The sequence below is a fragment of the Leptidea sinapis genome, chromosome 36, assembly GCF_905404315.1.
Source record: "Leptidea sinapis chromosome 36, ilLepSina1.1, whole genome shotgun sequence".
Taxonomy (NCBI): Eukaryota; Metazoa; Arthropoda; class Insecta; order Lepidoptera; family Pieridae; genus Leptidea; species Leptidea sinapis.
The window spans coordinates 511,490-655,668 of NC_066300.1; the positions used below are offsets into that span (position 1 = coordinate 511,490).

Consider the following 144,179-nt stretch of genomic DNA (forward strand, 5'->3'; position numbering starts at 1 on the left):
TTACATTTCAATTTGGAATGTGTCATTTTTATATTATGACTAGCTGACCCAGCAAACGTTGTATTGCCGATATTAAAATCGCGATACAAAAGTAACTGTTGATCGTAGATGGGTGAAAATTTGAAGTTGTATGTATTTATAATGCTGACTCATAATCAAACAAATTTAAAAAAAGTGTCAAAAAAGTTAAAAAAGAAATTGGCGTTGACCACCCTTAACATTTAGGGAGATGAAAAATAGATTTTTTCCGATTCTCAGTCCAACCCAATATGCACTCAAAATTTCATGAGAATCGGTTAAGCCGTTTCGAAGGAGTTTAACTACAAACACCGCGACATGAGAGTTTTATATATTAGATTGTTCATTGAGTTTTCTCATTTTGACGCCAATACATTGTACAATATTTTGCTATGTTAAAATGGAGTGGGGTGGTAAAGAAAACCGAATCGTTGTGATTGCATTATACAAAGGAGTAATGGATCCAATTACAATTTTTTAATCTCTCCATACGCTTGCTTTTAGTAAAATGTTTGTGTACCGGGCTATTAATACGTACAATGAGACCTGCTCTGTTTGTGATAGTAAAATATCTGGCCGTCCACGCAGTGTTCGTACGAGAAAGGTTATTTATATGGATTTGAGTAAGGCCTTGGAAACAGTTTCACATAGCAAACTGCTGTAAAAGCTTCGCAGTTAAGGGTGTGACAGCACACATCAAGTCATCATCAGCCGGAAAACGTCCACTGCTGGACAAAGGCCTCCCTCATAGATTTCCACGACGATCGGTCTTGCGCTGCCCTCATCCAACGTATTCCGGCGATCATGACCAGATCGTGTGAGGGGCCTACCAACACTGTGTCTTCCGGTACGTGGTCGCCATTCGAGGACTTTACTGCCCCAACGGCCATCTGTCTGTCGAACTATGTGCCCTGCTTACTGCTTACTTCAGTTTCGCATTCATTTGGACTATGTCGGTAACTTTGGTTCTCCTACGGATCTCCTCATTTCTGATTCGATCTCGCAGGGAAACTTCGAGCATCTCTCTCTATTGCCCTCTGAGCAACCATGAGCTTTCTCATAAGACCTATAGTTAGCGACCACGTCTGCGTACCGTAAGTCATCACTGGCGACACACACTGGTTGAAAACCTTTGTCTTCTGACACTGTGGTATTTGGGACGAGAACATTTTAGGGAGCTTCCCTTTGCAACATTGGACTATCTTATTGAATGGTGCGTTAAAAATGGTATGAGCCTTAATGTCATTCCTTCTTCCTATCAACATGGCGATAAATAATATCGCCAAGTTAAGAGGAGGTTTATGAAATGACAGACTTAGGCGTAAAGTTCGATACAAAGCTTACATTCTTACTCTTTTTTTACTTTAAACACATTTTACTCTTCACATATAGAAAAAATTATAAAAAAGTCTTCAAGAATGTTCGGATTTTTGTTAAGAAATACAAGAGAATTCAAGAATGTTAAGACGAAAAAAATTATTTATTACAGTTAGGTTTAATAGATCTTCTGTAGATCAATAACATCTTGAATACTGTAGTTCAGTGTGGCGTCCACACTATTCTATGCACATACTTCGTCTTGAAGGCATTCAACAAAAGGTATATGTGGCACCTTACAAACTTATCACACCACTCAATAAGAAAAATGTCTTACTCAAATAAATTTGAATATTTTGAAATGGAATCTATTTAGTAAGCGTAGGGATATACTGGATCTCTTAATCCTTTCTAAGTTTTTCCGCAATAAAATCGATTGCCCACAATTATTGCATAGAGTTAACTTCAGGACACCAAGTAGATACCCCCGTAATATTATTTCACCTTTAGTACCACCTTTTCGAAGAACAGTTCTGGGGACAAATTCTCCAGTCTATCGAATGAGCAAACTCCTAAGCAATTGTAGCTCTTCTGTTGACATTAATCATGATTTCTTGTCCAGATTCAGGAAGAACATTAGAGATTGCTTAAATTAAATAGCATAAATTAAATTCCACGTTTTTTGGGAAACATAAAGCAAAATCATAAATTTCGTATTTTCTTTTTGTAATTATTTCAATATATTTTTTGTTTCTAACCTTAACTATTATTATTATAGTTTTTTGATCACTTATTATCTAGGCTGTATTTGTTTGTGTAATTTTTTTTAAATATATTATATACATGTATTATTTTTGTTTAGGTTAAGCGGTTATTTTTGTTTATGGGGCAGTGCGGCCGATATTAATACCATATTTGTGCTGCAGAAAAGGACTATTCGCGCTATTTATAACCTAGGTACTAAGAATCATTACGAGAATTTTTTTAAGAAATAAACATTTTGACTGTTGCTTCTCAATATATTTTTGATTATGCTCTATATGTTCATAAATAATAAAATAAAATTTTATGTTGTTTTTTTTAAGACGACGATTGACAATGGTTGAGACGACTTTGATTCGTGTATGATTTGTGTTTTGTATCTATCTCAGTATATTTAAATTTTTCTTATTAGTTTTGACATTCTTTAAATTTTATTGTTAATGGGATTTTATTTCATTTTTTATTTTATTTGTAAACAATATTATATTATATGTTAATGTTAATATGTAATTGGTTATAGGCCGTTCTTGTTAACAGTAAATAAATAAAGAATTAAGCACAATGAGGATATTTCTAGAAACTGTGACATTCATAATGTTAACACGAGGAACAAACATAAACTTGTTATGCCTACTACTCGGTTGGGTCGAGTTAGTAAGTCTTTTGTTCGGCGATGTGTATGCTTCTACAATATGATCCCAGAAAATGTACAAAACAAATGTGTTACGAAATTTAAAATAATTGTTTACAAATCGTTTGAGTGGGAAAGGTTACTATAGCGTAAACTATTTTCTTAATGACACCACAGACTGGGAATGAGGAGAACACCCTCAGGCTCTTTAATTATAAATGTTAATTGTAAGATATCACATTGTCATCCATATTTTTATATAAAAAAAGCCCGCTGAGTTTCTTGCGCCCATTCTTCTCAGGTCTGAGGCGTCTTTTTTGAATGGGTGTTAGTTTTTGACGTTCCATAAGTGATTTAAAATCCTATTTTGAATAAAAATATTTGAATTTGCCCCTTAACCTTCCGTCCTAAAAAGTCCTACCAGCAAGACTCGGCGCCGGGTCATAAAGCTCGGTCTACGCAGTCTTGGTTGGAAACAAACGTTTTGGACTTCATAAAATCTTATGTAGATATAATAATTTTTTAGTGCAAGGTGACGGTAAGCTCCTGCCCCGGCCTGTTATAATGCTGTTCTGTTTATGATTCTTGATTTTACCTAAAATCGGAATACACAATACATACGTGAATACATATGTGAGGTTAAGACTCTTCACAAGCAAATACACCCTTGAAACGGAAAGACAGTAATGTAAATCGACACGTACCACTACAAACCGGCTTTGCTAACGTTTCACGTGATATCGCTAGTATCACTGACCCACCCGACGCGCTATACGACTCGGACGCGCACGTGTCTGGCCATCTGCCTTACCTTCTTTTGCTTATAACCGCCTGGAAGTTTAGGTCGAGAGCCCCGACCGACATAAATGATAAAAAATTCTCAGCTGTTTGAAATAATCTTTACTTAGAATGCAACACCTTGCTAGATAATTTATAGAGCTTGCTGCTTGTTGCATTAGGTTTATCTAAGAATCATAATTATAGTTAAAGCTGTATCTACACCTGACCTTTTTTATCTTCTGTAACTCATATATATTCTGGGAGATTCACAACAGTATCAATAACAACAATTTAGAAAGAGGCGGTTGGCCAACTAAAGACCATATTAAAACTTCAATACCTAACAGAAAAATCTAACGATGAAAGATGTTAATGAACTTTAAAAAACTTAATGCAATTGATCTTGTACATAAGTTTGGTTATGTATATATATATATATTTGGTAAAAAAAAAGATTTGATTTGATTTGTAAATAAGAACGTTCCACTTGTAACTTTGTTGATTTTTGTGATGAAACCAAGACCACTTAATAATATTATTTTTTAATTTACCGGTGAGCGTAGAAGGAGAAATTAAAATATATAGCGAATTTATTTAAAGATCATTTTAAGGAACATAATAAACAATTTGGTGTAATAAAAAAACCTAAAGTCAAACAGTCAATGCGGGGCTCGGACACTTGCCACGTGCCAATTTCACCTAAACAGATAGAATTAACTCTGAGGTATATGAAGCGTGGAAAGTCTTCGAGCCACGATGGAATTAGTATAAAACATATTTTGTTGTATGCTGGGTAGTACGTGTGTAATGTACACATTATATAGATTCTATATAGGTAGTCTAGCATATCTATTAATTAGAGCCATTCACAGCATAATAGATATTTACAATAGGCAAAAACAAGACTTAAAAATTAAAACAAAATACTAGTAAATTAAATTAAAGTTTTTACAAAAGATTATTGAAATTAGCAATTTATGAATATATACAAGAACATCTTATGGCAATATTAAGGGCGGCCTTCAACTGCCTTCAGAGAAAAAAATGCGGCTAACGTTAAGCGCCTAATTGAAGAAAACCCGCGGATTAACTATGAGACAATTCGAGGACTATTGGGAATTGGTATGAGCCAAATTCAGACAAATTTTACACGAAGCATTGAAAGTTTGGAAACTTTGTTGTCGTTGGATCCCTCATGAACTGACAGCGGAGCAGAAGCGGGCTCGCGTGGAATGGTGCTCACATTCTAATCAAGTACGACCACGGACATGCTTTTTATGACATTGTCACAGGAGACGAAACGTGGATTTATTGTTTTGAATCCGAAAAAAAAACAGCAATCTTGTGAATGGGTGGTGTCAGCAATCTTTTGACAGTGAGAACAGGCCAACAAAAGTGAGGCAGGCGAGAAGCGTTGGTAAAAAAATTATCTCATTTTTTTCTCAGCTATGTTTCACATCTGCACAATTCCACTTGAAGATCAAAAGAGTGATAATACCGAGTGGTATTCTACTATTTGTTTACCCAAGGTGTTAAAAAAAATTCGCGAAAGACGACCAAAACGCCGCGTTCTCCTACATCATGACAACAATTCTTCACACATGGCCAACACAACTAAGTCATTTTTAGCTTCCTGCACATAGCCCTACCCCTACCTACCCCTGTATTTTCCCCAAAATCAAAGATTTTGAAGTTTGCCGAAGAGGCAGTGATAGCGTTCAATCAGCACGTAGAAAACATGCCTTCAGATCTGTGGTCCTCCTGTTTTAAAAAATGGTTTGATCGCATGAAAAAATGTTTAAAATGTAAAGGAGAGTATTTTGAAAAGCAATAAACATAATATTTTGGTTATAACATGTTTTTTTTTTAAGTTACGCAAAATTTTTAGTATGACCTACGTAAATGGCATAAAAGGTATAAATTTTCTCAAAATTGATTCCTTTAGAATTATTTTTGAACTCAGTTTAAACACTACCACCGCTTCGGAAACAAATGGCGCTTTGATAAAAAACGACAGAAGAAACTCTCCAAGCATTCTTATTTTGCGCTCTTTCTAATCTATATATATGAAAATGAATTGCTATTCGTTAGTCTCGCTAAAACTCGAGAACGACTGGACCGATTTGGCTAATTTTGGTCTTGAATTATTTGTGGAAGTCCAGGGAAGGTTTAAAAGGTGAATAAATAGGAAAATGCTGCTAAATTAAATAAAAACAACACATTTGTTTTTCCTTTGATGTGTCCATACATAATTTCAATGATAGAATTTATTGACGCACGGTTTGACAGTTTTGCTGTGAAACAATTTCATTACGACAGCAGGGTGCATATTTTACGAAGTAATTTTTGATGTTATGATATATTATTGACAAATTCATATAAAAACATTATTTTATTTATCATAGACAGAACAACGTCTGTCGGGTCAGCTAGTAAAATATATAATATTTGTGTGTGTTATGTGTTGCCAGTGATGACATACGGAACACAGACGTGGTGGCTAACTATGGGCCGTATGAGGAAGCTCACTGTTGCTCAGCGGGCAATGGAGAGGGCTGTGCTCGGAGTTACCTTCGGGATCGAATCAGAAATTCAGAGATCCCTAGGAGAACCAAAGTCACCGACATAGACCCAAATGATTGCGAAACTGAAGTGGCAGTGGGCAGGGCACGTAGCTCAGCGGACAGATGGCCGTTGGGGCAGTAAAGTCCTTGAATGGATACCACGTACCGGAAGGCGTAGTGTTGGTAGGCCCAAGATGGACCGACGATTTGGTCAAGATCGCCGGAGTAGGATGGATGAGGGCAGCGCAAGACCGATCGTCATGGCTATTTGGGGGAGGCCTTTGTCCAGCAGTAGAAGTCTTCCGGCTGAAATGATGATGATGATTATATAATATTGCACGCTCATTGTTATTGCTTTAAAATAATCTTAATCAGGCAGGCTGTCCGATCGCTAAGATTCAGCTGTGGAGTAGTAGGATTTACGAGTGAGTCATTTTTTAATAAAACATTTAAATTTATTTATAGATAATGCCTGAACAGCGACTTGGGCTTTATTATAAAAGTGTATACATTTACCCTTAATGATTTGTGTATCTTATTAAGCCTACTAGTAATAATTGTTACAAGCATATTTGAAGGATAGTCCGCACATCTGTTGTGGTTCAACCATACTAATACAAATAGCTACGGCCACACGTCTTTTTGCGGCCATTTCTCTTTCCATTTTTAGGGTCTATAGTTTAAGGTTAATGTAGTATTTTGTGCCCGAACGCTCATGAATAATAATATTTACTCAGGGTCCAAAGTTAGCGGATTTAAAAAAATAAAAACTAGAATTCGTAAGGAACCTTATTTATATTTTTAACTAGTTGACCCGGCAGACGTTGTTCTGCATATAATAAATAAAATAATGTTTTTTTAATGAATTTGTCAAGGACTTTACTACCCCAACGGCCATCTGTCCGCTGAGCTATGTGCCCTGCCCACTGCCACTTCAGTTTCGCAATCATTTGGGTCTATGTCGGTGACTTTGGTTCTCCTAGGGATCTCTGAATTTCTGATTCGATCCCGAAGGAAACTCCGAGCACAGCCCTCTCCATTGCCCGCTGAGCAACAGTGAGCTTCCTCATACGGCCCATAGTTAGCGACCACTTCTGTGTTCCGTATGTCATCACTGGCAACACATAACACACACAAATATTATATATTTTACTAGCTGACCCGACAGACGTTGTTCTGTCTATGATATATAAAATAATGTTTTTATATGAATTTGTCAATAATATATCATAACATCAAAAATTACTTCGTGAAATATGCTCCCTGCTGTCGTAATGAAATTGTTTCACAGCAGAACTGTCAAATCGTGCGTCAATAAATTCTCTCATAGAAATTATGTATGGCACATCAAAGGAAAAACAAATTTGTTGTTTTTATTTACTTTAGCAGCATTTTCCTATTTATTCACCTTTTAAACCTTCTCTGGACTTCCACAAATAATTCAAGACCAAAATTAGCCAAATCGGTCCAGCCGTTCTCGAGTTTTAGCGAGACTAACGAACAGGAATTATATTTATATATATAGAAGATTTAGTGGACCAATGACAGTCTAAAGTCATAAAGGCATTTTTTTTCAAAATTGATTTCTTTAGAATTCTTTTTGATGTCATTTCTTATACTACTACCGCTTCGGAAACAAATGGCGCTCTAAGAGAGAAGAAGCGGCGCAAGAAACTCTCCCAGCATTCTTTTTTTGCGCCCTTTTCAATAAAAATATACAATATTGTACAGTCATTTCTATCGCTATACAATAATCATAATCTAGTCCCAGGCTGTCCGATCATTTAGATATTCAGCAATGGAGTAATAGGATTTACGACAGAGACATTTTTTATAAAACATTTAAATTTATTTATAGATAATGCCTGAACAGTGGCTGGGACTTTATTATAGAAGTGTATACATTTACCCTTAAAGCTATTATGTATCTTATGAAGCCTACTAGAACTAGTTACAAGCAATCCCTTATTTCTAGTGTTATAATAATGAAAATAACTATTAAGAGCAAAAAGTTGACGATGTTTGTGAATATATTATATTAAATTTTCATAAATGTACTGACAATAAACAGTCATAATATTTATTTCTTTAAATTTTTCTTTGAGAGACTGTCTATAACCAAGCTGATATATAGCACGAACAGCTCTCTTTTGCAGAGCAAACACTATATCAATGTCAGCAGCATGACCCCATAGTAATATACCGTACGTATGCTGCGAAAATAACTGAAGTACAATAATCTAGCGGTCGCAGAGCCGAGTCTATCTGCTAGATGGGCAATATGTGGACCCTACTGAAGTTTTTTATCTAACGTGATACCCAAGATGACCGTAGTGTCCACAAGTTCCAATCTCTGGTCATTTATAAGTACGTTGGTTTGTACCTCCGCTGTGTTTGGTGTAACGAACCGTAAACACTTTGTTTTTTTACTGTTTAAGTGCAGATTATTCGTCTCAAACCAACGCACTATCTTTGAGAGTGCATTGTTTACCTCGTCATCAATATCTGCACGTCGCTTCACTTTAAAAATAAGTGAAGTATCATCAGCAAACAATACAATCTCATGGCTATCATCTACCACAAACGGTAGATCGTTAATATATATAAGAAACAAGAAAAGACCGAGAATAGTACCCTGTGGAACACCTATTCCCACAGGTTTACCCGAAGACCGTTTGCCATTTACATCGACTATCTGAACTCTTTCGCTTAAATATGATTTTAACAGATTTAGGGCTCTATTTTTCACTCCATAATGCTTTAGTTTTAGGAGTAAAGTTTCATGGTGGACGCAGTCAAATGCTTTGGACAAATCATAAAAAATGCCCAATGCATCCTGTGACTCTTCCCAGACGTCAAAGATGTGCTCAATGATTCTAGTACCCGCATTAATTGTTGATAAGCCCCTAGTGAAACCAAACTGATTTTTGTTCATTAATTTACAAAAATGCTTTTGTAGCTGTTGAAGCAAAAGTTTATCAAAAATTTTACTAAAAACAGGCAGCACTGAAATCTAATCTAATCATCATCATCTAGTCTAATCATAAGAACGTCATTGAAGTAGACTAATGGGAATTATGTTTCTTAAAAATAATATCACTAAGATAATGATGAGCCATCTATGATTGGACGAGACATCGTGTACTGGTTTAGCGCCAATATCCTACTGTCAAATAGTCATAAAACAAAATATATATTAAAATTTACCGCGCCAAATGTCAAAAGTTTAGATGCGAATATTTTACTAAACGGATTTGGTAAAACCGGTGGAATCTCCTATATTTCTTGGCATTACTCTTAATACCAGCGCGTGCATGTTTTGCAGCATATGCGGTTAAAAAAATTAGACCGTTAACGGACGGCGCGACTAGTATACTTAAGTTATTTTCATAGTATTATGTCCTATGGTATATTGTTATGGAATGTGGGGCAGTGCAGCCGTCATTAATACCATCTTTGTGCTGCAGAAGAGGGCTATTCCTGCTTTTTATAACCTAGGTCCTAAAGAATCATTAAGAGAAAAATATAAAGAATTTTGCACCTGTTGGATCTCAATATATTCTTGATAATGTTCTGTATGTTCATTAACACATTAAGGAATTTGCTAGAAACTTCGACAATCACAATGTTAACAATAGGAACAAACATAAACTTGTTATGCCTACTACTCCAGACCAGGATCTCAGAATATGTACAAAACTACATAAATGATTACAGCATAAATGACTTTCCTAAATGATACCATTATTCACAAAAAGCCCGCTGAATTTCTTGCGCCCGTTCTTCTCAGGTCTGAGGCACACTATTTTGAATGGGTGGTATTTTTGACGTTCAGTAAGTGATTTTAAATTATATTTTGAATAAAATATTTGAGGTTGAATTATAGAAACAATGACTTGTACTTTTTCCCTTCATAATCATACAATTCCATGCTCCCAGCTCACAACGGTCAAGCCACGCCTTAAACTACCTGTATTTTATAGTGTGGAAGTTGTTTTAAATAATAAATTTAAATTTCAAAACACTTTTGCATGAAATTGTATAATGAAACTTTTTGATGAGTAATAAAATTCAATCCAACGCTTTTTTAAACAATAGAGTCAGAAAGGGAAAAAAAAGCTTCAACCATTTATGTGTTGATGAACAAATGTTGTAGTTACGATGAGTTGCGATCGTGAATTATTCCTGGGATTGGTCCAGCCCACGGACGAGTAAAACAAGGACTCCGCGCCGTGATATTAGCAAGTGAAGCACCTTTATGCTAGTGTGTGTGCGGTTACGGGGGATACCAGTTACACAATTTTCTCTCCCGTAAATAATCATATATGACCACAAATACTTTTACATATACATCAAATGCGTACCTATCAAATATATTTAAACCATATCGTTTTTACACTTTTTCACAACGCACGACAGCATTTTTAAATATTTTATTGCGACGCAAACTGATCTGTTACAGACGATGGCAAATCTCATAATGACGACCGATCGGCTTGTATTAGTGTAAGTGTGTGCGTGGGGCTATGTATTTACACGTTTACCCGGCTTGTTTTGGTGCTACTGTTATGTCAGGTGACACGGAGTACTTTTTTTTCTAAATGCAAAGAATAAAAATACTACTTCTTGATAAATTCATTTATTCTAGTTATTTTGACTTAGCTATTCAGAGTTCACTACTGGTATACACATACGAGTGTTATACATAAATATTGCACGGAATTTATCAATCCTAAGAGCACGCAAAACACATTGTTACTCTAACAGTAACACGACACACATTTTATGCACTGTTTATAAAATGCACATAAAATGCGTACCTATTAAATATATTATAACCATATCACACTGAATAGGCACCTTCTGTTTAGGTATCACCAGTTACAACACCACATACACTGACGGACTCATAAACTGTCTTAAAGTTCAGGCTTACTTTCGAATTAATATTTTTCATAAATATGCAAACTATTTAGGTTAAACTAAATGAAAATATCAAGACGGTCCACTAATACGAAAAAAAAATCAAAAATAGAACTACAGTAAAAATAAAATGATATATACCGAGTATACCGAAGGTTTGTAGAGGCAGCTTCTTACAAAAGGAGACCAATTACCGGCAGAACTCGAGCAAACATCCGTGACGACCTGTTTATTGTTTCAACTTCCCTATGAAACAGAGTTGGATGAAGTAAACCTGAGTGCACGAACAAAAAGAAGAAGGCATAAGGAAGCGCGTTTAGACCAGCAAATGCTCCAAAGCAGCTCACAGACAAGCTAATGCGCGTGAACATCTTAATTCTATTGAAGAGCCATGCGCCTCTTGAATATTTTAATTTTAAATATTTGATTTGATTGTGAATCTAAAACATTTTTTAATGAAACAGTCCTTCCATCACTGATATATGTAGCATCCTAAAGTTTTTTTTTTATGGTTAGGAGGACAAACGAGCGTACGGGTCACCTGGTGTTAAGTGATCACCGCCGCCTATACTCTCTTGCAACACCAGAGGAATCACAAGAGCGTTGCCGGCCTTTAAGGAAGGTGTACGCGCTTTTCTTGAAGGTACCCATGTCGTATCGTCCCGGAAACACCGCACAAGGAAGCTCATTCCACAGCTTCGTAGTACGAGGAAGAAAGCTCATTGAAAACCGCACTGTGGAGGACCGCCACACATCCAGATGGTGGGGATGATATCGTGACTTGTGGCGTGTCGTGCGAAGGTGAAATTCGGCGGCGGGAATCAGATTGAACAGCTCTTCGGAACACTCCCCGTGATAAATGCGGTAGAAGACACACAATGAAGCGACGTCTCTACGCAACGCCAAGTGATCCAGCCGTTCACAGAGCGCTAGGTCCCCGACAATTTGAGCTGCTCTGCGTTGCACGCGGTCGAATGGATCGAGCTGAATGAATGAGATGAATGCGCCAGCCGCCAGACCAGAGATGACAGCAATACTCCATGTGAGGCCGGACCCGCGCTTTGTAGAGCGCTAGAATGTGGGCCGGCTTGAAGTATTGCCGTGCTCTATTTATGACGCCCAGTTTCTTCGAAGCCAATTTGGCTTTGCCCTCCAGATGGCCACGGAATTGGCAATCGCTTGAGATTTTGAGACCCAGTATTGCGATACTAGGCGAGGCTTTAAGGGAAGTGTTCTCGAAGAGCGGTGATACGGCAAATGGGGTTTTTTTAGTGGTAAACGCGCAAACTTGAGTCTTCTGGGCGTTAAATTGGACATGGTTCAAGTTACCCCATTCCGCGACCTTGTCGAGAGAGGACTCGATAGAAGACACAAGTTTCTCCCGGCACTGGTCGACGTTTTCCCGAGAGAGACCTGCATGGCCCGTGTATACGGCATCACCAATGCTGTCGTCTGCATAGCAATGTATGTTGGCGGTGTCCAACATATCATTGATATGCAGAAGAAACAGCGTGGGAGATAGCACACAGCCTTGGGGCACTCCAGCGTTCACGGGCTTGGGATTCGAGCAATAACCGTCGACAACCTGTATGCTGCGCCCAGTGAGGAAGCTGGAGGTCCACTTGCATAAGCTGTCGGGAAGCCCAAATGATGGAAGTTTTGCGAGGAGCGTCTTGTGCCATACACGATCAAAGGCCTTCGCTATATCCAGGCCAACTGCCAGGCCTTCCCCTTTGCTTTCAATAGCCGCCGCCCATCTATGTGTTAGGTATACCAGAAGATCGCCAGTCGACCGACCATGGCATAAGCCGTACTGCCGGTCGTTTATCAACTGGTGACCCTCAAGGTATACCAAGAGCTGGCGATTAATTATGCTCTCCATGATTTTGGAGAGTAGAGAGGTAATAGCAATAGGCCTGTAGTTTGCCGGATCCGAACTGTCTCCTTTTTTTTGGGATCGGATGGACAAGGGCTGACTTCCATGAATCAGGTACTACGCCTTTTGAATAAGAGTGCCGGAATAAACTTGTTAGCACCGGCGTCAACTCAGCGGCACACGTTCTAAGCACGATTGGAGAAATGCCATCCGGCCCGCTCGACTTCCTGACGTCCAACGAAAACAGAGCTCGCCTAATAGTTTTCTGTCGGAACTGTACTTCAGGCATGGAGCTCTGACACCGCGGGATGGTCGGCGGTGTTTTTCCGTTGTCGTCAAGAGTCGAGTTGTAGGCAAAAAGAGTGCACAGGAGATCGGCTTTCTATTTTGCCATATGGGCCAGGGTGTCATTCCTCATGTGCAACGGCGGCATGGACGGCTGGTTGAAGTTACCAAGAGCAACTTTCGACAACGACCAGAACTTGCGTGTTCCGGTCGGGTAGCTGGAAAGCTGCTCGCCAATTTTGACGACGTGCTTCGATTTCGCACGTGCGATTTGCCGCTTAAAAAATCTGGAGGCACGGTTATATTTCCTCTTTAGAACTTTGCAGTTCGGATCCTTTGAGCCCAGCGCCGCAACCCAAGTTCGATACGCCTGTTTTTTGCAGTCAGATGCTGCTTTAACTGACGCATAGAACCAGGGCTGTGATCTGCCACCGATCGGTACTACAGAGCTTGGTATAAAAATATCTACGCCCTGCAGTATCACATCGGCTACTGCAACGGCGCAGGCACTAGGATCATCCGAAGGGAAACAAACCCTGCCCCAAGGGGGTAGGTAGGTAAAAAAGGAACGCATACTATCCCAATCTGCTGACTTGTAGTGCCAAACGCGGCGGGTCGCTGGTGGTCTGCGACGTTGGCGTCGGATAGGCACTACACTCCTGACCAGTCAATGGTCGGACGTTCCGAGAGGGGCGTCGACAGAGACCTGGTAACCATCGGGATGTGCAGTCAGCAGAAGATCTAATAAGGACGGCATGTGGCTATCCACATACGGGAGCTGCGTTGGCGACTCAACCAATTGGGACAGACCATACGCCAATGCAAAATTATGCACAGATCGCCCTGCGTAGTCTGTAGTACGTGATCCAAGCCATTCGGCATTGTGCCCGTTGAAATCACCCAAGACTACGATTTCAGCGGAGGGGATCTGAGCAAGCACGTCATCAAATGCCGCTTGAACGCAGCCCATGAGGTGATCCGTTTCTGCGTTACCACTATGGACCTGTAGACACACGCATAGATGCGGACGCGGTCCTCTAAATCTACGCGGAGCCAGAGAGTAGACAGGTCCCTACCCTCAAAATTGCCGAGACGGCGACAGCAGATATCCTCCCTAACGTACACACATACCCCGGCATGAGGCATGAAATTATGCTCAATTTTGTACCCGGGGAACGTTAAATATGACGTATCGCTAGGTCGAGATATCTGCGCCTCCGTAAGGAAACACAAGGCCCGCTGCGCCGTCTCAAGGTGGTGGTGGACGGCGTTTAAGTTGGAGTGAATTCCCCGGATGTTACAAAAGTCCACTTTAGGCGTGGAGCGGGGTGCCGTGGTGTTGCTGCCCTGTTTGTCCTGTGACATACGCGGTACTGTGCCCTCCCCAGAATACGAGGGGCAGCCCGAGCGCGAATGCTCGGGGAGGGATTCTCCGGCTCTACAAGAGCCGGTACCCTCCTGGGGTAATTTCTCTTTAAATACCTCTCTCATATTTTGTTGGGGGGGGAGGAAGGACGGGGAGGGGGGGAGAAGGCATTGTGAATCTAAAACATTTTTTAATGAACAGTCCTGCCATCACTGATATATGTTGCATCCTAAAGTTTTAAATATTTGTATTGATTGTGAATCTAAAACATTTTTTAATGAAACAGTCCTTCCATTACTAATATATGTTGCTTCCATAGTTTTAACTATTTGATTTGATTGTGTATTTTTTAAATCATTACAAGCTGGTTGATTCCTCTGGTGTTGCAAGAGAATGTGGGCGGCGGTGATCACTTAACACCAGGTGACCCGTACGCTCGTTTGTCCTCCTATTCCATAAAAAAAAAGCTTTTATATAGCTTCACCTGTTACGATATTTGTTATCAAACCTTGCAAATTAAATTTGATCCACTTCCCGAAACATCCTTTCCCTGATTGATCTGAAATTTTTGTTTTTGCAAAAGAAAAATATTGAACGTGAAATTATGCTTAATATTATTTAATGTTCTATCACAATGTAACACGCTTTTATTTATAAAAAAAAATTGAGTATGTGATAAAAACGCGATGATTTAATACAAAGTATAGTTTTATGGCCTTACAAATAACTTGGAATAAAGTTACACTTGTGTATAAACTAGGAAAATGCAAACTGTTTAATATATCGCTGACAACACTGTCAATAGAATGATAATCTTGAAGTTTTCCAAATGTCATGCACCTTGCAAATAAACACGGGAAACGTTATATGTCCGAACAAACCAATCTTAGGCAAAATGTGTATTTGTAAATATGTTCCATATTCTTGGTTTATTCTCATCTCTGGTATAACTTCGAACCAAGCTTATTTGTAAGGCGTTACTGTGTTATTAGTGATATTAGATATTCCTCTTATGAGGTTTAAATTATTATTTTCAAATTTGTAGTTCTTTTTATTAACAATAACATAATGAAAGCTTGTTGTTAAAAAGTTATTTTGTTCTGATTTTTTATATGAAACATTCCTGCCATTACTGATTGATTGTTGAGTTCATAAATTTGAATATTTGATATTTTTCCAAAATGGTCTTAGATCTAAGGACAATTTTGAATGAACAGTCCTATGCCATCATATTTATATTGAGCTGTGGCATTAATAAATCAAATTATATAATTAAAATATGCATCTAAGAAATTTTGAATGAAACAGTCCTGCCATGCCATGACTTGTGGATGTGATGCATTCATAAATATTTAATAATTCATATGGAAATTTTCAATTAATTAATAATGTTGTTGTAAGCATATATCTTAATTTAAATTATTAAAGGGTACAGCAGAGTTACAAGTCTTTTTTTTACAAATATGTTAAAATTCGTTTCGTATAAAATATTATTACAATAACTGTTACACTTTAGAGTGATTTTAAATTCAAATGTATGAACCCTATTTTATGTACCACGACATTGAGTTCTCCTTAATATAAATTGATGTCCTGCTAATAATAAAATACAAAATGTAAGCTTCAGCCACAGTCATATTAACATTTTCAATTTTGGTTACTTATCAAGTTCAGTGAACAAAAAGAATACTATTCAAACAAAGACAATAATAATATATATACAAACTTTATTATAACCAAATTAAATGTTATAAAATAGTGATTGAGTCAAATATTAAAATGTGAAGTGGCTTCATTTTTCAAAGACATATTATCATTAATATGCAACACTAATTACTTATTGTTTAATAATTTAAATACATTATACAAATTTATTTTACAAGTAATTATATTTTAAATCCGTTAAAGTTCCGACGAGGAACCAATAGCTATAACAATATGCACATAGTTATAAACAGAAAGTATTCAGTCATACTACAAGATATACACATTTACATTTTCTGTTTCCTATGGATATTCCTACGCGACTCTTTTAATACGATCACACTATATGACCAACTCACAATTAAATAACTGATATAATATTATACAAAGTTCTGTTAACAAAACTTAAGGAAAAAATATAAAACGTCTAACGTCTCTTAATCACATTCGAAATCCGTGTGGTAATTCTGCATCCTATCAGCGGCGGGTGGGTTGGAATTTGTTGAGTTTGCTTGTGGTGCAGCTCCGGGCCTTGCGGCGATAAACTGTCGGATCTGGATCCTTGCGTGAGGCGCCCCCGCCGGGTTCGCACCGTTGAGCATCCAGTTACCGAGCGGCAGGCTCATCCACCTACCGGGAAGGCCGGGCATGGCGATGGGTACATTGGGGCCATTCGGTGCATTGAGGCCATTGGGTGTGTTAGGTACATGGCGGGTGTTAGGTGCATTTGGGATGTTAGGTGTATTGGGAGTGTTAGGTACATTGGGAGTGTTAGGTACATTGGGAGTGTTGGGTACATTGGGAGTGTTAGGTACATTGGGGCTGTTGGGTACATTGGGTGTGTTGGGTACATTGGGGCTGTTGGGTACATTGGGGGTGTTGAGTCCATTGGGAGCAGAAGGGGCGCGCGGCGGCATACTTCCCGGCCGGTACGATCTAATCACCACCTGAGGCACTGAGGATAAGAAAAACTGACCTTAATATAAATGTATCAGTAATATTTGGCGGAGGCGGCTGTAAGTAATACAGTCATTAATCAGTAACAACCATATGACAGATAGTGTGGTGAGCTCTCTATGTATGTCATTTTCACCATCCTTGTTGACTCTGATCAGAGCTCGCATGTTCTTTACGGACCGTCGCTGTTTTAAATGTAACAATGTATATTATTCTAAACGTACCATAATTACTCATATTTTAACAAAATGTAGCAATGTGAATGATTCTATACTCAAAATCATGGCTAGTTTTGGCAAACTGTGGGAATGTAGGTATATTAAACAGTATGTATTTTACATTTATGATTTAAATGTAGCCACATACTTGTTATAGCATTTGCTGACGATACACAAAACATGAACAAAATCGGTGCTCTAATCAGGTCAATATGTAGAATTGTAATTTTGAGCGAATATCAACGTGCTGTACATTAATTGTGTCACTGGGTCAATGGCTCTATGAACTTAAATCTTTACACATCAAAATGCGACGTTGCCAACCCGCGCGCTTTATGTTCAAAGACGCTGGTCGTTTCCGTTTGTCGGACAAAACAGAAGCGATGTTGCCTTGTTTCCTGTTCGCCTCTCGCGGTGACTTCAAACGCGTCGGACGATCCTAAAGCGAAAGAACGCGAACGGGCATAGGGTAAGGCAAAATCTATTTATAAGTAACTTCTTTTAACAGAAATAATACCCGATAGAAAAAGCTATTCAACTATAAATACTTAGTGCACTGTGTTTCTGAAAATAGAAATATCATAAAAAAACCTTAAAACACTACGCACTAAGTATTTAACTTATTATTTTTTTGTTTAAGTAGTTAACAGAAAGGAATCACAGGAGCGTTGCCGGGGTTTTAAAAAGGTGTATAGGCTTATTTTAAAGATATCCATGACAAGGAAGAAAATTCTTTGAAAAGGGCACTATAAGGAAACGCCAGACATCCTGATGGTGGAGATGATATCTTAATTTGTGGCGAGTCGTGCGAAAGTGGAATTCGGCGGCAGGAGTTATGTCAAGCAGTTGTTCGGACAATCCCAGCAACGCCAAGTGACCGGTTTTTTTGTGCGAGTGAGGAACTTAATCCGAACGAGTCTGGCCCGATCGTACTGTCGTCATAGGACGACAGCATGAGACTCTCACATCAAAAAATACTTGTAGTCACTCACAACTCACAAAACAGTAGTTTTTTGAGTCAGTAAAGAAGTGTTTTGTAGTTCTTTTGTATATATTTGTCAACACCTGCATTAAGATTTGCTTGAAAAAATATTTGCATGCTGTAAATATTGCCATTGTGTAAACCACAAAAATTATTAAAATTATACTCACGATACATAATAATATTGAATTACAGAAAAATTTTAATTTAGCGGATCTCACAGTTTTAAATAAATATAATATTTTAAAATGTAATTTATAGTGTAAAATACAATATTTTTACTATGACGGGGACCTGTACCATACCAAACGCATATATCGTCCACGTATTTAACCTACATTGACAAATATTATCACGGCGAGAACCAACCACGAAAATTACGTTGGGCGAATGCGCATGACTAGGCTCTGGTCAAATCGCTAATCCTAGACTCAATACCAACAACACTCTTTTTTTTATGCATTTATAGTTTACGGTATCGTGACTTTATTGTGTGACAACACTGCTTGGATGTTTTATGTGTTGCCTGGCATGTGTGATGGCGTACAATATTACTCACGTCGAAATGAGAACCGCGGTCGGTTGGCGCCAGCGGGTGTAGTGCCGCAGGTAGGTGTAGTGCCGCTGGTAGGAGCAGTGCCGCAGGTAGGAGCAGTGCCGCAGGTAGGAGCAGTGCCGCAGGTAGGAGCAGTGCCGGTGGCGGCAGCGGGCCCGCGGGCGGGAGGCAGCACCATGGGCCGGCCGCACAGCGGGCACGGACACCGGAAGCAGCGCGGCGGCGGCGTGGGCGGCCGCTCCTCGCCTGGTGGTGCCGGGTGACCTGCAGGAGGTGGCCATCACGGTGTAACCATCACGAGTACCGGATGTATTGCACATCCACTCGTTGTCATCATTTTTTTTGATTTGATTTAGTCAATGTTATTAATGTGACTGTTTATTTACGTATCAGTTTGATAGACTTGGAAACACCGCGCGCATAGAATAGCGCTGTAGTTAACACTGCACGTGGAAAAAAGCTGCCTGAGAACTGCACTCCAGACAAATGCTATGTAAATAAAATGTTATACTCGAAATGACTTACCAGCAGTCTGCTGCGGATGTTGCGAACAGGATGTGCCACCGCTAGACGCCGTAGTGGCTGTAGTAGTAGGGACCGTGACTGTGGGCTCACTGGTCGCTCTAGTTGTGTGAGGTTCACTCTTTGGGCGTGATGCATTTGTTTCACTTGAACCTGTTTGTGCCATAGGCTCACTTGATGCATTTTGATTACTCTCCGAGCTCATTGTATTTGGCTGTTCAGTGCTTGGTTGTGCCCTATGGCAGAGTGGGCAGAAAGCCAACTGTTCTGAAATATGACATTGATATTGTTATAAAATCAGTATTAAATAATATGTAACTAGATTTAGAATTTTATTAAATTCACTGAATGTATAATTTTCAAAGAAATAAAAAAAAACAGGAGCTCTGGACTTGCACCACTGCACTTATTTGGCTCCCACATTCCATCTTAAGTGGGTGACGGGCAGTGATTTCATATAACGCTAAATACCTAGTAAAAACCTTTGATATGCACTGATGACTATCTGTGGATGTAATTCCACGGTACGAGGGCTGCACTAAAAGTATCGGGAATGGAATATTTCCACTGTCCCTGTCATATTAAAATCTTTTTAATTGAAAACTCCATGGTTTTAAAAATCGAATACCATTTATTTATTTAAAAAAAGATTCTCGGTCTTTCCACTAGGTCTTGTCAAACTTGTTTAGTCGTTGAGAAAATGAAATTGACTCGAGAAAATTCTAGAGCGATGATTTATTATAACTTTCGAAGTGGCTTAACACAAAAACAGTGTGTTGACCGGATGATTTCTGCATTTGGTGATGAAGCCCCATCCAAAACCACAATGTGTCGCTGGTTTGCTGAATTTCAACGTGGACGTGTCAAACTCAGTGATGATCCCCGTCAAGGTCATCCAAAAACTGCAGTCACCAAAGAAACCGTTGATGCTGTGCGTAAGCTGATTGAGGAAGATCGACATGTGTCATCGAAGGCCTTTGATCGTGTATGGCACAAGGCGCTCCTCTCAAAACTTCCATCATTTGGGCTTCCCGAGAGCTTACGCAAGTGGACCTCCAGCTTCCTCACTGGGCGTAGCATACAAGTCGTTGTTAACGGTTTTTGCTCGAATCCCATGCCCGTGAATGCTGGAGTTCCCCAAGGCTGTGTGCTATCTCGCAAGCTGTTTCTTCTGCATATCAATGATATGCTGGACACCTCCAACATTCATTGCTATGCAGACGACAGCACTGGTGATGCCGTATACATGGGCCATGCAGGTCTCTCTCGGGAAATCGTGCCGGGAGAAACTTGTGTCTTCTATCGAGTCCTCTCTCGAGAAGGTCGCGGAATGGGGTAAATTGAACCTTGTCCAATTCAACCCCCAGAAGGCTCAAGTTTGCGCGTTTACCACTGAAAAATCCCTATTTGCCGTATCACCGCTCTTCGACAACACTTCCCGCAAAGCCTCGCCTAGTATGTATAGTAATACTGGGTCTCGAAATCTCGAGCGATTGCCAATTCCGTGGCCACCTGGAGGGCAAAGCCAAATTGGCTTCGAAGAAGCTGGGCGTCATCAATAGAGCACGGCAATACTTCAAGCCGGCCCACATTCTAGCGCTCTACAAAGCGCAGGTCCGGCCACACATGGAGTATTGCTGTCATCTCTGGTCTGGCGCACCCCAGTATCTGCTCGATCCATTTGACCGCGTGCAACGCAGAGCAGCTCGAATTGTCGGGGACCCAGTGCTCTGTGAACGGCTAGATCACTTGGCGTTGCGTAGAGACGTCGCTTCATTGTGTGTCGTCTACCGCATTATTTTATCACGGGGAGTGTTCCGATGAGCTGTTCAACCTGATTCCTGCCGCCGAATTCCACCTAAGCACGACACGCCACAAGTTAGGACATCATCCCCACCATCTGGATGTGTGGTGGTCCTCCACAGTTCAAGGAGCTTTCTTCCACGTACTACACAAGCTGTGGAATGAGCTTCCTTGTGCGGTGTTTCCGGGACGATATGACATGGGTACCTTCAGAAAAGCGCGTACACCTTCCTTAAAGGCCGGCAACGCTCTTGTGATTCCTCTGGTGTTGCAAGAGAATGTGGGCGGCGGTGATCACTTAACACCAGGTGACCCGTACGCTCGTTTGTCCTCCTATTCCATAAAAAAATGTGACATACCGCGAAATTCAGGCAACTTTAGACATTGGCATGAGTCAAATACAAATAATCTTGCATGAACAATTAGGTGTAAAAAAGTTTTTTTCCCGATGTATACCGCATTTTTTCTGTGAAGGGCAAAAAGCGGCTCGTGTTACTTGGTGCGTCAGAACTCTCGAAAGATTCCACGCAGGATCCTCAATGCTGTATACAACATCGTATCAGGTGACGAATCCTGGGTATACGCGTACGAACCCGAAACAAAAAACCAGTTACGAGTTTGGGTGTTCGAAAATGAGTTAAAGCCAACAAAAATTGTTCGTTCACGGAGTGTTGCAAAAAAAATGGTGGCCACGTTTGTCTCCAAAACCGGCCATGTTGCGACCTTTCCTCTTGAGGGGCAAAGAACGGTTAATGCAGAATGGTATGCTAGCATTTGTTTGCCACAGGTCGTTTCTGAACTAAGTAAAGAGAACTGGAACCGCCGCATCATCCTCCATCACGACAATGCGAGTTCTCACACCGCGCAAAGAACAACACAGAACAGTTTTTAGAGCAAGAAAAAAAAAAGAATTAAAAGACCATCCGCCGTACAGCCCCGACCTAAGCCCTAATGATTTCTATACTTTCCCTAAAATAGAGAATAAATTGCATGGGCAGAGATTTTCATCACCTGAAGAAGCTGTGGACGCCTACAAAACGGCCATTTTGAAGACCCCAACTTCCGAATGTATATTTTGATAGATATATTCTGATGGCACTGTAAGTATATTTATTTCTTTAAACAGATTTCGCAATGAGTCTCGACTTCCAAGACCGTATATAGCGCGAATAGCTCTCTTCGGCAAAATGAAAATGTTATCATTATCGGCCGCCGTACCCCAGAGCAAAACACCGTAAGACATAACACTGTGGAAGTACGCAAAATATACCAGTCTAACCGTTGCTATATCCGATAGTTGCCTCATTTTCCAAACGGCGTACAAAGCCGAACTTAATTTAGATGACAATTTCTCAATATGGGGCCCCCATTGCAATTTAGAATCTAGTGTACCTCCTAGGTGTTCCTGTATCAGAAACTAAGTCTAGAGTTACATTATTTACTTTAACTATTTGTTCAGTAAATGTAGCATTTGGTAAAGAGAATTTAATACATTTAGTTTTACCTTCATTCAACAAAAGATTATTTGCAGAAAACCAGTTAGAAACAACGTTGAGGGCATTATTAGTTCCAATGATCTCTCTGTCTTTTCTATTTACTCTAAATATCATCGATGTATCATCGGCGAACAAAACTATATCTGACATTTTATCTACTAGATATGGAAGATCATTGATATAAACTAGGAACAGGAAAGGACCCAGTATAGAACCCTGAGGCACTCCCATTTTTATTGAGGAACCTGCAAAGTGACACCGTCGATGGACACTATTTGCTCCCGACCGGACAAATAGGAAATTATCATATCCAAAGATATTCCAGAGACTCCATAGAATTACAGTTTTACAATTAACGTACGATGATCGACGCAGTCGAATGCCTTCGAGAGATCACAGACACCCAGAGCATCGTGCGACGTCTCCCCAGGTCATCAGCACAGATTTGATAAGAGTAGATCCCGCATCTTGAGTGGACCGGCCTTTTGTAAATCCGAATTGGTTTTTACGTAATATTCCATTCATATTAAAGTGTGCCAACAGTTGCTCAAACATGATTTTTTCGAATATTTTACTTAACGCTGGCAATATAGATATGGGCCTATTATTAGCAGGATTATTCGAGCAGCCAGTCTTAAATATGGGCACTACCTTGCTTATCTTCATTAAATCGGGAAAGACACCATCACTTACACAGCAATTAAAAATAGCCGGCAAAATCGGAGCAATATTTTGTATAATAGACAGTATAATGGACTGCCTGTTAAGGTTGTTACCGTTACAGCCTTAACAGACAGTCCCCATAGGTCTTCCGTACCATTCATTTTTATACTTTTGAAAGCTTTTATTATATCATTCTTAGTTACAAATTTAAAACTAAATGTGGTCAAATTAGGTTTAATGCTGTTCTTTAAAAGAAGTTCAGTTGAATTTGGTGATGATGAAAGATACTTTGTGGTTTCTATAGGTATATTTGTAAAAAAAATAAAGAAATAATTGGCAACAGTGAGTTTATCTGAAACTAACTCGTCATTAACATTTAGAGTTATTGGTGAATCAATAATCCTTGCTTTGCCAGTCTCAGAGTTAATAATTGGCCAAGTTGATTTTATTTTATTATCAGATTCCTTGTTTTTATCTCTGATATACATAGATTTAGCTTTGATGCAAGCTTTTTTTTAAAGTTTCGAATAATTTCTGACATAATTATGGAAGTTGACATAAGGTGTATAGGACCTTCTGTCATACAGTTCATATAATACATCCCTTCTCTTGCGTATGCCAGTTATTGCCCAAGTACTAAATTGAATCTGGTTTGTATTAGCCTTAATAGATTTTACTTTACATATTTTAATAAGACATTAAATTCCTCATAGATGCAATAGAATAGTGTGCTTTACATATCATTAGGGCTGTCTGAATTTGGAGCCAAGTTACATAATTTATTTCCTATGTTTTCACAGAATTTGTTTAACTTTGATTTTGTTAATGATCTAAATATAATTACTGGACTAACTGTTCTCAGATTATTATAAATTAATGTAATCATTTGACATTTATGATTGGAGCGGACTCCATTTTTTAAGCACTTTTCAACAACTTCTAAGTTTATAATTATATTGTCAATGCAGATAGCTGAAGTTGGTGTGATTCTAGTGGGCTCGCTCGACAGAAAGGCAGGAAATATCTCTTCGTTCTTGAATTTTATATTGTCTGTCACTAATATTAGTAACACATAGTGGGCAGGGCACATAGTTCAACGGATAGATGGCCGTTGGGGCAGTAAAGTCCTCGAATGGCGACCACGTACCGGAAAGACGCAGTTTTAGTAGGCAAGCATCTGGTCAAGATCGCCAGAATACGTTGGATGAGGCCAGCCCGAGACCGATCGTCGTGGAAATGTTTGGGGGAGGCCTCCGTCCAGCAGTGGACGTCTTCCGGCTGATGATGATGAGACCAGATATTTTAGTATATTTCTATTATTAGTTGTTGGTGCTAGTGTGACTGACCGCCGTTCAGGTTGATCGTGAAGGCGGTGGCGGGCCCGCCGTGCGCCGTGTAGGTGGGCGGGGCGCGGGCGGGCGCGGTGCCCTCGGGCAGCAGCGTGCGGCGGCAGATGGGGCACGTGGCGTGCAGCTGCAGCCACGGCGTGATGCAGCCCGCGTGGAACACGTGCGAGCACTCCAGCCGCGACAGGGTCTCACCTGCAATCATATAATATTGAGCCTCATATTGATAATGTTATTAATAAATCTTCAAAAATGCTAGGCTTCATCATCCGTAACTGTGAAAAATTCCGCAATCCAACAACTAAAATAACCCTGTATAATGCTTATGTGCGCAGTAATCTAGAATACTGTAGCAACGTTTGGTCTCCTCAATATAACATTCATCAATTAAGAGTTGAACGCATTCAAAAACGGTTCTTATGGCACCTTGCTTTTTCTTGTGGGGTACATAAGCAATTGCCATCGTACTGCGATAAGTGGTTAATTTTCTCCCATACCACGTCTATCAAGAACTTATAACTCCATCTGTGGTAAAGTAGATATTTTTAAAGATTCTTTACCTGCTTTTAAAAAAAAAATTACGAGATTGTTAGGCGCCTAAATATGATTAATATTCTTCTTCTTCTTTCTTTTTTTCCTTCTTTTCAAATTTGTATCTTGATTTTATAATTTTATAATTTTTTTGGAAGCAAAGACTGTGCATGTTGTGACACCTTAATTTGTTGTACATTCAACTCATAATTTGTTAATATTTGATATATTTTAAGCGTATTAGAATGTAACAACTACTGGTTGTCAAATAAATAAATATAAGTATATCTAACTCTGTGTCTTACATAATCCAGATCAAATGGGCAAGTCTCTTGCTGTTAGACAACCGATAAAAACATGCCAACAATACTAGTTTAGTGAGCGTGACAAGGTACGTCTTACACTCGCGATTTGCATGACACTTTGTGTTAGTGTGCTTGCATTGCTCAAAATAAAGCTCAAATTTTTCGACGATTTAACAGCTATCATATTCGATCTAGACGTATAAAGGATCTAGGCTCTATCTATTCGTTTATTTTGTTTTTACCAGTTCAAGAAAGCTATAAATTAGTGACGCCCTTCCATGTTACCGATTCGATATGAAATATCGATTAAGGAAAAGTTTCAATCGATTTAAAACATCGAAATATTTTTAGTTTAAAATATATCAATTATTCGTTTATTAGTTTCTAGACTTATGGGTCATTGTAATAAATAATATTTAAATATTTTAATAGAAATTGTATTATGTGCATAGCTGTAACTATGCAGATTATGGCAGCCGTCAAAAAATAAATAAATGAACAGAGTTATTGTCCTTTACTCTTAGTTTGTACTTAAAGTCCAAGGTTTCGACTTAATTCCTAGCAAATAATCAATCTTGGAGTCATATATACTATTTTTATTTCCCCTTTTTTTTATTAAATTTACAAAAACAATACTAAATTTAGTCAAATTACTTAAATGATATAATCAATAAATCGCATTCAGGAACTGTTTTATGTTTGATTGTTTGTTATGCACAAGGCACTTCACTAAGTGGGCGTTACCCGTCATTTAAGTACGACATTACTCTAGTAAATAATTTAAAAAAAAACAGTTATTTATAGGCATAAGCTGTCAAATCCTACTAATATTATAAATGTGAAAGTTTGTATGTCTGAATGTATGTTTAACCTTTACAATATTATAGCTTATACACCAGAATAACACAAAGCCTATAATTTATAAAACTATAGTGTGAATTATCCAAAATATAAAAGAAGTAAGAAGTAAGCAGAACAGAAATCTGCAATCTGCAAGATATTCATGCTCGCTCCTAAAAAATCACAGGAGTTACAAATATTCTTAATAATGTTTAATGAAAATGTTTATCTTAAATAATCCTACAAAAAAGTGAAGGGCGGTCGGACGACTGCGGACGGGGTGCGGGGAAGGGGTCGCTCATAACTGAGTGCGTGACCCGAATGCATGATACAAGAGCATGTAAATATTGTCGAACGCGGACGCCGGCCGGGCAGACAGCGTTGAAGGTTGTGTCCTTAATGCGAATTAATGATTCATTCAGTCAGAGCTTGCCAGAACGAGAAAATAATCATAGACATAAGTTAAATTTTTATACATACCTTGACATGTCGTCATGGTCTTTTCCATTTTATGGACACCAATAAGTTTATTGGAAAGTATTTTTATTTTATTTTTGACTGACTACTTTATTATCTTTCTAAATATTGTATTCGACAAATAGCACATGTGCTAAATTATTATCTTAGTAACTTATCCTGTTCGGTGGACAGACAGACACCTGCTTCTATTGAGCAGGTTAGTAGTACCTTTGGTATTAAATTTGTGGAATATTTTCCAAACCATTTAAACTAGTTTATAAGACAACTGAGAACAACTCCGGCAGAAATTTGAAATCTAATACAACAAAAAATAATAACTTGAATATTATCATTACATTATTATTTTGTAATAATTTACACACACCCGTATTAGATAAATTCAATAATAAAAATTGTATTAACCTGGTGCACCAAAATATTCAGGGCTTGTCTGGGAAACACTTGGAAATTGAGTCGTTTTTAAATAATAATAATATTGATATACTTTGTTTAACAGAACATTGGTTAAAAAGTCATCAGCTTATGTTTAATTTTGGCAACCACCAGGTTGCTAGTTCTCTCTAATACTGATTCATAACAGTTTAAGATATAAAGAACGTTTAAGGTATAAATTATGGATGAAGTATTATTTAAAATTAGTAATAAAAATAATAAAAATATTCTTGTTTGTGGAGATTTTAATGTCAATTTATTAGTTGAATCCAGCCTGAGCACTAAGCTAATATCCCTATTTCGATGCTATAATTCTTTTCACAATTCGTGCCATCTATAAATTAGGACCACAAGTGTCACTAAGGGAAAAATTTAGGGAAATAAAAGTTTTGACTTTGACATCGCAATACATATATGAAAACCTTGTTCATGTAAAAAAAAATCGTTTAAAAAAATTAGTGACACTCATAATGTCAATACTAGAAATAGGAATAGACTTGCTGTTCATGTAAGTCGACTTCAAAAGGTCACAAATTCTTTCAGAGGTCTGTGTATACGTTTTTATAATAAGGTCCCTATTGACATTCAGAAATTACCTTTAAATGAATATAAATCAGTGCTAAAGAAAAAGTTATATACAAAAGGGTACTATAAAATATCTAAAGAACCCCTGGGACTGAGCTGCTGGGCTGTTACATGTGTCTTAGTTTGATAAATGTCATTATAGTTATATAATTTAAATATTAATATTGTTTCTGTTTTTAATCAATTTTAATAAGAATAATAATAATTATCATGATATGTAATTTGAAACAAAATTGTAAGTAGAGCAATTAGTAAGTATTGCATAATATGTTGATGAACATGAATTGTTTTGTTATTCGGTAGATTTCTCGTGACAGGTATCGTCATGCTCGCTTAAATGCCTCTGCTTGTGGCGGCGACGTGGGGCGGGTCGTTCCTTTCCCTAAAATATGGTCGAGGGAGGCGATGGCTGGTCCATGCGTCATGCTCGTGAACGGGTGCTACTCGTGGTGGCTGGATTATCTTGTTACCGGGAGGTCTACTTGATGTGTTTTTTATTATTATTATTTTCTATAAAGTTAAAGTTATTATATATTTTATTTTATGAAATGCTTACATAATGCCTCTATTTATTTACGGTATGTGTGGATTGATGCATTTACTATACTCAATAACTCTTGTGTTTATAAGTATTAATTTACTTTTTTTTTTTGACTTACTCGTGTAAGCCTTTAAGTTTTTGACATTTGAGTATTTTTGTTGCGTCACTTTGCATATATTGTAATTGAAATGATTTGAAAAACAATTAAAATGTAAATCTTGACTTAAAAGAGTGGCAATGAGTTTCTTGCTACTTCTTCTCATTAGCCCAACCCTTTACGAAGTAGCGGTAAATTCAATAAGAAACAATATTTTTATTTTTTTTGACGTTCATATTTGTCATTTCCGTGACCTACATGAATAAAGTATTTTTGAATTTTGAATTTGAATGTATTGTAAGAGTTTTAAAGGTGTTTTTTGTGGTTAGGATACACGTATAGAAAGATATTTTATTTTTAAAAGATTACATTGGTAGGTTACTTTACTTTATACTTAATAGTTACTTACAATAATTCCACGACATCTTAAATGTTTGTGGTTGTTACTTTTAACGAGTTAGGATTTTTATTTTAATAACTTACGTTGGTATTTGATTTTTATAGATATTACTACTTATAATAAGACCATGAAAGCGAAATTTGTTTGTGCTGAATAGTTAATTGTAAAGGATAACTTAGTTTTTATTTTAATTACATAGTTTAGAAGTTGCTTTTTTTTTTATATTTATATAATAAATTACATAGATTAGTATTTGGTTTTCTTTTTGATATTTATATAATAAATTTCTTTGTGGTGAATAGTCAAAATAAGAATGCGAAAGATTGTGTGTGTGTGTGTATGTTTGTTACGTCTTCACGCACAAACTACTGATTTTTAATGAAACTTTACAATAATATAGCTTAATAGTTAACTCTAAAATCTTACTAATATAATAAATAGGAATGTTTGTGAGGGTGTGTTTGTGTGTGTGTGTTTATTACTTCTTCACGCAAAAATGTTTACCGTGTAAAGCCCGTAGGAGATACAAAATACATATTGTAGTGTATATCGGCGCAAATACTATAACACATCTATTATAAAACGAAAATAATAAGATTAATAATTTTATATCACAATTAAATCAAAAATCATCATTTGATTACATTGTGATGTAAAATTATTTTTAAAAAGAATTAATCGAAAACACGTGCACGTGCGCCGAGTCCTAAATTCGGTCACATTGTCGTTACGTCGTACGGGCCTCTCTGGGTCGTCATAGCTTTGCCTGCAGAATATACGAAGGTGGTCAAATACTCTTGCAGTTTTCTTTCCATAATCCAATTATGAGTGATTACCAGCAAGTTGACAATTGTGACGTCACACCGTTAAAAAACGATACGGAGGTTCTTTCTTCGTCATCGAAGGTGGGAATAAAGGATTCAAATTAATTTGAATTTACCGATTATTCGATGTTATTTTTGAAGGTAGTTTTAAAACAAAGCAAGAGTTTCATAGCTACTCTTTACAAAGCCGTGTGATAGTGAAAATATATTTCTCGCAACCCTCAATACGTACAAATCGAATTTAGTGTTTGAATTTATATGAAATTCGTTTATGTGAAAATAAGTTCACGTTACCGTCAATATTTAAGACTTAGCTTTTCCGTTAGTAATTAAAGGAATTTGCTATTTTGTGATTTTATTTTCTGTAAATCATAGTGGTAAATTTACTAATGCGTTAAGCTAATAAGACATGTCATAACTTGTGAGTTTTCCAAAAGTGTCGAGGAATAAGTCCCATGATACTGAGCATGAGAGAAACTTTAATTATGATTACAGTTGTACTTTGTAATGAATTTTGGTAACATACAGGAACGAGTGTGCTGCAATGCGTAGTGAAGAACAGCGTGTGATGTCATGTGATGGATTGCATAGTATTCGCATGATACAGTCAGGATCAAACGATGGAAGACCACTGGCGAATGTCCCGTGGCTATGAATCTGTATATCGGTGAGATAGATCTCACAAACTATTTCACCGATATATAGATTCATATTCATTACATTACATTACATTTACTAGACAGGTAAGGGACATTTGGTCAGGTTCGACCGAAAGCGATCATAACGGAACACAGGGGCGTGCATTGGTTTGCAGAGCGGTAAGCACTGAAAGCCTAACTTGTCGTAGTTGCGATTAATATTTAAAATTTTAGTTCCTATTATAAGGAGAAATATAAGTTGACTTACCATCATTTTTCTGCCGTTCTGTCAGATTGGTCGTGTTTTTTAGCTGGATTTGTAAAATTATTCAAGTAACCGTAACCAATATTATTCCACACAATCTTTGTTGTAGAAAATAAACAGCAAGGAAAGCAGAACAATAAATTGGAAGGCGGCATCCAGCTAGCCAAGTGTATTTTTAGTAAGTTGGTCTTGAAATATCTCATCACCTTTTTGTTGAGTTAAACTAATATTTGGCATAGGTCTATTAAGAGAAACAATTTTTATTTTATTTACGAACGATAATTGTGCAAAAGGATACGTAAGTTCCTAATTTCTGTAAACAAATCGTATTGTCGCCACAATCGCGACACTGGAATTTCTCCGTTATATTTTAATTCCTCACTATTTATATTTTAGTTACCTATTTTAAACACAAAACACACGACAGCTTCTTTTTTTTCCCAATACAATATAATTAACAATAAACAAATCAACACAATACAAATAACTAATGTAATTAATTCACGACCGTGATATAAAGTACACGAAAACACAGCAACTAAAAAACGGCGCTGTCATTGTTAATTACTGAACAATATATTTTTATTTCCGGAAATGTCATATTTTATATCTCACAATCATGAATCACGTCATGTGCGATGTCAACACTCTTGCAATAAGGTTGAAATTCGGGCATTAAGCGAACGAGACACGTCATAATAATTCCTCATAAATCTTAATGTAGGTATAATTTCTTTCGTTGGTTTAATCCGTGACAGCTGCAGTTGTCAGTTTGAACTGTCATAAGCTTGCCGACTCAGGACGTGCCAAAGATGTCAAATTGCGGTGGTCATATTTAAGAACGATATACATAGTAATTGTATATCTTTTGCTGTGGTCGTATAACCTTGACAAATAAATTTTGTAATAGAAATTGAACGTAGGTATTTAGTGTATCGCGTAACGAAAAACTTACTGGTTCGGTGTTCAATACAAGTTCGATTATAGAATAAAAGAACTAAATTTATCTGAATTAACTTGGAATTTAGGGTAGGTATATTATTTACTGTAAATATGGTAGATAGGCTATGCCTATTGGCATATATGGATGCACGCCCCTAACGGAACATGACACGATGTTAAACTACATAGTGTTTACGTTTTAATTGCATTTTATGAAATAATTTATAGTGATTTTTTTATTTTCATGTTTAATGGATCCAACGGTGTGCCACTGGCTCGGAGCGCTACAAAGTAGAAAGTGCATTTGCTGGCCAGCCTGACGTACGGAACAGGAGTGGAGTTCAATTTACATACATTACACAGTTGTACGATCACTTATATCTGGAGAACAGCTGGACGGATTTCATGATTCTTAATTCGTTGGATTTGTCTCCGTTCTGAATAGCAAAATAATATAAAAAACATTGAAATGTTGACGAGTAAATAAAATACTTTCTAATAATGATAATCTCTAGACCTACTGAAACGATTTTAAAAATTTTCTTACCAATAGAAAGCCACATTTTATGTGAGTGTCTTATGCTATATTATATTAACCCGAAAAATGAAAAGACGTTTCCGTGGTCGTGGTTGTCGGCTTTAAAAAGTAAGGCTGTGAAAGTTTTTAGTCAGTTTAGTTTATTTTTAGTGTTTGACCGTTTGGTCACACTAAAAATAATTTATATGGCAAAACAGCGTTTGCCGGGTCAGCTAGTAGAAAATAAACGGTTGGACAAGCTACACTTATTTAAGTTTTCACTACGTGATATGAACTATATTGATATCTTCAGATTTTGCACATCCTATATTAAAGCGACAAAGCATTCACTGCTTATATTTTAACATTAATTTATTTTTATTAATTGTTTAGAGCATGGAAACATTTCTGACGCTCTAAAATAGCACAACACGCGGATCAATTCGGCTAAGCGAGTGGAACGATCGGGTCCTGGTCGGACGAAATTTTTAAAACAGATAAAACAAGGATTTCAAATGCATTAATGTGCTGTAAGGTACAGAAATCATACTGGTAATCGTCATAAGGGTAGTGGAAGTACTTTTTTACGTGTAAGTAAGCTAGTTTGTAAGTAGACGCTCGAATTTTTGTATTTAATTATTATTAAAACTTACCAAAATTTCCCGGACGTTACGGTTTCTTTAAGAAATCGCGAAATTCCTGGGTCTGAATATTTCAATCGCAGCTCCTGATACACAGTTGTTTGGCACCCTTTTTAAAAATTTACGCTGATATGTGCAAGTGAAATAAAGGCTATTGATATCAGAAATCTAATTTGGCGGACTGGCTAACTTACTGTTGGGAATGTCAATCAATCAAATTCTTTATTTGCGTATAAAGAAGCTTATCATGATGCTTTCGTTGATATCTTCTATACAGAATTATTTGGCTATTTCTACCCTGGCAAGCGCCCCATAACGGCTATTTTCTTTAATAACTGGTTCACAATATTTTTATGCTAACCAGTCTGAAAGTTTTCCCAACACACGGAGCAGGGCGTTTTGGCGGCAGCTTGCTCTTCAGTGACGATTTCGGTCGGTATCGCATCCAGTTTGTCACGCGGCATAGGAGGCGGCCCAGAGTGTTCCAACTGACCCAACAGCTGTGTCACCACCGCATCCAGTGCTGCAATGTTCATTAAACATTAATTATAAGTGGTCCAATATATTCCAACTGACCCGTCAGCTGTGTCTCTGTCGCATCCAGTGCTGGAATGGTAACTATACGTTAATATTAAAAAACAATCTCCACGACCATTTCTAGTACCAACCATATGATAAAAAATCTAAAGTTATGGCGTTTTTTGCCATACCTGAAAAATTCACAAAATGCGAATTATATAGTTCAAAAATGCAACTTAATCGCAGGTTGCTGGTATTAAAGTTACATCTTTAACTGGCTAAGGTAGTTTGTAGCTTGTTGATGAACTGCCGTCCGCTCTGATAACAATAAAAGGCCGACGAACTAGTTCCGTCGTTAATTTCAATAATTTATTTTTATTTATTTATTCATAAAAGATTACCAACTAAATACAATTTATTAACTTATGCACTAAGAACTTAACAAATATAATAAAATAGTTTAAATGTACTTAAATTATAGGTAGGCACAACATTACTATACGAAATACATCTGATATTTTCAAATGTAAAATTTATAAATTTTGGAATAATGTAAATAATTTGGAGCAATATAAATTTGTTTTTTAAAATTAAGAAAGTTTGAAAAGAATATATCAATGTTTTCATCTATATTAAAAATACAATTATATAATTGTAACATTAGCTGTAGAGGAGAGTTTAAGCCATAATTACTGTGGTGGAATTTAATGTGCATTGGGGAAAAAGTACTAAGCCGACAATTGAAGGCAGGCACGTGCAAACCGATTTGTGATAAAAGCGAAGGACAGTCCATATCATAGCTTAAAAGTTTATGTAAACACAGCAATTGTGAAGCATTTCTACGTATTCGCAGAGATCTCATTTGAAATGTATTTAATCTATTCTCATAGCTATCATTACGGCTATATTTATTTGCAAAAAACTTAACTTTATAAGAAATTTTTTTTGTAGAGATTCTATGCGTGATATATATTTTTTGTGATATGGGCACCAAACGGCTGAGTTACATTCTAGATTAGATCTGACAACAGAGTTGAAAAGTATCTTGAGTTGTAAAATACTTCTAAAATCTTTCGTATTACGGAAAATAAAACCTAGCATTTTAAAACTCTTACGAACAATGTGATCTATATGTTTGTTGAATCTTAGTTCACTATCTAATACAATGCCTAAATCTTCAAAATTATTTTTTTCAGCAATAAACACGTCATTTAGTTTTAAGTTTAATATGTTTTCTAGAAAATTTTAAAAAGTTGCATTTGCCTTCGTTCAGTTCCATACCATTATTTTGACATCAGTATAGTCGATATCACCTTGAAGCATTTTTTGGTCCTCAAAACATTTTACCGTCCTGTATAATTTTAGGTCATCTGCGTATAGTTCATATTCTGATTTTATTAATTAATTGAAATCATTTATGTATAAGGTAAATAATAAGGGGCCTAAGTGTGAGCCTTGTGGTACCGCGGATAGCTGATAAAAATCCCGAGAATGACTAACCTAAACCACAAGTGGTCGGGAAGCCAAAGAAGATGTTAACCATGTTAGTAATTCATCCGATATGCCATAGATGTCCCTAAGTTTCTTTATTAGTAGGAAATGGTCCACTTTATCGAATGCTTTACTGAAGTCGGTACAAATGACGTCAATTTCATGATTTTTACTCATTTCATTTATAATTCTATTAGTGAAGTTTAACAAGTTTGACGTCGTGGATCTATTTCTTATAAAGCCATGTTGTTTGTCAGATAAAAGGTGCTTAGTTTGCCAACACAAGTGAGGATATAAAATTGATTCAAAGATCTTTGCAGGAGTTGATAAAATAGCTATCGGTCTATAATTAACAACGTCACATTTATTACCTTTTTTAAAATAGGCACTATTATGCCTTTTTTCCATTACCTCGGAAATAACCCGTTACTTATTGAGGCGTTATAGATGTAACTTAGTGGATATGACAATTCTTTAGCACAGTACTTATAAAATGTTGGAGGAATTTCATCAAATCCTGCACCTTTATTTTTATCGAGTTATTTTAACTTCAGTTCAACGTCCTTTACCGTAAAAAACAGCGTGTTTCGATTAGTGTTTGATTTATTTACTGACTCCGTGTTATTTGTATGAAGTACGTCATGGGTACCTTCAAAAAAAGCGCGTACACCTTCCTTAAAGGCCGGCAACGCTCTTGTGATTCCTCTGGTGTTGCAAGAGAATGTGGGCGGCGGTGATCACTTAACACCAGGTGACCCGTGAGCGCTGAGCGATTACTTTAACCGCTGCGTCTCGAAGCTCACGCACTTATCAACAATATTTGTGACTCGGGCTGGTGTCCAAATAAGAAACTGAAGTGTTATTTATTATAAAGCTTATGAACAGGGCTATCGTGTTGTATTTAAATTATTAGCATCGATTGTTTTTTTTTTTCATAAAAAGGGTTTTCCTGTAACATTTATTAAAAAAAGGGACTATAGTCCCTTGGGGCAAGCGAGCGGCTACGTGTCCGTATGTTCAGTCAACTAGGATTTATTTTATTTAATACTAACGTTGTTACCTTTCACTGTTGCAGCTACATACCTTCGCCACTAAATAAGTAGTCCCCCGGCTCCCCGAGGAGCACGAACGGCACGGCACCGGCAGTGTTAGCAGTTGTTGTTGTTGCAGGGGCCCGTCCGTCACCCATCAGCATCTCAGCGATGTTCGTCATGAGGCGCGTTGTTCCTCGACCAGTGCCCCTGTGTACATTAGCATGTTGTTGCCCCATATGTGTTAGTATTTCTTAGAAACTATAACATGTACATAATATTTAACATTGCACAATTTAATTTTTAATTTAATTTAATTTAATCCAACTTTATTAATATAATAACATTTAATTAATATAATAAAGTTTAATTTAATTTAATTTCTTCAATTTAGTTTAATTTAAATACTTGCCACGACATACTGAGGCACTAGCTAAGTGTACATGTGTGTGTATCCAATGCCTCAGTATTGGGCAGTCAGTCTTATCAACAACAACACGCAACATGGTGTTAAAGCCAAGCTAAGGAAAATTTTAAAATTGTTCATAAAAAATTGGGGTCTGAATTATTCACATCCTTTATTTGTTTGTATAATCTTTTTTAAATAAAATAATATATAATATTGTACTCTCATTGTATTTACTAATAAATAAGTTAATACTTAGCTATGTTATTTTTAACTATCGCACGGAAGCTCTTTAATTTTCCGGGATGAAAAGTATCTAATATATTGACCGGGTATGAAAGGTACCATTATGCAAAATGAAATTGGTCCAACAGTTAGTTTAGTTAGGGATTAGCCCGTACAAACAGACAAAAAACAGAGAAACAAAAACTTTGAAAAGTAATCGGGACTTGTTCTATTTCTCTTCTTACATCCTTCCGACTCGGTTTTGAGCATTTTTTTCTTTGTACAGAAATTCAACCTCTACAGTTTTATTATAAATATAGATTTAGGGAAAATTATTACACTATTCTTTAGTTGTGTTTTGAAAAAATACAAAAATACTTTTAAATGTTACTTTAATCATGTATGTATGAATATAGCAGTATGTATAGAAAACAAAATATAGTCATTACCTTGAATGAGCTTCAGACACGAGCAACGCAATATCACGGAGAACTGGAGGAACATCCTGATGTTGAGCTTGTAGCTGGAATTATACACAAACAATACATGCTGTCACATAGAGAGATAATAATTGATTGAAATGTGAAATCATAAATATATAAATCTATTATTCCAATTCTCAAGTAACTACTACTAAGTACTAAACAAGAATCTTCTATAATTTCAAGTATTTCTCATATATTTTTGAGATTAAAACTAAATTACAAAATGCAATGGGGTTATATAAGAGAACAAAGATTGCCTTACACCAAGTGGATGTGTGCTAACCCTCTGTAATTTTATTTATTTCATTTATTGCTCCAACAGGGTGAGCACCAATATAATTCCTTAATAACTTACCAAGATATTATATCTTTTAAGGTGACACCCCAATTATAGGTGCGAGTCGAGATCAAGTAACAAAACGAACATAAAACAGTGCATTACATACTTTTTAGCAAAATGAAAACATTATTAAATAAGAAGAAAAATTTTAAGGAATAAATATAAAAAAATAATAAGTATTAGTATTTCAAAATTTTAAATTAATTAAAACTATGAGAAATTAATTATATCTGACATAGGAAAAAAGAGCATAGAGCTCATCAAATAATCGTTGTTAATACATAAGTGACTAAACTGCAACATAAGACATTTAACACATATTACCTTTAAAGTGAGGACATAACAGAGTGCTGTGTTTATCAAAGGCTTACCACCCTTATTATCTACGCCATTGACAGTGCAGTTATGAACAGCCTTGTAGGTACTTGTAATTCTGTTAAAGGTGAATGTAGGCCCAGACTCGACCGTGCTGAACTCGTTATAAATGGAGTGTATTTCTTGGAGCTAGGCAGAATTCTCGGAACAAAAATGCGCAAACGTTCTATATTGTTTGAGAGTTTCTTAGCCAAATTACACAAATAAGATAGGTGCCATAAAAATCTCCTTTTGTACACTCTCCAAGCTCTTATTTAAAACATCATAGTGTGAGTTCCATACAATGGTACAGTACTCCAGAGAATTTTAAAGAAACTATCAGCTTTATATGACAAACCTGATTTTATAATAAACAATGACAAATTAAGCAGTTAAGCAACTATTTAATTAAGCAGAAGAAACAGTGGAGGAGATAGCACACAGTCTTGGGGCACTCCAGCGTTCACAAGCTTATGGTTTGAGCAACAACCTATATCATAAGATGATAATATCTCACATCACACTTTTGCTCACTTTTTGCTCTTAAGCTTGTAACTAATTCTAGTAGGCTTCAAAAGATACATAATAGCTTTAAGGGTAAATGTATACACTTCTATAATAAAGTCCCAGCCACTGTTCAGGCATTATCTACAAATAAATTTAAATGTTTTAAAAAAAATGGCTCTGTCGTAAATCCTATTACTCCACTGCTGAATATCTAAATGATAGGACAGCCTGGGACTAGATTGTGATTATTATTATAATGACTGTACAATATTGTATATTTTTATTAAAAAGAGAGCAAAAAAAGAATGCTGGGAGAATTTCTTGCGCCGCTTCTTCTCTCTCAGAGAGCCATTTGTTTCCGAATCGGTAGTAATATCTAGTAGTTATTAGAAATGACATCAAAAAGAATTCTAAAGGAATCGATTTTGAGAAAATAAATGCCTTTTATGCCTTTTTATGCCACATCTCTAGCACCAAAGAATCAAGCCAACCGGAGAGGACTCGATCGTATAAAACGCTTAGGCGGATGCTCCTCAATACCACCACTGAAGGTGAGTATACTAGTCCATATGAGGTCGAATTCTGCGCTTATATAGTTGGCAAGCAGGGGGTGGTTTGAAGTGAAGTGCTGTCTCACCTTTTCTCTCTCCATTTGACGCAACCCTGCGATTCTTGATCTCGATTTGAGGGGGATGCAACAATCCTCTACAATACAGTTTTCAAGGACTGTTTACAATACCTGACTTACAATCAAATATGTAATTCAATAAATCCTCCCAATCCCATAAAAAAATATAGAACTAACATTACGGATCTCTGCTGGAATGTCCAAAAGTTCTGCAACACCCTCTTCATGGAGGCTACTTGTGTCATCACTATTGCTCATGCTAGCATCCATGAATATCAGTCCCTGTCCAGGGGATGCTCCATTGGCTCCATTTTCCATTTCTTCTACAAAACCACTGGCACAAAATGGACACTTATAATCCTGAAACAGTACAAAATATTTTAATCATTTCATCATTTCAAATTGAGTTTTTAAAGTCTTAATTAAATATCACAGTTTAATACTACCACATTCTTTTTTAAATTATCAGTTAAGAAATGACCAGTATGTCTCTTAAGGCCGAAAAATATGGGTTCGAAAATGGATTAATAGAAGACCCATTCATGGCGCAAGCTACCAACTCTTTAAGGAATTGGCTGCTGAAGATACGACGGAATATTATTTTGCTCTCGTGTTTAGTGGCAGGCACGCTGCGAGTGACGGGGAAGGGTGGGCGCCCGGACATGGCTACTCGCACTTCACTCGCAAAAAAAATAGAACACGCTTCTAATCACGTTACTACGCAGCCAAGTAATCACCTGAACTAATCAGTCGCTGTCCATACTTGTTTTCTCCTAATCACTAATCACCAGCACTAATCAAAGTGAATCCAGGCCTTTATAGGCTGCAAGTCCTAAGTACAATAAAATCTTTTTTTCGGACAGGATTTCTTCGAAATCTTCCCCTTACTTCTATCTTTTTCTGTCACAAACAGAGGTCATTGTATCTATTAATAGCCCTATAAATATAATAACAAACATTTTACTAATACCAAGCGTATGGAGTTTTAAAAATTGCATTTGGCTGCAAACCTACTTTGTGTAATGCAATCACAGCGATTCGGTTCTCTTTATCACCACACTATATTTTTAATATCCCAAAATATTGTACTATGTATTGGTGCCACAATGAGAAAACTGAATGAACAATCATATAAAAAAAAACTACGTTTAAAAAAACCAACTTCAAAAACTTAAAAGTATCAAATAACTAAAAATTTAATTTAATACACCTCTTATGCAAACCTTTACCCATAATATTGATAAAATACTATTATTTATATGTGCTACCTATTGATAGGCTTTAAGTCAGCGTGCCAAGCCCTAAACAAAATAAAACTTAATATTATAAACAAATTACTTACTGTAATTATTTAGGTTGTCTGGCCACGCGTGTCTGTCCGCTTGGTTCTAGACGAAACTATCCCGCTCAAAGTCTTAAACTAAAACCTTTATTACATTTGGCTTGGCACCGACTTCAAAGCTATCAATATGTAGCACATACAAATAACAGTATTTCATTAATATTATAGGTAAGGGTTTCCATAAGAGGTGTATTAAATTAAATTTTTAGTTATTTGATACTTTTCACTTTTTCAAGTCGGTTTTTTTAAACTTAGTTTATTTTTTATTTTTAACGTTTTAGTGTCAGTTAATAATAATATATAATCAACCTGAATGAAAACTCCAAAAAAGGCGTACACAGAAAACAATTGTCATCCAGGCAGACAAATATTTTCATATAAATGTTCATAAAGTGAAAACTACTGGGCCAAACTATCTAATTTTTTTATGGCCAAATGGCATCTATTTCGCATCAAACAAAAGAAGAATTACGTAAAAAAATGATCGAATTGATAACCTCCTCCTTTTTGAAGTCGGTTAAGAATGAAAGATTCCAAATTCAAATGTAATATTTTTTTATTTATTACTGCTAACAGTATTTATGGCCAGACTGAGTAAGATACCTATGAGGACTATTTTCGAATGTTCTCGAACATTCCATAATATTTCGTAACGTAGATACTAAAGTCAAACATATAAGAAACTCAACGGCCACTCTTTTCAATCAATAAAGTATTTTACAATGGCTGTAATATACAAAACAAATTAGTTTGTAAGGTGATAATAGGTGTAATAGGGTTACCCTTTAGACCCAGTGCTTCCCCGGGACGTTAAAAGAAAAGGAGAGTTCCAGGCCGAAGGGTATCGTAAGAGGCGACTAAGGGCTTTTTAGAAATAGGAGTCACGCTGCCATCTTATGATGTCAGCACAATCGGGCCAGACTCGTTCGGGTTAGTAACGATGTAATACTACAGGGAATGGATATTTGTATACCAAGCTCTATAGCACCGATCGGTGGCAAATCACATCCGGCTTCGGTTGCGGCGCTGGGCTCAAAGGATCCCAACTGCAAAGTTCTGAAGACGAAATATAACCGTGCCTCCACATTTTTTAAGCGGCAAATCGCCCGTGCGAGATCGAAGCACGTCGTCAAAATCGGCGACCAGCTTTCCAGTTACCCGACCGGAACACGCAAGTTCTGGTCGTTGTCGAAAGCTGCTCTTGGTAACTTCAACCAGCCGTCTCTGCCGCTGTTGCACATGAGGAATGACACCCTGGAACATACGGCAAAAGAGAGCCGATCTCCTGTGCGCTCTTTTTGCATCCAACTCGACTCTTGACGACAACGGAAAAACACCGCCGACCATCCCGCGGAACTGTCAGGAAGTCGAGCGGACCGGATCGCATTTCTCCAATCGTGCTTAGAACGTGTGCCCCTGAGTTGACGCCGGTGCTAAAGCGTTTATTCCGGCTCTTATATACAAAAGGCATAGTCCCTGACTCATGGAAGTCAGCCCGCTCCAAAAAATTATTATTATAAACAACTTACTAACTATAATTATTAAGGTTGTCTGGCCACTCTTTTGTTCTAGACGAAGCTTTCCCGCTCAAAGTCACGCGTGGCGAGTATAGGTACTTACTATTACATTTGGCTTGGCACCGACTTCAAAGCTATCAATATGTAGCACATACAAATAATAGTATTTTATTAATATTAAAGGTAAAGGTTTATTAAATTAAATTATTAGTAATTTGATACTTTTCAGTTATTTAAGTCGGTTTTTTAAACGTATTTTTTTTTAATTTTTTACTTTTTAGTGTCAGTTAGTAATTATAATATATAATCAACCTGAATGAAAACTCCTGAAAAAGCCGTACACAAAAAACAATTATATCATCGAGGTAAACAAAAATTAAAAAAAAAATGTTCATAAAATTTAAACTACTGGGCCAAACTATGTAAATTAATTAATTTTTATGAGACCAAATGGCATCTTTTCTGCATAAAACTAAAAATTACGTAAATCCGATAATAAATCTCAGAGTAATCGGTGTACATACATAAAAAAAATACCGATCGAATTGACAACCTCCTCCTTTTTAAAGTCGGTTAAAAAGGTGACAGTTCGGATCCGGTTAACTATAGAGGCCTATAGGTATTACCTCCTTGCTCTCCAAAATCATGGAGAGCATAATAAACCGCCAGCTCTTGGTATACCTAGAGGGTCACCAGTTGATCAACAACCGACAGTACAGCTTTCGCCATGGTCGATCGGCAGGTGATCTTCTGGTATACACACATAGATGGGCGACGGCTATCGAAAGCAAGGGGGAAGGCCTGGCAGTTAGCCTGGATATAGTGAAGGCCTTTTGATAGTGTATGGCACAAGGCGCTTCTCGCAAAACTTCCATCATTTGGGCTTCCTGAGAGCTTATGCAAGTGGACCTCCAGCTTCCTTCACTGGGCGCAGCATTCAGGTCGTTATCGACGGTCATTGCTCGAATCCCTAGCCCGTCAACGCTGGAGTGCCAAGGCTGGTCTTTTATCGAGTCCTCTCTTGAGAAGGTCGCGAAATGGGGTAAATTGAACCTTGTCCAATTTAAAGCCTAGTATCGGAGTACTGGGTCTCGGTATCACAAGCGATTGCCAATTTCGCGGCCATCTGGAGAGCAAAGCCAAATTGGCTTCGAAGAAACTGGGCGTCATAAATAGAGCACGGCAATACTTCAAGCCGGCCCACATTCTAGCGCTGTACAAAGCGCAGGTTCGGCCACATATGGAGTATTGCTGTCATCTCTGGTCTGGTGCACCCCAGTATCAGCTCGACCGCGTGCAACGTAGAGCTGCTGGAATTGTCGGGGACCCAGTGCTCTGTGAACGGCTCGATCACCTGGCGTTGCGTAGAGACGTCGTTTCATTGTGTGTCTTCTACCGCATTTATCACTGGTAGTATTCCGAGGAGCTGTTTCAACTTATTCCTGCCACCGAATTCCACCTTCGCACGACACGCCACAAATTAGGATATCATCCCCACCATCTGGATGTATGGTCCTCCACAGTGCGGTTTTCAAGGAGCTTTCTTCCACGTTCTACAAAGCTGTGCAATGAGCTTCCTTGTGCGTGTTTCCAGGACGATACGACATGGGTACCTTCAAAAAAGCGCGTACACCTTCCTTCAAGGCCGGCAACGCTCCTGTGATTCCTGTGGTGATGCAAGAGAATGTGGGCTGCGGGGATCACTTAACACCATGTGACCCGTACGCTCATTTGTCCTCCTTTTCCATAAAAAAAAAATGGCTAGTAAAAAATAACTGTGTATTGACGAAAAAGTTTTACTGATACGCGCAATAGAAACGGGAGAGAAGATAAGTGACGTTGGCAAACGCTTTTAGTCACTCTACCGTGTCCACAATACGGAAAAGCAAAGAAAAATTCTCCAAGCTGAGGGTGAGGGGAAATCTTCCAAAAAAATGGAAATCTAAATTCGAAGATTTGGATAAAACTGTACTATCATGGTTTCACCGACAGCGCCAGAATAATATACCTATCTCGGAGCCACTCGTGAAAGCTAAGGCGGACAATTTCGCTGAAGAACTTGGTTTAACTTCTTTCAAAGCATCAGAAGCATGGCTCAGAAAATTCAAGAAACGATATCATATCCAATTTTTATCTAAGGCTTGGGAAGAAGTGACGCCCACAACTATACAGCACTCTTTTCGACATGCTGTGATGACGAGTGATGAGGTGGAAACAAAACTTGAGTTTCATAGCGACAACAACCTTACATTAACTGAGTGGAAGCTCTGAAAGCAGCTAAATTATTGGAAAATTACTTCCTTTATCACCAAGATGTCTCAATATCGCAAGATAAGAGTTCAAATAGAATTTTTTATGTACATTACTACTAACACTAGTCTGAAATAAACTTTTTCTTTTTCTAATTCTGATTTTTTATCTCTCCATTTAACGACAACTCTCTATAACGCCATAAAATGCACAGTCCCTTCAGTGTCATTATATATTTACACTATACTTTATAATGTATGTTCATAGGCACATAAGTGAATTTGCTAGAAACTGTCATAACCATAATGTTAACACCACAAACAAATAAACTTATAATGCAGCAGTATTAGAAGAAGTTTTTCGGAAACTGGATTGGACATGGAGGGGCCTAAATATAAATGGTGAGATGCTGTCCCACCTAAGGTTTGCTGATGATATAATAATTTTTGCCAGCACCAAAGATGAATTGCAGTTCATGCTGGAAGAACTTTACACTGCTAGCAGAGATGTGGGACTCTCTATAAATGCAAAAAAGACATTATATTTAAAAAACATAACATTTTGAATAAAAATATTTGAATTTACAAAGAGGAATGGTCCCTCCCCAATGGAAAATAAGAGATAGTTACATTTTAGAGATTATCCCTGATTATTGCCATAACAAATTACTACCTGACCATCAGTTTGGCTATCGTCAAAAACGTGGTACTATTGAACAATTATGTGGAAAATATAAACGAAGATCTTGAATTAAAACAATACAGTGTCACAGCATTTTTGGATATATCCCAAGCATTTGATTGAGTGTGGCATGACAGACTTCTTTTCAAAATAACAAGAGATCTAGGTACCTATAAACTTCTAGTCATATCTAAGTGACAGACACTTTTTTGTAAAACAAGGAGAAGCATTAACATCTTCATATCAAAGCTGGTGTTCAGCAAGGCCCATGGGTCCCATATTGTATCTGCTTTTTACAGCTGATATCCGTAACACCAATGGAGTAGTTACTTGAACATATGCTGATGACACAGCAATTCTATCAATGGACTAAAGGTTACTAAAGCATACATGATTTTCATAATAACACCACAGACTAGGAATGAAACCCTCAGGCTCTTAAATTATAAATGTTCATTGTACAATATCACATTGTTCAAAGTCTACTGAGTTTTTTGCGCATGTTCTTCTCAGGGCTGTGGCAGTGTATTTTGAATGGGTGGTAGTTTTTGACACTCAATAAGAGATTGGGAATCCTATTTTGAATAAAAATATATGAATTTGAATTTATTAAGGTTCATATCAAGCTAGGCACTGCCTAATTGCCTATATATATCTTAGAATATACTTGAATAGACCCCTAACCAGGAAGAAGCACATTTCCACAAAGAGATTAGCCATGGGCCAAAAGTTGCATACTGGTGTCTAAATAATAAATCATGACTCTCACTTCAAAACAAACTATTGCTTTATAAAAGCATAATAAAACCCATATGGATATACCCATATCAAAAATATTATAGAAGAAATCGTGGAAAGGTCAAAAGCATACAATAAGTGAATCATCAATCTTATGAACACCCAAACAGTTACTCATAGACTAAAAAGAAAGATTCCTCAAGACCTCTGAGAGGCACAACAAGAATAAACGGAGCAGTCGCTGGAAGGCTTTCGTGCAAGCCCTTTAATTACATAGTCTTACATATTGCTGAATATCTGCAAGATTCACATTTCACAGATTGCAATAAATAGCACTATGGATTAAAATTATTGAAATAAGTATGTAAATGATTGAATTGATATATTTCTATTCCAAATCAATAAAAATTACATAAAAACCATGTTAGAATTAGGTACGTGCGTTCAAAATTTGTAAACATTTAATTTAACCTTGAATAAGTGATAAGGGATTATGCCATACTTTGGTTTGCAATTATAATCTAGAAAGACACATAATGGTATTTCTATTTCTAACAATATATTGACTTTACCTGCGAAACATCATCAAACTCCGCATTACATCTATGGCAAAAATACCGAACCGCTGCAGCTGTATCCATCACAATGGCATCCGCCATTGTAAGAGCCTGATAAGAACTGGAACTCCACTTCTCAGTCCTTCACTATTATATAAAATATCGGTTTTGGTATTAGATACGTAGAAATAATTAATAAATTCCCGATTAATACACATTCAACAATAATTTTTCAATCGCCATTTTAGAAATGGTATCTTAAATCTTTATTTTTTTCTAGAAAGATCAATGACAATTGACAAACATCACATTAAATTCAATGACATAAATAATATTTTTTTGATATTTTATGGCTCAGCTACGAGCTAACGGCTGAACGCTGATATAATAAACGCCGCCAGCAGACATGCTGTTTCTCAATTATAAGTTTTTCTTGAATTAAAATAATTCTGTCATTGAATTGAAATGAAAATGAAATGAAATTTTATTTGCAGGAAACATTGTACTTAAGATGTTAACATAATATTATTGATCATCCAATATGTTTCGTCAATTGACATGCAACATATGTTACAAAATTGTCTAAACACTACTGTTATACTATTCACTATTCATATGGTATCATTCAACGACGTTCTATACTTAAGGACATATCATTCACAGTGTAATAGCGGAATGACAAACGTGTGCTTAAAGACAATGTAAGCACACTTTTCTCCTTAGTCGTGTATCAACTGTGTGTCAATCAACAAGCCTAAGTGTGCTATAAAGTAGTGCTAAAATAATACGTTAACGACGCAAAAAAGAGACGGTATGTCTTATCACCGGTAAGTTTATTTTATTTGTGTAAGATGGGTTGCGTAAAAAATTTAGTAAAACGAATATGTTTTCTTTAAATATGGTACAATTATTGACAAGTATTCACATCCCTTTCTCTCCCGCGACAGAAAACTATAGAGTCGTTCTTTTTTAAAGGCCCAGTGAACAAAGATTAGCAATATTGTTTTTTGCGTACGGAAAATCATTTTCATATGAACGGCTTACAAGAACATGAACAATTACAAACTAGTGCTCTCGAAACGTATAGCACAAACGTATCTTAACCCAGTGATAATTGATACTTATTTACACCTCAAATCTGGAAAATCATATCTTTTTCAGCTTTTCCGTACAAGAGATAGTGAAAGCGAATTGGCGCCGGTAACAAGAGAGAGATTTAAACAATTTTACAGACCAAATAAGTCGAGTGGCATTTGCCTGAATCATTTAATCCCGGTTGATTTATATATCACCACTAAAAGATTTAAGCGTTTAAAAATTCATACTCTATAAAACTTTTTCAACATTAAGTAAAAGTATTGAAATCTCTTCCGAAAGTCAATATATTTTGTCAATTAAGTCAAATTGTCACACATTCAAAAGTCCAATTAGCCATATATTTTATCAAACCCAGTCGTACTAAAATATGTTGGTGTCCGCTTACACTAAAAAGGCCAAAAAGATACCCTGGAAAAGATGTACCTATTTGCCTCAAAGACAAAATTTAACAAATGAAATTTATTTCCAAGAACTTAAACAGTTTCCTGAATTATTTTATGGAAATAAAAATATTATATCAGAGTGTTTTTCTCTCTCATTAAAGGTTACCTTAACTTATTATATCTAAATGCATTTAAAGCGTTAAAGAATAACAAATACAAAAAAATAAGTAAACATACAAACTTTCGCCTTTATTTTATGACTGTGATTTTTGATTACTAACGTAAGAAACCTCCGACTGAACAGATCTTGATCAGAAAATAGGGACAGACTGACAAACGTAAAACTTATAGCAATCCTCTTTTTCATCTGGGTTTAAAAAAAAATACCTAACTGCTACTCCACTGATGTCACTGTCCAAATCAGGTTCTAAGTTCAACTTAAACTGAAAAAGTGTTTACATTGCTGCCTATTGACCAATAATATTTTAAACAACTGGAGTAAACGCCTCTGCGTTTACTCTACTTTACTGTATAGACATAGCAATCGAAGCTTATTATGGTGTCATTTGTGACATGTGCCATATTTCGGCTTTGATTTTGTATGACGTCAATTGTCTATATGTATAGAACGTCATTTGTATAATTGAATAATTGTTTGTGTTTTTACATTATTATACAGCACGAAAACATTTTTACAAAAAAACTTTTCCAGAGTCAGTCTTGAGATATTTGCTACGAACATAATGATTTGATTATTAATTCATATCGACCGCACTGCGCCGAGCCCAGCGGGGTACGCATCCATTGCCAGCACGAGATTGCTGTTTTTTTTTACTTCACGCGCTAGCCGGCTTCTGCTTCACCGTCGGTTCATGAGGGATGTAACGACAACAAAGTTTCCGAACTTTCATTTCTTCGTGTAAAATTTTCTGAATTTGGCTCATACCAATACCCAATAGTCCTCGAATTGTCTCATAGGTAATCTGCGGGATTTCTTCAATTAGCCGCTTAACAGTAGCCACATTATTTCCGTTGACGGCAGTTGAAGGCTGCCCTTCACGAAATTCGTCATGTAAAGAAACCCGACCTCTCTCAAATTCAGCAAACCATCGCCTTACAGTGTTCAAGCAAGGTTCTTCTCTCCCAAAATAATTTTAAAGATGAGCTGCACAGTCTTACGGAGAGAGAGAACTTTTAAAATCATAAAAAAATCATCGCTCTAAAATCTTTTCGACCTAATTCCATTTTCGTAGTAGTTCTAGTACGTAGAACTTTGATGTGTGATAAAAAACAATCGACAAATGATTTTTTTATTACTGAGAAGGTTGCAACGTTTCAAAAATATAACATTCGAAATTCAATTAGTTCCGATTAGCTAGAAGTGCAAAACTAAAAGTATGCCCCATGTAAACGCAAAATTCGACGCACGAACGCATAGTTTACCATACCTACGAACCTCTTAACTTCCAACACGGTCATAGGTATCGAAGCGTTCACTATTGCCTCGACCATTTCAGAGCAGGTATGCAACCCGTTCTTATCAATCACGTTCCCTAAATAAGTGACACTGTCCTGAAATAGTGCACATTTTTCTTTTTGGAACCATAGACCAGCGTCATCTATCCTATGCAATATCTCCCTCAACCTTATCGGCGATAACATATAATATCATCGATCCAATAGCTGACTCCATTTATGCCGCCTAGTAAAATTTCCATTGAGTTTTGGAATATTGCTATAGAAAATAGTTCAACATACCAGAAAACTTTAACGAAGATCTAAAAAAAAGGGTTATGTGGCCAGAATCGGTTCACTTACTTCACTTCTCTTATCAGCCAAAAAAAAATTAATATTCTAAAAGGGGTCCGTACAATTACCTATAATCATCCAGGGCATAGCACGATTACTGTGCTTATCAAAATTACCAATGATATCCGATCTGGCATAGATAAGCAACAGCTCACAATACTCGACTTCAGTAATGCTTTCGGCACTGTTGACTTTGATATATTGCTGTATCTGTTTAGTTCATTAACCCACATAAATAACATCGAAACCACCATGGTTTTTAGAAACTATTTATGTGGGCGTCGGCAAATGACTACGATTGATGATAACACTTTGACCTGGTCTAACCTTTCTTCTGGAGTTCCACAAAGCGGTGTTCTGTCTCCTTCTCTTTATTTTTTGTTGTAGCAGCAACTGAAATATATCATCTGTGAAATTTTCAACTATATGACTATCACGGTTCATAAGATACAGCCTGGTGACAGATGGACAGACAGACGGACGGACAGCGGAGCCTTAGTAATAGGGTTCCGTTTGCATCCTTTGGGTTCCACACCCTAAGAAAGAAGAAGCCCCTCAGTTACTTACGGCCGTTTTTGACTTTTATAAAGTGATTTTAATCCAATTTTGAAAAACATAATTGAATCCCGTCTGTGGCAGGTAGAAGTCATAGACCAGACTTCTACCTGCCACAGAGAGGATAAAATTTGTTTATGAAAATTGACTTTTGACATCTTATCAAAGTTATCAGTCACTAGTCAGTTGATAATATTATGTACATTTGTCTGTATGTTTATTAATAAGTAATTTACCTATTTTTCTAAATAATAGATAATGCACTGACATAATAAATCTTCAATGTTTATCAATATAAAGTTAAACTCTTTCAACTTAACTGTAGTAAATATTTTAGATCACAGTCCTTGGGGTGAATCGGGTGCTAAGAAATGATTGGTGTATTATAATCTAACAGTGATTGTTATCAAATTTCGTAGTGCTTTCTCAATCATGCAAAATTTAGTTTTTCCTCGAAAAATAAATAATTGTTTCTGTTTACATTGGTGTATTATAATTTAATCTCCCCGAATGGTTTTACCATTAAGTGGGTCAGTAGTGTGTGAAGACATTTTTTTTTTCAAACTGTATTAGGGAAATACTGTAAAATGAATGACAAAAAGTTAGTTCAGAATTTCAAGAGTTATATCAACGTATCTGCGGTAAGATTCTATCATTCCGTTCTGTTTATATCTAAATTATCTTACACCTACATGTATTACAGCATCAGTCATTTACTACAGAATTTTAGTTTGTAAAATAAGTTAGCAGACAACAGTTGTTTGGCAAACTTTCCTCACACAACCACTTTGTGGAGTCATAAATTCAAACCAATACAACTTAGGGACCTTTAAAGCTTACAGCATACTCTCACTTCAAAGGCTGGGAACACAACTCTTGACCCATCCATGGGCGGTGGTATCCTCTTCAGCAAGTAAAAGTGTGTACAAACATTCAAACACTGATAACACTCCTATTATTCAGTTGCGTCAAAAGAGTGTGTACAGGGGTGATCACTGAGCATTGGGTTAACCACATTTTCATTTGACCTTCTCTTCCAAACAAAACCAAGCCCATGTTGTTTGTCGAAAGAACATAATCATAACAATCTATATATTCTCATTTGAAACATTTTTAATATATGTTGAAATGTTGGTGCTTAGTTATGAAAATATTTTATTTATTTTATAGTTTGTGTGTGTTATAAAATATGTATTTGTAATTTATAGAGCAATGGAGAAAAGAATGGGTCTATTCATGACTTGAAGCCGAAGCTTTTAAATGGTAAGACCTCTTGCTTATGTATACCTAAGCTGCTCCAAAACCTGCTACTTTAAATGTACATAGTTGATTGTTTTTTTAACAATTTATTTTAATAAATCATTTGTTATAATTAAGTTTATATAAACTTCTGTCTGATGTCTATATAGACATTATTTCATTTTTGAGACAATAATTCTTAAAGTATTACTTATTTTCCATACAAAAATAAAAAACACTAAATTACCACATAATAACAATGTTGTAAAATTATATTATATATAATATTACAGGATAGATATGTGGTAATCACATACCATCCATTGACCCCATACACTTATTTTGTTTTATACTTACTATTAAAAAACTCCAACTGACAACTTGCACAGCTTGTATATTTTTTATTTATTTAACCAATAAAGCTCCTATCGTTACAGACTAACCTATTGCGTTAGACTTAACTTACATTTAAGTATTTAAATTAGCTTATATAAACATAAATCTTAGAGTTACTACAGTTACTATCTATACCTACTATACTAAATAATTAATATTAACAGAACATACACCAACTATCCTAATTTTAAGTTTAGTAAGCAAGCAAGTCAATCGTATGTGAAAATGTGTTTAAATTTCGCAATGTGACTGTAAAAGGTTTGTCTCACATAAGATTGGTTCTCTCTCGTGGAATTATGAGCAGCTGGTGATATTTCTTACAAATATTAACAATGTCTACAGTCTACACAGAAGTTACAATCTGCATAGAAACAAATTCCAAGATCTTTAATCTTGTTGACACACTGCAACAGCTGGTGGTCTAGATAGTATGTGTAATACTGTGGATACCGAGAACTACTACATGATGTCACAAAGAATTTGTCAATGTTAAAATGTAATTTATTATCCCGACACCATTTTAATATTCTATTAATATCATCTTGTAATTTGATTCATGATCCAATTCCTTTTTTTTTGTTTATGTTTCATTACCTCAAAAAACTGAAAAGAATTGAATTTATTTACAAAAATAAACTGGATATAAACATACTAAATAATATGGTTGCTCGTCAACTTCTACATAAACCATTTGTTGTATCACCACTCATGGACAGCAATATTTCCTCGCCTAGAATCCCAATACCATCTGGGTCTTGAAGTCTCAAGTGATTGCCAATTCAGTAGTCATTTGAATAGAAACAGCATATTGGCTTCATAGATATTTTATTTATAGTGTAAGGGAATAATTCAGCCGGCCTCTCATTTTAGCACTCTACAAAGAGCAGGGGCGGCCAAATATTATATGAGCATTGTTGTCATCTCTGTTCTGGTGCGCCCCAGTATTAGCGCGAACCATTTGACAGCATGCAACACAGAGCTGTTTCATTTGTCGTTACGTAGAAACGTCGCTTCACGTGTGGCTTATACCGCATTTTTTGCGAGGAGCACTCCGAAGAGCTGTTTACTCTGATTCCTGCTGCCGAATTCCATCTTTCTCACGACACGGCACAAAACTTGGATACCGTCATCTCACCATGTGGATGTGTGGCGTTCCTTCACAATGCTGCTTTTAAGGCACTCTGCCACATGGAAGCTAACTATGGAAAGGGCTTCCTTGCGAGGTTTCTTCTGGACGATACAACATTCCGTACTTACCTTTTAGGCCGCCTAAAAACCCGGTTACGCTCTGATTTTTCTGTGCCCTTTGGAAGGCTTTTGATTGCGTGATTTTGATTTGATTTTACTTAAGCTCAAGTTTTATGGTCTTTACGACAATTCTTTAAGATTAATGACTTCTTACTTTAAGAGTCGTAAATATTTAGTAGACATTGCGGTATACAATCAAAAGGCTCTGATGTAGAGATGACTTGCCACGAGGTTCGTTCCTTATCGTGTTGTTACAATATGTTATGTTCACTCCCTATGCTAAATAAATATATTTATATTCTTAATTAGTAATACTATTCCTTTGCTGCTGCAGAATGTGAGCGGCGCTGATCAGAACACCAGGTGTTCTCCATAATTTCGTTTGTCCTCCTTCTCTATAAAAAAATACCTATTTTAATTTGACAGTAATCGGATAAGCATTGCGTTATTTATACAGCTCCCGGAAAGTGGTGGACGATCAGTACTCTTAAGTTTTCTGTTTCATTGGCTGTGTTGGACTCACCTGCTCTCTTGAACAGGTCGATTTCGTTAGGTAGCAAGCAGTTTGTGTGTTCGAGCAACTTGAGGTGTTTATGATAACTCCTCGCAGAACTTGTTCCAAGATTCTGGATTCGACAAGTGCTCATTTGATGGTTCGTTTGGTGACTGTCGTTGCCTAAGTTACTTTATCGGAAGTAATGCGTAGCAGATGGGGACTGGGGACAGTCACAAAGTAAGGCCGAACGAAACGTGCAATACGCACTTCACAGGGTGGCTCGTGAACTGATATTCGTATCACCCTGAGCACTTCCTCCGTGTGATATTAAAACCATAATAATTTTTTGTACTTCATAAATGAATAAATGGCGATTATATCACCTCTAGCGGATAAAAGCTAATTTAATAGTACCAGTTTGCTTGTATATGGACTTACAGACTGTAGGCTGTACACCACAATAGGCCGTGACGCTATTACGTATTCGTTCCACGCCCCTAACTGTACCACCTTATAAGATATTAAATAATACCTACATAGAATTTTATTCTTTAAATATATACAGTGTTAAGGGTTAAATTAACGTACGTCGATGCAGTTCGTGGATTATTTTAATGTTGTATGATAAAGGAACAAATAGGAAGCCCTATCGGATCGGGCAACTGTTCATTGTTGTGTCGGGCTGTGAGCACATGGGGGTACTCAAGAGAGGTCAGTGTTTAATCAAATTATATTATTAAGTTAAAAAATAGTTAGTTGTGGACTAAATTATTAATATACTCACCACAGATAATTTTAAATATATCTAAATTAATAATTGCTCCTTTGGTATATCGTGTGCTGCCATACGGGCATTATCACTTTTACTCAAAAAAAAGGCAAACTTTTATGAAAGAGACTGGCGGCGATCGTGCATATTACTTAATTTTTTTATATGTATATGTTTTTGTCTGATATTTGCCAGATATAAAAATTGTTTTGATTTGTCCTGTCATTTTCACGGTGTATTTATGTGGGTACTTATGAATGTATGTGCTTGGATGAATGTCTCACGTTTATTTGATGTTTTAAATAGTTTCATTTCTTCTCAAATTAATTAATTTATATTTATTATAAGTACATTATATCACAATTTAATTCCAAAATCTAGGTCTACACTCTACAGTCGATTTCTCTATAGTTTGTAGACTGTCCTAGAATTAATAGAGTTTACAGCACCAAATACTTATTCATCTTATAACTTGATGTCCGCTTAACCTAACCTTCGTTCACGGTCACTGCTCGTTACATAAAATACCACCGGTGCCTACTTATATACCGCTTTTTGGCCCAACATCCAAGATGTCAAGGTAACGAAAACATATTTTTTTGCGATTTTCTGAAGAAAACAAAACTTGAGGTCTATTACGAAAATCGAAAGCCGAAGTTTCGGTCCAAAAGGAAAGAACGACGAACTTCGAATTAAATCCTTGTATCTATTAAATCGATGTATTTCGTTTCGGAACCATAGATATAAAAAATTGCACAAAGATAACATGAATGTACATAAGGATGTATATAAGGATATTACCGATAAAACGTGCCAAAACCGATAACAAATTAGAAATTTAAAAATAAGTTTTTCGTTATGTTAACATGTAGGTATTTGAATAATGGAACTGCTTTATATTACTTTTAGAACATAATCCTATTTTCCTGTATGAAAATATGCAATATTTACGTAACATATCATATGTAACATGCCAACTACGGCATTATATTTTATTTTGTCTGTGGTAGTTTATCATAGATTCGCGGTATTCGTCCTTTACAAATTTGAATACATATAACATAAAGAAACAGTGAGTTTAGATTATTTTACTACAATAATATTCTGATTGAACTATATCAAGGGGTCGTATATAAAATACTTTACTAGGTATAAATATTACTAGAATCATGGTCACTAACGTTACTTTCTCATGTATGATGAAAGTTATAACGCCACCCACCGATAGATAACTCTACATAATGAATTTTCTACTTTTTGTGGCAACTTGATCTTTTTACAAATCATTCTAAATTCAATCTACGTAAGATAAATAACTTTGACATTAATAAGACGTGACACATAGACTTAAGTGAATAAATTATTCTTGAGTTTGAGTTGATCCATTTTTTGCCATGCCATCAGAAACCATCGGACTTTTCATGCGGTATTCAATCATCAAGTAATAAAAAAAGTTTGTGAAAATTTCATTGGTGGGCCGTTTATAAAGTCGGCCATAAAAATATCAAGTTAAGAAATGAGACTAAAATTAAAGTTATTCTTTTTAAACAACCTGCTAGCAAGTTATAACCAATATGGTTATAACTTTATGTGTTGAGTTGCCTTTCGTTGTCGAAGCCATACTTAATGCGTAGCGTGATGTGCTATCCGCAATTGAGTACTTAATTACTCGTTATAGAGTTGAGTGTTGTTTACTTATTAATATATCTAAACAGACGTCACTCAAAAATGATATTATGGTAACAAAAATACTTTAACGCCAAAATAAATACTCAGTGACCCACTTAAATAAATAAATGTAAATAAAAAAAATAGTTATTGATTACAGTATCCAAACAGTATAATAATATTATCTTAATATATATAAATTACGTGTCACGTTGTTTGTCCGCGATGGACTCCTTAACTAATGAACGGATTTTAATAGGGATTACTTCATGGAGTGCAGTTTGGTCCAACTTGAGAGATGGGATAGTTTTTATTTCGATTTGGGACCCATAATTATTTTTATTTCCAATATTTGTTTTGTATGGACATATATTCTGTGAGAGTATTTATTGACGTACGGTTTGACAGTTCTGCTGTGAAACAATTTCATTATAACAACAAGGAGCATATGTTACGAAATACATAATTCTTGATGTTATGAAAAATTATTGACAAATACAAAAAAAACAGTATTTTTTTATTATCTTCAGAACAACGTCTGTCGGGTCAGCTAGTTAATATATATAAATTACGTGTCACGTTGTTTGTTCACGATGGACTCCTAAACTAATGAACGGATTTTAATGGGGATTACTTCATGTTGTGCAGTTTGGTCCAACTTGAGAGATGGTACAGTTTTTATTTCGATTTGGAACCTATAATTAGTTATATTTTCAATATTTGTTTTGTATGGATACATTTTCTATGAGAGAATTTAGTGACGCACGGTTTGACAGTTCCACTGTGAAACAATTTCATTATAACAGGGAGCAGTTTTGGACGAAATAATTCTTGATGTTTTGAAATATTATTGGCAAATTTCTATAAAACAGTATTTTTTTTATTATCTACAGAACAACGTCCGTCGGGTCAGCTAGTATAATATTATTGACACACTCTTACACAAATTATCTTGCTTCAAACTAGACATAGCCTGTACTATGGATACAAGATAACGATATGTTTAATACAATATACTTACTTAAACATACATATGAACTCCATGACTCGGAAACAAACATTCATATTCATCATATAAATGATTGCATCTACCGAGATTCGAACCCGGGACCTCTAGCTCAGAAGGCAGGGTCACTAACCACTGGGCTATAGGGGTCGTCATAATATAAATAAATAAAGGTATTATGCGAATATTAAGCTATCAACAGTCATAGATTTGTCAGTAGATTCCTGAATCAGAAACGAGCGTTCGAATCTGCTGATAGAGAAGAGTAGAACATCATTCTTGAGAGACAAGAAAACTGTTAACCAAATAACGTTAGGATTTTTGTTTCGTTTTCTGTGGACAGTTAACTCTGGCGTCGTAGATACCAAACTAAACAGAGATATATACTTTAATGTTATCTCAGTATTTCTTCTGAAATAATTTACTAGAAATAATATTAGCGTGTTACAAATAAAATTTATAGACAAGATGTATGTACGATACGAGACTCGTACCCGCGACCTCTCGCGTTCCGTGCGAGTGCTCTTCCACTGAGCCAACCGTTCGAGTGACGTAACGTTCATAAATCTTGATATGTCTTGTTCAACTCTCAGGTTATGGCTCCATCTACATCAATATTTATATATCAGGAAACTGACTTGAGATGTCGCTTTTTCAAACTGTTTAGATTAATTTGTGTAATTAATCCCAGAAGTGAGGGTCATCACTTTAAAAAAAAGTGTTACAAATATAAATATTTGATGTACAAAGTGTGTAAATGTTGGTTGGTACGGCAGGCGAGCTGGTAGTCGGTGCGGCGCCCAGCGTGGTGCTAGCGAGTCCGCTGAGCGAGCCCGAGCGAGGCCGCCTGGGCGCGCTCTTCGTCACCAACTACAAGCTGACCTTCGTGCCGCTCGACGCATCTGCCAACGATGTGAGTTGCAGCTTCATTATATGGCTTTGTGCTTTTAAATAAATACTTTTAAGTCGTCATGACCATGCCGTTAAAAAACTTTCAAAACGTTGGGATACATTCTTTTAAATATCGGTAAGTTTGTTCATCTCTCTAGTTATGGCCTCATCTACAGGATCTACTTTGACAACCTGCTCGACCCCAACAAATCCATGTTAGAAAATTGTCTCGAGATCTCGTTCTGTTTAATATACCCAAGCAATTTTATTTTAACTTAAACCGCGGAACAGCAATTAAACATTGTATAAAACGAGTATGTTCAATTGTGCATCAACTGTGGCGGTGGTCATTTCTTATAAAATGTTGTCAGTTTTACATCTATAAATGAACTTTTCGTCAAAACAGAGCTCATTTGTAATTGTAACAAAATATTAGCTAAATTACATTATGCACCAATTTGTATATTTGACGATTACAGGATTATGGACAAAAGAACCACGTGGTTGGTGTCTTTGATGTGCCTCTTACGTGTGTGGGTGCAGTGTGGCTCACAGACGGTAGTGCAGTTAGAAGGAGACGGCTGATGCCACGCGTCGATATACCGCCTAAACTGAAAGGGATGCAGATAGTTTGTAAGGTAATGTGATCCTAGTGTGAGTAGCAAATATCTACGACATATGTACTGGGGCTTTGAAATGATTCATTTTACTCAAAAAATCATTTGTATATTCCATTCATTCTACTGAGTGTGCATTTTTTTTATGAAAATAAGGGACGAGACGAGCAGCACGTTCAGCTGATGGTAATTGATACGCCTTGCCCATTACAATGCAGTCTGCCGCTCAGGATTGTTGAAAAACCCCAAAAATTCTCATGGGCACTACAATTGCGCTCGTCACCTTGAGATATAACTCACATAAGATGTTAATTCTCATTTGCCCAGTAATTTCATTAGCTACGGCGCCCTTCAGACCGAAACACAATAATGCTTACACATTACTGCTTCACGGCAGAAATAGACGTCATAATCTAGCCGGCATCCTGTGCAAAGGAGCCTCTCACTGGTAAAAGTAATAATATGGGATAGACAACCATAATCTAACTAAGCAAAAAATATTCTGGTATTGTATCATTGACAATGCATTTTTTATCATTAATAAAAGTATTTAATTCTGTATTCCACTTATGAGAACTTTTTGCATTTCAGAATATGAAAGTGCTAACATTCAACTTTACCAATTCACCTATAGGCAGCGGACGAAAGATTGTAATGGCGCTCTTGCACCACGCGTTTCCCAAACGACACGACTTACTGTTTGCGTTCGAGTACAGAGAGCCCTACTACCCTACGTTACCGTCAGACATGAACATGTTCCAACGAGTGGGTGACTGGAAACGCGAGCTAGAGAGATGTGAATGTCCTCACTGGAGAATTACTTGTATCAACGGCACTTCGGATGCCTTCATGCTGACTGCCGGGGAGACGTTGATAGTGCCCAGTTCTGTTCTGGATTATAATTTGATGGAGTCGTCGCGACACTTCAGGTCTGGAAGAGTGCCTATATGGGTCTGGGGGAGGGCTGAAGGTGCGGCGCTGTTGCGTAGTGGAGAGTTGTTGCCGACCGAACAGGCCGCCACTGCGGAGAGTGTGTTGTTGGAACAGGTGAGTTTGTACATTGCGTGTGCTATGTACAATAACGATGTATATACTTTCATAAGTACACTATCGACTTCATTGGCAGCAAGTATACCTTTATATACGGGCAGTTGAATTCTGAAACTAATCAGTCTTTTAGGCACGTCAGAGGTCTTACTTGAACTAGAAATGTGAGTGTTTCGAAAGATATTAATATCTTGAAATAGATAAACTGTTCACTTATGGTATACCACAGACGAAATTACATTTCATTGCAATGCAATTAATTGCATTAGTACGTAATTATAATTGTGCGATTGTTTGTTACATTACATTATAATGCACTCTTTCAATACGGGTTTCACTATAGACATCGGATGAATCTAGTGTTTTTAACCTACCCACATTAAAAGAAATAATGTGATAGTGTGGCTAATATGTTAACTGTCTCGTTACAGTTGTCTGTCATAAAATGCTTTCTCTGTCTACTTATGACCTACATAAAAGAGACAGTTACAATTATACTGTTACTTTGTCTCCTTTAGATAACGGTCAATTTTGTGCAGGTTAAGTCGATTCTAATTTTAACGGTTACATCTTTTATTTAAATAATATCCACCGGTTGATTAATAAATAATATTTTCCGACACACTCACACTCGTAATATTGCGTGACTGTCGCACACTCCGCAGGTGCGGCGCTCGCACCCCAAGCTAACGCCGCCGCACGTGCTGCACGTGTGCGGCACCAGCTCCGGCGGCGCCCCGCACGTGCTGCCGCCGCTGCCCGCGCTGCTGGCCTCCTACAAGAAGATGGCGGACCTGTGCACGCCCACCACGCTGTCCGGCTTCTGGGTAACATAATATGTTTGAGTTCAAGCACTTTACTTTTTGATTTTTGCCATTTCCATTGTTAACATTATCAAGGGTATTAAGTTTTTCCTTGTTTTAATGAAGTTTAATTCACAATCAATTACCGGCTGCTGTTTTCCCGAACCGATCCGACTTAGGGACCTTGAAGAAAAGAGTGCTATGAGGTTAAAAAGAGGTAACTGATAAGAGCTTTTCCTTGATAATAAGTACTTTAAAGCACTCTGGTTGCACACAACCTTGGAGCATTGGAGGCCCTAGCCTCACACTCCAGCGGGATTCGTTCAGGGTCTTCAGACTCGATTCACTGTGACCAATTTTGGGCAAGTGCTCGACAGAGAGACAACCTGTCATCCCTCGCAGTGATCTCCTGTACATATAAAGAGCGTTGTTTAACACGCCTGCGCTTCTCTAGGAGCAGCTTAGCCAGATGATGAGCCGGTAACAAAGTCCAATGATTAATTGCTTCAAGGTTTTTTCTAATTCTTTATACGTAAGCCTCACCAATAACTTAACATTGAGATCAATACAACCGCAATAGCTGTGTAATTATTCTCTATTTCTAATAAACGCAGTGTAAAGTTACTCCAAGTTTAGAATTACTTCTCCCTGTAATGTACCTAATTCTGTAGTGACAAAGGTGAGATATAGACAAATTGTAATATTACAAATAGTTAAATATGTATTGAACACTTGTTTTAAAAAAGTTCTATTACAAATCTTTAGACTTGCTTAAAATTACGAATCGAAGCTTGTCTAAAGTGTGTCTAACTGATAGATCATATTCTTAGGGACTGTTTCACAATGTCCAAGTTATGTAGCAGATTGTCATAGGCTTGATAAATTGATGGCTACGTAAAAGTTTCAGATATATAACAGATTGCGTTTAACAATCACAATTTTTAATTTCTAGATGAATTATCTGGCAGAACGGTCTGACAACCTCGCACTTAATAGTTCGGTTTGACGATATTAAAATATTATTCCATATTTTACAATTTTCTATTTCTATGTATTTCTAAATAGCAACTCTACTATTTTCACAATCTAATGAATCATCACATAATTGTATTCCGCTTCCGAGTAACGAAAATTGCGAATGTCTAGAAAATAGATAACTAATCAATTGTCATTTGCCTTTCATAATTGTCAATAGGACATAACATAAACAAACATAATAGTAGAGGAGGCCAAGCGGGGATTTTGGGATTTATTCGAGTGCGTCAAAATAACATAAGAGGGACAAACTTGCACCTTGTGATAACTCGCAACATACCTGAGCCCTGTATGTATGTCGACGGTCTAGAACAATCGATCAAATTAGTAAAAAGTAAACGATCCTTAGAACATAATTTCGACCGCGTCAGACAGGTAAGGTAAGTTAATTGTATTATGCAGTGCATTTCAAGAATCTAATAATTTGAGCGTTACATTAGGAAATCGAAACCTCACAAAGTTCCAAACCAAAGATTTCAAACCGTCTCAGGCTAAGGGAATTCCTTCAAACAAAAATTATGGGTCAGGACGACAAGGACAATAAGATGAACCGTCTGTAAAATAATCTGCCGCGATTGGGTTTCTTAGACATGATTTTTTTGTATTTTCAAAATTGGTCATAGCTTTAGTTCACGTCCAAATCTTCAGTCTTTTGACCAAGAGCTACAATAGGGTTCACTTAACATCTCCTGTAAAATATTTTTTTTTTCCTATTTTCTACCCCTTTGTTTGGCCACCCCCACCATGCAAACCCGGAGGGAGATTAATTTATTTAATTTTTCCGTGGGGCGCACTATTAACATCTGAAGCGCTTGAGTATTTCTTTGTGACAGCTTTTTTACATTGTTGTACACGCTCCCGCACCAGTGACACACATCATATAAACTATGTATTTTTTCTTTTTAGCATCTCACCTACACAATCCAATAGGTGCCTACGACGCTCGAGTAATCCCCTATTTAGTCTCTTGAGCTCCCCTACCATTACTATTAGGTGATCCATCAATTAACTATGATATCTGCTACTACATCCATCTTATATTTTAAATGGTCCTTACCTGCTAGATAACACTATATATATACATTGTGAAACGCAAATGATGTCTTTATTCGATAGGTAAGTAGCGAGTAGCCTATCAGGAACTTATTTGGATATTGTGAAGTAGACCCTTAAAGAAGATTTAGAATGATGACACATAGATGACATGTGACAAAAATTGCGTTCCTTTCCCTTAATTGTTCCTGTACACCTCAGTTTATGTTGTGCTTAACGACGTTTTAGTTAAACACTATTTTGTAATAGAAAAAGATAAACACCATTTTAGACGTTGTTGTTGTTAGGTCACTACGAAACACGTGTCTATTTAAATCATGTTTAAATTATTTTTTTGTAATAACACCGTAAATGTATTAATCTGGTTTAAAGGTTGTAGGTGCAAATGTAATTATAGGCACATAAGTCGTTCCTTATTACAATTTCCATCTAAATACAAAACTTGTCTAAATGTTTCGTCAAAAGACGTGTTGACGGATTTTTACAGCGATTTGTTTTCAGGTACAAGACTCCCAGTACTACTCGATATTGGAGTCCAGTCGATGGCTGCGGTACGTGTGCAACTGCATCGCGTTTGCGGACGACGCGGCCGCGCATCTCGCTGACAACGTCACCGTCGTGGTGCAAGAAGGTGAGACTGACGCAGACTGACGCCTTGTTGGAACATGGTGCAACTAGGGGAAGTAGTTACTATGTCGTTACTATTGTGTACAAACTCGAGTAATATTTCATCAGTACTTGTAGCTTCTCTTTTTATTAATAATTCGTTAGTGCTTGTTTTGTAAATTTTGTTTCCGCACGCGCATTACGTATGGAAGCAGTACGGTTTATAAAACGGCTTACTGGCCCCTGGCTTTATACAGAATAAAGATGAATACATATAATAAAAACAAAAACTATGCTTTATGCGTATAATAAATGCAATGCAATATCAATAATATAATATTGATATTGTAACTTTCCAAGACTATTCGTGTACGTTGTCCTGATTTTATTTGAATTGAGCTTAAAATTGTCCATCCTCTTAAATAAAATTATACCTTAGAAAATATAGTGGTTTATTATTATTTTATCTACACCTATGCTTTAAATGCTCTATTAAAGATTCTGAAACAGTTAGGTTACTGCCAATATTAAAACACCCAATGTCCTTATAACCATTACATCATTCATAATATTCTAGTGAATTTTAATAATTATGCACTATACAAAATGTAAGTTACTATTAAAATAAATAATTCTTTCATTAATACTTCGTTTATTTGTATATAACCAGTAATGGATGACATTGGGTTACTACTAGGACTGGCTGTTTTATTGTAAGCAGTAAGCTAAGTGTTTTCAGACTCTTTTATAGAGGATTCATATTCTGGGTGTAGATAAAGTCTAGTATGAGCTGTTGATAATTAGGTATCAAAACACTCATGTGATACTTTTATCATAAAAACCCACATTCGTGTTTTAATACCCCTTATTACACAACAGTTGCATAAATAACTATTAGCTTTTGGTGTACTTTATCGGTAATATACTCGTACTTTACCAACCCTGACTACATCATTTCTAGTTTTCATTAACTTATCGATATGTTTATTCTTTTTCGTACAGGACTAGGTATTTTGAAAGAAGTCAAATCTATGGTTACAGAGTTCCTATTACTTTAAGTTTTTATATGTTATTTTTCGCAATTTAAGAAAAAGTTCAGAGGTTGTCATAATCACTTTAAGAATATGAGATTAGCGCAATTATTGTATTTAGTTCGAAATTTATGTAAATATATTTGTAGTTATGTCCTTTCGTGATTGTGGATTTAGGCCTATCATAAAGCTGGAATTAAGTGTGTGTATTATATATTTAATAATTAAATGTGTGAGTTTGGCGACATTAATTTCCATGGTAAAATGACACGATGCCACTGTTAAAAAACTAGTAAAAGTGGCATCGTGTGTTAAAGAACTACTGATAATCTACCCGGAACAAATCGGTGCGACGGTTGACAGGTGACGGAGTGGACTACAGCGCCGTGGTGTCGAGTCTGACGCAGCTGTTGCTGGACCCTCGCTATCGCACCATCAGCGGCTTCCAGTCGCTGGTGCAGAAGGAGTGGCTCGCGCTCGGACATCCCTTCGCTGACAGGTGGGCTGATGAATGAATACGCCACTTTGAAATAATTTATTGTTACTTAATTTGCTTGTACTTTTTTGGTTCGTGTAAATCTGGTTGTTTAAATTTTAATGTCACACAAAAAAATAAATTAAAAAATCCAGAAAGTAACGATAGAAAATATGTTTATAAAAATGTCGTAAACATTAAAACATACATACTCATATACCATGTAACCTAAGTACTAGCTGGTAAGGACGTATTGGAAGTAGTACCAGTCAAAAGATTTGAATGTCTACACACGCATATATATATAATATATACAGTGATGGACATTCAATTAGAAACACTATCTTAAACATTATACAAGATACTATGCAGTAACATTTTTATCTGGAAATGAAAATGAATGATCAATGTCTTATCATTTATTAGAAAAACAACAAAAATACGACTTAACAACTGCTGTTTAAACATAAAATTTCGTACGAACAACTAAATGTCTTTTTATTTGTCAACAGTAATGGACAACTAATAAGAAACAACAGAAAAATGTATATAAATTATAAGAATAAGTAATCAATAATGTATTGTTAAAGTAATAATGTTTACAGGCTAACTAATACCTCATTACCATACGTACAGGTCCGTCATGAAACTACATCTGAACGTACAACTTACTGTCCGCTCTTTAAATTATTTTTATGACAATAAGGGACGAGACAAAGGGGCGGTTGAGCTGATGGTAATTATATACGCCCTGTCCATTACAATGAAGTGCCGCCCGGTATTCTTGAAAAACTTAAAAATTCTGAATATCACAAGAACTTTAGTGCCCTACAACTGCGCTCGTCACCTTGAGACATAAAATGTTAAGTATCATTTGCCCAGTAATTTCACTAGCGACGGCGCCCTTCAGATCGAAACACAATAATGTTTACACATTACTGCTTCACGGTAGAAAAAGGCACCGTTTTGGTACTTATAATCTAATAATCTAGCCGACATCCTGTGGAAAGGAGCCTTCCACTGGTAATAATATTTTTTGTAACTGTTTACAATACCTATAGAGCTGTCTCGGACATATAAATTTAATTGAGATTCAAATGAAACAAGCTAACATGGTCTTTCAGATTCGGTCTTCCCCGGCCCGGCCTAACCAAAGAGGAGATAGAGAAAGAGCCGCCGTCGCAGGTGGCTCCCGTATTCCTGCTGTTCCTGGACTGCACGTGGCAGCTGCAGCACCAGTTCCCGGCCGCATTCCAGTTCAGTGAGACGTACCTCACCACGCTGTGGGACTGCGCGCACAACCATCTGTTTGACACCTTCCTGTTCAACTGTCCCCGGGACCGGGAGCTGGCGCTCGCCAAGGTGGGATCCAATCATTTTTTTTAATTATTTCATAAGTTCTTTAAAGCTTATACGTCTCGATAGTCTCTGGCTGTTTGAGAACCGATAAACAGGCCAGGTTTACTACTTAAATGACTGTGACAAGCTACGTCTTACAATCGCCATTTGTATGACACTTTGTGTTAGTGTGCGTGCATTGCTCTAAATAGTGAGTAGCTCACTTATTTTTTTCGACGTTTTCGCAGATGTCATAGTCTATCTAAACGTATATAAATGATTTAAGCCTTAAAGGTCTGTCAAGGTCACTGTCATTTTAAAGGCCGTCAGGGCCGAATGGCCGATGGCAGTTGTTGACTAATGTCCGTATTTACTTATCATAACATGAGAGGGTAGCCCGTTAGATGATTCTACGATACAAATCTCAAATCATTGCAGAAATTAATTTCTTCATATGTTTTTTATTTTAAGTTTACCTCAAAGAATCGATTTTCATATAATGTGCAAGTATTTTGTTATACAGGGAGCATGTTACAATATATATATATATATCGTAACACTCCTAGATGTATTTGGTGTACCGGGAGTCCTAAAGAGAGTCAAGCGCAAACCAGAGCACGGGTATCACAGATGAATGAGAACATAATTGGTTAAAATAGTGCATGGATGATATGAGATACCTATGAAATATCTCATTTATGGAGCCCCCGGGTGTCTCATATTACAAAAATTATTATTAATATATTTATAATTATTTAAATAACATCTACATTCAACAAAATGGCTGCCTGTTTTTTCTTAGTAAAAAAAATGCAACAAAACTGCAATTGTATCGTAAAATGCATGCGGAGATTTATTTGGATTTAAAATTGGGCGTCACGGTGTTGGTATCCACCACGTTATTTAAGTCGATCAATGCGCACAACCGGCGCGGGCGCTAGCTTGAAGACGACTGCGACTTCTCAATGAGCGCTCTACTGATAGACAATAATAACTAACTTCAATCACGTCACCGACAGTGACGTACACTGTGACAACTTCAAACATATATATATATATATATATATATATATATATAAGAGATTTCCACGTACATAGTCATTCATCACGATATCTCTGGAACTATTAGGCGTAGAGACTTGAAATTTGGTAGGAATATTCCATTCGACGAGTAGAGGTCAGCTAAGAACGGATTTTAAGAAATTCCACTCGCAAAGTTTTTTTTTATTATAAACAGAACAACGTCTGTCGGGTCAGCATAGTTAGTATATAGTATAGTTAATAAAATCTTCGAAACCGCATTCTAATCGGCACATTGTACATGTATCCAATGTGGTATTGAAATCGGTGCAACTTGATTGACAATAGTTATATTATTCGCGTGTCTTGTTTCAGTATTTAATAGTTCACTTCATTGGGTGGTACGATCACTTTTGCGACTCGGCCTCGTTTTTTTTTATGGAATAGGAGGACAAACGGGCGTACGGGTCACCTTGTTTAATGATCACTGCCGGCCATAATCTCTTGCAACTGCTCTGGTAGCAATCACAGGAGCGTTGCCGGCCTTTTAGGAAGGTGTACGCGCTTTTTTTAAAGGAACCCACGTCGTATAGTCCCGGAAACACCGCACAAGGAAGTTCATTCCACAGCTTTGTAGTACGTGGAAGAAGGCTCCTTGTAAACCGCACTGTGGAGGACCGCCACACATCCAGATGGTGAGGATGATATCGTAACTTGTGGCGTGTCGTGCGATGGTAGAATTCGGCGACAGGAATCAGGTTAAACAGTTCTTCGGAACACCCGCCGTGATAAATGCGGTAGAAGACACACAATAAAGCGATTACTCTACGCAACGCCAAGTGATCCAGCCGCACAGAGCACTGCGTCCCCCACAATTCGAGCTGCTCTACGTTGCACGCGATTACGTTCGTTAGCGATTCTCTTCCATACTATTACTTAAATTCCAACATTTATGCTTCTCAGGCTTTTCACACAAACCCTCCCGGTATCTTTTATGTTGCTAATCCTCTACCATGATAGAATTTTGACAATATGCATTATTTTTAAAAAATAACATTATTTGTTGTAAGGGTTAATAGTATTTAAGATTATGTTAATACTGAAGAATATTAATTTTAATAACATTTTATTAATGTAGTAAACATTTAGTCATCTTCACCCATGTTATATATCTATATGTAACTTACTATGATGCAGACGACCGTCATTTTTGATGTAATACTTCTATTAGCGCGTTAGGAAAAAATTATCAGAGTGAATTTTTTCGACGCGCGCGCATACCGACACGCAAATTCGACACCCTATCGTTAGCTGGTTAACTAGACCATTTGTATCATACTTCAGCTAACACAAGCCTCTTGTAACTTATATGTCTACCGAACCACAACCAATAAACGAGAATTAAATAACTTTCAATCTTATATATAAAATTCTCGTGTCACAATGATCGTTCCCGTACTCCTCCGAAACGGCTTGACCGATTCTCATGAAATTTTGTGAGCATATTGAGTAGGTCTGAGAATCGGTTAACATCTATTTTTCATACCCCTAAGTAAGAAGAGTAGTTCACCCTTAAATTTTTTTTTTAATTTTTGGACGAAATTTCTTGTTTTTATAATGTGGCATTAAAAAATACATACAACTTCAAATTTTCACCCATCTACGATCAACAGTTACTTTTGTATCGCGATTTTAATATCGGCAATACAACGTTTGCTGGGTCAGCTAGTATGTATATATAATTTCAATTTACATACAGTTTTAAAATAAAAATTCTCTCTAATCATTGTATAAAAATAATTTAATGATATTTAATTACAAGTTATTTAACTAAATTGTTTGGTATTATTTATTGATTGTATTTAATACCATCTTTATTTCTACAAACGTAAAATAGCACGACGAATATTTTTTTTATCGAATTTTGTTTCAGAAGTATAAGTTATTGCGTGCGTAATAAAACAAAATAAATAATACTTGGAGAATTCATAATATGAAGCGCCGCTATTTAAAATATAATTTGTTTATAGAATTTCGTCCAACGGCCAGTGTGGGACTGGCAGGAACAGTTCAGTGAACAAGACATCGCGTTGTTCTACAACCCGCTGTACACGGGACACTCGGCCGCGCAGCGACTGTGTGAGTCAATACATACTGACATTATATGATACAGCTCCGATTCTTTCTAGAGGATGGAGGATGATCTCCAAAGAGTTGCCGGTGCAGAATGGATTACACTTGCAAGAGACAGAGATGAGAGAGAGAGCTGGAAGTCATTGGCGTCAGAGGCCTTTGTCGAAGGACAAGCTGTTGTTGGAACCGATTGTCAGTTACAAATGTATAATAATTGCAACTTATTGTAAAACAGGCTTATTTTATTAATTTATGTTAAAAATGTAATAAAATTTTGACAGCGCTTATCACTGTAACTTGTACACAATATTACGATGTCGTAGTAACAGTATGGTGCCATAAATTAATAATACTTACAACATAAGAAGCCACGTGCGTATTGAAATTTTATTATTTTTAATCAAATATATATTTAATTAATATTTTTTTTTCATTTGCTCCGAGGACTGTGTTGATACAAGCACCTGTATCCCGCCACCGCACATTATGTCAAAATGCGAAATTTCTCAACCGCACGTTTTGCTTCGCACAGCTACTTTGTGGCATTAATTACCGGCAGAAGTTTTCCCGAACCGATACGACTTAGGGATCTTCAACCAGAGAGTGTATTCCCACCTTAAATTAAAGGCCGGTAACGCATCTCTTGACATGTGGTGTTGCGGATGTCCATAGCCGGTAGTCTCACCGCTATTTTTTTTTATTAGAAACATCAAACAATTATACATCACATCTTACTTAATAATTACAATTCTTATAATATAAATACATGTATAATCAACTACTTTATCCACAGATTTCTTTTTTGTTTTCTTAGTTGTTTTTCATATAAATATTTATCCATATTATATAATAATTGTAGTCAAATATATGTATGTAATTATTTTATTCAACTTATTAAATATCAGTTTCTTGAAGGTACTCTTGTTACTACTATGTCAATATCAAGACGTCTCGCTTTTAAATCTAGAATATTGTATTTTTCAAACAATCATATGAAATATTGGTTTTTGTACATCTGTAATGCATACTGCGTACACTTTTTTTTGTGTGGATTCAAGATACTGTATATTATATTTACTGTAAAGTGGATTCCAAATAGAAACAGGATTTTCAAGTTGTGATCGTACAAGCGATTTGAATAAAAGTAACTTCTTTGAGGGTTTCTTAATATTACGCATAGTTCGCATAATAAAACCATACATTTTGTTCGCTTTATTACCTATCCTATCAATATGTGTATCAAGCATTAATTTATTGTCTAGACTAATTCCCAAATCATGAAAATTATCGATTTTAACAAGAGTATTTCCACAAAGAGAGTAAGTAGAGTTAGTTATGTTTTTTTTTCGTGTGAAGGATATGTAGTTACATTTATTTGCTACTAATAATAAAAATAATATAATATAATAGTTAAAATTTGAATTCAATTGATATTAATGTAGCTAATGATTTAGTAATATTTGATGTATTTTGTAAAATTTGCACGTCATAAATATGGCAAAAATGTAATTCTTCAATGTTAATGTAACGTAAAGATAACAATCCAATTGGGCAAGTCCAATTTCGCGAAATAGGTCACTTTTCGAATTCAACTCATTTCAGCGTACGGGAAGCTCCGCAAAATCTTCTCGTCCGAAATATCACAGTGTCTGAAAACGAAGGCTGTCAACCAGTGTGTGTTGCCAGTGATGACTTACGGTACACAAACGTGGTAATTATGGGCTTAGTTCAAAGCTCATGATCGCTCACAAGTCAATTGTAATAGACAGGGTTTTACTCGGAGTTTCCCTGCGAGATGGAATCAGAAATGAGATCCGTGGGAGAACGAACGAAGTCACTGACATAACCCAAATAGTTGCGAAAATGAAGTGATAGCGGGCAGGGCATATAGTTCGACGGACAGATGGCCGGTGGTGCAGTAAATTCCTCGAATGGCGACCACGTACCGGAAGACGCAGTGTTGGAAAGTCCCCACAAGATGGACCGATCATCTGGTCAAGATTGCCGGAATATATTTGATGAGGGCAGCGCAAGACCGATCGTCGTGGCGACCTTTGGGAGAGTCCTTCGTTCAGCAGTGGACGTTTTCCGACTGATGATGATATAAAAAAATATATATAACGTTTATACTTAAATAATTTATAATTTTGTCTTCATGGAGCCTCTTGTATGTCACTTTGTGTTAGTGTGCGTGCATATTGTTAAATGGCAACCCAATTTTTTTAGTAATTTTCGCAGCTGTCATCCTATCTAGACGTATAAATGATCTGAGCGTGTACGTGTTCCAGCCGTGTCGTCGGCGGGCCGGTCCCGCCTGCGGCCCAGCACCAACATGGCGTCCGTGGAGCTGTGGTCGCAGTGCTACGAGCGCTGGCTCAGTCCCTTGGACGCGCCGCACGCCGGCCGCGTGCAGCACCTCGTGTTCCACTCGCACGTGCGGGCGCAGGTACCGCACTACCGAATATATACTTCAGTACCGTCATTATGAGTGTGTCGATAAGTTTAAGCAATGTTTTAAGTTTACTATTTTAAGCTGGTAATTAAATTTCAAATTTTGTTCTGCCTTTCTTCAACACACATGTCTAAAACATTTTCGCCCTTTCTCGTGCATGGCGGTGAATAAAAACACATTTCATTCAGTACGGAACCTGAGGGACTCTGATCAGTCATTTTTAAAATCAAAACCTAACACGGGATCGCAACCTCTGTATTAACGTGATAACACGGTAAGGGTAGACGGCGGTCGATATCTGTACATTGATATTGAACTGTGATATGTGTTATTCTATGTCGATATGTGCTAATTAAGATCGATGCTCTATGTTTATAATTGCTTTCGTCTGCAAGGTAAACAAATAACAGTAAATAAATATATAGCTCTCGATTTACAAACCGACTTCTTTCATAAAAAATATTCATTAATATATTATTATTGATTGCAGATCGCTAAACTGAACGAGAGGCTGTCGTCCCTGTCCATCCTCAGCAGCCGACAGAACGGAGCCGAGACCGAGAGCGACCCTCGGCCGGTCGTCTCTCGCTTCTACCCGTTCAGCAGCAAGACCAACGACTCGGTGAAGCCGGGCCTCAACGCGATGCAGGTCAGCCTCATCGACGCCACGCAGCTGCTCGACTCGCAGAGTCTACTCAACGCGCCCGACTAACATCTCCCCATTACCCTACTCAAGTTTATTTTCTACCGATTTGGAAGAGCTTTAGTGTTCGCGTTTTTTAATCATGTAAATAATTTGTAACCATTAAGGTTTTATGTATAAAGTAGTAATTATTTTTATACTTTTAGTCTAAGAAATCCTGCAAATTTACCGACAAATTGCATCCCAATCAAGCTTTTTTATTTAGGTTTTATCCGACATTTAAAAAAGGAAACAATATAGAACCATGCTGTTACCTTTTTGGGATTTGTCGCTTTTTAAGTGTCCACTAATTTTAATGAATGTTTTTGTTTAAGATTTTGTTCTAAATTACGATTACCTTCTAGCTCTATATGATGATTTGACACTTCAATTTCCTCTTAATGCATTATATGTTACATAAAGATGTACAAAACGTCGCTAGATGTTGCCTCTGCAGAATAACGTGATATATCAATGGGCTACCAAAGTGTATAAGTGCGAGCGAGCGCACCATATCGACAATACTACTCCCTCGCTATCTGTGCCCACGGCATAGCGAGCAATAGTGATACTTAGACTAGTTTATTAATTATAATATAGAAATATAACAAGTCTTATTGTGTTAAATACATAAATAAGTAATCTATTATATTGTATAGTCACTATAGTGGATTCTTCGTTCACCATTGAATGGTCCATGACTGTTACACATGTAGCATTAAGTAACTAGAACAAGATGAATGTCAATGAACAAAAGTATATTCACAAGCTATTGTTTTTAAGTATGCAAATATAATAGTAACAGCAATAATAATAACAGCTTACCGGTTACCAACCTGGCACACACAGTTGACTGAAAATCGACTATTATAAAGATTTCAAATTGCGACAGCGCAATTTATTGAAGTGATATATTTTTATATTTACTACCATTGGCAAGACATCGATTACTTGATTATAAAATGAGTGTTTACTTGTAATTTAGTTTTGTTTTGTACAATTCTATTGTAACTGTTAAAGTTCTATTTTGTATTGTTCTTAATCACATGTACATCTGTACACTTTTATTGTTTAGTACCTACGTATATAGTTAGTACTTTTGAATAATATTTTATGATATATTTGAGTTCACTATTTGGTAGAAAATCCGATGAGTATCATGGTTCGTAACTGTTGCTTTTTGATTGTTCAAACGTTGATATGAATGCTTCTGTTTTAACTAATTCGCGATCCACAAGCCTTTGCGGCTGCTGTATTTGGATAATATTTGAGTGTTTACTTTTGACTTAAATTTGTCTGTTTGTATGTCCATAGTTGTGTTATGATTAACTTTACGTAGCACGCCTGGTGAGACATTTACGATACTCGATGACGAGATGTTTCGCGAACATATAAGTGGAATAAAAGTAAAAACATGGTCGCCGCGCGGACGCTTCGATTGCACGCTGATAGCGGGGCGCGGGGAGGCGGGCACACGGACCTGTCGGCGCTTGCGCCCAACTAATTACGAAAGAGTCGCGCACTCAGCTGTGTCGTATCTATACATCATTTATTTATAGGTATTTTTTTTTTCATAAATTGGATACGTAATTATAATGAGAACCGAGTACCGTCTCCATAAAGTATATCATTAATGTATCACCAGTCGGTACATAACTATACATGTATAGAAATATTTGTTTAATTATATAGTGGCAACAGGTCATTTTAATATGTAATTTAGTAGTAATAGTGATATATATAAATGAGGCGCCGTAATGTATGTACGCGTATAACTCGTTAATGGCTGATATAATTCTATAATTTATAGTCGTATTATATTTTCTGATATAATCAAAGGATAATTCTTCTTTGTTGTATTTAAAAATTGTCAGAACAAGCTTTGTATTAAAGGAAATTATAAAATCCACAGAAATCGATTAATTTGTGGAGAATATTAATCAAAGTGGAACATCTGCTTATCTTCCGAGAAATAGCAGTATCTAAGTAATATATTAAAACCACACAAAAAGGCTTACCTACATATTAGGTACAATAAAAATAAAATCGGCTATAAAATAATTATTAAAGTGTTAGAGCCAGGAGTACTCACCTGCCATCAAGTCAACAAACTCGATTGTTGAAGATAAACAATTGTAATTGTTTCATTTATTTACTTCAAAGAATTACGAATTTATACAGTTTGGATAACAGGTTGTAATCAAGTACTACTGTATGCCAAACTCGTTAAATTATGTATTTAATTTACATTTCAACGTTAAGAGCACCGACTGGAGCTTGTTATGTCGTAAGCCGATATATCTTGTGACGACAAACTGTCGTCACAAGATATATCGGTGTGTCGTTACAAACATTTTATTTCATTTTGTATGTGGGGTAAAATCCTTAAAATACATTTTTCTAAAGGTCTTAACAAATCTATGGAGCTATCGCTCATATTTTTAAAAGTTTTATATCAATTTTTCACGTTTTTGAATCGGGCTATGGATAGAAAAATCAGATACAAATATACCACAATATAATATCGCTAGTAACCTTGAAATAAGCGTAAAAATTACCTAATAAGTTGTATCAAATACGACTTAATGGTTGGAGAACAATTAATAGTTACTCTTGTGTCAATAACAGACCATAATATAAAAATTTACATTTTTTTGCATTTTACACTACATAATTAAAAATTATAGGTATTATAAAGCCATGATATACAGTTATTGCGAACTCTCTTGATATTCACTTGGTTGACTAGACAAAATTTCATAATCTTTTTATTAGGACGAATCTTTCGTAAGAATTCTAGTGTAAATACTTTTTTAATATATTTAATCATGGTAGCTTGGCTCCCTTTAAATGTATTATAATTTGTTTTTGTTACAAAATTCTATTATGTATTTAGGTTTTCTCTATGCTTATACAATTTGTGTTCCATCCAATATATATAATTGTAGATAGTTCTGAATTGGTCATTTTTTCATTACACACTGGGGTTTACAAATTTCATTTACATACCAAAATTGATTGATAATGCCCATGACACTCGGGATACGCCCCAACGCTTTAGCCTAGTAGAAGCAGAAAGTAAATGACTCATGCTGTAGTTGCGATCAAGAGCTCATGTTTTGTTCTCCTAGGTTTCCTCTGCTCGTGCTGAGCAGGGTGTGGTCTGCGGTAGACCTTCAGAGACACCGTTATCACAATACACATCGATAGCTTGATTTGTAGTGAGCGGCGGACCTCACTGAATTATGTGGATTGTAGGAGATCTATCAGGTTTATTTAGAGTGTGACAAACTTTTAGTGCCCTCTGCCGTAAACAATAGAATAATTAATAATATTGGTTTGTGAATTAATTGATATAAACATTCGATCATATTATTATTATATTGTGACGTATCATGTGAAGCCTGGCGTGGTAAGTTAACACAGGTTATTACGACTTCATATTATTATATGTATTTAAGTGATATGTGAAATAGTTCAAGTCCGTACAGCTAACAGTAAAATATGTTGTCACCGGTGAATAAATTAATATTAAGTGGCCACCTACGTCCATAGACTTACAATATCCGAGCGTATAAGGAAAATGATCTATTGTTACCGAAACCTATTTTCATAGACAGGTCGTAAAGAGTCAGCCACGTTTGATATTACCTCCTTAGTGGGTCGTAGTATATAGACAACAATAGATTCGTTTACATTTTCTATCCTACGTAAGAGATGTCCTTGTTTGTGTATAGAAAAGTGTATGGTAAGAGACGAATATTGAGTTGTATATATACAAGCGTTTATTATGATCGGTGGTCGTAGTGTACCTTAGTAGTAGTAGAGTTATAATAATTATATTTTGTCCTTGTAACTAACAGAAAGTGAACTGTGTGGTGGATGGTGGGTTTGATTGAACGATGTTGTAAATATGGCAGCTCTAATGATTGTTGTTAATATTAAGAAAAATAATATATTGATTATATAATATTAATTATTAACTGTATTAGGAGAAAGAAGGGGGTTATTTTTGCGACCAATGTCGCTGCACTTCTAAAATATATTTCAAATCGAATTCGGTGTTTTAAGAAAAAACAGTATTTATACTTAAATTTTGAAATTGTAGTATGGTAAGTTAATAATTGGGCATAAATTTTACCACAAACATAATATCTATATATATATATATAAATTAATTGCTGTTCGTTAGTCTCGCTAAAACTCGAGAACGGCTGGACCGATTTGGCAAATTTAGGTCTTGAATTATTTGTGGAAGTCCAGAGAAGGTTTAAAGGTGAATAAATAGGAAAATGCTGCTAAATTAAAAAAAACAACAAATTTGTTTTTCCTTTGATGTGTCCATACATAATTTCTATGAGAGAATTTATTGACGCACGGTTTGACAGTTTTGCTGTGAAACAATTTCATTACGACAGCAGGGTGCATATTTTACGAAGTAATTTTTGATGTTATGATATATTATTGACAAATTCATATAAAAACATTATTTTATTTATCATAGACAGAACAACGTCTGTCAGGTCAACTAGTTATCAATATAGATAATACATATATTCTATTGTAAAAGTATATTTTTATAACGCTGCTGAAGTGTATTAATACATTGTTGGTAGGTATTAATAATATATATGTGTAGATATGTACGAAGTACTTTGTGTTTATCACGTGTACATTAAGGATAACACATGTTCTGTGTCACCGTTAGGTGTAGCCAATAGTTAGCTTAGCCATACAAACTTATATGTCGAGTGCCATTTTATTAAATTTTCAGTTTACGGTTTATGTCACATCAAATAGGAATGTGTTATTTAAAATTATGTACGGATTTGTCTTTATAGAAGTATTATTAATACTAATGCGTAATACTCAATAGCCGCGTGTAAATATAGGGATGTGATGTTACGCTTTCTGTCGGAACTAACGGGGGGTGTTGGTCAGTGAGCGATACCAAGAGTTATATGAAGTAGTCTGGACTTGTCCACGTATACATGGAGAATTTTAAAATATAAACATAAAACTTTCATTTATACGTCTAAATAGAACTCTGACAGCTGTGAAAACTTCGAAAAGAATTGAGGTTGGTTGTTGATATCTATATTGAGCAATGCACGAACATTAACACGGTGACATAAATCGCGAGTGTAAGACGTAGCTTAATAAACCTGGCCTGTTTTAATCGGTTGTCTAGCAGCAAGAGGCTCTATCTAAACGAATAAATTATCAAAAATATTAGATATTAAAAATTTAATACACAGAAAGCGTATAAGACGAGAGCGCTGAGTTGGAGTGAGGAGAGAGCCGGAATGGCACGTCACGGTCTACCTTAAGTAAGTTGCGAGACGACGGAACAATCTGACGGTACTGGTTACAGGGCCGGTGATCTGGCAACATTAACACTGAGTACCAGTGTGGAGGTACACAATATTGTTATATATGATTACGATTATTATAATGTTATGTACAATCATTATTTAATGTTAAAATGTCTTCGAGTGTGTCTTTCAAAAACAGTTACATGTTGAAATGTTCAAATAAATAAAACAAAATATGAATTATATTGTTATTTTATTATTTATTCATTGTACCTCGGCCCGGCACCTCTAGCTAAGTAGTCAGGGTCACTAACCACTGGGCTATAGGGGTCGCCAAATTGTATGGACTATATATAAAAAAACGATCTGTAAGTAGTACACATACATAATTCCAAGAATTTCATTTAACACTAGTTTTACAAATATGTAAAATAAACTATATACTATTCTTAAATCTTAATATATTATGTAATAGCAAACGTGTAGCATACCCAGCCCATAGTAAAAAACTAAGTGTACAGATAGGTATTATGATTTTTAGTTAGAATAAATCGGTGGGAGACTTTTACCTACAATATACATGGTTACATAAGTAATGTCTTTAAAAGATAATTTTTCATATTTATAAATTTATGTGGCCTTGTCGTCATCGACTTTCCCATTAAGTCGTTTAAATTTTTCCATATGTTTCTTGGCGATCCGGATTCGGTTTAGCGACAAAATACGTTCCCAACTCGAGGAAGAAATTCGCTGAAATACAATAAATATAATATATACAGGGTTCAAGTTATGACATGCTCTAATACCCGCCTCCTCTTGTCTATGGACAACTTCAATTGCTAATCCGTACACTACTCATTGTGATATGAATTAGATTAGATTTGTATGTCCTAAAAGTAATTTGTATGGATTAGAAGTTTAATAAAAAGAAATGGATCGTAGGATATTGTTTTATGCTATTTTAGAATATAATGCACAATATATAACTTTCTCAATGTTAATGAGTTACAAAGCAAATACAAGTGTTCTGTAGAAACGTTGTCGTTTAAAGTGTAGAACTTTTAGAAGTTCTTAAGGCTCTTCCGCCTCCAGAAATCTTATCTTAATAGCATATATTATATAAACTGCGTGAAGCAGAAAGGGTATAACATCCCTTCAATGCTACGTTATTTGAGCCATATGCAATAGTGTTGTGACGTTTAAGTAATAATAAATAAAAAAATGCCCCTACAAAATAAAAATATAATTTTTCAATTTATTTTATTAGACAACGCTAACTTTTAAAGAGACCGCCATTCTTAGGCGGAGCCTTTGTTTGTAAACAATATCCTACATATGGACTTAAGAACATACCATAAACATAAACAAAGCGGAGGTTCATACCATTTTTCTTATTAATTGTATCCTGCGCAGCGTTTAAACACTCCTGGAGTTTCACAATAAATACACTGAATACACCATATTACATGTTGATTATGTTTTAGGTAGTTAGGTACTGAAATAATACCTAGTTATTTCATCACTAGTACCTTGAAAACAGGTACATCACACACGATACACGTAGCAAGGTTTTGCAACAACACCACTAAAGGAAGGGTTCAATGTGCCTTCCTTCCCTTTCAATACGAAATCACTGCAATCCAAATAGTACATCGCTACGAACCGACACACGACTGCAAGAAGACAACTAAGGTCTAAAATTACTTATTTTGGTGAACAGCTAAATATCCCTTAAAATTGGGATTATGATTAAAGTGTATGCACACAAGAGCGAATAATACATAGGCATGCACGTGGCTTGTGCATATGTATTTCACATACAATTATAATAACTTACTTCCTGTTATTGCGTAACAAATAAACAAAATAAAGAACTACGAGGGCGCCACTGAAAATTTCGGGAATCGAGGAAGTGACACAACATTACTATTTTAAAATGTATTTATTGCTTTTCGAAGTATTCTCTTTATTTTAGGGAATGTATAGAAATCATTAGGGCTTAGGTCGGGGCTGTACGGCGGATGGTCTAATAATTCTGTTTTCTTGCTCTAAAAACTCTTTTGCTCTGTGCGCAGTGTGAGAACTCGCATTGTCGTGATGGAGGATGATGTATGGAAAAATGTGTCAAATTTCGCGTAGAATACTTCGAAAAGCAATAAGTACATTTTTAAATAGTAATGTTGTGTCACTTCCTTGATTCCCGAAATTTTCAGTGCCGCCCTCGTATACACAGCATGCTATAATTTATTTTATTCTGTAATTTCCTACAAGTCTTAGTCGGGAATTTCACTAATATTAAATTGATTGCATAAGCGGCGTCGGTTTCTTCTAGGTTCTTATTGTTCATCACGTAAAGCAGCATCGATTAATATCATTCTTGAAACCATTTCAATCCAATTTGCAACAAAATACACACAAACGAAAATCTTAAGGTAACATCTTTGGTTTCGTCAAATTGACGTTAAAATTACGAACAAACAGCTGTCATCTTCTTATTTTCGTTCGGAACGTAAATGAATTAGAGTAGGTTTAGAAATTCGAAATTTCAAGCAATGACGTTCGATTGAAACTTCGAAACGAATGGAACCGTAGTAGGAAACATCCGAAACTTCAATCGAAACTTCGTTTTTCGTTGAATTAGAGTAGACCTACTAGACCGATGAGCAGCGAGATCTGTCGCGAGTCGATGCAGACATGTTCAGCGCTTGACAAACTGTCGCGACAGCACTTGCAATGGGGTTTACATTTGCAAGCTGCTGTCAGACAAACTGTCGGACATTTCTCGCGGAAGTTTTCTTGCAGGTGGAAACGCGGCCTTACTGAATGTTCGGTTGATCAGAATAATTCTTGTACCATTAGATGCAGCGTGTTTCGGAGAATTTTAGTATATAATATGATGGTGATTACTTATTTAGAACCTTATTTTTTACCTACAAATGCCTATAAATTCGCAATACAACTAATTCAGTCCATGTCATATAATTCATTACATATAGTGATAATTCATACGCGCGCGTGCAGGCGCGTTTTTATTAAGTTTATAGTTTGTTTTTTACTTTAAAAATGCAAAATCTTAAAACAGAATCTTAACATTAATCTCAACGAGAATCATATGTTAATGATCTTTACTAACAGAAAAAAACAATGGATATGGTAATTCCAGTTAAATTATATTTTCTGCATTTATATATTATGATTAGTTTTAGAAATTAATGTGAGAAAATATGAATTGAGAAAACTTAAAAATGAAATTAATTATTACATAATTACCTTGTTACTTTCACTCTTTTAAATTCAGAAGAAATAAAATCTGGGTTCGAAACACAAAAACACATCATCAAACAGCACCATAAACGCATCTATTTTTGGAAGATTATCTGATTGCGTTTTAACAAATCCTTTTTCAGTAATTGTAAATAATAATTATACAGGTCATTGAATACAAAACCAAAAAATAATTTAATATATCGCTAACCACCGAAAATAATATCTAGGAACCATACCATTGCTTATGTTTATCTAGATTTTGACGTCACACTGCGCTTCAACCAATAGCATTGCGTTTCAACGTTTTATATTTCGCGCGTATTTATTCCACTTTTGTATATTTAATATTTATGTCAATCAGCACTTTTACGCCACATGCATTATCTTAGGTCATTCAGACAGTTAGTCATCGGCAATCAATCACGCCGCGCGTAACTCATTTACATATCATTTTAGAATCTATCAGTTTATTTTATCTTTTTATCAACATATCATTTTTACAACTATCAAAACCTTTACTTTTCTCGGACTTATCATTAAAGGTGTAACTCATACAGTCATATACTATTATGTTTGTACCATTTTTGTTACTAAATATTTTTCTTTATCATTTTTTTCATAATCGTTTCGTTGTGTTAAGCTTTGTCCACATAGATTGCACGTTCTCCCTTCTCTTTCCTCGCCACACACACACACACACACTCTTTCTCTTTCATTTCTTAGTACCTATTCTTCCCCGTGGTTCGTGATATCTAAACAAGGCTTGAGGCTTCTGTTTTCTTCTATCTTTTTGACATTCACATTTACTTGGCATACTTCCTGGATTATCCATAGTTAATGGTAATTTTTTCCATGAGTATTTGTTTATTTTTTGAATATTGTTTGTTTGGTGATGGTATGACTTGCGCTGTGTGGTTACTACTGGGGCACTATACTTGTAGTGAGAATTCATTAAACAACAAATTCAAAAACTCAAAATAGCTAACACAGACCGACAGAATAGTTACACAGACACGATCATTTGCACAGCGTGACGCCATACAAGACGCCTGACGTGTTTTTGAAAGATTTTATTTTTTTTAATGTTTTAAAAATTTCACCGTTTGTGTCATTGGGAACAATAAAGGTACAAGTTTTATTAAAATTAAATTTAAGTGTGCCCTGCTAACAAATTCCATAAACAATTTGTTAAAAAAAACTAAATGACAATAAATAAAAAATCCACGTTTCCAACTCATAAAGTACCTGAATTAATATTCAATAAAATGAAACAGTTCAACATAAAATAAACTTTTATTCATGCTTTCTAATAAGTTAAACAAACATCGATCAATCCGCTAACCGAAACAAAACAAACTACTTCACACTACCCGCTATTCTACAACCAAATCAAGGTCAAGTCAAAAATATAAAGTCCGTATTTCAGAACGCGTCTCAACACGTAATCAACTGAAATGTAAAAAGGTTGCTCCGCAACTCGTCTCGACTACCGTGCGCCATTTTGCGTGTAAAACCCTGAGTTCAAATCCTTATAAGGCCAGTGTCAGCTGGGGGTCAATTTTACCCACAACCCTTACATACGAAATGGAAAAATACAGTGGACCATGGGGGGGTCCCGGTTGAAAGGCAACAACACTAGCAAATATATATATACCAATAAACTTAATTGTGGATTACGTCTTGAGACGCCTTCAGGCTTGTGGAATTAGGACTCCGGTGTGGAAACGAGAAGTGAGGCGCGCTTTTTGGTGTTTGTAGCTGGTGACTTAGAAATTTACTCATAACAATGTACATATTTCTCACAATCACTAAAACACAATACCAGGCAACACTTCGCGCATCTGTTACCACAAATACAGTATAAATTAAAAAAAAGTGGTTAAAGCGCTGTACTGATGCTTAATAAAATATATTTATCGTCGATTCAAGAACTGTATTCTAGTCATTGGAATAATAATAATATATACTGCATTCATTACTCTGATTAACCTCATCCACACAGCGCTTTAACAATCTGCATCTGTGCTCGTAAATAACATCAACCAAAATTAACTCAAAATACAATCATACAAACACCAACTTAACGTACTAATAGCATTACCAATAACATATACAGTCTTCTGTTTATAATAAGTCATCCGAGAATAATACAATATTGTATGGAATATCAAATTATGTTATAGCTTTCAAAATGGAACGACAATCAATAAAAGGCTTTGGTCCTATCATATGTTACTATAAATAATAAAAATAAAACTTTTTATCGGTATAGCACCCTCCCTTGTTTATGAATACATGGTTAAGAATGTGTTAAAACCTAACAAGGCAATAATTTTGAGATATTATTATGTTATAAATCAAATACTTAAAATTCATTTCAATTACTTTCTCTTACTAGATACTACATGCCTATATAAAATAGCTTTGAGCATAAATTTGGTTTCAATCAATAGGAACTATAAAATAACTATATATAAAATATAGATATACCTACATGTAATAATATACTACACTATTATAGGCAATTAATAAATCAATTATGGAGATAAATCATATATAACCACACTTACGAATGTCCCAGGAAATATTTAATAATAAGATATGAAAGATGACTGAAGACACAAATCATTGATGAGTTTTACAAATAAATAAAGACAACAAGTACATCTTCTTTTGTTCCAGTACAAATTTAGATTCCTTTAATTTTGAGAGAAATGTGGGAATTTAAATATTTTAACAATAGTTAATTACTTATTGACGGGCACAATACAGAGTTACGAACTGATGTTGTTAGTGTGCGTAAAGTGTTTTTAAAAACATACATGAATAAAAATATTTGACTTTTTAATGCAGTTTAAGCCAATGGATATTTTAATGCAAAAATACTAAAATTTATATTAGCAACATCAATAGGACCATTAAAAGGCAACTGTCAATTTAAAATATTGCTGTCAATACCGCAATTTAAAATATAAAATGCATACACGGGACATAGAACGTTGTGCCAAAGGAAACATTTGCGGGCAACACTGCCGATGTCCGAGATATGCGCCGGCGTGAGCGAGATAGCTAGCGAGGATATGTCAGTTGTCGTCTTCTTCATTCTCAAACATATTGTCGAAGTCTTGCGAATGTTCGAAGCTTTTGAAATCCTGGGACAAACAGACAGAACGTGAGAATGAACAAGATTACAACTTGCTAAGGATTTCATGTGATGAAGGGAAGTCAGAATATTTGTTGAAGCCACGTTGTAAGGATCCATGAGAATATTGCAATGGATGTTACACAAATGGGAGGACAGACAATTTTACGAGTCTCGTGATACAGATTATATATTGTATTATATACGGGCACATCCCCATGACCATTCTTCACCCGCGCGTATCGCAATAAATTTCTTGCTTCGAACAGTCAGTTTGTGGAATCAAGTACCGGCTGCTGTTTTTCTGAACCGATACGACTCAAGGAACTTCAAGATAAGAGCATTCCCACCTTACAGGGCGGCAACGCATCTTTTAAACCCTGTTGCTGCGGATGTCGATAGGAGGTTGCCTCACCACTCTCTATCACGTGAGCCCGTTTGTCCCCTCTTATATATATAATAAACACAAGTGAGTATACCACCCACAATCATGCACTCTTACAATACTTTAATTTTTTGATAAAAATATATTGCATGCCTTAAAATTATTAAAGAAATAAAAAATCAAATAAAAAGACTTTTAAAATCTGTTTTGCTCAGATCTGTACACTGTCAGTGATCCTTGGATGATGATGACTCTAAAAGTACTTTAAGCATAATTATTAAGGCTCTTTATGATATATTTGTAGTCTCTATCAGAATGTGTATGGTACAACACCAAAAATAACTTCTTACTAACGTTCACAACCAAAACAATAAATGGGAAAGACTTGACACATGCATAAAGCAAACATCGTAATACTGTCAATTAAATAGTAAGTGTTCACCATATTGACTGTGTGTGAATTATAATCCCTGTCTATACAGGATCTGTATGAAACATTTAATATATTAGTGTCATTACCTGGAACATTCCATTTGCAACGGCATAACCCGTCATGGCAATCACTGCAAATACAGCTGCTAGTATTTTATTCCGAGTCTGGTTTGGGAAGTTGGCTCTTTCTCTGTCTGACTGAGTGCCAGTTGATTGCTTTTTCGCATTTTGTCTATTATATTCTGTAAATTATAATCAGTATAATATTATGTTTGTTTCACATCCGAGTCCTGTATGCTGTTTAATATTTATTGAAGTATGCGTTACTTGGCAGAAATCCATAATCATCCAAATTTTTTGAGTTATCTTGAGTGTAAATTCCGCTAATATAGGCATTAAAAGGCATTATGCCTTTTGGCATTTATTTTGTCAAAATTGATTCCTTTAGAATTTTTTTTTTGATGTCATTTCTAATATACTAGTAGATACTACTACCGCTTCAGAAACAAATGGCGCTCTGAAAGAGAAGAAACTCTCCCAGCATTCTTTTTTTGCGAGTTATTCGACTTATTTCGAGTGTTATAATAATTGAAATCATTATTAAGAGCAAAAAGGTGACGGTTTTTGTGAACATATATTAAATTTTAATAAATGTACTGACAATGAACAGTCATAATATTTATGTTTTTAAATTTTTCTTTGAGAGACTGTCTTCATTTGTCTTCAATCAATTCGATACGTGTTTCGCCTCTATACGAGGAATCCACAGGAGATGTTGGCTCTACAAATTATGGCACGATTTAAGACAACAGTTAGTGGAATTTACAAAATTAAATAAACTTCAACTTGAGCGTCACTACAAATATTTCGTTATATTACTGCATATATTCGTAATCCATATGTTCGTAGATAGTTGAGCTCGTGATAAACTCAACGGCCACTCTTTTCAATCAAATATCAGTATTTTACAATGGCTGTAATATACATAACAAATTAGTTTGTAAGGTGCTGCATCAAATCTGCAGGTCTCTCTAGGGAAATCGTCGAAAAGTGCCGGGAGAAATTTGTGTCTTGTGAGAAGGTCGCGGAATGGGGTAAATTGAACCTTGTCCAATTTAATCCCCAGAAGACTCAAGTTTGCGCGTTTACCACTAAAAAACCCCATTTGTCGTATCACCGCTCTTCGACAACACTTCCCTTACAGCCTCGCCTAGTATCGGAATCCTGGGTCTCGATATCTCGAGCGATTGCCAATTCCGCGGCCATCTGGAGAGCAGAGCCAAATTGGTGTTTAGTAATTTCACTAGCTACGACGCCCTTCAGACCGAAACTTACGATCAGGCGGGTCTTTTGCCCGTTTGCTTACTTTTAGTCACTTCACTATCTTGGTGCCATCCGTTAGTCCAAGACATAGGTTATCTACACTTGTAGATGAGTAGGTACGGAAGTATTTTCCAGAGCTTTCTGTATCCATTTCTGGTCTTTATCAGTAATCCACTATCCCGCGAATGTTTGGTAGTAAAATAATCTTTCTCTGTACAAATATACCTATAACTAAATACTTGAGTATTAATCAAAATCAAGAACTCTGCGTACATATATATAAAACTTGAAGAGTTTCCTCAGTTACTACATTTTTACAATGGGATCATTCTGGAAGTAAAACGAAAACCAAAATACAATAGATATAGCTGTTACCTTGTGCACAGGAGCACCCCACTGGTAAAATAAAAATTAAACAATAACAAAGTAAAACATGCATCCAACTCACCATCTGTTACATGCCTGAAGTTTTTTTGATTTATCCTTGCAACAAATCTGCTTAGATTGGCTATACCCTTTACATGATTGGCCAATGTGGTGTTTGGGAATGGCGCCTTCACAAGTGGAACTAAATATGCAAACACTATGGCATCAAAGGATGATGGACGGTTACTAAAGAAATATTCACTCTCACCCAATCTGTCTGATAGAGTTTTAAGGCACTTTTCTGCTTCACTGTAAATCTGTAAAATATTAAAAGTTTTTTAATTGATTTTATCAAATGTATAACACAGAGAGTTATATATCAACATGTATATGTATATTTGAGACAAAATGAGCATTCGGAATTTTAATTTCGGACAAGGGAGGGAGTGACCTCGATATCAGAAGACGAATTCAAATAGCCAAAGGTGCGATGAGCAAACTAATCAAAATTTGGCAAACCAGGAAGATATCTAATACAACTAAAAGGAGACTCGTAAATACCTAATTCTTCTCAATCCTCCTCTATGGCTTCGCTTCAAGCGTGGACGATCCGATCGACAGAGAGGTAAAAGATTGACGCGTTTGAGATATGGTGTTGGAGAAGGATGCTTCGCATATCGTGGACGGCTAAGAGAACAAACAAGTCTACCCTGGAGCAACCTCGCATTGGCACTAAATAGTCACAATTTGCTATCAAAAGATCTTAGGGTATTTTGACCACATTGCCCGACGCCTTCCTAGTAATTTAGACAAACTGATGCGGCAAGTTAGAGGGCAAAAGAGCAAGCGGAAGATCACCCAGCCGCTGGTCGGACCAGATCAAGACACTCACGGGCCTACCACTTACGACCGTAATAAGAAATAGGAAAGGCCGAGGACCGAATAGAGTTGAAGGCTTTAGTGAGCAACGTTAAGTTACTGCAGCATTCGCGGAACATAGATACGCGCGTCTAGTTTACGTTAGTTATTTTGATGGAATTATGTCCTATGGTATATGGTTATGGGGCAATGCAGCCAATATTAATGCCATATTTGTGCTGCTGAAGAGGGCTATTCGCGCTATACATTAACTAGGTCCTAAGAAACATTGAGAGCACAATTTAAAGAAATAAACATTTTGACTGTTGCCTCTCAATATATTCTTGATATAATGTATTCACATAGGTGAATTCTAGAAAATGTCATCATCATAATGTTAACAACATAATCTTATTAAGCCTACTACTTGGTAGGTTGAGTTAGTAAGTCTGTTGTGGGGTGATATGCATATGATTTTACAACAAGATCCAAAAAAATTTTGTGGTAAACGTTATGATAGCACAGATTAGGAATGGAGCGAACACCCTCGGCCTATTAAATAGTAAATTTTATTGTATGATATTACATTTCAACAATATTATTATAAAATAAAATATTTTTGTTTATATTTTAATTAAAACTAGACTAACTTAATATAAAAAAATTACTGCCCAAACATATAAAATAAAAAATAAATAGTATACAATCAAGTAAAATACATTCATAAGCTTATATCAGTCAAAAAACACCATGCACGCGAGTCACATACTCGAAGATGTACCAGTTCATGAGCCCAGACAACGATGAAAGGATAGTATATCCGGACGCTCGAACCTGCTCCAGAATCCCGCAACACGAGATCTGATGATCCCGAAGATATCTAATCATCTCATTTCTCTCATCGAAGATATCGTGACTACGGCAAACATGTGAGACACGCTACAGTAACATGGCAGCTTCTTCAGGACACGATATGGGTCATTATATTGTATCCTGATAACAATCATTGGCTTTTGGGTGTGCTGTAACCAGAGCTGACACGTGTATTAATCATAAGCAGTATGCTCTAGACGGCCATGGAACGCCGCTTCCTCTCAATGTCGGCGTCGTCATTCAGATCACTAGTTAGTATGACCCAGGCTTAGATTATTTATACGTGCGAGTGTAAGACTTAGCTTGGAACACACACTAAACTAATATTCCTGGCCTGTTTTTATCGGTTGTCTAACAGGAAGAGACTCTATCTGGACGTATAAATTAACACATTCCACCTTCGCACGACACGCCACAAGTTAGGATATCATCCTCACCATCTGGATGTGTGGCCTTCCTCCACAGTGCGGTTTTCAAGCAGCTTTCTTCCACGTACTACAAAGCTGTGAAATGGACTGACCAACACTGCACGCAAAATGGACCCAATTAAGCGGTCTACTTGCGGAAACAGGAGCCCTTTACCAATACCAATACAAAGCTGTGGAATGAGCTTCCTTAAGCGGTGTTTCCGCGACGATACGACATGGGTACCTTCAAAAAAAGCGCATACTCCGTCCTTAAAGCCCGGCAACGCTCCTGTGGTTCCTCTGGTGTTGCAAGAGATTGTGGGCGAGGGTGATCACTTAACACCAGGTGACCCGTATGCTCGTTTGTCCTCCTATTCCATAAAAAAAAGCAACACCTGGGGTACTCCTTCCAGATCTTTGCCTGCTCTGAAAACCATTAACTTAGTCTTCGCTAAACACACATAGACTGTAGTGTTATGTTCAGTATAGTATTTGACCATCATTTCCAGACTAAAAATTCCATTGTGCGAAACCAAATTGGGAGCTGTCAATCTTTAAATTAGACTTGAAGTCACATCATAATATGAATGACATGATTCTTCACTGTAATTTTTTATAAAAAAAAAGTGTTTAAAGTAAAGAATAGTTGTTGTACAAGTATATAATATAATTAAATTATAGCAATTAAAACAATAGGTTAGTATATTTACATTATTATACTTGGTAAATATTAATAGTACTTAGTTATAAATGGTGTATTATGTGAAGACCTATATCTATATAATTACTTTATATTTTAATTGAACTCGTAAATACTATGTTTGTAAGTTTAAATGTTTATTAGTTATGAGCAGCATCATTTCTTACTTACACATTTAGAATCATATTGCGCAATAACTGGTTTGAAAATCTTGATTAAATTAATTTAAAATTCAAACATTTTTATTCAAAAAAGGATTGTCAATCACAATATTGAATGAAATTCAATTTTGTATCATTTTATATTATGTAAGTTGACCATTATGATTATTGTTAACAATAAATTTTATAAATGTAAACATTAAAAATTCCACAAATATTGTAAGCAACATTTTTTTTCAGGATCGTTGCCGGCCTTTAAGGAAGGTGTACACTCTTTTTTTGAAGGTACCCATGTCGTATCGTCCCAGAAACACCGCATAAGGAAGTTCGAAGAGGGTGGGTTTTTTAGAGGTAAACGCGCAAACTTGAGTCTGGTCTGGTCTAGTCTGGTTTAAATTGGACAAGGTAAAATTTACTCCAATCCGCGACCTTCTCAACAGAGGACTCGATAGAAGACACAAGTTTCTCCCGGCATTGGTCGACAATTCCCAAGAGAGACCTGCATGGCCAGTGCATACGGCATGGCCCGTGCTGTCGTCTGCAAGCAATGTATGTTGGAGGTGTCCAACATATCAATGATATGCAGAAGAAACAGTGTGGGAGATAGCACACAGCCTAAAGGCACTCCAGCGTTCATGGGCTTGGGATTCAAGCAATAACTGTCGATAACGACCATGTGTTTGGTATACCAGAAGATCACCTGCCGATCCACCGTGGCGAAAGCCGTACTGTCGGTCGTTGATCAACTGGTGACCCTTTAGGTATACCAAGAGCTGGCGGTCAATTAAGCTCTCCGTGATTTTGGAGAGCAGGGAGGTAATAGCTATAGGCCTGTAGTTTGCAGGATCAGAACTGTCTCCTTTTTTTTTGGATCGGACAGACAAGGGCTGACTTCCATGAGTAAGGGACTACGCCTTTTGTACATGAGTGCCGGAATAAACGCGTTAGTACCGGCGTCAACTCAGGGGCACACGTTCTAAGCACGATTGAAGAAATGCCATCCGGCCCGCTCGACTTCCTGACGTCCAACGAAAACAGAGCTCGCCTAACAGTTTTCTGCCTGAACTGTACTTCAGGAATAGAGCTCTGACACCGCGAGATGGTCGGCGGCGGATGCTTATTCCATTGTCGTCAAGAGTCGAGTTGGAGGCAAAAAGAGCGCACAGGAGATCGGCTTTCTCCTTTGCCGTATGGGCCAGGGTGTTATTCCTCATGTGCAACGGCGGCAGGGAAGGCTAGTTGAAGTTACCAAGAGCAGCTTTCGACAAACAGAACTTGCGTGTTTATAGCTGCTCGCCGATTTTGACGACCTGCTTCGATTTCGCACGGGCGATTTGCCGCTTAGAAAAATCTGGAGGCACGGTTATATCTCCTCTCTAGAACTTTGCAGTTCGGATCCTTTGAGCCCAGCGCCGCTACCCAATTTCGATACGCCTGTTTTCTGCAGTCAGATGCTGCTTTAACTGAGGCATTGAACCAGGGCTGTGATCTGCCACCGATTGGTACTGTAGAGTTTGGTATAAAAATATCCATGCCCTGTAGTATCACATCAGCTACTGCAACGGCGCAGGCACTAGCATCATCCGAAGGGAAACAAACCTTGCCCCAAGGGTAGGATGCAAAAAAGGAACGCATCCTATTCCAATCTGCTGGCTTGTATTGCCAAATGCGCTGGTGGTCTGTGACGTGGGCGTCGGATAGAAACTACACTACTGACCAGGCAATGGTCGGACGTTCCGAGAGGGGCATCGACAGAGACCTGGTAACTATCGGGATGTGTCAGTCAGTAGAAGATCTAATAAGAACGGCATGTGGCTATCCACATACGCGAGCCGAGTTGGCGACTCAACCAATTGGGACAGCCCACATACGGAGCCAGACAGTAGACAGGTCCCTACCCTCGAAATTGCCGAGATGGCGACAGCAGATGTCCTCCCTAACATACACACATGCCCCGGCATGAGGCAAAAAATTGTTCTCAATTTTGTTTAATTTGGAGTGAATTTACCTAATACTGCAAAAGTCCATGATGACCGTGGAGCGGGGATGCAGTGGTGTTACTGTCTCGTTTGTCCCATTCATGGGCAGCAGATACAATTGGCAGCCCAAGTGAGAATGCTCGGGGAGGGATTCTCCAACTCTGGTAGAGCCGGTACCCTCCTGGGGTAAAATCTCTTTTAAGTTCTGCTGTCATATTCGGGTTTAGAGGGGGGATAGCCTCCGGTCCTTGTCACTGACGAGTCAAGCCCAATGGTGCTGACATCATAAGACGGCATTGTGACTCTCCCACTTCTAACAAGACCTTTCTCGCCTCTTACAACACCCTTGGGCCTGGGACTCCCATATTCTTTTTAAGCCCCAGGGAAGCACAGGGTGATACATGTGATCTAATATACTTTAAACTCTTAAGACAATATATGTATGCATCTACTACTTACTGTCTTTTCTACTTCCTTCAAATCTGTATGTTCTCCATACAAAGCATCAATCATTTCCTTGGCAATGTTCTGATATTTAGATGGATAGTAGAAATTAAATGGTATTTGTAAAGCTTTCGCATATGTAGGGCGAGTGACTTCATTATAGTTTTTCTCATCTACCCACCATGCAAACTGGTATGCTGGGTATAGCTTGTCCCTAAGATACTGTGTGAATGCACTTGCTTCTGCAGCCTGCTTTACATTTAGGTGTACATCAGTGCTGTAATGCTAGAATATTTTATAGGTATTAGGATATTTTGATAGAGAGAAAAAATAATTATAAATTTAGAATGTTGTTGTGATATTGTAACAGAGAGTTCAAAAATATTCCAAATTATATTTATAGTAATTTAGATTTAACTAGTTAAACTCATTTGGTAATACCAATATGCATTATATTAAAATGGCTATGTTTATGTATACCACTATGAAAGTAATAAATGATTTTAATGTTACACTTTCTTTTGAATATGTGTCTATTGGAAATTTTTCTATTGGCTTTGAAAATCTAACATTTAAAAGAAATTTTTACATTTTATGCAAAACCTTACCAATGATTTTAAATAATCTACAACTTCTTCAAAACTTGTAAGTACATTTCGACCATCACGCATCACAGGTAATTTTCCTTTGGGCGTGAAAAAAGGATTAGTGACTTCACGAACACGAACCGGGACACCAATAAATTTCATGTACGTCTAGAAACAAAATGTACATTCATGCCGGTGCGAGTTATTCTCTAACGATAGGTTATTTCTATTGACTAATAAAGCAATAAATTTTATTTTACCAAAACTTTAAGGCACTCTAAGTCTATCGAAGCAAGACCCCACTCTCCCCTCCAGACATCAAGTTCAATATTATTCATAGCTAAAGTTTTCACGCAGTTCGAATTTTACCATTTGTACATTGCACAACAAAATAGAGACTGTTTTTTTGCTCGGAACAACTAAGAGTAGTATTGTGTATTTCCTACAGCTAGCCTGAGAATATTAACACTAGCTAATTTCCACAGATGATAGAACACTTATAAACTCTAAAATGGAAAAGACAGACAAATATTAAATATAAATAAAACAAAAATCAAAATGGTTCTCTTATTATTTATTCAAAAAGATTTTTTTTTATATAAATTAATGTTCTGACAATCACATTTTCGGTAAATTATTTACTCACTAAGAATAAACTACTGTCTATCGAGAGTTTACTCAGCACAAAATAAAGAAATTATTTATTTGCTTTTCACACAAAATATTTATTATAAGTTAAGATAACTTCTATAATTTCAAATTCTTACCTTATATATTTTTTCTTTTTGTTAAAGTAATGAAGTATCGTGATTTTAATAATACTTAATCTTACTGGGCCTATCGTATTGCAGTTTTGCAGTCCCATGTATCCTTTCGAAGTTGTATAATTTTTATCTTCCTGTATAAAATGTAAAGAACAAATTGTACTACTTTTTGTGAGCATCTAGTCATGTTCACTTCTTACCGCCTTAACTATGTTGACCTATTTATGTTTGGAATAAAAATAAAATCATTTGGAAATCTGAAAAATAATTAAAAGCTGTGTGAGAATGTATGTTTTCTCTAGATGATTTTGTTATTTCATACATTAAAATTTTACTAATGAAATGGCTCATGGCTTATGGCTTGAAAATCATAATCTCATTCTATATCATCCTTATAATAAAACGTTGAAAACCAGCACTTCTTATGATCAGCATAAATACATACTAATATTATTGTTAGAAAGACGCTCACTAACTAAAAGGAAAACTCGTGATGAACAATAAAATCTATTGTGCCTACGATTTCACTTCTTGTGGATTAAATCTGTGACGCATGTCCTTTTGTCTTGATAATCTGTAGGTAGGGTAAGATATGTATATATAAGGAATATATTGGCAACTTTTTATTTATTGGAATTATGTATGCTGACTTCCAGATGGTAATGCAAGCTTTTTTGAAGGATCTAATAAATAGGATTCTAAGAGGAGTACATAAACTCTTAGCTGATTTAATTATAAAGTTTTTTTTATGAAAATAAGAAACGAGACGAGCAGAACGGTCAGCTGGTGGTAATTGATTCGCCCGTAATTACACAGTAATGCTTACACATTACTTCTTCACGGCAGAAATAGGCGCCGTTGTGTTACCCATAATCTAGCCGGCATCCTGTGCAAAGGAGCCTCCAACTGGTTAACAGGTATGTTGTCACCTGACTTCTTTAGGCCTAGTGACTGCATCTCTTTAAGTACTTCCAATTGATCAATGTCAATATGACAATATCTATGTATGATTAGACTCATCCCCTCGTATCGTCGTAAAAAGGTAGAGTGAAAGTAGCAGCTAAACATGTTACAAATATCCTCTCCACAGTCAAATGAATGCTGTCCGAGTCTCAATACACCCGGTTTGCTTTGGTTCGTTTAGCTTTTTGTACATTTAACGTATGATGAAAAAGCTTTAGGGTTTTTATTATTCTCAATATTTTATTTTTTTATTTTGTTTGTATTTGTCTTAACACGGTTTCTTAGGATTTGAAATGAGTTATATTAGAAATATTATAGTAAATGTTGTTGATTAGATGTTAAGATACTAATTCATTTCATGATAGGTGTGGACAACATTAAGTTCAGTATTAAACGATGCAGTGTTATTATAATATCAATTATAATAATTATTGAAAAAACAAGTTGTATAGGTAGTCAGTAATTGTCAATTATTGTGAGAAGTAAAATAAATTGGTAAAATTTATAAAGATTAGATATATAATTGTATTGAGACAAATTGGTTTTAATATAAGGCTCAAGTGAACCATGCCTATCCTTTTGTTTCCAAAGTATTTTAGACAAGTTTAAAGTCACCTATGATAAACAACTTCTCGCTATAAACGAAACTTGGCTTAAGGAAGATGAAGCAACAATTGCCCCCTCTGTGCCCAACTACAGGTTCGTACATAAGGCCCGCTCCGGGGGCAGGAGGGGCGGGGGGGATGGGTTTTTATATTAAAAACAATATCACTTCCCACGTTAAGCGACTGCCACATTCTGTACTAGAACAATTATGGCTGGAAGTTCAGTTACCAGGCGCTACGATGGCCCTCGGTACTGCGTACAGGCCGGAAAGTGTAAGTGTTAATTCCGCGCTAAATGCACTCAGTGAAGCTGTCAATCTAATGGGATATTGCACTTACACCTGTTTGGTTGGTGACTTGAATATAATTTTTTTAAACAGTGCACTACCACATACCAAAGACCTAATATCCTTCTGCTACCAGCATAATATGCATCAACTAGTTCAAACACCGACTAGAACTACAGATGTCACGGAAACACTAATTGATATTATTTTAACTGACACCCCATCCAAATGCCAGGGAATTGAGGTAATTCACAACGCTGATCTGAGTGATCATGCCATGGTTTCAGCAGAGTTTAACATCAAGAAACCCAAATTTAAAAAAAAAATCTAAATATAGAAGATTTCTGCGTGATATTGATGTTGAATCATTCCTACACGACTTACACTCAATCCCATGGCACACAATTCATAATTTAGACAGTGTTGATCAAATGATAAAAACTTTTAATATATGTTTGACTTGCACGCACCTCAAAAAAAATCAATGTATAAGGAATTACCCCGGCCGTGGATTACGGATACAATCAAATTCATGATGAAAATTAGAGAGGAAGCTTTTATAAAAGCACGTGCATCTAAGACAGATTCAGCAAAAAATTACTACCGTACCCTAAAAAATTTTGTAACAGCGTCTAGACATAGAGAAAAAAAAGCATTCTTTAACCATTCCATCAATAAAAACATAAACAACCCCGACCTACTTTGGAGAAACCTGAAAAACACTACACTCATTAATAGTAATCCCGAGATTAGTATACCAGATTACCTAAACGACCGTGATAAAATCAATGCACACTTTCTTGGTTTGCCCCCAAACGATAGTCATGATATTATTAAAGACATACAATCCAATACTAGCATAGATAATTGCCAGCAATTTCAACTAAAATTAGCATCAGAAGAAGAGGTACGTACAATTATTAATAATATTAAAACGAATGCCATGGGAATTGATGCACTGAACATTGATATGATTATCCTAACCTTAGATGCAACACTCTCCACAATAACCCAAATAGTCAACAAATCTTTATCCACCCATACCTTCCCTACTACTTGGAAAAGTGCACTTATAACGCCTATACCCAAAAAAAATACTGTTACAAATTTAAACGATTTGAGACCAATTTCTATTCTACCAGTACTTTCAAAAGTTTTAGAGAAAGTGGTTCTCAACCAAATGACAGTATATTTAGAAAGCCATAATTTAATTCCAAAATATCAGTCTGGGTTTCGTAAAGGTCATGGCACTGAGTCGGCTTTGTTACATATAACCGATGACCTAACTGAGGCTACAGACATGGGATATGCTAGTATAATGATACTGCTAGATTACTCCAAAGCATTTGACTGCGTACTCCCGGAACTACTTTTGAAAAAACTCGAACACAATGGTTTCTCTTTTAACACCTGTCAATGGTTTCGATCCTTTCTATTGAATAGAGAGCAAAGGGTAGTTACTGAGGGAATGGACGGACAGAAGAGGTACTCGACTGCTATACCAGTACAGAGAGGTGTTCCCCAAGGCTCCTTATTGAGCCCAACACTATTCTCCATATTTACCTCTGACTTACCTTCACAGATTCATCACTGCAAACACCATCTCTATGCAGATGATACACAATTATACTACTCATTCCTTGCTAAGGACGTAAACGAAGCTATTATTAAAATAAATAGTGATCTCAATAACATTTATACCTGGTCAGAAAACAACTGTCTCAAGATAAATCCCTCTAAAACACAAATGATCATCATCGGAAATAAACATAAAAAAGAAAGTGTGCTGAACTGTCAGAGCAAAATTAAAATAAACAACACTGATATAGCAATAGTCGAGAATGCGCGCAATCTTGGACTTATCTTGGACGGTGAGCAAAAGTATGTGCAACATATAAATAATAAAATAAAGACAGCTTTCTTTAAGTTAAAAACTTTATACAAAATAAGGCCTTATATCAATGAGGAACTTCGTCATCGGTTAACTGAAGCTATCGTGTTATCCCACTTTAATTACTGCAGCAGTACTTATGGTCCAAGACTAAACCAAAATATGGAATCAGCTATACAACGGGTGCAAAATGCTTGTATACGTTTTTCTTGTAATATTCCCAGACGTGAATTCATAACCCCTTATTTAAATAAGAAAAATATACTTAATATGAAAGCTAGAAGAGAACTACAATACGCATGCTCAATTAAAAAAATAATTTATAGTAAAAAGCCAGAATATCTGTTCGAAAAACTGAATTGGATGAAAGATACACGCAGTTCTACAAAATATTTACTTAAAGTACCTAGACACAGAACTTCACACTTTAGAGGTTGTTTTAGATTTCTATTAGCAAGTATATGGAATGATCTGCCTCCCCCCCTCCGAGGGAAAATGAGTGCATATACATTTAAACTCAAGTTTAAAACTGCCTTACTAAAACGACAACTTGCTGGTGAAAATCTAAAACACTCTTGCTTAAAAGATTTAAAACTAAAACACTTTTTTTGAATCTCCATATTATACACACCACACACACACACACACACACACACACACACATACACACAAGACTATAGCAAAGAGTAGGGATAGATACTTATGACTATAGTGTGATATATTCTGAATATGTAACATAAATATGTTAGATATAGTAAGAATAAATAGTATGATAGATTTTAAAACATAATAATATGAAACTAAGTATATGTATAATTACAACATTTGAAAGTTTATTGTAAATTTTCTTGATGATTTATATCTGGTGGACGTGGACTCTAATAGTTCCCTAATAACACCTCAGGGAGGGGGGCGGCTGAAAACCAGCGCTGCTTGGAGTAATGTACGCCGAGCAGCAGAAGCTGAGCCGCTACCTTTTGTTTTCATTTTAATTTGTAATCTGTAGCATGTAAGTTATTCTGTAATTTTTTTCTTTGAAAACAATAAATGTGATTTTATTTTATTTTTATTTATTTATTTTTTAAGTCCAATAGAAATGGAAGCTTTGGAATCTGCACTGTTAGAGGGCGTTGAGGAAATTATTTGATTATTTTCGATTTTATAAATTTATTAAGTAATGGTTTCTATAGTAATATCACTAATTTTACTGTCTCTACAGCAAATTCCACTCTTACGAACGCTGCCTGAGTGTCCTCCCTTTTTTTCTTTAAAGTCAGAGCCAAATAAACTTTATTAAAAAAAAGGCGTGGGGTGCGTTTATAATAATATCCAAATGATAATCCTTCTACTCATATGTGTCAATAAAATATTTTTCTCCCCTTCGGAGTCTCCGGGCGAAATGCATAAACTTTAGTCCCGCTGCGCTAAACAAAGTTGCCGATTTCCGCCTCCGTCGAGGAGAAAAATAGCATGCACACCATTAATCTAAGCATACCATGGACATTAAATAAGAAAGCCACAGGTCACATGTTTGTTTAGTCATTTAGGTACACTATTATTTATTGATATTCATCATAATTTTTAAAACTATTCTTAAATTAAATCTATTTTTTAGTTTAGTTTTCTATAAAAATAATGTTTGTTTTAGTTTTTTTTAACTATTTTTTATTTTTTACAGCAACTATTAGATGCTTGTTTGCATGGGATCTTGACAGTCAATGGCATCTTCATTTGTAACATACGCTTCGTGTTATTTTACATTGAAATTAATAAAATACTAATGATATGTGATCCCAGTGTCTTTCTGTATTATTTTTACAAAGTTTTACTACGCAACCCGGAATTTATTTTCAATTATAAGCAAAGTTTAATAGAACATGTGGTACATTAATGTCACACTTTGTTCGAGACTAGCTCGAGTTAGGCCACTTGGGCGTACTATTAGTTGCCATACATTGTGACTACGCCTGCGGCATCTAGTTGAAGTGCAGCGGAGACAATCCTTAATCTAAGATTCCACGTTAAAAAATCAAAATTAAAAATGCAGAGAAAAAAAAATACGATCCGACGTCGCCCACGCTTTCATTGTCAAACTTGACAATAGGTTAGGTGTGACAAGATTGACATTTGACAATTTCATGAACATTAAGGGTGTCTGGCAAGGGGTTGGAACTATCAAAAGTGTCTGGCTAGTGAGGAAACATCATCTAACTATTGTCCAAGTATTATATACTATGACGTAAGTAAAATTATAATTTCATGAACATTATGGGTGTCTGGCAAGGGGTTGCCACGATATTAAGTATCTGTCAATGAATAACGTGATTTGTAATAATATTCTAAAGGTAATACCGAAAAATCGCACTTTATTTTTTGATGTATTTAGGTCGGTATTTTACACACCTTTAGTACCGTTTAGTTGCCAAAGCCACTATAACCCAAACTCCATAATTGTCCATCGTTCTTACCTGTGTTGCGATCATGCGCTGACAAACTTTCAGCTTTTATAAAATAACGTAGGTCTGGGGTCCACGGGCTCTTAGACCATGAACAGTTGCCTATATATTAATATACTCTTTGACAAAGAGTATAATAATATATAGGGAAAAGAGAGCCCTCTCTACGCATTATGAGCTGTCTATTTGAAAACTAGCACCATCTGGAGATTGGCCCCGAAAATAACTATATATAAGCTCGAAATTATAAAATTCATTTTTAATGTTCTGACGCAATTAAATTACTAACTCTACTTTTTAATGTAGGTATTTGTCACAATATAGAACATAAAGGATAGATTTAGTAGTGTAAATATGCAAAATGGAACACGAAAGCTACATACATGCGCAATCGCTAGACGTAGCCGCCATTTTATGAGCAGTGGGCAGTAACCACGTTCCCTATATATTATTATACTCTTTGGCAGTAACACAAATACAATTAAAGAAAAGTTGAAAGGTTTCAAAGCGAGTGACAGCTGCCATAGCTTTCATTTTCGGGCCAACTAACAGATGGCACTACAGTCTTCTGAAAACGTCACTTTATGGCGTCTGTCCCACCCCTGCTCTTTGAACAGTTGTGAACATACAACAGCTGATATTTTGAGTTTTGACTTTTAAAAATAATAATGCAATAGGTACTATGTTTATGTATCCATTTTTGTTGATGAATATTCATTGTTGGTTGCAACAGCGTGCATTTTGCAGATGCGGTCTATCCTCTGGGCAAACCCAATAAAAGGTTAAAATTGTAAATAATTGTGCAAGTTTGTGGTGTACAAAACTACGAACGAGAATAATCATGTCTATTCAGTGGACTTTTATAGCCGGCTATGTTTATTTCGAAGTTGCTGTTATTATTTTAATGATATTACCTTTATTTAGCCCCAGAAAATGGCATGCCTTCTTTCGCTCACGCCTCTGTTCTGTTTTTAAAGAAAAAGCCATTTATTTTTATGTACTTCTCGGAGTTTTGGGATTATTTCTCATAGATGCTATTAAAGAGATGCGGAAATATTCAAGCCACGAGAGTGCACACTTGGCAAGTGAAATGAAAAATCATGTAAAACTTTTCCGTGCTCAAAGAAACTTTTATCTTACTGGCTTTGCAATATTTCTTTCATTTGTTATTCGACGACTGATTTCTATGCTCATTATACAACATGAATTGGAATTAAAAGCAGATGAGATAATTAAAAAGGCTGAAGATACTGTAAAGATGGCTAAAACAACAGTTTTAGCAAACACATTTCAGAACTCTGAAGATATTGAGATCAGGAACAAGTTAGACCTTGCTGAAAAATTGGTACAAGAACAGAAGCTAAGAATTAATGAACTAGAGCAGGAAGCTTCTATGTGGCGGGTAAAATATGAAGAAGTTAAGTGTAATTTGAATGCTAAGGGTGATGATTAACATAACAACAGTCATTTCATTTAATATAGTTAAATATGTATAAACATTATTTGATCTTTGGTTTGATTCTTGGTAATATCATACAAATTGACACTTCTAGTCATCCTGAATTATTTTATGGTAACTAACTAAAATTTTGTGTAGTTTGTATGTATATATATTGTACTTAATTTATAGAACAAACAATGTATATTAAACAATCATATTTATATCTTTATCCTTTTTTAAATTTTATTAAAATTTTATATATTAATGGTATTTTTATTTTAGTCTTCAGATATGGTAAAACTTAGTATCAACAATATTATAATAGAGTTATTGCTTAATGGCATAAAATAATGTAGTTTGTACTAGAATATTATTATAATTAATAATAATAATATTAAAAATTTTGGATGTCTTTACATTTAAACAAGCAATGCTTGTATACATAATCAAATCTCGGAAGGTAATGTAGTCATAGCTTTTTTTGTGGAAGAGGAGGACAAAGGTCACCTGATGTACTGTATTCACCACCACCCACATTGTAACACCTGAGGAATCACAGGAGTGTTGCTGGCCTTTAAGGAAGGTGTACACGCTTTTTTGAAGGTATCCATGTCATATTGTCTCGGAAACACTGCACAAGGAAGGTCATTCCACAGCTTTGGTGTACATGGAAGAAAGTTCCTTGAAAACCGCAATATGGAGGAATGCCACACATCGAGATGGTGGGATTGATATCCTAATTTGTGCTGTCAAGCAAACGTGGAATTTGGTGGCAGCCATTAGAAGATACAGCTCTTTGAACACTCCCCATGATAAATGTGGTAGAAGATACAATGAGACCATCCTTCAAAGAAAGATTTAAAGAAATAAATTATGACTGTTCATTGTCAGTACATTTATGAAAATTTAATATACATTCACAATAATTGTCACTTTTTTGCTCTTAAATAGTGATTTTCATTATTATAACACTAGAAATATCTTCTAGGGACTTCTTGTAAGTAATTCTAGTAGGCTTCATAAGTTTAATTTTTAGTATGTTCAAGATCAAATTGAACAGAGTTAAAAGGATGGAAAATGTGTAAGCAGGATAAAAATAGTTATCTAGTACAATTTAAATTTAAAGATGGAATGGGAGAATGATTTTGAAAATAGAACAGATCCGGGGGTTTATAAGCTGTACTAAGTGTGGCCTATGGCAGTTATAGTTCAGACTCAAAATGAAAAGGGAAAAGAAGAAGAAGTAGTAAAAAGTGCAAAGATAGAAGGCTATTGGTGTTTGGTGTGGTGTGATCTACTGATAGCACCGCCATCAACAGGAAGAACAGCGGCAGACCGGCGAAGTGCAAGTTCAGAAAAAGTGAACGCAAATAAAGACTCGTTCCTATAAGCAGAGTATTATTTCCAATCCCTGACCCACTCTCGTGTCAATATATATAATAATAAACACATACTCGCAAAACTCTACCATCTTATTACAAAACACGGACCAAAGGCTTATGTGCGCGCAGTAAGTTCGCATTACTATAATTATTTTAATTACTTAGGACTTAGTATAACATAAAGTATTAATATTAAAATATAAAACATAGGTATTCCTGGTTATTAGCTTCTAGGTAGTATTTTTTTAGCATTACTTTGAATTTTTTTATTAGTTGATATATATTTACAAGATCATCAGGAAAAATGAATTTAATATTCTAGGAAATACATAGTTACAGGTTCTTTTACCATATACGTTGTCATATTTAAGTACACAAAACTTATTAAGGTAGGCTAGTTTCCTCATATTTTGTTTTCTTTCATATTTCATAAGATTACAATATGTGCTATTTAATTCTACAACTAAAATAGCGAATATTATTTTAGAGTGTATCGACATGACATTACAATAGGAAAATAGTTCTTGGTAGTTATTAGTAAATTTATATTTAACATTAGGCATTTTAGATTAGATTAGAAACAATGGTTTTAAGTAATCTTATTTGTAAGTTATGTATTTTTTCTAAGTATGTGGGAACTTGAAGTATTGCCGTGCTCTATTTATGACGCCCAGTCTCTTCGAAGCCTATTTGGCTTTGTTCTCCAGATGGCCACGGAATTGGCAATCGCTCGAGATTTCGAGACCCAGAATTCCGATACTAGGCGAGGCTGTAAGAGAAGTGTTTCGAAGAGTGGTGATACGACAAATGGGTTTTTTTTTGTGGTAAACGCGCAAACTTGAGTCTTCTGGGGGTTAAAGTCTAGTTTCAATATACCCCATTCCGCGACCTTCTCAAGAAAGGACTCGATAGAAGACACAAGTTGTGGTATCTGAGTACCTATGTGAATTCCAGCGAGTTCGCTTTGATTGAAGTGTTTTTTAAGTTTAAAAAACACTTCAATCATGCCTCCAGGTCCTTTAAAAGAGTTATTGCTGCCACGATGTCGAAGCACATTGGCAGAATTGGCGAGAGACTTGCACGCCTTCCCTCGGGAACTCGTGCGTTCTGGTCGCTCGCCAAGGCTGTCCAAGGAAACTCTGCCAGCCAGCCATTCCGCCACTGCACAGGGGTGATGACTCGCTGGCCCATGACGCGAAAGAGAAAGCTGATCTCCTGGGCTCACTCTTCGCGTCCAACTCGACTCTGGACGACCAAGGTGCACCACCTCTGCATATTCCGCGTTGCGAGTCATACATGCCGGAGGTAAAAATCTGGCATGGAGCCATGCTTAAGCCGCTTTTCACCTTGGACATTCATAAATCGAGCGGGCTCGAGGGCATTCCCCCGATAGTGCTGCGGACATGTGCTCCGGAACTGGCACCAGTCCTTACCCGTCTTTTCCGGCTATCCTACTCATCAGGCGTAGTCCCGAAATTATGGAAGGCGGCTTGAGTGCACCCGATTCCTAAGAAACGTTACGACATTACCTCCATTTTCTCCGAAGTAATGGAGTCGATCATCAACCGCCAGCTCTTGGGATACCTAGTGGAGCACCAGCTGATCAGCGACTGCCAGTACGGTTTCCGTCAGAGTCGCTCAGCTGGTGATCTTCTTGCATACCTCACCCATAAATGGGAGCAAGCGGTTGAGTCGAAGGGAGAGGTGTTGGCGGTGAGTTTGGACATAGCGAAGGTAATCGATCGGATGTGGCATTAAGCGCTTATAGCGAAACTGCCATCCTATGGGCTTCCCGCGAAGTTGTGCTAATGGGTCGCTAGCTTTTTGGCCGATCGAAGCATCAAGGTTGTTATCAACGGTGCTTGCTCCGACTTATAACCCATAAACGCTGGTATCCCGCAAGGCTACGTGCTATCCCCTACACTGTTTCTTCTGCATATCAATGATATGCTGCAGATCAGCAATATTCATTGCTTTGCAGACGATAGCACAGGGTATGCTTCCAACACCGGCCGTGCCAACATGTCCCGGGATAGCGTCGACGAGAACCGGAACAAACTTGTGTCTGAAATCAAGACTATGCTTTGCAAAGTCTCGGAATGGGGTCGACAAAATTTAGTCCAATTCAACCCCAAGAAGACACAAGTTTGTGCGTTTACCACTAAAAAGTCTCCCTTTGCCGTATCCCCTCGATTCGAGATCATTCCTCTAACTGCCACAGAATGTATTGGCATACTTGACGTCGATATATCGAGCGACATTCAGTTCCGTGGTCACTTGGAAGAGAAGGCCAAACTGGCCACAAAAAAGCTTGGTGTTCTCAGTAAGGCGAGACAGTACTTCACTAAAAGCCACCGCCTGCAACTTTATAAGGCGCAAATTCGGCCTCTTATGGAGTACTGTTCTCACCTCTGGGCGGGTGCTCCCCAGTTTCCAGCTTCTTCCATTTGACCGCATACAACGAAAAGCGGTTTGAATCATCGACGATCGGCTTGATTCTTTGGCATTGCGTAGATATGTGGGTTCTCTCTGCATCTTCTACCGCAATTATCATGGGGAGTGCTCAGAGGAGCTGTTCGGGTTGATTCCAGCGGCCGAATTTCACCACTGGACACTACGTGCTACCCGCACCACGTAGACGTCTGGCATTCCACAACCGCGCGTTTCGTTAGAAATTTCTTGCCTCACACAGCCACTTTGTGGAATCAATTACCGGCTGTGGTTTTACCGAACAGATACGACTTAGGGACCTGCAAAAAAAGGCATACTCCCACCTTAAAGGTCGGCAACGCATTTCTTGACACACCTGATGTTGCGGATGTCCATGGGCGGCTGCCTCACCTCTCCCCATCCCGTGAGCCTCTTGCCCGTTTGCCCCCTCTTATATAAAAAAAAAATGTTTTAGGTATATCAGAAGATCACCTGCCGATCGACCATGGCGAAAGCCGTACTGTCGGTCGTTGATCAACTGGTGACCCTCTAGGTATACCAAGAGCTGGCGGTTAATTATGCTCTCCATGATTTTGGAGAGCAGGTAGGTAATAGCTATAGGCCTATAGTTTGCCGGATCCGAACTGTCTCCTTTTTTTGGATCGGTTGGACAAGGGCTGATTTCCATGAGTCAGGGCTCTACCCTCTTTCTCCGAAACGAAACTTCATAAACGAACGAAATTAAAACGAAGTTTCGATAGTGACCCTACTCTATATTGTGTTCGGACACATCGACGAATTTCGGAACCATAGACAATATTCGTGAACGAATGTTGAACGATTGAAATGAACATTATTTTAATCCAACTAATTTGAATAGTTCTATTTCATGCCAACGTTGGGTAGTAACTAATGACAACCAAAAATATGAGCTTCAGTAGGTCTACTCTTAAGCCGCGTTGACACGATCAAAGTATCCTCGGACCGAGTGCCCTCGTACGAGTCTGCTTCATACGAGTGTACACGGATACTGGTTTACACACATCAGAGTTCACTCGTTTTCAATTAGCACTCAAGATCACAATTCAATATGGCACAGACGGATTTGTTGGTACAGGGTATCGGAGCTGTTGCAGGCATATTAATCGAAGAGTTGGCAAATCATTACAAGAAACAGCAAAAGTCACGCAAGAGAAAAATTTGGACACGCAAATGGATTTTAAGGCGCAAAGAGCAAGGTACATCTGATAATTTTCTACGTGAAGTTGAAAAAGAAGATAAGGATACATATAAAAACCATTTAAGGCTCAGTAGTGAACAATTTGACTATCTATTGCAAAAAGTAACACCAAAGATACAGAAAGAGGACACTCTTATGAGACCTGCTATACCTGCACGAACCAAGCTACAAATAAGTTTGCGATATTTAGCAACTGGTGATTCTTTTAGTTCCTTAGAAAGCAGTTATCGGGTTCCAAAGAGCTCCATGTCCAAGTTTCTGCCAGAAGTATTAGATGCAATCTATGAAGGGTTGGAGGAGTACATACAGGTTAGTAACAATAACAAGTACTAATCGATTTTTTATTGAAAAGCAATCTAAAATTACAATTCTCAAACTTAAAACATTTAAAAATCATTCTTCAGCTGTCTCGTTATTATTGATCCCTCCGATGCTTCTAATTGCTGCTTCTAATGCAGAATGTTGTACCTCATTGAATGGCGTTGAAATGTCTTGTGTTTCTGAATCATGTACCTGAACCTGAGAACCAAGATTGTTGAATATATGTTCTGGTATTTCAATAGTATATTCTGCTGCACTGCTTGATGAAGAGAAATTATTTTCCATGTGCATACGATGAATTCTTTTTTGTTTTATTACCTGTAATATATCTGCTTGAACATCAAGAGCATCTGAGAGAGGCAGTTGTCTTAGCTGACTGGCCACATTTTTAGCAAAGTGTGAAAACTCGTCTTCAATCTCTCTGCTATTTAGTGTTTGGTTTTTTATGAACTGCAGTGTCTCGATAGATTTTTCAATGTGTAGAGGAAGCGATGTTCGTTTAAATCTTTTACGTTGAGGTGGAGGTTTAGCAAATGTTTCATTATTCGGATTCGACACTGCTGGAATATCTGATTCTGGTGATAGCTCTCTTGTTATATCTGGAGAAGGATGTAATGGTATACCTAATGAAGGCTGCAATGGTGTGTCTGGAGACGAACATGATGGTATGTCTGGTGAAGGATTAGGCGAAGCAGCATCTGAGTCCGACTGTAAAAAAAATAATAATTTATTTTTCATTATCAGATCCCAAAAACAACTGAAGAGTGGATTTCATTTGAAAGGGGATATAACAATCGCTGGAATTTTCCTGGTTGTCGCGGTGCGTTGGATGGAAAACACATTAATATACAGCAACCAGAACACACTGGAAGTGATTTCTATAATTATGAAGGTTACTTTAGTACTGTTCTTTTAGCCCTCGTTGACAGTAACTACTGCTTTACGTTCATTGACGTAGGCAGCCAAGGAAGAGTTAATGATAGCTCAATATTTAATAACTCAATATTGAAAAGAAAACTAGAGAACGGAACACTAAACTTTCCTACTTGGGGAGTTATATTAGGTGATGAAGCTTTTCCTTTAAAAAAATATCTCATGAAACCTTATTCCCGTCGGTTGCCACTAACTACAGAAGAAAAGATTTCTAACTATCGTCTGTCCCGTGCCAGGAGAATTGTTGAGAATGCCTTTGGAATAATGGTAATGAAGTTTCGTATTTATCGTACACCAATATATGTTTGTCCCGTTAAAGTTGACAAGATTGTAAAAGCAACCTGTGCTCTACACAACTGGTTAATAATGACATCAACACGTTATTACGCTCCTACGGGAGTAATGGATTCCGACGATATAGATGGTTCATGGAGATTAGAACCCAGATCCAGTTATGTTACTAATCTTGGAAATCAAGGCAGCAATCATTACTCTCAGATGGCAGAGCAACGAAGGCAAAAAAATAAAAATTATTTTGTTAGAGAAGGCGCAGTCCCTTGGTAAAACAGTCGCATATTTTAGAATAAGAAATAAGTATGTAGCTGTACCTACAACCAATAACATCAATTAACACAAATGTCTAATATCTAACTCGTAACGTAGCATTATAGATCGTAGAAATAGTAATCGTGCATAATAACTGTAATAAGCGTATGCCGAAAGATTCGTTCTGACAAGAACATTTTATTTTATATAACGTAGTATTAGCTCTGACAAGAACATTTTATTTTACATAACGTAATATTAGCTCTGATAAGAACCATTTCATAATGCTGTACATCAACTCATAGAATCATACAGATCACCAGTTTAGTCATCTCAGTGAAGTTTCAAGCATCGTACTTTCTCTCGACGATCGCAGATATACTCACGTGATCAGTCATATGCTCCGCGTTATACAACCGCACAGCAAGGCCGAGCGGACTCGACTGACGAGTGAAGCGTCGGGGGTCGATCGCTATTCATGCAATTTTAATCAATGAGCAATAGCGTAGGTGCGGAATGCTCATTGACATCGTATGATCGAGCTTCGACGCGAGTTTACACAAACTGTGATAGCATTAGTTTTAGAGCGAGGTAGAACACATAATATTATTCTCAATTCTTAGTGAATGAAACGTTTTACTATTGGTTAAAATGTAAGCTTTTGTATTGGTGTGTATTTTCTGAACTTGTAAATATTTTTTAAGTAACGATTGTAATTGGGTAACTAGTTTTAAGAATTTTGTATATATATCGTGTAACCTTTTAATAAATCATATCTTCCATATATCTTCCACATATTCCTCACAGTCAAGCAGTTGTTTTATTTAATCGCCAAACGCGCAGTCTCTAAAAGTACATCACTTTGTTAATATTACCCATTTAAAAATTCGTAATAAAATACTTAATTGTGTACATCTAGCGTTTTAATTAAATAAAAAACATTTTATTACCTTTGGCTACAACATAATGTTACAAAATTAAGGGTACTTACTACATTTGTAAATGTTTTTCTGCATTTCACTACATTAGCCAAAAATCGGTCAGCTATTTCAAACCATGGTAGTGTAGGTACATAAACATCATCTGCGCCTGATCCCGTACTCAAAGACTTCTTGATTTTCGCCTTATCTTGGCTGTAGGTACTTCTGATGTTGTTGATTTTTTTGTTTACATCCTCGAGAGTGATGTCGAAATTAAAATTTTGTATCAATCGCTGGATTGCCGCATTCCTCGCGTCTTTATTTTTATATTCGCGTAATTTTAGGTTCCATAGAACTTCTTCTGCTTTGTAAAGTTCAACAAATCTAGTAGTATCACACTCAGATCATTTTTTTATTGCACGAGACGCTTGTGAATTGTTATTCGCCGCCATTTTGTTTTACAATTGCGGCCAGAGCTAGCTCGGAACAATAGAACGCGGTCCGAGTTAACCCAGATCGGACGGCGTAGTCCGAGTGCGCTCGGATTATGGGTTGCCACAATACGAGTAACGTCCGAGTGGGTATCCAAGTGTGCTCGGTCCGAGGATACTTTGATCGTGTCAACGCGGCTTTATTCAACTAAAAACGAAGTTTCGGGTGTTTCCTACTACGGTACCATTCGTTTCGAAGTTTCGTCTCGAACGTCATTGTTTGACATTTCGAATTTCTAAACCTACTCCTAATTCATTTACGTTGCGGACGAAAATTTCAATATGACAGCTGTTTATTCGGAATTTTAACGTGAACTTGACGAAACCAAAGGTTACCTTTTGATTTTTGTTTGTGTTGATTTTGTTGCAAATTTGCTTGAAATAGCTTCAAAAATGTTTTAATAGAGGCTAGTCTACGTGATGAATATTTAGGACGTAGAGGGTACCGTCGCCAACCATTTCAAGCCAATTTGCAACAAAATACACACAAACGAAAATCAAAAGGTAACATCTTTGGTTTCGTCAAATTGACGTTAAAATTCCGAACAAACAGTTGTCATCTTCAAATTTCGTTCGGAACGTAAATGAATTAGAGTAGGTTTAGAAATTTCAAGCAATGACGTTCGGGACGAAACTTCGAAACGAATGGAACGTAGTAGGAAACATCCGAAACTTCGTTTATCGTTGAATTAGAGTAGACCTACAGGAACTACGCCTTTTGTATGTGACAGTCGGAATAAACGCGTTAGCAGCGGCGTCAACTCTGGGGCACACGTTATAAGCACGATTGGAGAAGTTCCATCCGGCCGCTCGACTTCCTGACGTCCAACGAAAACAGATTCGAATGAATCGCCTTACAATTTTCTGTCTGAACTGTACTTCAGGCAAAGAGCTCGGACACCGCGGGATGGTCGGCGGTGTTTTTGGTGTCGTCAATAGTTAATAGAATTGGAGGCAAAAAGAGCGCACAGGAGATCGGCTTTCTCTTTTGCAGTATAGGCCAGGGTGTTATTCCTCATGTGCAACGGCGGCAGGGAGGGCTGGTTGAAGTTACCAAGAGCAGCTTTCGACAACGACCTGAACTTGCGTGTTCCGGTCGGGTAACTGGAAAGTTGCTCGCCGATTTTAACGACGTGCTTCGATTTTGCACGGGCGATTTGCCGCTTTAAATTATCTGGAGGCATGGTAATATTACCTCTTTAGAACTTTGCAGTTCGGATCCTTTGAGCTCAGCACCGCAACCCAAGTTCGATACGCCTGGTTTTTGCAGTCAGATTCTGCTTTAACTGACGCATCGAACCAGGACTGTGATCTGCCACCGATCAGTACTACAGAACATGGTATAAAAATATCCATGCACTAGGATCATCCGCAGGGAAACAAGCCTTGCCCCAAGGGAGGGATGCAAAAAAGGAACGCATCCTATCCCAATCTGCTGACTTGTAGTGCCAAACGCGGCGGGTCGCTGGTGGTCTGTGACGTGGGCGTCGCATAGGCACTACACTTCTGAACCGGCAATGATTGGACTTCCGAGAGGTGACACGTAGGCTCGTTGGTCCTCCTTTTTCCATAATGGAGCCAAATCCAATTTTGAGAACTCTCAATACGCTTCCTATTAGTAAAATGTTTGTTAACGGGCTATTAATAGGTACAATGAGACCTCCTTTGTTAGTGACAGAAAAAGATCTGGCCGTCCACGTAGTGTTTGTACGATAAAGGTGGTCAAAGCAGTAAGGGAATGAATTCGAAGAAATCCTGTCCTTCTTCGATTAAATCTTATCTCGGGAGATGAAGATAGCACCTAGAACCATGTCGCGTATTTTAAAAGATGACTTAGAACTTGCAGCCTATAAGAGATATACTGGTTATTTCTAAACTGATAATTTAAAAAAGAATAGGATGGTAAATTTCGAAATAACCACTGAATCGGTACGCAAAGGGAGGTGACAGAAAAAAATTATTTACGGATGAGGTTTTTTTTTTACAATTGAGCAATATTTTAACAAAAAAATGAGGCGACAGAGTGCAACGTGGGCATTATCCGACTTCGGTGATTGTTTAGTGGGGTATTAGCTATGAAGGAGTGACTGAGCCAAACTTTTGTGAAAAAGGTATCAAAACATAGGCACAAGTATATCAAGATACCGTTCTTGGTAGGCAGAAGGTAGTGAAGCCTCTTATCAACACCATGTTCAATAACCAAGAATGGTTCTTCCAGCAAGACTTGGCGCTGAGTTATAAAGGTCGGTCTACGCAGTCTTGGTTGGAATCGAACGTTTTGGAGTTGATCAGAGCTGAAGCCTGGCCGTCGTATAGTCCCAATCTTAATCCGTTGGATTATAATTTATCGTTATTATTTATCGTCGTAGGACAGTTTGAGAAAGTACGGCTTGTTCTAAGCGCCATGATAATTTGGAGTCCCTTTAACAATCCGTACGATTGGCAGTGATGAATTTTCCCATGGAAAGAGTGCGTGCTTCTATTGATAACTGGCGCCAACGTTTATGGGACTTCTAAAAGACTTAAAAAGAACAAAGGTTTGTAGTCGGTATGTCTTTAAATGAAATAAATATTTAAAAATATATATCTTCCAAATACCCAAACGGGACGGTAAGATATAATTTATATTAGATGTTTTTAATGTTAATGCGTTAACACGTCTAACCGTAACATTTGTATGAAGTCTTGGATCTAGGGTTATTTAATAACGACGATCAAACCCAATAAGAAATGTTTTTTTTTTATTTCTCGCTGTGTCTCTTTTTTCTTTTTTTCTCTCTTGGTAGAATAGCCTTACAGTGCGTTCACAGTTATTTTACCTCTAGCCGTTAGGTTACCTAACCTGTGCGTTATATTGCCATATTTAGTTTCTATGACTCCCTCAAACAACAAGTTAAATTTTACGGTATTGATGATATTTTTTTTCTTACAATTTGAACGTAAAGTTTGTAATAAGATCTTTTGTTATTGGGACGGATGAACGCATTTAAATTTATATTTGGAGTTATTACACAAATTTGCTAATCAAATTTTAATGTTTGTTATTCAAAGGTTAATTTTCAATAATAATTACATCAGTGTGATGTATTTATTATTATAGTCTGTTTTTCCTAACTTCCTAACAAATGCGGCGTACAGAGGACCAGCTCGTACCGAGAGATAATTCGTACAGATGGGAATCATCGTACGCATGAACGATTGAAGTTAATGGTTTTATGCAGTGAATGAATAGTATCGGGTAGAAGAGTAGATATAATATGACAAGTTATTTTAATAGTTTGTTTATTCGGATTCCGCTGATAAAAAATATACCTATCTTATAATATTATTATACCTATCTTATAATTTTATTTATACCTACCTATCTTATTATATTAATTTCCGTTTTCTTTGTTATTTAATGTAAGACTATACCTATATATATCTTTAAGAATATGCCTTTCTAATAATATTATTTTAAAATAAAAAAACAATTAAGTGACCAGCAGATTTCCGTCAGGAGCGAAGTTCGTTATTCCAAGTTAACAAACTGTTCAGTAAGATACGAAATGATAATAATTACAATATGAAAATAACTCAAAAAATATGTGTAAGCTTATCAAAAGTATTTAACTAGTAACAAATAATTACCAACCCATTTATGAGTTGCTACTTTGTATCTTAAAAAAGCACGTTTAGTGTATTAACTGTTAGTTGTCATTTGTTATTGTATTAGTTATTTACACAGTAATAACCACAATATATTTATCCGGATAATTATCTTAATCGGAAATAAAGTAATCTATTTGCGTTTTAGGCTAACGGTCATTCATAGCTATCAAACGTTTTTCACGATATTTCACTTTCTCACAAGAAATAGTGAAATAGAGTTTCGCACAGCAGTTTTTAGTAGGTAGGTATAATTTTCCATAATGTAGTACGATCTCCACGAAACTTTATATAAATTTTTAACTCTGCGTTTAGAGTTTTCCCAAAGTCGGTACTTCCTTTCTGACGGTATACATTTCAAGTATTTTATTTTGATCTGCACACAGATCAAAATCATAATTTTTTTTTTAATGGAATAGGAGGACAAACGAGCGTACGGGTCACCTGTTGTTAAGTGATCACCGCCGCCCACACTCTCTTGCAACACCAGAGGAATCACAGGAGCGTTGCCGGCCTTTAAGGAAGGTGTACGCGCTTTTTTTGAAGGTATGGTACCAATGTCGTATCGTCCCGGGAACACCGCACAAGGAAGTTCATTCCACAGCTTTGTAGTACGTGGAAGAAAGCTCCTTGTAAACCGCACTGTGGAGGACCGCCACACATCCAGATGGTGAGGATGATATCCTAACTTGTGGCGTGTCGTGCGAAGGTGGAATTCGGCGGCAGGAATTACTCTGGCTATGCGTTGCACGCGGTCAAATGGATCGAGCTGATACTGGGGTGCGCCAGACCAGAGATGACAGGAATACTCCATATGTGGCCGGACCTGCGCTTTGTACAGCGCTAGAATGTGGGCCGGCTTGAAGTATTGCCGTGCTCTATTAATGACGCCCAGTTTCTTTGAAGCCAATTTGGCTTTGCCCTCCAGATGGCCACGGAATTGGCAATCGCTCGAGATTTCGAGACCCAGTATTCCGATACTAGGCGATGCTTTTAGGGAAGTGTTGTCGAAGAGCGGTGATGAGACAATTGGGGTTTTTTTAGTGGTAAACGCGCAAACTTGATTCTTCTGGGGGTTAAATTGGACAAGGTTCGATTTACCCCATTCCGCGACCTTCTCAAGAGAGGACTCGATAGAAGACACAAGATTCTCCCGGCACTGGTCGACTATTTCCCGAGAGAGACGTGCATGGTCCGTGTATACGGCATCACCAGTGCTGTCATCTGCATAGCAATGAATGTTGGAGGTGTCCAACATATCATTGATATGCAGAAGAAACAGCGTAGGAGATAGCACACAGCCTTGGGGCACTCCAGCATTCATGGGCTTCGGGTTCGAGCAATGTCCGTCGACAACGACCTGTATGCTGCGCCCAGTGAGGAAGCTGGAGGTCCACTTGCACAAGCTCTCGGGAAGCCCAAATGATGGAAGTTTAGAGAGGAGCGCCTTGTGCCATACATGATCAAAGGCCTTCGCTATATCCAGACCAACTGCCAGGCCTTCCCCCTTGCTTTCAATAGCCGCAGCCCATCTATGTGTTAGGTATACCAGAAGATCACCTGGCGACCGACCATGGCGAAACCCGTATTGTCGGTCGTTGATCAACTGGTGACCCCCTAGGTATACCAAGAGCTGACGGCTAATTATGCTCTCCATGATTTTGGAGAGCAGGGAGGTAATAGCAATAGGCCTGTAGTTTGCCGGATCCGAACTGTCTCCTTTTTTTTGGGTCGGATGGACAAGGGCTGACTTCCATGAGTCAGGGACTACGCCTTTGGAATAAGAGTGCCGGAATAAACGCGTTAGCACCGGCGTCAACTCAGGGGCACACGTTCTAAGCACGATTGGAGAAATGCCATCCGGCCCGCTCGACTTCCTGACGTCCAACGAAAACAGAGCTCGCCTAACAGTTTTCTGTCTGAACTGTACTTCAGGCATAGAGCTCTGACACCGCGGGATAGTCGGCGGTGTTTTTCCGTTGTCGTCAAGAGTCGAGTTGGAGGTGAAAAGAGCGCACAGGAGATCGGCTTTCTCTTTTGCCGTATGGGCCAGGGTGTCATTCCTCATGTGCAACGGCGGCATGAACGGCTGGCTGAAGTTACCAAGAGCAGCTTTCGACAACGACCAGAACTTGCGTGTTCCGATCGGGTAACTGGAAAGCTGCTCGCCGATTTTGACGACGTGTTTTGACTTTGCACGGGCGATTTGCCGCTTAAAAAATCTGGAAGCACGGTTGTATTTCCTCTTTAGAACTATGCAGTTCGGATCCTTTGTGCCCAGCGCCGCAACCCAAGTTCGATACGCCTGTTTTTTGCAGTCAGATGCTGCTTTAACTGACGCATCGAACCAGGGCTGTGACCTGCCACCGATCGGTACTACAGAGCTTGGTATAAAATTATCCATGCCCTGTAGTATCACATCGGCTACTGCAACGGCGCAGGCACAAGGATCATCCGAAGGAAAACAAACCCTGCTCCAAGGGTAGGATGCAAAAAAGGAACGCATCCTATCCCAATCTGCTGACTTGTAGTGCCAAACGCGGCGGGTCGCTGGTGGTCTGCGACGTGGGCGTCGTATAGGCACTACACTCCTGACCAGGCAATGGTCGGACGTTCCGAGAGGGGCGTCGACAATGACTTGGTAACCATCGGGATCTGTAGTCAGCAGAAGATCTAATAAGGACGGCATGTGGCTATCCGGGAGCCGCGTTGGCGACTCAACCAATTGGGACAGATCGTACGCCAATGCAAAATTATGCACAGATCGCCCTGCGTAGTCTGTTGTACGTGATCCAAGCCATTCGGCATTGTGCCCGTTGAAATCACCCAAGACTACGATTTCAGCGGAGGGGATCTGTGCAAGCACGTCGTCAATTGCCGCTTGAACGCAGCCCATGAGATGATCAGTTTCTGCATTACCACTATGGGACCTGTGGCCACACGCATAGATGCGGACGCGGTCCTCTAAATCTACGCGGAGCCAGAGAGTGGACAGGTCCCTACCCTCAAAATTGCCGAGACGGCGACAGCAGATATCTTCCCTAACGTACACACATACCCCGGCATGAGGCAAAAAATTGTGCTCAATTTTGTACCCGGGGTACGTTAAATATGACGTATCGCTAGGTCGAGATATCTGCGTCTCCGTAAGGAAACACAAGGCCGGCTTCACCGTCTCAAGGTGGTGGTGGACGGCGTTTAAGTTGGAGTGAATTCCCTTGACATTGCAAAAGTCCACGTTGAGTGTGGAGCGGGGTGCCGTGGTGTTACTGCCTCGTTTGTCCTTGGTCATGCGCGGTACTGTGACCTCCCCAGAATACGAAGGGCAGCCCGAGCTAGAGTGCTCGGGGAGGGATTCTCCGACTCTGGTAGAGCCGGTACCCTCCTGGGGTACTATCTCTTTAGGGACTGCTTTCATAATCTTTGTTGGGGTGGGGGGGGGGGGGGGGTTTGGCCTCCGGTCCTCGACACTAACCTATGCGAGTACTATAGAGACTATAGTCGCCTCTTACGACACCCATGGGCCGGAACTCCCCTATTCTTTTTATGCCCCGGGGAAAGTACCGGGCAAGTACAGTTTCTTGGATGCGTTTTTTTCTGGGCGTACAAATTTTTTGAAAAGTGGATAACGCAACTTTACCTTCTTTAGTTATGGTGCTTACGGTTTTTTCAGATATTCCTGAAACAAGAAAAAAGTTTTATTTTATAAAGCCTATTTAATTTTTAATTAAAAATAGCTGTGTATCTTACCAATAATGTTCCTATTTACATTTTAACCTAATCGTATCAAATGCTACCAAGCAAAAATTGTAGTTCTAACTAACAAAAAAAATAGTGGTCAGCTTGGCATTTATATTATTTATTTATTCAAATTAAAACTACTCAAGGCGACTTATACCAATTGACAATGATGACTCTATTCAATGATGAAATCATAAATAATATATTAAAAAACAAATATAAAGAACATAGAACTGGTATATCTAATTGAAGCAAATGATTGATTATATTACTATAAGAATAAAAAATACAAAAAACATCACAAAAAAGTTACTGTACTCGCAAGAACAACAACAAGCAGTCATTTATGGTGAGAGAAAATCAAAGTTGACGCGAAAGAAATTATGCACCGATGGCGGTAACGCTAGGACATCAAGTTTCCACTAAAATTGGGAAAAATACTAAAGATCGGTAACCCTAATTTACATACCCGTCATGGCGGCAACTCGTTGACGAACATTTCCTAATGGAATTAAAGGAGCATTATTTACTTTTTCTCTTTCACAGAAATCACGCACCGATAGTATAACATTTCTTTCGTTACTTTGAATTATTTTCGGCATGCTAACATATGAAATATCACAAATATGAAAGAAAAACGATAGGAACTTCACAGAACGACTCGACAGGAACACCAACATAAAGACAACATATAATTCTTCAGTCTCGCGTGAACACTCGCTAAGCTTACACATACCGCCTGTTACCGTCCTTCCAACATACCGGCGGAATAACATATATTTTCAACCTTTGGTTCAAAATTTTGCAACTGCAATATGTCTGAGTGTGCAATTTGCAATGAAAAGTTTAATGATGGGGTACAGTGTTCTCTTTGCCATAACCTACTATGCTTTGGGTGTGCTAACATATCGGAAACCACATGGAGGCGCTATGGATCAGAAAAAAGATCGCAATGGAAATGTGCAACGTGTCGCGGGCTATCATCCACCACGCCGCTGCCCACCGAACCTGCTTCTCTTGAAACTATCATGAAGGAGCTCCGTGATATGAAGCGCCAGCTGTCCAGCGTGCTTGCATTGAGAGAAGATATACGAACCATCAAAAAGGAACTGTATGAATCTTAATGACACGTGTGTGTACACGAGCCAAAAAGTAGACGACCTGAGTGGTAGAATAACGAGCGTTAAATCCAGAGTCAGTAGTGTTGAAAAATTACAGGATACGGTAATATGCCTTCAGAGTGAGTTGTCTAAGACGAAGCTCGCACTATCTTCGATGGAACAAAGATCGCGTCTTAATAATGTGGAAATCAAGGGTATCCCTATCAAAAAAGATGAAAATTTATTCACAATCCTAGACAAAGTCAGCACGAAGATCAATCATGTTGTGCCAAGGGCTCAAATCAACTATATATCTAGGGTTCCTATGCACAATTCAAAGGAAAAGCTGATAATCGTCAGCTTTTTAAACAGATATGTAAAAGAAGACTTCATCGCAGCGGCTAGGGCGGAAAAGGTGACGACCACGGATATTGGCTTCACAGGATCAATAAAGAAAATATATATTAATGACCACCTCAGTATGGACCTTAAGAAGCTTTTAACATCTGCCAAAAACGTTGCTCATGAGAAGAATTATAAATTTGTGTGGGTTAAACATAGTAAAATTCATGTGCGCCGTGATGAGACATCGAGAGTGTTTGTTATACGCCAAGAAAATGATTTAAACAAGATTGTTTAAAATGTGGACATCCCCATTACCTAAGTGTAACCTTTATCATTAATAATTTATCGTTTGTGTATAATATTTCAGGATTGATAAGTTATAAATTGTTTTGCACCCCTGACTTGCTTATAACCGGTCACTTTTACAACTTTGTTACTTTGTTCATTTCGATAACTAAAACGTACAATATGTTTGTCTCGCTTACCCATATGAGTTTTGCCTATAATTGCCATCTTCATCGTATGCCTCACTGTTCTTACTTAGACACAGTATTTAGAATCTACCCGCAATTTCTTAAAATTACGTATTTATCTAATAAATGCACGAGTAAAACAACACCGCATACCTTTAAAATTATTATTAAAATGATTCGTATTATGTTTTTAAGTAATAGTATTGATAATGTCTTATAATATCTATAATTTAAGTATTTATTATCAGAACGTCCGTGGTCTAAGAACAAAAACTAATGAAGTTTATCGTAAAGTCTGTATGAATTCTTATGATGTAATTATATTTACTGAGACGTGGTTAGAAGACAGCATATCTGAATCCGAGTTCCTGGATGATCGGTACCTAGTTTGGCGACGTGACCGTGATTATAGTTTAACGGGTCAAACAAAGGGCGGTGTTGTTTTAATAGCTACACGTAAACATTTGCAAGTTAAGTTGCTGCCGCAATTTAACTCAACAGCAGAAGACCTTTGGATAAGTGTACGCATCAAACAAGCAAATACACGTAAGTGGATTGATTTGTATCTCTGTGTTATTTATTTGTGCGAGCAGAATAACGGCTTGTCATTTAGTAATCAATTGGCAAACTTCCTCACAAAATTAAATTATGCGTCATCAGTCAACCCTTCCGATGCTTTTTTGGTTATTGGTGATTTTAATTTAAGCGGTATTGTTTGGCAACCTACAGATACTAGTAGTTTTAATAGTACTTGCATGAGTTCTTCGGATGAGTATTCGCTAACGGACGAAATGAGCGCATTATGCCTGCATCAGTTTAACGGCATACTTAACAAACAGAACAGACTATTAGATTTAGTTTTTTCGAACCAATTAATCTATGTATCCGAGTGCACCGATCCTCTTACACCCATTGATACTTACCACCCTGCTTTGTTGATAGATGCAAAATCATTTGAAACTACGTTACTAGATCACGCGCCGCGGCTCCGCTATATTTATGATAAAGCTGATTTTCAAAATATTAACAATAGAATCAGAGGTATTGACTGGGAAGGCGAGTTTTTATCTCGCCCTATTGACGAGTGTGTTAGCTTCTTAAATGAAACGGTATAAGCCCTTCAAAATCAGTATATACCAATAAAACGTGCACGGAACTATTCGTATCCAGTTTGGTATAACTCAGCTCTGATAAAAGCGATTAAGGAGAAAAGTAAATACCATAAAAATTTAAGAACTACGGTAACAAATCGGACTATTTTACATATAATTTATTACGTAATAAAGTTAACCAATTAGAATCTATTTGCTATGAACAGTATATGAAATTAACTGAGGATTCAATTATAAAAAATCCAAAACATTTTTGGAAGTTTGTGAAAAGTAGGTCACAATCTCATTGTATGCCTAGTCTAATGACATACAATAATAATAGCTTAACCAGTGGAGAAACTATCTGTAATGCGTTCTCAACATACTTTCAAACAACATTTCTTAACCCCACGACACATAACAATAGAAGCATATCCTCTTATTCTTCAGATAACGGTGACTTAACTCTTAGTTCTGATTTAAATATTAATTCTGATATTCAAAATATTGATATTAATGTGTATGAAATAAAATTATTACTTGATAGGCTAGATATAACAAAATCTCCAGGCCCTGATAACATTTCGTCATTTTTTCTTAGAAAATGCTCTTCCACTATTGTTCTTCCTATCTCCATGCTTTTCAGTAAATCACTTTCTACTGGCTTTGTCCCTAAGTTATGGAAATCGGCATTTATTACACCAGTACATAAGAAAGGGTCTCGATCTGAAATAACGAATTATAGACCAATTTGAAAACTTTGCATTATTGCTAAAGTCTTTGAGAGGGTCATATATAAGCAATTGTATGCTAACTTAAAAAACACCTTTAGTCCCTTCCAACATGGATTTCTGAAAGGTAGATCTACTGTTTCTAATCTTTTACTTCTCAACAATTTTATTACTGACGCTATGGATAATGGTATGCAAGTCGATGTAATCTACACCGACTATAGTAAGGCGTTTGATAAAATCGACCACAATACATTAATATGTAAGCTATCTCAGTCGGGAATACGGGGTGACTTGTTACGGTGGTTCTCGTCATACATAGATAATCGTTCACAAGCTGTTGTACTAAATAACTACATTTCTAGTTGGGTTCCAGTTCCTAGTGGTGTTCCCCAGGGATCACTACTTGGTCCACTTCTTTTTATTATCTATGTAGGTGATATAGATTCCTGTTTTAAGTCTTCCAATTTACTTTCCTTCGCTGATGATATGAAAATATTCTCTTCAATAACATCAATCCTTGACATGATTGCCCTTCAAGAGGATCTCAACCGCCTAGACTAGTATTGTCTTACTAATAAACTAGAACTTAATACATTAAAATGTTCAGTAGTCACATATACCCGTAAGATTAACATCCTACAAACAAATTACACATTAAGAGGTCAGGTGCTCTCTAGATGCAATCGTACGAGGGATCTCGGCGTTTACCATGACTCTAAGTTGCTATTCAATGATCACATTGATAAGATAGTTAACAAGGCTTCAAAGGCATTAGGTTTTATTAAGCGAATTTCAAAGAATTTTAATAATATTAAGACTATTAAGATACTATATTGTACTTTTGTTAGAAGTAATCTGGAATATGCTTCACAAATTTGGAATCCTACATATAGTACGTATGTTGACCGTCTAGAAAGTGTTCAGAGGCGATTTTTAAGATATCTTTGTTTTAGATTTAAGGTACCTTACGATTCTAATAGCTATGTTGATTTGTGTAAAAAGTTTCACTTCTTACCACTGAAAGAACGGCGAAATATAACTGACTTTTTATTTATGTTAAAAATTATAAGCAATCATGTCGATTGCCCAGATCTGCTGCATAAAGTTAATTTTAATGTACCTCAAAAAACTCTTAGATATAGCCCTCCACTTTGTGTTCCTGCTGTTAGTAGTAAATATAGGCAAAACTCATATATGGTGCGAGCGTGTAAAACAGTGAATGATGTTAGTAGATTATTAGATATTGACATATTTGCTACAAGCATTTCCAAGGCAAAGCAGTGCATAACCCTCAACTTTTTTAATTAAGTATTGTTTTTTGTTATCTGTTTAAAAGAATCTTTATTGTCATGAATTTGAGCCGAAAAATAGTGTTCACGTACATATTTTATATTACTTCTATTAGTGAAAACCTGTAATTGGCTATCTGTTACTATTTAAGTTTCTAAAGAAATTGTATTAGCTGTTGGTTTTCCTTAAATAAATAAATAAATAAATAAATAAATAATGACTTCTGTCAGAGGTAAAAATAACTGTGAACGGACTGTACAGCTGATTTTGACAACAGATGTCAAATGTCCTGACATTAAATTCAATTGCTTTAGAGTTTATGTCAAAGAGAATTAAACCCCTAAGCAATGTTTAGTGTTTATGTTACGTTAATACGTTTCCAAGATCCCAAATTATTATAATTGTTGAATTTGATAACTCACTAATGCATACATTTTTTGCTTTTGATTTTCTTTGCTTAAAATCCAAAGAATTATGAGAGAAGCATAATAGTTCTTGAAACAGCGCTTTGCCACCGGTGTGAAAGTTGAAACGATACCGTTATATTCACTTAAAACCAACACAATTATTTCTATGAATGTGGAGCTTTTCAATAGAATCAATAGGAATGTATGTATAGTAAGATCATTAGAAGTAATATTACAGGTTTCAGCATGCTTAACAACTTTAATTAAATTTAATGTGTTACAGCATAGGGAGAGTGACGGAATGTATTCGGAATGGAGCTCGTTACCATTGGAAGGAGGAGGGAGTGGTGTACTGGGAGCAGTTGGAGGAAGAGATGTAGTTTTGGCTGTTGTGAGGCAACTCGCTTCACATCAACCAAGCCCATTGAATACTGATACTGAGGTAGACAATCTTACAGATGCCTATAATATGTATGAAATAAAATCTTTACAAAACCTTTTTACCACTTGCAAAACATCATATATTTTTGAAAGCTTGCACATTAGACATGTGTAGCATGGCACTGGGCCACTCATTCTGCCATCTTAATTTATGTTGCCTACTTCTTGACACACTTCCTTGACATGTGTGTTGGGGCTTCACTGAGTCACTCTCAATAATTCTGTGCTTTATTTATTTATTGTCTATATGAAAACTTTAATTACAAAAGTTTACACTGATTTTATAAGCAATATTTCTTCAATTAGAAGTTTATTATATTTGAACAGTGTGTTAAACATTTCAAACATAATTTGCTTAAAGTTTAAGTTATTATAATATTAATTATATAGTACCTACAAGTCATTAATGTATGAACAATGATCATTTGATGTTCATTGATGCCTCCTGCCCCATTTTATGATTGTATAATCACTGCTGCACTGATCAGCCTCATGCACTCATTACTGAGCTACAGTACTGTACACCTGGCATGCATTATGGTAGCAACTTAAACTGCTTAATATTTTAACAGTGTCATGTTACAATTTTGATTTTACTCAGTGCATTGGTATGGTGAGCTGCTAATTTTATGAGTTAGTACAAAACAATTTGGTGAGTTAGCCATGTCTATTGCACTTATCAGGGAGTGATAACAGTAAAATATTTTGTGACTTTGGTCCAGATAAGATTTTTTTTCCGCTTTCATCAAATTCTAATCAACTTAAAAATATGTACAAAATAAACACAATTTGGCACAATTGGCATAACAGGTGCTCAATTTGGCAGTTAGACACCTGCCAAATGTGTGTAAATTCTCACTTAAGAAATTAGGGATCGCACAAACATGCGCAAATTCACAATATGACACTGGAAGTTATCGCAAACCCAGTACACACACTGATCAGGTACCTCCTAATGGTATGAAACTAGTCTATACTTACACTGATGAACCATGAGTAAACCCGATATAAATAAATAAAGTTAATAATGTCTCATGAAAGTTTTAATAACTTAATTTACAAGTTAAATTGATGTTCCCCATTGAAATTTATTTCTTGAATGTTGTTCTTCCAATTGAACCAAGAGCCACTTCATCTTGAGATATAAGTGTCTGCCTGTTGGTCTTGTAGAATAATTGTAGATTGCTAAAATTAACAAAAAAACTAAAATAGTGTCCATTTTGTTTTAGGTTGAATGGGTGTTAGAAGTAATTCGGTATGGTTTATCTCTACCCCTCTCAGAACATGAAGCAGTGAGGGACTGTGTGCGCATATGTTGCTCATGGCTCTCTGCTCTTCTGCCACCCGTCCCTCCAGCACAGCCACCACCTCCTGCTGTCCCTGCTCCTTTGGCTGCAGCACCAGAACGCTATGCCACCCGGATACTCAACCATTTGCATAATTTGTTCATCCCTCGCCACAACGAGAGTAAGTTTTGAAGCTGTATATAAAAAATTTCACTACTATTAATTTCAAAGGTATTTTTAATGTGATTTGAAATTTTTTAAGATTCTAGATATTTAATTTTACTTCCAATGTCATGACAGAGTTCTCAAATGAATATACATGTGTGATTATTTTTCCGGGGATTCATGTTCAAAACTATGATGGCTTCAAAAGTATTCACATACCATCTGATAACCTACATGTGTTCTCCCGCCTCAAAAAATATGAAAAGCCATACGCATATTTGCTGCAGTGACCGGTTAAAGGTCTATGTATGCACAGTCTATTTTCCGCAACTCAACTTCTACTGTGTGCTTATTTTGAATTGGTGTCAAGCCCTTTTAAGCCCAGTGCAATATGTTCCACTTAAAACGCAACCTTTGAAATTCTTCACATTTGTGTTATCTAGGACACAATGTTTTCATTCACAACAAGAGCATCAAATAAACGTGCATATGAATTCGGAAAATGGAAGTCACATTGGTTTGTGGCGGGCGGGATCGGTTCGCTACCCCTCAGAGGAGAGGCAACAGCCTATGCGACACTAACAATGACAGTTTGATTTGAAACATTGGCACATATTTACATTCATGTCTGGTCTGTCGAACTCCAGTGTCAGCTCGAATTATTTGAAGAGTAGAGCTGCTCTAATTATCGGCGATCTAATACTCTGTGAGTGGCTTGATAGCTTGATGTCGACGTCACTTTATGACCTGGAATGTTCCTTGATCTATTTTACCAGATCCCAACTTCGCACCATACGCCACAAATCATCTTCACCATCTGGAGGTTTATCGTTTTTCCTCAGTGCGGGTTTCAAGAAACTTTCTGAGCCTCCTTGCGCGGTGTTTCGAGGTCGATACGATATCAGTATCTCCAAAAAGCGCGTGTCCAAACCTAAAAGACAGGCAATGCTTTTGTGATTCCTCCGGTGATGCAAGAGATGGCTGGCAGTAGTCATTTTATGATTCACAATCAAGTGACGGGTACACTCATTTTTTCTCCTCTTCCATACAAAAATTATCCTCAAATCTGGATGTGAGGCATTCTTCTACAGAACTTACTACCACCTATTACCTGGTGTTCCTAGGACGTTAGATTATTATGGTTACAGAATTTTGAACACTTTACACAAGCATTATTAGCTATAAAAATCTCAGGAAACAAAATAATAGTCATGGGCGACTTCAATGCCCAAATTGGTCAACCCATACCTAGCGAATCCATCACTGGATACTACGGCTACGGCAATAGAAACCGAAGAGGAAACAGCCTTATAGACTTTGCGTTCGAGAATAATCTGGTCATCATGAACACCATTTTCAAAAATAAACAAACACAGATGGACTTCGAAAACACCTAACGGAATTACAAGAAACGAAATAGACTATATTCTAACAAACTTATCCAGAAACGTAGACAATATACAGGTCTTGAATACCACATATCCTTCAGATCACAGACCTGTTAGGGCCACTTTCAAAGTCAAAAGGTCGTAGCAAGTTTGGCCAATGCCCCAAACCCCAGATAAAGAACGAGAAACATGCGCAAACCTCCATTGAATCATTGAACAGCTGCTCAGCAAACTTGCTAGATGATTGGGATGATGGAGATACCGTCCAAAATTGCTATGATAAAATAACTAACACGATAGACATCAGCTTGAGAAGAGTCCAAGAGATAACAACGATCACAAACCCAGGAAAAAAAACAAATTATGCACGCACAAAGGCATTAATCAGTAGAAGACAAGAAATACATAAGATTAAACCGAAATCAAGAGCTACGAAAAATGATTTAAAAGCTCTTATAAGCTTATAAGTAAACGAATTAACCAAGACTACAAGATACACCGATCACAAACCATTGAAAAACGTTTTCAGACCACAGGTAGCGTAAAGAAAGCATACAAGTGATTGGCAACTCATAAATCATGGATTGGAGAGCTGAGAAACCAAACTAAAAATACACAAAATAGAACGGAAATACTAAAAATAGCAACAAAAACCTGTATAGCTCACCGAATCAATCAGTTTATCAATTACCGAGTAGTAGTAAAGAGAAACGGCGAAAGCTACCATCACCGAAGAAGAAGTAGCCAAGGGAATTAAAGCACTGAAAACAGATAAAAGCCCCGGGCCTGATATGATTAGTTAGACCTCTTACCCGACTGTTCAATTTGATACTGTCCTGTAAGAACAATCCACGGCAATGGCTAGAATCAGAAATAATTTTGCTCTACAAAAAAGGAGATCCAGACAACATTAGCAATTATAGGCCGATATGCCTGCTACCATCACTATACAAACTTTTCTCCTCAATAATTGAGAAAAGAAACCACAGAAAAATTCCAACCGATTGGACAGGCGGGCTTCCGACGAGGTTTTTTCATAGTCGATCATATTCACACGCTAGAGATGATTATAGAAAAATATCAAGAGTTTAACAGATCACTCTATATAGTTTTTATTGACTATCAAAAAGCCTTCGACACTCTACTCCACCCCGCAATCTGGGAAGCTCTAATATCACAAGAATTGTGGAATTGAAATACATACAAGTCCTAAAAAATATTTACGACAATAGCACCAGCATAGTGAAGTTAGAGGCCACCAATAAAAATAAATAGAGGTGTCAGACAAGGAGACCCAATCTTTCCAACAATTTTCATAGCGGTGCTAGAAATCATCATCCGCAAACTAAACTGGGAGAAAGTAGGCATAAACATAAATGGATGTTACCTGAACCATCTCAGATTTGCGGATGATATAGTCCTGCTATCAGAGAGCACAACTCAACTACAAAAGATGATAAACTCTCTACACATAGAAAGCCAAAAAGTAGGCTTGGAAATCAATTTAGAAAAAACAAATGTCATGACGAACCACACTAAAATAACTATTTATCTCCAAAATCAACCGCTAACTTATGCTGATACCTACATATACCTTGGAAAACAAATCTCTTTTAATCAACGAAATAATGAACATGAAGTAGAGAGGAGGGTCAACATCACGTGGAAGAAGTTTTGGAATCTAAAAGAAATCCTAAAAAGTGACATGTCCATAAAGCTGAAAAGTAGAGTAATGAACATCTGCCTACTCCTACTAACCTACGCCTGCCAAACTTGGAAGTTCACGAGGAAACTAAAAAATAAGATCATAACCAGTCAAAGAAGTATGGAGAGAAGCATTCTGAAAATCAAGAAGATACAAAAAATTCGACATACTATCATAAGACAGAAAACCAAAGCCATCGACGCACTCAGTTACTTACAGAAACTAAAATGGAGCTGGGCTGGACATAGCCAGACTAACTGACCATAGATGGACCATAAAGACAACATCATGGCTAGGACCCTTTGGCTATACAAAAAGAGGTAGACCAATCGCGCGCTGGGTGGACGACATTGTAAAAACAGCGGGTACCAACTGGATACGAACTGCAAAAGATAGAGAACACTGGTCAACTCTGGAGGAGGCCTTCACCTTCCGTTGAGAGGGGTTCTTGCAACCACATTTTTCTTATTACATTATTATTAAATCTTTACTAAAATTCTAACTAAAATTAATTAATTGTTAGATAATGCATATACACTACTTTATTATTTTTTTATTGTAAAACTTTATAATGTGAAGCAAGAAATAAAAGGCTTTTTATTTTATTTACACAACCATTAGCATTAAATAATTATCTTGTACCTTTTGGGATCTTCGGTGTTTACGGAGTACTGATAAATATACCATAGTTCCTTAACATTATTGTTCTCTGCTCTGGACTCCAGATTACCAAACAAACTTGATTTTTGAATCCTTGAACTCTATATTAGTATTTCCGGTATAAATTGCTGCATTTATTTCGCTTTTTGGTGCACTTGTGTGACGTAGATTTGTTTTACAATCACGTTGCTTTTAGCGATGTTTTAGGATCCCGTAGGTACTCAAAGGCATTGGTTACCCTTTAAGTATAACAAAAGAAAACTTTTAACTATAAAAGCTAACGTTTGACTTTCTCTCTGCCAGCGATGTTGTATCTTATAAACCACAATAGATAGATACCTGATTTGGCAGTGTTGTACTAATGTTGCTAAACAAAAAAATAATAACCTAAATAGAGATGGCGAATCCCATATGCATTTTTAAAGATCATAGTGTTGTACCGTTTACAGAGTACGGACCCCTTCGTGTGCGAGTCAAACTCACGCATCGAATCTAATCCTAGTTACTGACAACGGGCAGACCTTATTTATATTATTATATTTGCTTATCTCACTACAATGCCATAAACTGATATTGTGGAATAATTTTAGATTCATTTAAAAGGGGCGTAACTTGCGCCATGTAATAAAATCTATAATGATTTAATTAATTTACGATGTTACCCATCTAAATCGATGTCATAATATGTTTGTTATGAGACATTGTGATATATTATTATTTTTATATCTGCAAATTGGGATTATTTTACCACAACCATAACAAAATAACCATAGTCGAGACTACTGGCAGTCAGTAAATTACCTATACAGGTTGAAGTTGTATATGAATATAGAACATAAATGAAATTCTATAAATATTGTAAGATAAAGTTAGTGCAGTTGAAATGTTTTAGATGAGCAGTTGTACCTACATACTTAAATAAAAAATATTGTTTCAAGCACTCGCATTCATCTATCAAACGGAATTGGGTAAGCTTACTGCAGTTACATATTCATCGTTTAAGACTTAGAATATAATACTTAACTAATTACTCAAAGTAGAGGTTAACTGCCAACCTCAATTTTATCGACCTTTTCAAAACTGTCACAGTCTATCCAGATAGACGTCTAGAAGTATAAATGATCTAAGTGTCTAACCTTTTAATGTTTTTTTCACTCGTTGAATGTTGTATGATGGCGTCGAAATTATTTTTCTGCACAATAATTCTACATTGAAAAGTTTCCTTCTCAATGTTTGTTTCCCCATTTTTATGTCTGAATTATTGTATTGTACGATTTTACATTGTAACCGTATTTTTATAAAAAAAGTACACATTTCAGAAGTGAAACTTCTTTGAATTTTTTTTTAAATCTCTTGAACGCTGAACTCTCGCTGAACCTCTACGATATAACTCTAGTAGGGAAGATGTTCTACCTCCTCGCGGTTGCGCGCTAAACCTGCACGATACAACGCTAATATCGAAGTTGTTCTATTTACTAGCGGTGCCATGTGCTTTATGCTACTTTCGCCCTTTCTTACTCTATCTCAATCGGTCTCAATCTCCCTCTTGGATAAAAACGTCCCACATTTTCGTGACACTTTATTGGCACATATAGACACTTATGATCCCAAATTCGATCTCTGCATCCTCCACAACCACGGATACGATATCCATAATGTTGAAATGATAATTTTGCGCGGCGGCCTCCTCCTCTTCTTGAAGAAAAACGTCCCACATTTTCGTGACGGTCTTACTTTAATTACCCTAATGCGCCCAAAGAAGTTTCGCTTCAAATAAAACCCGCATCTGTTCTTCTCGGGTCTGAGGTTATTTTTGGAACGGGTGGTAGTTGTTGAATTTCAATAAGTGATATGATACCCAGGCGCCGACCTGATCAGCAAGCAGGCCGTTCTGTGCCACCGCGTGCTGCGCCTGGCTCGCTCGCTGGCGGGCGGCGCGGCGCTGGCCCCGCGCGAGTGGCGCGCGCTGCTGCTGTTGCTGCTGGCGGCGGCATCGGCGCTGCTGGGCCCGCCCGCGCCTCTCAGCGGCCCGGCCGAGCAGCTGTGTGAGAGGGTGCTGTGTGTACTCTTTGAAGTGTGGATTCTGGCGTCTCACAGGTTACGCGCGCTTCAATCATTTACAGAACATCACAGTGCCGCGTTGGCACCACGACGATACTCATACTCTATAAGAACTAGAATGACGATAAACATTCATATGTAATAAAAATATTACTCACAAATTTTGAAAATACATTTTTAAATAAAATGATTTAAAATTAGGTTCCATAGAAAACAAATTAATATTATATAATTATTAAATTATTAAGTCTCTCGACATGAAAAAAACTGCTGATATATGGGGCATTTCTGTTCAGCAATTGATGTCATAGATATACTTGTACAATTGGCACCATATCTTGCAATAGTCTTTAATAATTGTATTAATCGTGGCGTGTTTCCTGAACTTCTGAAACATAGTAAAATTACACCAATTAATCAAATCAAATCAAAATCAGTTTATTCAAGTAGGTCACGAAAATGACACTTATGAATGTCAAAAAAAAATAAAATATTTTTCTTATAGAATCTACCACTACTTCGTAAAGGGTTGAGCTAATGAAAAGAAGTAGCAAGAAACTCATTGCCACTCTTTTATATCAAGATTTACAGATAATTTCAATTACAATATAATATGTAAAATGTAAAATGTCTACTAAATACACTCAAACGTCAAATAGTCAATGTCTTACACGAGTAAGTCAAAAAAGTAAATGTAAATTAATACAAAAGTTATTGAGTACAGTAGCTGCATCATCAGCATTTTATAAGCGATTATAAATAAATCAACATGTATATATCCATACATATACACAAATACTTTTAAGAATCTGAAACCGAGTGTCCGGCAACAGGATCATCCCGCCACCACAAGCAGCGCCCGTTCACGAGCATGACGCATCGCCTCCCTCAACCAAATTTTATGGAAGGGGACGACCCATCCCATGTCGCCGCCACAAGCAGTGACATTTAAGCGAGCATGATGAAACCTGTTACGAGAACTCGGCAAACAACAATAAACTACTTACAATTTGACAATTCTGCTTAAACTTGTAATTAATATTATATTTTACTAACAGTAATCAAAAGCTCAATCCTTTAGGGTAATCAAATCAAAATCACCTTATTCAGGCAGGTCAAGGAAATGACTTTTCTTTTTATATCCACCTCCTTTGAGGGTTGAGCTTTAATAAGAAGTGGCAAGAAACTCTTTGTGGCAATCACTCACAAATCATTTCAGTTACAATATATGTAAAGGGATGCAGCAATAATACTCAAACTACAAATACTCAAAAAAAATATAAATTAATACGTAAAAACAAGAGCTATTGAGTACATTCACGGCCGACTACTACTGTATCAAAAATAATACTAGGCCACACCGTACATAAATAAAGGTTTTTAGCGACCATTTTATTTGCAATTATAAAAAATAAAATTTTTAATTTTAAAACCATGAGGTAGAGTTTCCGGCCATTTATTATTATTTAATTATTAAGTCTCTCGACCTGAAACTGCTGATATATGGGGCATTTCTATATCTCGCAAAAGTCTTTAATAATTGTATTAATCGTGGCGTGTTTCCTGACCTTCTGAAACATAGTAAAATTACATCAATATTTAAGTCGGGATGCTCTTCTGATCCGAATAACTATCGTCCTGTGTCGGTTTTGCCGACCCTTAGTAAAATTTTTGAAAAAATAATTTTAAGCCAAATGCTTACTTACTTTAACTCTCATAAGTTACTTCATTTGAAACAATTTGGCTTTACTAGGGGACGATCAACAACGGATGCAGGTGTTAAACTAATCAAGAATATTTTTGATGCCTGGGAGGAATCGCAGAATGCACTTTGCATCTTCTGTGATTTATCTAAGGCTTTTGATTGTGTTCAACATTCAACGCTGGTCAGGAAGCTCTATCTTCTGACTTCATATCTAAACAATAGATTCAGAGTGTCGACGTGAATGGCAGGAGATCTCCTGGGACTCCCCTCAGTATGGGGGTACCACAAAGGTCTATTCTTGGACCGTTCCTCTTCCTTATCTATATAAATGATCTTCCTAATCTTATAGAGAAAACACATAAGGTAGTATTGTTTGCGGATGACACTTCACTGATTTTCAAAGTGAAAAGATACCGAGCTATGTATGACGAAGTGAACGATATTCTATCAGACATCGTGTACTGGTTTAGCGCTAATAACCTATTGTTAAATAGCAAGAAAACTAAATACATTAAATTTACCGTACCAAATGTCAAAAATATAGATGCAAATGTTTTGTTAAACCGAAAGGTGATAGAACCGGTGGAATCTGCTATATTTCTTGGCATAACTCTAGATTCCAAATTACAATGGGGCCCCCATATTGAAGGATTGGCGACAACAGACTTAGTTCTGCAGCATACGCGGTTAAAAAGATTAAACAATTAACTGACATAGATACGGCGCGACTAGTATACTTTAGTTATTTCAATAGTATTATATCCTATGGTATACTGCTATGGGGCAACGTTGCCGATATTAATACAATATTTGTGCTGCAGAAGCGGGCTTTTCGCGCTATTTAGAACCTAGGTCCTAAAGAATCATTGAGAGCAAAATTCAAAGAATTAATTTCTTTGAATTTTGCTGCTTGCATCTTGACTGCTGCTTCTCAATATATTCTTGATAATGTCATGTATGTTCATAGGCAAATAAGTGAATTTACCAGAAACTGTCAAAACAAAACGAAAGTATTACGTTATTCAAAAGAATTGTTAAAAAAGGTTACTATAATATAAATGACTTTCTTAATGATACCACAGATTGGGAATGGAGTGACAGCCCTCAGGCTATTAAATAATAAGTTTAATTGTACAATATTACCTAAGTTATTAACTGAGTTTGTTGCGCCCATTCTTCTCAGGTCTGAGGCATTTATTTTGGAATGGGTGGTAGTTTTTGACTTTCAATAAGTGATGTCACATCCTATTTTGAATAAAAATATTTGAATTTGAATTAGAAATGCCCACGCCCAGCTTGATTACGTACACGCAATGAAGCTGTACTATAGCCAAACAGTAACTATAATAAGCCGTTTAAAATTAGCCACATCTACAAGTTCACAATATATTAGGGGGTAAAGTATGAAATTGAAAAAAAACATTGCTTCCATCTAATAGGAAGGTCTAGATCGTCTATATCTAGCTGTGGTGATCTAGATTCGACAAACTGTGTGAAAGCATTATGTACTGCCTCCCAAGAAGTAGTATTTGTTTGACCAGATCAGAGAAAGCTATAGTCTAATAATAACACCATACTGAGACCACCAAACAGTTACCGTTACCTTTTTATTGGTATGCTTTGCTTTAGAACACTGTTGCGGCGTTTGACCTGGGGTCAGAAATTGCATTTTTCTTACGGTTATTTTTCTTATTTTGCTTACGGTTATCGTAATGAATCCACTTTTCTTTCCATGTCACAATTCGATCCAATATTCCTTCATTTTTTTTTCGATTCATCAACGCAACACAAGTTTCAATATGCGTTTCTTTCTGCAGATCAGTCAAATAATGAGACACCCATTTTTCGTATTATATTTTATTGATTTGACGCAAATGAGTCAATATTGTTGGTAAGTAACGTTAAACCATGCCGCTAATTCCTGGGTAGTTTGGCTCGGATCGGCTTCCACCATCTCTTTCAATTCATTGCTATTCACCTGTGTGAGCGGTCTTTCACTTGGTTCGTTCTTCAAATCCAAGTTTCCATCACGAACGCCAACGAGTGTTTAAACCAAAATCGCACGGTGCGTTTATTAGCAGTCCCCTCTCCAAACTCAACATTGATATTGCGAGCTGTTTCTACAGTGTTAGTTCCGCGAACCCGTATTCAAAAATCATTCGAATTTTCGAAGTATCCATCTTGTCTAAAGCTGAATAAAAAAAAACAACTGCAAGTCGATGGTACCATATTAAAAAAGTTCCACTCAAAAATCTCACACCATGAAAGTTCTATGTCAATTCGAAGTACCTATTAAAATAAAACGAAAGTTTCATACTTAAACCCCTATTATAATAAATAGTTTACACAAAAGTTAGTAATGTTAGTAGGTTTCATCTCATTGTCTAGTTGTAAGTATTGTTAACACTTTAATTTTTGATATATATAAGTAAACCTAATTGGGTGAAGGCCTTCTCCATTTTCTTCAATAGTTTGTCTGCCAACCATCCATTATCAGTGACGCGAGGTATACCTCCAGCCTCAATCAGTGCGTCTAAAATTTTTGTTCTGCTGCTTGTTGCTTTTTTTATTACTTTTTATTTGATATCCATCTTCTTTATCCCAAGCATACTCGAGAACTATATCATCAACTTTTGTTGCTGAATTATTGTGCCATTGAAATAAGAGATGCAATGGGGTCTAGATAATCATGAGGCGTATTTTGACCACAACTGCTGTAGAATAGCCAATAGGATAGTAGTGTGATTTAGTGCACTATGACATTACAGATGCTTCCCGTCGCCGCCGCTGTGGCGTACATTGCGCGAGCACTGCGCCAGCTGGCGGCACCGCGCGCAGCTCACCGAGCAATGGACGCGCGTCTCGCTCTGTCTGACCGCGAGGCTTCTGAAACATATGTACGGGCCGCTCTTCCCCGTCATGCCTATCAGTGAGTACCTACCACACATAGTTTTATTAACGAAAGAAAGAAAGAAAAATGTTTAATTTAAAACTATACAGGAGGTACTCCTGTAACGTTAAAGCCCCCATTTCACACGTGCGATCGTTATATAATCAAACGATTATGTGGTCTGGAAAGCTCGTTTTCCACTTCACTTTCTAATCTGTCTCTCTGTATCGATTGTTTTTCATTCGTGTTATTTTAATTTTAAATAAATTCTTATTCCACAGTTACGTTCAACCGTATAGCAATGAGTGAATGTGCGAATAAAACTCATTTTACAATACCAACGCATAAATATAACAGACTTAAACTAAACTTATAAAGAGGCTAACATTAAACAAACAAAAAACAAAAACTGAACGTACTGATACGTAACATGGATAACTTTCATTGTGTCCAGGTGAAGACGATGCGAACTTGGTGCCAGCTGATATGAGTGGCGAGGCGGTGATGCAGACCTGGTACCGCGTGCTGCACACCATCGGGAACCCTGTCGAGCTGTGCAAGGCTCACCTGGTCACCAACACGCCGCATTCACTGCAGGTACTAGTTTATATTTTACTGTGCAGACTCCTTGTATAAAATTAGATGTATTGAAAGTAGCTCTCAATTTGACAACACTCATTTATTTTAGGCAATTTATGCCATTTTTGGCCGATTATATAAATTACGGTGCAAGTCGATCACATGGTCAGGCTTCGTGGTTGTCCATTGTTGTTGTTTAACAAGACAGCAAGTAAAACACAGTGTTACAACACTCGGTATAATAATCAGCAAGAAACATTTCACTTCACAAAGTTTTTATTTTACTTCACAGCTATAATAGATTACGTAATAAGAACGTGGTGTTCTCAGCATGCGCGTGCGACACAACCGCCTCGCTCACCCAGCGCCCGCTCTCGCCCGCACTCGCACCGCATGCTGATTACACCCGAGCTAAGACGAATACGGAATTATCTTCGTACTCGCCTCTTGGCTCGACGGTCTTGACTAAGACGTATACATCCATCATACGAATTTTTCCCCGTACAGTACTCGATAAGGGCAGAGGACACACCAGGAGCGGTTGCAGGGGCCTTGCCCGCCATCTTCCATCGAGCGATGCTGGGCATTGCGGCCCACGTGGACGCCTTCCTGGGTAAATTAATATTGTACTAACTACGTGTTGTGTTTATAGAACAATCACAGTCGATAAAGATAAGAATCATAAATGCCAAAATTATGATGGCAAGTACGGATAGCATAACAACTTTGGAGGTAGGAGGTGGATTTACTCGTACACGGATCGAGATGCCATAATATTGACCGTATTCATGATTCATATCGATAGTGAAATAAATTGGTACTAACAGCTTTTTAAATAATTATATGCAACTACAGTCTCATTTTTACACTTTGAGTGGTATTTAGAAACAGTGTTTTTAGAATGGTTTAATAACTTTTATATCTTTACTTTTAATTTTTATGTGGGCTATCTTGATTGTTTCGGTATTAGATGTCACATTCAAATATTTGTATTCAAAGTAGGATGTGATATATTGAAAATCAAACGTTCCAAACCACAACAAAATTAGCAGCGCTAATTAAATAATAAATAATTTAAATTACACAATTGGATTTGACCTAAACTGTATGCATCTGTCTAAAACCTAGTATCTTTTGTTGTTTTAGCTCTCATAGTCTCACCAAAGAGGATGTAAATACTACGTAATAAAAGGCGGGACTGCCTAAGTAAAAATTGAGATTAATTTAATATGAAACGTGCATTCATTTGACATAAGTTTGAAATAGTACTAATTACAGTATAGCGATAGGCGACGATGTATAATCCGGCTAAGTTTAAAAGCGAACAGTTGCTTTAACCTATATCCGTTTTTTACAAGATTATAGCCGTCATCGGTCAATGTATTAATGACTGCACGTTTTATACAATCGAGTGAATCGCTGTTTTCTTGGAGAGGTTCGCCAGGCTGAGTCTCACCATCCTTTTCAGACGTGTGGATATCTTCTTACTTACTTCTTCTTCCTCTTATAAGTAGAAACTTGTACTAACAAACACAATTTGTTCACGGTTTGGTTGGATTTTCTTTGATTAACGCGAGTGTTACACATTTAAATAATACACTTTTTAAAGGATTTATCGCGTATATTTGAACGTAATTCCAGAAAAACCTTCCAAACCACGATCATGTCGAAATTGAGTTAAGAACACAAAACTGATCACGTGATTCATATTAACGGACTGGCAAAAAATGGCAGTCCTACTGTCACTATTTAAATGACATCATGATTGAGCAGCTCAACCCACATGTATGGAATACAGTAATATTGATTAAACTTTTAACACGAATTCTATAGGATCTAGGTACGTCCAATTGTGATTTTGTTTTTATATTTTATTTTCCGTAAAAGTTACATTTATATTATTATTTTAGTAAACCTGACGTTTCGTGACCTTTCCTGATCACGTTTTCAATACGCGTTTTAATCATTTGTAAAGTTTTTTATTTAAATTTACAACGGTTTTTCTGTATGAATTTTTCATGGGTTTCTATTAAAATTGTGGGGTGATGTTTCCGGTCGAATAAATAGAGAGCAGTTAGATCTTACATTTTAGTAATATTATTTTAATAATATTACGAAGCATGTCCTGGTTTGGTTTGGTGGTGGTATATACGGGTACGAGGTGTGCACAGGGCGCGGCCCCGACCGCTGGTGGGAGGGGCGCGGGGACGACGAGCGGGGCGGGGGGGAGGCCACGCCCCCTCCGCACAGGCGGCTGGCCAAGTCGGTCAGCGCCGCGCGGCCGCGGGAGAGACTGTCCGACAGAAGTATGGGCTGCACTGACATGGGCAGACATTTTAATGGAGATGTTGTTAACAATAAAACACCATTTGTTTATAAAGTTATGAGATCATATCCTATTATCAAATAACTGTAATACAAGTTGAGAAAACACAAAAAAATGTTTTAATTTTTCAAGAAATACTTTGTCTGTGGTTACACTTTAAAAGTCTCACTTTAAAAACTAACACTGTAATGTTATTTTGTATATACATGTGAAATTACCAAAAGTGCTATAACTTATTTATTTTTAGCAACATTTCATTAATTTAAATAAGATCTGCTGCATTTAAGTAACTAATTATTTATAAATCCGTATATTGTTGTTATAATGCTAATCTACAAAAGAGCTTAAGAGCTCCATACAGCTTAAAACTATGTACATGTATTTATATATAATGCCAAATAGTTTTGTATAATATTATGTATGGTTTTCTATAGTATGCAATGCACTAGGTTACAAAGCACATTCCATTTGATTATGCACCAGTAGATATTAGATCTCACTAACATTCGTAGGTAAATCTTTTTCAATTAGTGTGACAATTTTCTTAATTTAATTATTATAGTGTAGTACTAGGTACCAATTATATATCAACAGTAAACTCTGCCTTAGTAACACCAGTGGGAAACTTCTTTACACAGGATGCCGGCTACATTATGGAGACCACAACGGCGCGTATTTCTGCCGTGAAGCAGTAATGTGCAAGCGTTATTGTGTTTCGGTCTGAAGGACATCGTAGCTAGTGAAATTACTGGGCAAATGAGACTTAACATCTTATGTCTCAAGTTGACGAGCGCAATTGTAGTGCCGCTGCATTGAAATGGCTAAGGCGTATGAAAGTTTTTTCAGCATTATTCGTGTTATATCTTCTATATATATGGAACTGTGATTACATTGGCTAAATTAATTAAAAATATCCAAATGAAAAATTAATAAATTTTTCAGAAACAGTGTCAAGTGAAGACTATTGTTGATATTTTAGTTATATTATGCTTTGTCTATATCCAGATGCTAATTATTAATTAAATTCATTTAATCATGTAACTAAGTTGTCTTCTAACTGATAATTTTTAAATACAAGCATGGTATGGTATTTTATGGTTGTGTGTGAGGCAGGTACTCCGCGGGCATCTCTAATGGGGCTAACCAGCAGTCGTGGGTCCGTGGTGCCAACTACTCCACCCAACTCCATATCTTCACAAGGTAACACAATACTACGAATCAAAGTCAAATAAACTTTCTTCAGTTAGGCTAAAATTAAGCGCTTTTGAATCGTCACTAAAAATATTTCTTTTAAATTACTGAATCTGCTATATGTTCACTAAAAATATTTCTTTTAAATTACTGAATCTGCTATATGTTCACTAAAAATATTTCTTTTAAATTACTGAATCTGCTATATGTTCACTAAAAATATTTCTTTTAAATTACTGAATCTGCTATATGTTCACTAAAAATATTTCTTTTAAATTACTGAATCTGCTATATGTTCACTAAAAATATTTCTTTTAAATTACTGAATCTGCTATATGTTCACTAAAAATATTTCTTTTAAATTACTGAATCTGCTATATGTTCACTAAAAATATTTCTTTTAAATTACTGAATCTGCTATATGTTCACTAAAAATATTTCTTTTAAATTACTGAATCTGCTATATGTTCACTAAAAATATTTCTTTTAAATTACTGAATCTGCTATATGTTGTTCGGAAAAAGTAGAGGTCGTGAGAAGAACGTACAAGAAACTCAACGGCCACTCTTTAATCGATACAGTATTTTACAATGGCTGTAATATACAAAGCAATTTAGTTTGTAAGGTGCTGCATCCATATAACATATGAATCGTGAAAGTGCATTTTAAATACCAAATATTAAAAGGCATAAAAGGCATTTATTTTCTCAAAATTGATTCCTTTAGAATTATTTTTGATGTCATTTCTTATACTACTAGATACTACTACCGCTTCGGAAACAAATGGCGCTCTGAAAGAGAAGAAGCGGCGCAAGAAACTCTCCCAGCATTCTTTTTTTTTGCGCTCTTTTCAATAAAAATATACAATATTGTACAGTCGCTATAAAATAATCACAATCTAGTCCCAGGCTGTCCGATCACTTAGATATTCAGCAGTGGAGTAATAGGATTTACGACAGAGCCATTTTTTTATAAAACATTTAAATTTATTTATAGATAATGCCTGAACAGTGGCTGGGACTTTATTGTAGAAGTGTATACATTTACCCTTAAAGCTATTATGTATCTTATGAACCCTACTAGAATTAGTTACAAGCAATCCCTTATTTCTAGTGTTATAATAATGAAAATCACTATTAAGAGCAAAAAGTTGACGATTTTTGTGAACATTTATTAAATTTTCATAAATGTACTGACAATAAACAGTCATAATATTTATTTCTTTAAATTTTTCTTTGAGAGACTGTCTATAACCAAGCTGATATATAGCACGAACAGCTCTCTTTTGCAGTGCAAACACTATATCAATGTCAGCAGCATGACCCCATAGTAATATACCGTACGTCATGATGCTGTGAAAATAACTAAAGTACACTAATCTAGCGGTCGCAACATTCGTGTACTCTCTAATCTTTCTAACTGCATATGCCGCAGAGCTGAGTCTATCTGCTAGATGGGTAATATGTGAACCCCACTGAAGCTTTTTATCTAACGTGATACCCAAGAAGACCGTAGTGTCCACAAGTTCCAATCTCTGGTCATTTATAAGTACGTTGGTTTGTACCTCCGCTGTGTTTGGTGTAATGAACCGTAAACACTTTGTTTTTTTACTGTTTAAGTGCAGATTATTCGTCTCAAACCAACGCACTATCTTTGAGAGTGCATTGCTTACCTCGTCATCAATATCCGCACGTCGCTTCACTTTAAAGATAAGTGAAGTATCATCAGCAAACAATACAATCTCATGGCTATCATCTACCACAAACGGTAGATCGTTAATATATATAAGAAACAAGAAAGGACCGAGAATAGAACCCTGTGGAACACCTATTCTCACAGGTTTACCCGAAGACCGTTTGCCATTTACATCGACTATCTGAACTCTTTCGCTTAAATATGATTTTAACAGATTTAGGGCTCTATTTTTCACTCCATAATCCTTTAGTTTTAGGAGTAAAGTTTCATGGTGGACGCAGTCAAATGCTTTTGACAAATCACAAAAAATGACCAATGCATCCTGTGACTCTTCCCAGGCGTCAAAGATGTGCTCAATGAGTCTAGTACCCGCATTAATTGTTGATAAGCCCCTAGTGGAACCAAACTGATTTTTGTTCATTAATTTACAAAAATGCATTTGTAGCTGTTGAAGCAAAAGTTTTTCAAAAATTTTACTAAAAACATGCAGCACTGAAATAGGTCTGAAATTAGCAGGGTCAAAAGAACTGCCCGATTTAAACAAAGGTATAACTTTGCTGTATTTCATGAGGTCAGGGAATACACCCTCATCTATGCATTCATTAAATATTATTGCTAATTCTGGTGCTATAATGTCAAGTATGTATTTAACAATATTAGTCGAATGGCCCCATAGGTCTTTTGTATTTTTTAGGTTTATTAATTTGAAGATTTTTATTATATCGCTACCTGTAACATACTTAAATTTCAAGTCAGTAGAAGATACTGGTACGTGTAATTTAAGCATATCATATGCTGCTTTTGGCGAAGAGTTAAGGTATTTGGTCGTGATAATCGGGATTTCGGAGAAGTATTTATCAAATTCATTTGCAATTTCTATTTCCGAATTTATAATTTATAAAAACCGAATTAATATTTAAACAGATAGAGGTGTTACGGCAATTCGATCTACCAGTTTCATTGCTAATTACACTCCAAGTCGCTTTTACTTTATTATTACTGTTTTTAATTTTATCTGCAATGAAACGTGTTTTCGCTTCATGACAAACTATTTTAAAGAGCTTGGAGTATTTTTTCACATATATTTTAAATTCTTCACTATTATTGTAATGTTTCTCATAATAAAGGTCATATAAGCGTTTATGACTTTTGTGGATACCCATTGTTGCCCAATCATTAAAACTATGTTTGTTGTTTACTGTCACCGTTACTGGAGTAAAAATCCTGTCAAATTCCTCACAGAAGGAATTGAAGACTAAGTTGTAGTGAAAATTAGCAGTTTCGCCACAGTGTAAAAATGGTATTGTATTTACCAAATTATTTCTAAACCTCTCAAGACGGCTACCCGTAACTGGTATAATCGTCACCTTTTTTGGTCTGACATTGTCCAATCTTGTATTTACTTTTATAAGTTGCCCACTATGGTCGGACTGAAGATTATAAATTATGAGTTTACTAGTAATAGTAACATCTGTAAAAATATTATCTAAACAGGTTGCTGTTGTAGAAATGATTCTAGTAGGTTCCCAAAATACATTGAACAAATTAAAACTTTGAAATAAATTTTTAAGGCTAGTACAATTGGCCGAAGGTTCAAGCAAGTTTATATTAAAATCTCCACACACTATAATTGACTTGCTAGTTTTGCTAAATTTTGATAGTACCTCCTCCATTCTATGTTGGAATTGTTCATATGATGCAGTGGGGGGGCGGTATACACTTACAATAATAAATTGCTCTAGTTCTATACAAGCTATCTCAATTAGTTGTTCTATAGAGAGATTAACAATATCTCTTCTATTTTTACATTTTAATCTATTATTAATAATAATTGGGGAACCTCCATGTATTGCCCTACTTCTACAAAACGAACTGACTACTTTATGTTCTCTAAAACTAAACTGGAGTTGATGACTCTTACGCCAATGTTCTGTAATACATAATATATCTATATTACAGCAGCTCAAAAACAGTTCAATTTCTAATTCCTTACTTGAGATACCTTGTATATTCTGGTGAACAATATTTATTATTTAATAATAAATAATAAACTGTTTAAATACAAATTATCCTAAATAATATCAAAAGACTAGTAGTAGGCCTGGGACATATCAAGTTCAAGTAATGTTTATCTATAAAATTTTAAATACTCTATTACATTTAAACATAAAAGGGCATATAAGGGCCTCTGAAAATAATCAGGAAAAACAAATGAATGATATCTGGATAGGTACTTCCTGTCAAGTTATAATGACATTTCCATAGAAAGGTACCGAACAGCGGTTGATGTTATTGTGAATGATAATTTCCCAGGCGCGTTATTTACTGTTGTTAAGTAAAATAAGTAAAAGTCCCTAATTTAGTGAAAAGTCATGTTAGTTATTTTATTTAATAATTACCTACAATACTCGTGAAAGGTTAAAATACATTAATCAAGTACCCACCGACACAATAAATTCTTTTATATTTAGAAACGTTGGATGCGCAACATTTAAATTTGGACAATCTAATTAAAAATTTATTGTTTTACTCCTAAATCGAAACTTCAAATTAATGGGAATCGTTAATAAATTCGCTTAAACTATATTTTTAAATATTTTTTTGGAACACCATACTGTTCTACTCCGATAAATTTTTGAACTCTTAGTAAGCTAATTTAAGCCTATTTCGTTTATAAATAAACGACATAACATCGATCCATCAGTTCCAAATTGTAACAATTCTGAAATTCAGTAAGTTTAAAATAAGTTTGAGAAATTTTTCCTTAAACGAATAAACCTGCACCATTATCACAGAGAAACAAATCGATAATTGAATGCTGTTTAGTTGTTATCTCCAACATATCTTCATAAGTCTAGGATATGTAGGTACGTTTCATAAAAGGCATTTATTTTCTCAAAATTGATTCCTTAAGAATTCTTTTTGATGTCACTTCTAATATACTAGAAATAAAAAAAAAAATAGAAAAAAATGTTTATTGACGTCATTATAGATTCGCATAATAGTTCTTAAAGTTATACTAATCTAATTATGATCTAATGACGCCAATGGGCCCCCAACTCAGCAAAGTTGTGGTTTCGAAAGAATCCACAACGCTGGTCTCCCGTGGAAAACCAGAGAGCGCTACTAACGCACAGTCCTGTCACACGAAGGTGTACAAACTATTAATTCTCTATGAGCACAAAGCACAAAAAATAGTGAAACTCGGATCTAAAATTAAAACTAACAACAAATTAAAACAATTAAACTTGATTTAAACTTGCCATTGCCACACAAAACAAACTAATTTTTTTAAATATTTTAAATTGATTTTTGGACATTATTAAGATATTCCTTGTATTTTAATTTAAATAGCCCTAAACTAACGCACTTCCGTATGGGAGGCGGAATATTATTCCAACACTTCGTGGAAGCATACCGATAGCTGCCACGAAATGCAGTTGTACGGTGTTTTGGGCAAACCAAACGTGTAGCCATACGCACCTGGCTTCGTGAGAACTCCAATTTGTGGAAAATTAAGGTGGTGTACGGATAATTTTAAAAAGCAAAGTGGCAAAATGAAGGCACCGGCGCTAATTCATGTTCATTAGGTTACTGCGATTAAGGTAAGGGTAATGTGGACTCTACGAGGGATATTAAAGCGAATGCGTGCACATGCACCTGTACTTGCTGAATTTTTTTTTAGATTTAGACAGAAGATACTCGCCAATAGCAGAGTCAGCGTAATTAAGTTTAGACAATATTAAGGACTCGGCTAACAGAATCCTAAGTTCCTCGCTTAAATATTGCCGCACGTTATACAAAACTTGTACTTGAGTTTTTGAACCTAAAATCATAAATTTTGATTTAGATAGATTTAAAACTAACCCGTTTTTGTGAGACCATAAATCAATTCTATCCAGATCTTCGTTCAATTTAACAACCGCTGTTGTAGTATCGTTAGCATTGAAGGTAATATACGCTTGGTGGTCGTCACCATAAATATGAAATTTACAGTTCCGGAAACTACTTGTTATATCCGTGCAATACAAAATAAAAAGGATTAGACCCAGATTTGAGCCTTGCGGTACTCCTCTAGTAACCGAAGAAGCTCTGGAATAATGTTTAGGACCAGAGGAATCAGTGATTTCGACCTGTTGAGAACGCCCACTTAAGTAACTGGAAAACCATTTTAATGAGGCACTGTCGACACCGTAGTAAGCTAGCTTGGAAAGAAGTATTAGATGGCTTACAGTTTCAAACGCGCGAGAAGTCTAGTAACGCAAGAAGAGTTCCCTACCCCACATCCTGCCCCGCCAGAATATCATCAACTACATCCAAAAGTGCAGTAGCTGTACTCCGGCCTGCCCGGAACCCCGATTGTTTTTGAGGCAAGATATTATTATTACATAAAATTTCTGACAATTGCATGCAGACTACCTTTTCAACAATTTTGGATGTAAAACATATGATACTTATTGGCCAAAGATCTTTAGGTGCAGTTGGATGATTAATTTTAGGGAGAGGTTTGACCAAAGCTTCCTTCCAAATGTCCGGAAAAACACGAGATTTAATGGACTTATTCACGATAGCAGTAATAATTCCTAAAGTACGTGGTAAAGTCAACAAGATCATATCACTA

At 36.6% G+C, this 144,179-nt stretch overlaps 4 protein-coding genes and 2 long non-coding RNA genes across 7 annotated transcripts; 3 read left to right on the plus strand and 3 right to left on the minus strand.

Annotated features, from left to right (window-relative positions):
- The first annotated feature begins 5,778 nt into the window (after nucleotides 1-5,778).
- LOC126975538 (uncharacterized) lies at nucleotides 5,779-77,286 on the plus strand. The gene is made up of 2 exons (XR_007731750.1): nucleotides 5,779-5,932; nucleotides 76,252-77,286. It is a non-coding gene; the product is annotated as an uncharacterized LOC126975538 (long non-coding RNA).
- LOC126975496 (sporozoite surface protein 2) lies at nucleotides 16,225-46,122 on the minus strand. The gene is made up of 9 exons (XM_050823422.1): nucleotides 45,894-46,122; nucleotides 38,971-39,153; nucleotides 36,929-37,002; nucleotides 35,901-36,058; nucleotides 33,169-33,330; nucleotides 24,770-24,964; nucleotides 19,465-19,728; nucleotides 18,943-19,203; nucleotides 16,225-17,181 (listed from the first exon to the last, which is right to left on the minus strand). The coding sequence occupies exons 1-9, from the start codon at nucleotides 45,978-45,980 to the stop codon at nucleotides 16,664-16,666; spliced, it is 1,902 nt and encodes a 633-aa protein (XP_050679379.1). The 5' UTR covers nucleotides 45,981-46,122; the 3' UTR covers nucleotides 16,225-16,663.
- On the plus strand, nucleotides 49,927-77,286 carry LOC126975495 (myotubularin-related protein 10-B-like). Its single transcript, XM_050823421.1, has 12 exons — nucleotides 49,927-50,364; nucleotides 50,932-50,986; nucleotides 57,322-57,458; nucleotides 57,916-58,074; nucleotides 58,645-59,100; nucleotides 59,766-59,927; nucleotides 62,493-62,622; nucleotides 63,992-64,127; nucleotides 65,228-65,465; nucleotides 68,492-68,600; nucleotides 70,883-71,040; nucleotides 71,537-77,286. The coding sequence occupies exons 1-12, from the start codon at nucleotides 50,311-50,313 to the stop codon at nucleotides 71,756-71,758; spliced, it is 2,016 nt and encodes a 671-aa protein (XP_050679378.1). The 5' UTR covers nucleotides 49,927-50,310; the 3' UTR covers nucleotides 71,759-77,286.
- Nucleotides 77,280-92,429, minus strand: LOC126975516 (metaxin-1). Of its 2 annotated transcripts, none has more exons than XM_050823450.1 (6): nucleotides 92,228-92,429; nucleotides 91,989-92,135; nucleotides 91,396-91,665; nucleotides 86,041-86,275; nucleotides 84,357-84,511; nucleotides 77,280-77,793 (listed from the first exon to the last, which is right to left on the minus strand). In XM_050823450.1, the coding sequence occupies exons 1-6, from the start codon at nucleotides 92,303-92,305 to the stop codon at nucleotides 77,674-77,676; spliced, it is 1,005 nt and encodes a 334-aa protein (XP_050679407.1). In that variant the 5' UTR covers nucleotides 92,306-92,429; the 3' UTR covers nucleotides 77,280-77,673. The 2 variants fall into 2 exon arrangements, with proteins under 2 accessions (XP_050679407.1, XP_050679408.1); XM_050823451.1 differs by lacking the exon at nucleotides 77,280-77,793 and adding an exon at nucleotides 81,585-83,462 and having other exon boundaries at nucleotides 92,228-92,424.
- Nucleotides 92,430-99,539: 7,110 nt separating this feature from the next.
- LOC126975522 (B-cell receptor-associated protein 31-like) lies at nucleotides 99,540-100,639 on the plus strand. Its single transcript, XM_050823460.1, has one exon. It carries the CDS (start codon nucleotides 99,775-99,777, stop codon nucleotides 100,384-100,386), a length of 612 nt encoding a protein of 203 aa, XP_050679417.1. The 5' UTR covers nucleotides 99,540-99,774; the 3' UTR covers nucleotides 100,387-100,639.
- Nucleotides 100,640-105,833: 5,194 nt separating this feature from the next.
- LOC126975535 (uncharacterized) lies at nucleotides 105,834-116,681 on the minus strand. The gene is made up of 3 exons (XR_007731747.1): nucleotides 116,557-116,681; nucleotides 115,926-115,964; nucleotides 105,834-106,455 (listed from the first exon to the last, which is right to left on the minus strand). It is a non-coding gene; the product is annotated as an uncharacterized LOC126975535 (long non-coding RNA).
- Nucleotides 116,682-144,179: the final 27,498 nt, after the last annotated feature.

Excerpts from the sequence above, each read along its gene's own strand:
- LOC126975516 (XM_050823450.1), bottom strand. The coding sequence starts at position 92,305 with ATGAATAATATTGAACTTGATGTCTGGAGGGGAGAGTGGGGTCTTGCT. Across the intron at positions 86,276-91,395 it reads TGAAGGAAGTAGAAAAGACA|ATTTACAGTGAAGCAGAAAA; the intron begins GTAAGTAGTAGA and ends AATATTTTACAG. Across the intron at positions 77,794-84,356 it reads TTGCAAATGGAATGTTCCAG|CGAATTTCTTCCTCGAGTTG; the intron begins GTAATGACACTA and ends ATTGTATTTCAG.
- LOC126975522 (XM_050823460.1), top strand. The coding sequence starts at position 99,775 with ATGTCTATTCAGTGGACTTTTATAGCCGGCTATGTTTATTTCGAAGTT.
- LOC126975496 (XM_050823422.1), bottom strand. The coding sequence starts at position 45,980 with ATGGCGGATGCCATTGTGATGGATACAGCTGCAGCGGTTCGGTATTTT. Across the intron at positions 39,154-45,893 it reads AGTTTGATGATGTTTCGCAG|GATTATAAGTGTCCATTTTG; the intron begins GTAAAGTCAATA and ends GTACTGTTTCAG. Across the intron at positions 33,331-35,900 it reads CTACTTATTTAGTGGCGAAG|CACTGGATGCGGTGGTGACA; the intron begins GTATGTAGCTGC and ends TGAACATTGCAG.
- LOC126975495 (XM_050823421.1), top strand. The coding sequence starts at position 50,311 with ATGAATGACAAAAAGTTAGTTCAGAATTTCAAGAGTTATATCAACGTA. Across the intron at positions 62,623-63,991 it reads CACCGTCGTGGTGCAAGAAG|GTGACGGAGTGGACTACAGC; the intron begins GTGAGACTGACG and ends GACGGTTGACAG. Across the intron at positions 68,601-70,882 it reads CTCGGCCGCGCAGCGACTGT|CCGTGTCGTCGGCGGGCCGG; the intron begins GTGAGTCAATAC and ends TACGTGTTCCAG.